The sequence below is a fragment of the Rattus norvegicus genome, chromosome 5 (assembly GCF_021556685.1).
Source record: "Rattus norvegicus strain SHRSP/BbbUtx chromosome 5, alternate assembly SHRSP_T2T, whole genome shotgun sequence".
Classification (NCBI taxonomy): domain Eukaryota; kingdom Metazoa; phylum Chordata; class Mammalia; order Rodentia; family Muridae; genus Rattus; species Rattus norvegicus.
Genome location: NC_141538.1, coordinates 172,087,976 through 172,211,378, shown reverse-complemented (window position 1 = coordinate 172,211,378; position 123,403 = coordinate 172,087,976). Strand labels below are relative to the sequence as shown.

The 123,403-nt window shown below is 45.2% G+C and overlaps 3 protein-coding genes and 1 long non-coding RNA gene across 32 annotated transcripts in view; 1 reads left to right on the top strand and 3 right to left on the bottom strand.

The window, feature by feature from the left end:
• Positions 1-3,059: 3,059 nt before the first annotated feature.
• Positions 3,060-70,578, bottom strand: Gnb1 (G protein subunit beta 1). 19 transcript variants are annotated; one of them, NM_001430069.1, is made up of 12 exons: positions 70,498-70,578; positions 47,533-47,581; positions 35,279-35,375; positions 28,153-28,191; positions 26,577-26,683; positions 21,534-21,597; positions 18,764-18,926; positions 10,817-10,883; positions 9,010-9,211; positions 6,989-7,205; positions 4,994-5,109; positions 3,060-4,810 (listed from the first exon to the last, which is right to left on the bottom strand). In NM_001430069.1, the coding sequence occupies exons 3-11, from the start codon at positions 35,333-35,335 to the stop codon at positions 5,003-5,005; spliced, it is 1,023 nt and encodes a 340-aa protein (NP_001416998.1). In that variant the 5' UTR covers positions 35,336-35,375; positions 47,533-47,581; positions 70,498-70,578; the 3' UTR covers positions 3,060-4,810; positions 4,994-5,002. The 19 variants fall into 19 exon arrangements, with proteins under 19 accessions (NP_001416998.1, NP_001416999.1, NP_001417000.1 ...); NM_001430070.1 differs by having other exon boundaries at positions 3,060-4,807; NM_001430071.1 differs by having other exon boundaries at positions 3,060-4,807; positions 5,002-5,109.
• Positions 29,115-34,568, top strand: LOC148006199 (uncharacterized). Its single transcript, XR_015621388.1, has 2 exons — positions 29,115-34,026; positions 34,514-34,568. It is a non-coding gene; the product is annotated as an uncharacterized LOC148006199 (long non-coding RNA).
• Positions 70,579-94,822: 24,244 nt separating the features above from the next.
• On the bottom strand, positions 94,823-96,563 carry Tmem52 (transmembrane protein 52). 2 transcript variants are annotated; one of them, XM_087659941.1, is made up of 5 exons: positions 96,467-96,543; positions 96,331-96,374; positions 96,173-96,214; positions 95,505-96,042; positions 94,823-95,381 (listed from the first exon to the last, which is right to left on the bottom strand). In XM_087659941.1, the coding sequence occupies exons 3-5, from the start codon at positions 96,182-96,184 to the stop codon at positions 95,131-95,133; spliced, it is 801 nt and encodes a 266-aa protein (XP_087516067.1). In that variant the 5' UTR covers positions 96,185-96,214; positions 96,331-96,374; positions 96,467-96,543; the 3' UTR covers positions 94,823-95,130. The 2 variants fall into 2 exon arrangements, with proteins under 2 accessions (XP_087516067.1, NP_001386099.1); NM_001399170.1 differs by having other exon boundaries at positions 94,825-95,381; positions 95,505-95,683; positions 96,467-96,563.
• A 2,616-nt stretch (positions 96,564-99,179) lies between these two features.
• Cfap74 (cilia and flagella associated protein 74) overlaps positions 99,180-123,403 on the bottom strand; it is a 65,966-nt gene continuing 41,742 nt past the window's right edge. The window contains exons 21-39 of one of the 10 annotated variants that reach the window (XM_087659944.1): positions 117,508-117,629; positions 116,996-117,124; positions 112,126-112,213; positions 111,263-111,436; positions 110,614-110,747; positions 106,151-106,427; positions 105,220-105,318; positions 104,128-104,258; positions 103,432-103,566; positions 103,181-103,290; positions 102,965-103,020; positions 102,741-102,860; positions 102,272-102,427; positions 101,322-101,451; positions 100,972-101,126; positions 100,619-100,751; positions 100,180-100,310; positions 99,803-99,937; positions 99,180-99,675 (exon numbers count right to left, since the gene is read on the bottom strand). In XM_087659944.1, coding sequence (XP_087516070.1) covers positions 99,628-99,675; positions 99,803-99,937; positions 100,180-100,310; positions 100,619-100,751; positions 100,972-101,126; positions 101,322-101,451; positions 102,272-102,427; positions 102,741-102,860; positions 102,965-103,020; positions 103,181-103,290; positions 103,432-103,566; positions 104,128-104,258; positions 105,220-105,318; positions 106,151-106,427; positions 110,614-110,747; positions 111,263-111,436; positions 112,126-112,213; positions 116,996-117,124; positions 117,508-117,629 — 2,463 coding nt within the window. In that variant the 3' untranslated portion in view covers positions 99,180-99,627. 10 annotated transcript variants of the gene reach the window in all.

Here is a 123,403-nt window from a genome sequence, read left to right as displayed (position 1 = left end):
TCAAAGGCTTGGAATGGCAAGAGAGTAAGTACTTAGACTCCTAGAGTGTTTAATCAGGGCTGGCTTTAAAGGGCAGCAGATCAAATGTCACATGGGGGTGAGGCACCAGGAAGAGATCAAGGCAATTATACATATTATTGCTTTGGGCCTCCAATACCTGGACTTCCTCCTCCTCAAAGGCTAAATGATAAGGGAAAGGAAGAATGAGATGAGAAGTAGAGGGATCGGCCTCTGCCTAAAGTCAATTTTGGGTGGGGAGTTGGGGGGATGTCAGTCAGGTAAGCTCTCAGGCACAGATATGGGGGGGGGGGGGGGGAGGGACTATGTACCTCTTTGGGTCCTGCCTTAGTACTGAGTGGGAAGTTGGTTTCATGTGACCAGGGTGGGGCAAACAGCTGAGTAAAGGCTGTCCAGTACTAAATAAGGCTGACAGTTAACCAGAAGAGTGTATTACAGAGCAGAGTTGATTGCCATGGGATACTATGAAGTCATCTTGTCCATCCTCCAACAGTGTACTTGGCATAGGCAAAGATCAATACTGATGGCATCATCAGGAGCTAGAGTCTCCTTATTGGGGTAGGTGAGGGGCAATGTTATTATCCCTTCTTCAGCCAAATCAGTGGGACAGCTGCCAGGTATTCAACTTTTTGGGTGCAGCAGGGAGAGTAGGACCCAGCCTTGCCTAGGGTACTTAGGAACAGATGTCAGGCAAGGGAACAGTGGTTTCAGGAGCCTGGGTTACATAGTCACCAGCTGTAATCTTACACTAGGAACTTTTTTCTCACAGAATCCCTGCTGACTATTTACTAGTTCCCACATGGGGAACCCGAGGGCAAATACCTTGTCCAAGATCACCCTGTGTAAAGAGGCAGAGGCGAAAGGCTGCTGGTTGCTCTTGGACCTTGAGGGGTTGGAGGGGTCTAACAGAATGCTGGTGCTGCCAGGTTGAACTGAGAATCAAGGGGCACAATGACGGCAGGATGAGAGTAAGACCCAAAGGAAACAGTAGAGGAAACAAGCTGGACTCAGGCCAGCTTCTGGCCTTTTATCAGGATCCCAACCTAAAGTATTTGGCAAATAATGAGGTGGCTCCCTTTACAGGGCAACAGAATTGGAACCCTGGGGTCATGGAAGGGCAGCCCATGCACTGGAGACAAATGAAGGGACACAGCAAAAGTGGGTTTAAGATACAGCAGCCTTGGGGTTGGGGATTTAGCTCAGTGGTAGAGCGCTTGCCTAGGAAGTGCAAGGCCCTGGGTTCGATCCCCAGCTCAAAAAAAAAAAAAAAAAAAAAAAGATACAGCAGCCTTGGGCTAGAGAGATGGCTCAGTGGTTAAGAACACTGTCTGCTCCTCCAGAGGTCCTGAGTTCAATTCTCAGCAACCACATGGTGGCTCCCAACCATCTATAATGGGATCCAGTGCCCTCTTCTGGTATGTCTGAAGTCAGCAACAGTCTACTTACATGAATAAAACAAACACATCTTTAAAAAAAAAAAAAAAAAGGTACAGCAGCTTCTCAGCTGCCTGTGTGCACCTGAACAGGTAGGCGTATTCCCAGCATGGGCAGCAGACTGGGCGACTACACACAGGGTACCCTAGCATCTCAGCATTCAGAGCATGAGTGATGTTAAATGCTGGATGTAGGTGTGTAAGCCTGAGCATTTGTGGGGCCTGTTGCTCAGGCCTTTGCTGTTTGGTCATTGAGGCTGCCCACATATTCAAAATGGACATGTTTTTCAGTTACTGCTTGCTAAACAAGTGGGTAGTAGTCTTGATGTTGTTTGAGAAGCAGGACAGGCCTTCTGAGACAGAGACAGACCTACCCCAGTCCATTCAGGCCTGCTTGTACTCAGGCAGGGTAAAGACAAATTAAGACATGGATTCCCAAAGAGAGAAGGTGGAGTGTGGGGGCATGGTTAGCCTTACCCTCCAGATCAAAGACCTCAAGTGCTCTGTATTCTCAGTGGGAACTGAGGTAGGTAAAGACTTGCAAAGGTTTTTGTGTGTGTGGCATCAGGGAGTCACTTCTGAAGGGGGTACCACTGACCCTGGATGGATTCATTTGCTTACCACTGTCCAAAAGAGGTGGCTTGGTCCGGTTAGTATTTAGGGGATGTAAGCCTGAAAATTAGTTATCTTTTATCTTATTTTTTAAAGGAATTATTTATTTTATGTATGTGAATACACTGTAGCAGAAGAGGGCATCGGATCCCATTATAGATGGTTGTGAGCCACCATGTGGCTGCTGGGAATTGAACTCAGTGCTCTTAACTATGGAGCCATCTCTCCAGCCCCCTAATTATATTTTATCTTAAAATTTAGGATTAGAATTGTATCATTAAGCTTAGAACTAGGTACTGGGCACCAGAAGTGGGAATGGCAGTCCATCAACTTGGGTGGTGGTGGTGATGATGGAGGTGGTGGTGGTGGTGGTGGTAGTGGTGGTGGTGATGGACGTGCTGGTGGTGGTAGCTGATGCTTGCTCTTCCTGATGTAGTAACCTTTATTGACTGAGAAGGAAAAGCTGCTTAGTTAAAAGGAAAGTGTCTTTGGAAGGGCAGGTCCTCAAATATTTTAGTGGAGAAAGAGGAAGAGAAAAGGAAGAGGAAGCCATAGCAGCTGTGTGGTAGAGGCCAAAACAGGAGATAGCAGACAGGGTCCAGATGCTGAGGGTGAAAGGCCCCTTGTTGTGAAAAACATGTGGCTCTGCAGGCCTGAGATATGTATCAGAAACCTCCCAGGAGCTGATCACCCCTGAGATGTGTCTCAGGAAAATCCCAGGAACAGATTCCCCGCCCCCGCCTTGAGACAGTGTCTATATTGCTTGGCAGTCCTAAAATTTACAAAGTAGATCAGGCTGGTCGTAACCTCAGAGATTCATTGGCCCTGCCTCCTGAGTGTTGTGATTAAAAGTGTGCACTACCGCACTCAGCCTGAGCTGACAGTTTTATAATATAAGGATCTCTCATGACATTATATAACTGTTGAGTCAGCAGTTGGGGCATGTGGCTACCTTCACACACTGAAGCTGACCCTCAAATAACCATCACACCAGAGTCCCTCATGTCAAACTGCTTTATTACATCTTAAATAACAGTACAGTTTAATATAGTATCTATCTTGCATCCAGCCTCCTTGCAGTACACTGACTTTAAAATTAAATACAAAAGGTGGAAAGGGTACAGGGTGCAGAGAGCTCTACAGAGTCGTTTGGTAGGAAGAGAAGGGGCTTCGCTGTATTCTCTTTGCCATGTCCAGGCCTACCGCACAGTCACAGCACAGTTTTGTACAGGACGCTGCAGAAAACAGAATGGCGAAGCCACTACTGCTATGAGGGGTGCAGGATATAGGGGGATGGGAGGGCCCACAGAACACTGCTGTCCAAACGCTGCTGCTGAACATGGCTTTGAGATGATAACCACGAAGATCTGCACGGTGTAAAAATGGTTGCCTCAGATGCAAAGGCTGTTCCATGGAGGCTGCTTCCAGGAAGTGGCAAAGAGGCAGCGGAGCAGCTTCCCTCCCTTCCTGAAGCCAGCAGCAGTCATTCCCAACAGGACTATCATCTTGTAAAGTAAAGAAAACAGTGACTTATCCCACTACTCGAGTGTGTAAAGCGCTTGCTGCTTCCGATATGTGTGCAGAATAGCAACAGTAATGGACAAAGCCGCCACGGTTACAACTTGAAGAGGTTATTTCTTAAAATAAAAAGAACATCTAAGGACTGAGTCCTATATGCACTTTAGAGCATTTCTACAGCATGCGATTCTAAGAGTAAACCCACCCAATATGGCAAACAATCAAATTGTTTAAAATTTAACTTAGAAAGTCTGAGATCATTATTTTCAAAACATTGATTTGTACATTGTTTCATACACAAACTGACTATCCAAGCACAGGACAGGCACCTCTCTGGAGAAAAAAAATCTGACAGCAGGGGCAGGACGGCTAGTGTCACATGACTACAAACTTCCCTCCAACTTCACAGGAAACCCAAGGAAAGAACAGAAACTGGACAGTGAGGAGGGAAGGGTGCTGGGAATAAGTTCACTGCTGAGCAAAGGGAAGGATTCTGACCAAGCATTCGTGGCCATCATAACATGTGCTTGGCTACTTTGCTTCTGAATTTTTTCTTCCACTATGCTGTGTTTGTGCGAAACAGTCATCTGTGACATGAGACAAAAAAAAAAAAAAAAAAAAAAAAAAAAGCAAGCCAGGGACAAAAATGCATCAGTGACAGTCAGACACCCCCATGGGCTCTGGTTCTCTTAACTACTGAACATAAAGGAATATGTTTAAGGAAGAAACGTGAATGCTTCCAAAGTCTTGCTACAAATGACTTATATTTAGAAACAATTCCAGATAAACAAAGTCTTCAACTTGTTTTTCATGAATGCCACAGATCAGGATCACTGATTTAAATGCAAATGAACTAGTAAGAAGGTGTGTCTCTCTCACAATCATACTCAGGGTTACCTTCTGGTTAACATTTTTATTGTAGTATTTCCTTTAAAAATTTGACCAAGACAAAACAAAACAAAAACAAAAAACAAAACAAAATAAACCAAAGACAATGGCCCCAGAAAAATGCACAATTTGTTTTAGTTTACAGCACAGAGATCCTTCTCTTAATGGGAGTTGTGCTCTTGGTTTCAGCAATAAGTGAAGGAAAAAAGATCTTGCCCTTTTGAAGTTCTGAGGGGAGGTGTGGGTGTCCACGTTAGTATGGTTGGATAGGATATGCTATCGCAGTAACGCTTCAAGGTTGGAATGGTCTTCCAGTCGCCATGGCATCCATCCACCTGCTGCTGTGAACAGAGCCTGGAGTCAGTGCATGAGAAAAGAACCTGAGCTCTTCCACTGTGCTTTGCACCACAGAGAAGGGCCATCACTTCAGATCTGCTGCAATGCCAGATCAACAAGGTATCTTTGTAAATCTACAACCCACATAGGAAAACTTCACGCCCTGAGAATGGGTGTGCTACAATTACCTACTGGCCTTAGTTCCAGATCTTGAGGAAGCTGTCCCAGGATCCTGTTGCCACAGCCATGCCATCATCAGTCACCCCCAAGCAGCTGACTCGGTTGTCATGTCCAGCTAGGACACCTACGAACAAGAAGAGCATAACCACAAACACGTGATGCTGTGACAAGAGCAAATGGCTCATCTGGATGGACAATACTCTAAGACTTTGGTACAGCCAGCACCTATGAGGGAAGAGCACTATGAAGAGAGGAAATTTTTGTCAAAGTGTAAATTATCCTTAAATGTACAGTCAACTCTGTTAAAGCAGCAACCAATCATGACATGTTCCTCTGTAACAAGAACATGGACATAAGCTCAAAAGGATGACAAAGTGACATGCACAAGTATACACATGTACATGAATCCAGACCAGACCCGTGTGATAGTTTTTGTATACTAACAAAAGCAGCTTAAAAATCACAGAACACTGGGTAGTGGTGGCACACGCCTTTAATCCCAGCACTTAGAAGTAGAGGCAGACAGATCTGTGTGATCCAGGACAACCAAGGCTACAGAGAAACATTGTCTTGAAAACACAAATGAGGGGTTGGGGATTTAGCTCAGTGGTAGAGCACTTGCCCAAGGCCCTGGGTTCGGTCCCCAGCTCCGGGAAAAAAAAAAAGAAAGAAAGAAAACACAAATGAACAAAAGAATAAATAACGAATAAACATACCCCATCTGCGAGGCAGGGTTTCTCTGTGTAGCTCTGGCTGTCCTGGAACTCACTCTGTAACTCAAGCTGGCCTCAAACTCAGAGATCCACCTCCTTCTGTCTCCCATGTGCTGGGATTAAAGTATACCCCCACCACTGCCCATAGAATAAACCAACCTTTAAAAAACAAAAAAACAAAAAAACTGAACAGCTAACCTTAGAGCAATAAACCACATGGGTATGCAGAGCCACCATCACATGGCACACGCCACCTGCCAAGACACCCTTTCTCTCACAGAAGGGTTTGAAACTTCAGAAATAACTTCTAGTTCCTGTAGCTACTCATGTACCAACTGAGAACAAGGGCTGGAAGGTTCTCTGTCAACTTCCTGGGCTACAGGGTCAAAGGCAGAAATGTTTATTTTTGTTTTTGAGACAAGGTCTATGTAGTCCTGATTATTCTAGAACTCACAGAGATTGTATGCTTCTGCTTCTGAGATCTGGGATTAAAAGTGTGGGCCACCAAAAATGTCCTCAATTCAGCAGTCTGGCAGGGTGTAAACATCCACAGTGGGACACATAAGACTTGTGGTCTCAATCCCTCTTCCATCCTCCAAAGCAGATTTGTTGAATGTGATAACACTCTTCAACGTGAAGCTTAAGGCCAGCTTGAGCTCAAAGGTAGACACTAGAGACAAAAATGTTCTAACCTTTCATCCAGCTTGTATTTAACCCATTTGATTCTGATATATTAAATTCGGGCTTTAAATTGAATCATCACCAGCACACTATTCAACAACCTTGTACAGACAGAGGAAGGGGCACGGCATTGTATCAGAGGTCAAAACTGTACAGATAGGCCCAGAAATCTGAAATGCAGCTGGCCATGGTGGAATGAATATGTCAGGAGGCAAATGACTGCAGAGGATGAGTCAGGAAGACTGAAAATTGATGGTACTCACCAATAATTCTAGTATTTAGAAGGCTGAATCAGAAGACTTTTAAATTCAAGGACATCTGGTCTAATGGAGTGCTCCAGGCTAACCATGGATACCCACAGGAAAAAGGTGGAACTTTGAACACTGAGCTCAGTAGTGTCTGGCATACTATCATCTCCCACATCCCCTCACAGGAGTTTGGTACTTCCTGGAGGGCCAGACCTCAAATTAGGTGGCCTTTAACTGTCCCCTCTACTGGCTATGACATACCTAAGTTGATGACACAAATGTACACATTATAGCTCATCTAAGCCTCATTTTTACCACAAGCTGATGTCCAAGAACATAGAAAGGCCATGTGGCCACTGACCTGCTCTGTCAGCTTTGAGTGCATCCCAGACATTACAGTTGAAGTCGTCATAGCCAGCGAGGAGGAGGCGGCCACTCTTGGAGAAGGAAACAGATGTGATACCACAGATAATGTTGTCATGGGAGTAGGTCATGAGCTCCTGGTCTGCACGAAGGTCAAACAGCCTGCATGTAGCATCGTCTGAGCCAGTGGCAAAGGCATTGCCATTGGGAAAGAACTAAACAGAGAAGACAAATCAAGACATATGTAAGCAATGAGGCCTGGGACACAGGCCAGCTGATTCAACACTTACTTAGCATGTGTAAGGCCCATAGTTCAGGCACAGGAGAGGGTAAAAAGTATAGTGGTTCTGCCTGTACTCTGGCATGGAATGGAGTATATAGTTATCAGGAACACAGTGGATTCAAGGTCTAGCTGAACTATATATGAAGTTCTAGGCCATATACTGACGAAAAGTAAACATTCAATAAGACACGATGTTAATGTAGTGTTAAAACATAATGAAGATCCAGCAAGAATAAGGGCTGGCATCCTAGAGTGAATGGGGCATGTACTAGGGGGTACTGACATAGTACTCATGGACTGCCACTGTCAGCACGGCAGACTTCAGTACAGAAAAGCAATGAGACTGAGGCACTGCTGAAGGGCTTCTGGTCCCTGAACACTAGGGAGGGATTTGTGGAGGACAGAGCAAATCCCTGCTCCCGCACCAGACTCATCACTTCAGGAGGTGTTAACAAGAAAGCAGTTCTAAATTTGCCATTCCCTTGGCTGGCAGGATATTCAACCTCTAAATTACTGGTCACTTTACAGAAAGGAACAGAGTCGAGCCGGCACCTAGTAGCCTCATTAGTGTCTGAAATACATGCACAGCACAGGGCTCAGCTGCTTCTTAAAGACTCTGTGACTCTGGTTTATTTGCAAAGGGAAGGACAACTAGATTTGGTAGCAAAGGCCTGACCTTTTCTCAGAATAAACACAAGGGAAAAATTTTTTTAAAATACCTATTTCTTTTTTTTTTTTTATTTTTGTTCAAAGATTTATTTATTTATATGAGTGCACTGTCTGTAGCTGCCTTCAGACACACCAGAAGAGGGCATCAGATCCCATTACAGATGGTTGTGAGCCACCATGTGGTTGCCGGGATTTGAAATCAGGACCTCTGGAAGAGCAGTCGGTGCTCTTAATCACTGAGCCATCTCTCCAGCCCGGAAATAAAATTTTTAAAAATAAAAACAATACTTTGAATGCCCCCCCCCCCCACCAAAGATACTAGAGTTAAACACCAGGAGTTAAGAGCATTTACTACTACCTAAGTTTGGTTCACCCACTCTTTATCAGGTGTCTCCTAATGGCCTACTTAACTCTAGCTCCACAGCATGAAATACCCTTGTCTGGACTCTGTGAGCACCTGAACTACACATGTACATACCCATAGACAGACAGACAGACAGACGGACAGACAGACAGACACATGAATGAAAATGGTCCCCACATGCTCGTACGTTTGAAGACTTGATTCTTAAAGTTCACGGAACTGTTTGAGAAGTATTAAAAGGTAAGGCCTTGTTGGATGTGTAAGTTACAAAAGGCCACGCCATTCCATGTTTGCGCTGCTCACTCTCCGACCTGTGGTCATGTATGTCTCAGGAGGAAGTGCTCAGCTGCTTCTCCTGACCATTCTTGCCTGCTTGCAGCCAGGCTCCTCACAATGACGGTCATGGACTCACCCTTTGAACCTGTAAGCCTCAATTAAATGTTTTTCCCTGGGGCTGGGGATTTAGCTCAGTGGTAGAGCGCTTGCCTAGGAAGCACAAGGCCCTGGGTTCGGTCCCCAGCTCCGAAAAAAAGACCAAAAAAAAAAAAAAATGTTTTTCCCTTTAAGTTGCCTTCATCGTGGTGTTTTTGTCATGGCAACAGAAAAGTAAATAATATGCTATCTCTCCAGCCCCAGAAAAACAAATCTTCAACAACAACAACAACAACAGGTTATGATCTGAAGTAGACACAATTTAACTCACACATATGGCATTGATGTCAGACTCGTGTCCTGTAAAGGTCTGCCGGCACATCCCTTCTCGGACATCCCAGAGCTTGGCCGAAGCATCGCAAGCACCAGAGACAAACAGTCTGGTGTCAGGAGCAAGAGACAGGCTCATGACATCTCCAGTGTGTCCAGTAAACGTGGTTGTCTGCTGGCCGGTCTCGATGTCCCACAGGGCACTGGAGCAGGAATAAGTGGCAAATAGATATCAGCCACACACATGGGACCAATCACCTAAAACAACATCCTCCATACTACCCAGGACCACAGATGGCCTCTGTGCCACTGTGAAGTCATTTACTTCTGTAATGAGATTTTGTTTAAGAAAAGCAAATGTTAAGGCCTGAAAGAAAGGATCCTGTTTCATCTGTGTTACTCCCTCTGTGCCTTCATCTCCCACCTTCCTAGACACCAGGGAGGAACATATGGTCAGTAAGCGGCTCAGAGCAACTCTGATGCTCTAACTCCTCTTCCATGAGGACCATAAACCAAAAACAGTCTTCACGGATGGACAGGGCCTTCCAAGGGCCTCTGCTTGACAGTTACCGACAGCACTACATAAAGCAGGAACTAGCTATTAAAAGGAGAATCATAGGTTACTTCCTGCTGCAACCTGAAGAAGCAACAGCATGGTAAACTGCCATTCTTGTTAGCCTCACCAGCCTGTCTCACCCACAACACCATCCAATCAAGCAAGTTCACCACAGTGAATGCTGGCTATCTTTGCTAGGCATGAGGGACACAGGAAGGAAGAAGCACAGGGCACAAACGTTTCATACATTTCATCCAAGAAAATAATCAACACATGAAATTCGTAATGACTAATCTTCACTGCCCACCTGACTACATTTGATTACTAAAGCCCAAGCAGCTAGGCACATTTGTGAAGGGTTGTCTTGATTGGATCATTTCACGTGGGAAGACCCACCCTCAATTTGGACCATACCTTCTGGTGGCAGCTCACATAAAAGGGTGCTTTTGCTTTTTGCCTGCTTGCCTTCATTCTCATTGGCAAGTTCTTCTACCTTGCTTCCTTTACTTTCCTTTACTGCTTTAAAACCCACTTCAGGTTTCCATTGTAGACAAAAGACCAGCTAAGATACCAGTTTTATGAACTAAACAACTATTAAATTTTTTTACCATTTTCATCAGAAGTCCATTGTTGGATTCTCTGGCATGTAAGTCATGCTACTAAACCAACTTGAAAATACTGCTACTGACCTCCCAGGAATGCCTCCAATGACCAGAAAAACACACAGGGGCAGCTTAAGTCTAAAATTATTCTCTTAAAGTAACGACCTGGTCATTTCATCATTAAACAAAGGGAAAAGTTACTTGAATATATCTCCATCTACTAGTAAACAAACATTCTAAAATAAATAAATCTGATAGAGCTGCTGTTTAAAAGCTAGACTCATTCTCACAATATGCTGAATTGAGTTCACAGCGAAAGAAAACCCCACAGGGCTAAAAACACCACATACATGAGTAAAAATAAATGGAGAAAAAAAATAAAGAAAAACAGATATTTGATATACAACTAACTATAGTCTACATTTTAGTTCTTTAATCAAAATCAAACTTTGCATATCTACAGATGGTGCAATGAGTTATTTATTGATACTTTCTGTTTTGTAGTTACCAGGCTATGATCAAACTCTAAATTGTCTTAACTACTGACAAGAAGTGTTTACCTTGCAATGGGAAGTAGGTAGCCCTACTAACCAGTGTTAACAACAGTGGATAGATCTCAAGTCTCACTCTCTGCCTTGTCATGTACTCACCATGTGGTGTCTCCAGAACTGGTAACTATCTGATTGTCATCCAGGAACCGGCAACAGGATAGATAACCTGGTAAAGAGAAGACCCAAATGAATAACCAAGTCTAGTCAGTCTCAATCCTAGGATTCTCTCACTGTAAAAACTATGGTAATAAAAATACCCAGAACTTCTGTCACAGGCTGGGTGAAACTATAGCTAGGTAGCCTCGATGGGATAACACTTCAGACAGGCCTATACCTGCACAGCACACAACACTGACCTATGCCAAGGGAACACCTCACTTTTCTGCCTGACCCTCTGTCTTAACATAGGGTGCCCTTTCCTTTTAGCCTCATTTGTTTGTCCACCTACTTACCGAGTAGGGCAGCTGGACACAAAGGAGCTCAATACCCAATGAGGAGAGACAGCAATGGAAATAAGGAGCAAGGGCTACAGGACAACTAGAGGAACAGGAAAAGATGACAGAATAGCAAAGCACACTGAAAATGTCCAGTAAGTAGGCTCCAAAAAATATGGGTGAATGGGCTTGCTCTCTCAAGAGCTGCAATATGAAGTGTGCATGGAAAAGCTATGCTCCTGCTGCTGATACCCACAGAAGCTGGGATGGAAAAGAGGACATGAGACTGTCTCAAAACATAATAAAGTTTTTGAGAGAGCTGAATACGAGTCATTGAAAAGTCAAACAGGCTGATACCTGAAAGTTTCACTTGAGAGGAGTAAAATCTGCCAAGCAAAGGGACAAATTATAAATGGTTACATAAAATTACACAACACAAGGCAGGACACTGAGAACATCCCGGATGTGTATGGATTCTGTGCACAGGCACTTGTTGCAATCGCCTGAGTGGTTATCCCTGAAAATACCACTTCCTTTCTGCTGGAGTGACACGGATGCTGAAAGGCAAACCCCAGGGCTTTGCTTTAGCCTATGATTTTAACAAGCTGATGAGAGTGGGACACGAAGATGATGGAAACAGAAATAAGTACTTAATTGACCAGTTTTGCATTTCAGAACAGATTTTGCAGGCAGACAGAATCTTTTAGGTCACCAGTATCCTTCAGAGTGAGGGGAGAAAAAAAAAAACAAAAACCACCCAACCAACAAATAACCACCCTCCCAAAAAATGTCCACTGTGTTCATAAACATGTAAAACACCCAATTATTCATTAGATGAAAAAATTATACACAGAAAATGTTCCAGCTACTCACTCTACCAAGTCACAATACTTTCTGGCAATGACATGCTACATCAGAAGGACAAACCATGGCCCTCTGGACCAGAACACTCAAGGTCTCAGAACGGCAGCTGAGTCCCGCCTTCCACTCTTTTCTCATCAGTCCCTAGGGATTAGTACTGAGACCAATCTGTGTCTCCTTGAAAACAGTATCTAGGCAATAGACATGTTTTCATATATATTTATTTGCATGTATGTATATGCATGCCTTATTTGTTTGTTTATGACAGTCTTTCTCTTTGTAACCCTCGCTGAACTGGAACTCAGTCTGTACAAGAGGCTGAGATTCTCGTGCTTCTGCCTCCTGAGTGCTGAACTAAAGAAGTATGCCATCACACCTGACTAAGTATTCTCAATTAAAAAAAGAGTATGTGCTCTTTGCTCTTCCCTACTCCCTCTGTCCCTGTCCCTTCTCTCCCCACCCCACCCCTTTCCCTCCATGTGCCCATGGTCGGCCTCCTTTACTCCTCCCCCCTTCTATTCATTAAACCTCTCCACATGGGGAAAAAAACAAAGAATGTGTATTCTACCTATAACTTATAATTAATATAAATAGTAATAATGAACACTCTTTGAGTTATTGTGAACCCACTGGATCCATTTCTAGGGTTTCCTTATCCTATAAGATAGCCTATACGTTCGATTAGGTTTTGAGCCTGGAGGGCATACTCCTACATAGGAAGCTCCTACCTAGGAGCAATAGGACACAGAATCAACTACCAAAAGCCTGTTCCTCAGCTGACTTCAATGGTCCTGTCTTTACACAGTTGGATGATCACCAAAGACTCAGCCAGTCTGTTGGAACATTCCTGAGAAGTGCTAAAGCAGCCTCCAAGAAGTCCTAACGTACATATCCAGGTATTTAACAGTTAACAGCAAAAACAAACAGGCAGTGAGCAAACCCACAGACAGCTCAAGTGGCAGGAGGACAAGGTAAGAATTTTGCTGCTGTGTATGTGTTTCTTAACCTGATGAAACTGAACAGACATTTGAAAGGAACATAACGAACCCACAGTTGCTATGACAATTATTGCCAAGGCTGCAATTCAAACTCGGTGCACTGAGAAATGGCAAACTGTGATCCACACTCAATAGGAAAGGAGCACAAGGACACACCTCAAGACCAGGCGCTACAATTAGCAGACATTTTACACTTTGCTCTTGTAATTATATTCAGAAACATAAGAAATAACCTTGTTATAAATAAGACAGAAAAACTTCAGTGCTTGTGGAGGGGATCTTTAAAAATAAAAACAGAAATTCTGAATCTGAAGAGACCATTTGACACAAAAGCTTATCTGACTACACTCCCATGCCTCACCAGCACTCACCAGCACAATGCGTATTCTTGCACCCATTCTTAGGTGAATGCTAGGTTAATAGAAGGACAGCTGTGGTTCACTGATTACAAAGTCAACTGAATTTACTTGAATAGAAACAAAATATGTGAGGAGTGGAAACTGAAGCAGCTTACCCTCACAGCCATAGAAACCAGGACATTAGAAGACAACTCAAATATTACCGATTTAGCAAAAGACAAATTTTAGTAGGTTCCAAATCCCAAGCACAAGAATACAAAGAAAGTCACATGTCTAGAAAATTATCGCCAAATCAAAGATATACCTTTAATATGTTTTGTTTTTAAATGTTGAAGGCTGAGAAGATGACTCAGTGGTTAAGAACAGTGGCTACTTTTCTAGGACTCAGGTTCAATTCTTTTTTTTTTTTAAAAGGATGTATTTATTATATATAAACACACCAGAAAAGGGCATCAGATCTCATTACAGATGGTTGTGAGCCACCATGTGGTTGCTAGGATTTGAACTCAGGACCTCGGGAAGAGCAGTCAGTGCTCTTAACCACTGAGCCATCTCTCCAGCCCCTCAGGTTCAATTCTTAAACCAACAAAAAACCAGTTCCAGGAGAAACCCAGCACACTTGCTCTGACTTCGTCGGCACTGGCCATGCATGTGCTGTGCCAACATTTGTGCAGGGAAAACACCCATACACATTAAGATGACATCAACTCAAAGTTCTGTATGTCCAGCAAAAATATCCTTCAGGAGTAAAGGTCAAGGGCCAGCAAGATGGATTAAGTGTTAGGTGCCTGCTGCCACCTGGGTCACTGGGAGCTCAATCTGCAGGACCTACATGGGGGAAGAGAAAAGCCAACTTCCCACAAGTTGTCCTCTTAATTACACACACACACACACACACACACACACACACACACACACACACACAAGTCAAAGACTGGCAAGATGGATCAGTGGGTAAAGGACTTGCTGCCAGGTGGGGTTGATCTTCAGAGTCCATGCAGGGATGGAAGGAGAAAACTAATTCCACAGAATCATCCTTGATCTCCGTATGTATGACCCCATCACCACCTCGCAAATAATACAATAAAAATAATCTAACTCAAAGGTGGTGACAAAGACAGACAGATCTCTATGAGTTTGATCTACAGAGACAGTTCTAGGACAGCCAGGGCTACATAGAGAAACCATGTCAACAACAACAACAACAACAACAACAACAACAACAACTACTACTACTACTACTACTATAGAATAAATAACAAACAGACCTTTTCAAAAAATTAACAGACTTCTCACCAGCAGCCTACTCTAACCACTGAAACCTCTGGTTTCAGTTAACCCATGAAAACCTAGCAAATCCCAGAAATGAAAAATTTCTTGGGGCTGGAGTGGTGGCTCAGTGGTTAGGAGCACTGATTGCTCTTCCAGAGTCCTGAGTTCAATTCCCAGCACCCACATGGTGGCTCACAATCATCTGTAATGGGATCTGATGCCCTCTTCTGGTGTGTCTGAAGACAGCTACAGTGTACTCATATACTTAAAAAAAAATAACAAATTTCACTCAGTGCCAAGAGTCCAAAAAAAAAAAAAAAAAAAAAAAAAACCTTAATTCTCAAATAGCATTCATTATAGTGTATTGCCATACTGTGTTACCTTCTTGCTGCTTACTGCCAATTTCTTGTATTTAATCTGTAAATTAAATTTCGCTGAACGAACATTCAGATATAAAAGAAAAACAGCAATAAAGGGACTGCGTAATGCACAACTGCAGGTGTTAGGAGGGAGTAGCATTTTGGCTACAGGAAACCAGAAAGAGAGACGTCCTCAAGAGGAGTACACGGCACTGGAGATGCTGCTGCTGTCTGAGTGCACATGAGACCATACGACCCTTCAAACACAGGCATGGTGGTGCACACTTGTAATGACAACACTGAAGAGGCAGAGGGTACAGAATGCAGAGACTGGAACAAGCTTGAGCTACAAACAGAGTAACAAAGAAGGCAGGGAAAAAAAACAAAACAGGAGAAAAAGGAAGCAGAGGGAAAGAGAACCATCCTAAGTACAGAACCAACTCCAACCACATCCAGAGCAACACTCAGGATTTTCTATTATACATCAATAAAAAAGCAGCATTTAGTGCAAATAAACTTCAAATTTTAAATGCGATTATTTCAAATTATCAATAAGTGGTATGATCTTCCCAAGGTGCTGGCTAGCAGCAATGAACTCAAGTTCTCTGTCAGGACTGTAAGACTGCAACACAGCAGCCTGACCTGTCCTAGACAACAAAGGTGCACCCACCCATCACACTTTTAGTCCTAGCACCCAGGAGGCAGAAGAAGGCAGATTCCTCCAAGTTCTAGGTCAGCCTGGTTGCCCTTAAGATGAGGAAGAGGATGGATGGCAGGCTAGACATAGTCAACATAAATAGCCTCTCATATAGTTTAGGCAGTTTCAAACTCACTGCATAGTGAAGGATGATCTTCAACTTCCAGCTTCCATCTAAATGCTTGAAATATAGGACTATACCACCAGACCTGGTTTTATGCTGGGCTGAAGATCTAACCTAGAGCTTCATTCATGGTAGTAAGCACTCTATATTTCTAGCCCTACAGAAGCTACATTCCCAGCTCCTAAAGGCAGAGACTGTAAACAGAATTAAAGCAAGACTTAATTCTACGCTGTGTATAAGAGACAACTTATCAGAAAAACAATCAACAAGAAAAAATGTGCAGACCGTGAGTGTGAGGCTGAGCTGTCTGGAAACCGCAGGTGAAGTGACTCACACTAGGGCGTACGTGAGGGGCACGAGGTCATGACAGAAACTACCAATCATTCAGCAAGATACAGCAACAATAAACGCACGTGCAGCACTTCAAACATAGAAACGTAGATTCTGGTCTGCCAAAGTACTTTTTTTTCTGATGGAAATACAGACAAACATGATGCCTAACAACTAGAACAGTTTGTTTCCACATTCTTATAGCACGACATTTGGCAGACCACCGGCTCAAATTAGAATGAGCTCACAACTAGTAAGTTAAATATCTCTCTAAAAATTTTTAATGTATATCTGCCTGTGTTGTGGGGTGAATGAAAATGGCCCCCACAGGCCCACAGGGAATGGTACTATAGGAACACCTCCCTGTGGAAGCAGATAAGACTTTGTTGGAGGAAGTGTGTCACTGTGGGAGGATTTTGATGTTTCAGATGTTTAAGCCAGGCCCAGTGTAACTGCTGTCTGTGAATTCAGATACAGAACTCAGCTACCTCTCCAGTATCGTGTCTGTCTGCATGCTGCCAAGCATCTTCCAATGATGATAATGGACTAAACCTCTGAGCTATAACCAGCTCCAATGAAGTGTTTTCCTTTCTAAGAGTTGCTGTGGGGGCTGGGGATTTAGCTCAGTGGTAGAGCGCTTACCTAGGAAGCGCAAGGCCCTGGGTTCGGTCCCCAGCTCCGAAAAAAAAGAACCAAAAAAAAAAAAAAAAAAAAAAAAAAAAAGCTGTGGTCATGGCATCAATCACAACAATAAAACCTTGACCCGGACAGCCTGTATGGATACCATATGCATGTCTGGTGCTCACAGAAGAAAGCATGAGATTCCCTAGGACTAGAATTACATAGAAGTGGTTATAAAGGACATGCAGGTACTGGGAATTGAATCCAGACCCTCTGGAAGAAGAGCCAGTGTTTTTAACCATCTTTCCAACTCTCTAAATAATAAATTTTAGATATTTGTCTTACTTTTTTTTTAAAGCAATCTTTTTTTTCTTTTTCCCGGAGCTGGGGACCGAACACAAGCGCTCTGTGTATGTGGTGCATGCTTATCCAGAGGCTAATAGAGGACACCAGACATTGAATGTCCTGTCTATCACTGTCTGCTGTCTCAATTCCCTTGAGATTGGGCCTCTCACTGATTGAGGCTGGGCATCAGTCCACAATGATGAATTATAAACAGGCATATGCCCCGTGCCCAGTCTTTTATATGTGAGCTCTGGGATTTGAACTTAGGTCATCAGGCTTAAGCAGTAAGTGTTCTTGGTCACTGAGTCTTCTTCCCAAACTTTTCCCTTTTTCTATTCTATATTTGAAAATTATATACTAATCTTCTTTTTTGAGAGGTTTTCATATAGCCCAGAGAGCTATGAACTCTTGATTTTCCTACCTCTACTTCATGAGTGATGGAATTACAAGAATGTACCATTATGTCCAGTTTTATGGTGATGGGATAGACCTAGGACTTTGTGCATGACAGACAAATACTCTACCAACAAATCGACATCCTCAGCCCCTAGGACAGTAACTTAAATAAATATCACTGATCAAAATGTACAGTAACTTAAATACTACTGATCAAAATGTACAGTAACTTAAATATCACTGATCAAAATGTACAGTAACTTAAATACTACTGATCAAAATGTACAGTAACTTAAATACTACTGATCAAAATGTACAGTAACTTAAATACTACTGATCAAAATGTACAGTAACTTAAATACTACTGATCAAAATGTACAGGGAGCCATGTCTGTATGGATTTTTGCCCCTTTTAAGTTCTTCTGTTTGAGAATGAAGAGATCTAAAACTGGTGGCCTATGCTCCCAGCGAAAGCCAGAACATTAAGAAGAAAGCATTCCCAAAGTAAGCAGTAATGAGCATTGGCGATGTAACTTAAGACACTCGAAGGATGCACTTCTACCTGACCTAAGGGTTAGAACACAAAACTGCCATGTTCTTCACAATAGTTAATCATGCACAATCCTTGGCTTGCATGCGAAGAAAGCCCCGAGTGTTTTATTAGTAACTCACTGAAGGACAGGAATTTTGAGAACAAAAGATAATGGCCATAGGTAGAAAATACTATGATGGGACTTTCTTCTCTGGAAATGCAATGTGGCCTAAATGATGTATGAATATGCACCCAACATTTTAATGCTGGCTACACTCAAAAGATCTGAATGGACCGTAGACTATCTTCTGTCTCCTCTAAAAGAACACTGGTCAGGGAGCACAAACAGATATGGTTGCAAATATAAACACACGCTTAAGTAAGAATTCCTGTATTAAGGTCTGAGGAAGGCAGTTTAAAAACAGGACTGAAATACCAATGTGTTGATAAACAAGAATGGTGGCTGCTAACTGTTCAAAGAGAATAAAGTACCTGGGAATTAAAAAACTAGGCTTTAAAAAAAAAAAAAAAAGCCAAAAAACAGTTTACAGGTCTCTTAAAGGCGAAGGCATAATGGGCATGGTTTGGCTTCACTTTCAGAAAATTTCTGGCCATTACCTAACATTGACTTGAACAAATAAGCAACAAATCAAAAGAGCAGTCAGTATACACCCCAACAAGCAGCTTTCACTATTGCAACACGAAATGAGATGTGTACCTGTATGTCCTGCCAGCTCACGACTCACACGCACATTTCCTTCACGAGTTTTCAGATTGTAAATGGAGCAGATGTTATCCAGGCCACCACAGGCCACATAATTCCCAGAAGGAGCGTATGCACAGGTCATGACCCAAGAGGAGCGCAGAGGGATGGCATGAACCTAAATAACAAGAACACAGCCAGGCAACACTATTAAGTTCAAGAAAACATAACTACAGCCAGGTGTGTGGTACCTGTTATAGTCCCAGCACTCAGAAGGTAAGGGGATCTCTGATTTGAGCCCAGGCAGGGTTACATAGTAAGGCCGTCTCTAAAGAACAAAAAAATAAATTAACTAGTAGATGGGTGTGATGGCATATGCCCGTGAGTCTAGCAGTGGGAAGGCTAAAAGAGAAAGAACAAGAAGATTTTTTGTTTTCCCTATCTTTTTCAGTTCTGAGAATTGAACTCAGAGTCTCTAGGCTGTTTATCGCCAGCCCTGATGACAAGTTTGAGGACATTTTGAGCTAATCATAATGAGAAACTATCTCAAAACACAAATTATATTTGTATTTTTAATGATTTAAGGAGTGATGCTAGTATGATTTAAGATTTATTTTCCTTTTATTATGGCTTTGAGCTTAAAAAAAGAAGAAAACAAAAACAAAAACCCACCAGGTATGGTGATTCATGCTAATCCCAGCACAAAAGAAGCTGAGGCAGAAAGATAACTGTAATATAAAGTCAGCCAAGGAGACAGCAACTGATTCATATTCATTTTCTCTGACACATACATGCAGTAACCTAACAGTACATTGGTTAACAGTTAATCTTGGTGTTCAGATAGAGCAGTCAAAATTTTTACAATCTTCTACATATCTACTATTTTAAGGGAAAATACAATTATCTTAATTTTTTTTAACCTTACCTGATGACAGCATTAAAATTTGTTTTGAGGTTTTATTTAATTTTATGTTATCTGTAGGAACATTTGACTAAATGTTTACCACATGAGTATAGTGCCTGGGAAGGCCAGGAGGGCACTGGATTCCCCGTGAAATGGACATACAGATGGTGGCAAACCACCATGTGGGTGCTGAGAATAAAACTAAGACATTCTGGAAAATCAGACAGTGACTGAGCAATGTTTGTTTTTTTAGAAAAGGTTTCTTGGTGTCACAGCTCTGGCTGTTCTGGAACTCACTTTACAGAACAGGTTGGCCCCTAACTCACAAGAGAGCTAGCTACCTGCCTCTGCCTCCCGACTTCTGAGATTAATCACCATTCCCGCTCCCCATGTTTGATTTTTTTTTTGTTTTTTTTTAAGTGTCTGTGTGTGTTTGTGTGCACACACATGCCAGAGAAAGTGCACATGGAGGCCTGAGGTTGACACTGGGAACCTTCCTTGACCACTCTTCACCTGATTCTTTGAGACAGTGTCTCTCAATTCTATGTAGAGCTCTTCTATGACTAGTCTAGCTAGCCAGGTTGCTTTAGGGATTCCTTGTCTCTGTCTTCCAAATGCTAGAATTATAGACTTATAGACTGGCCACCACACCCACTCAGAATTTAAATGGATTCCTTTTTGTTGTTGTTGTTGTTGATACTGGTAGTTTTTATTTTTGTTGTTGTTTTTTTTTTAGGTAAGGTCTCATGTAGTTCAGGCTGGTTTCAACTTTATTATATGCACATACATAATCTTTAATGTTTGAGGTTCCTGCTTCCATTTCTCAAATGCTAGATTATGAGCATGTATCACCATACCCAGTGTAATTTATTTCAATGTAAGAGAAGTGAGGCTGGAGAGATGGCTCAGCGGTTAAGAGCACTGACTGCTCTTCCAGAGGTCCTGAGTTCAATTCCCAGCAACCACATGGTGGCTCACAACCATCTGTAATGAGATCTGATGCCCTCTTCTGGTATGGTCTGAAAACAGCAACAGTGTATGTATGTGTATGTGTATGTGTATATATATATATATATATATATATATATATATATATATATATAAAATAAACCTTCAAAAATAAACAGTTCATTTAAAAAAAGAGAAGTGAAGGGGTTGGGGATTTAGCTCAGTGGTAGAGCGCTTGCCTAGCAAGCGCAAGGCCCTGGATTCGGTCCCCAGCTCTGAAAAAGAGAAAAAAGTAAAAAAAAAAAAAAAAAGAAAAAAAAAAAAAAAAAAAAAAAAAAAAAGAGAGAGAAGTGAAAATGTAATTCAGAGATTTATACCTGTCAGGCAAACATTCTACCTAGTATCTGTCTTCTCTTTTTCCTCCCTTACCATATCTTGTTATGGTAGCTTTGACCTTCTGGGCTTATTCAATCATCCTGCCTTAGCCTCCTGAATGACTCTCACCAATCTGCTGGATTACTCTGTTTTTCATCTTTTGTGGTTGTGGGAATCAAATCCAGGGAATTCTGCCCAGTAGAAAAGTTCTCTACCACTGAGCTACATTTCCAACCCTCAACTAAATCTTTAAGTATAGTGCATTTAAGATTATCTCTCACTAAAACAAACTAGTAACTAAATAGAATCTACTTTTCAGTATTCTAGAAATAAATTAGGAAAGTTCCCAGTAAAAACTAAGAGTGGATGGAGTATACCTCTTGTATAAGAACAAGGAAGCGCTCAGCTCCTATCTTCATGCCAAGACAGGAACCAGAGCATAACTGTGTGCCAAGCTCAAGGAGCCAGCAACACGAGCTCTTCCATCACCCTTAAGAGGCCATAAGCACTCCATGAACAGACTATTACTGCTCCAGGGAAGAATCTTGTATTGCCCACCTTGTTTGTGGTATAGCTGTCCCAGATGATGAGTTTCCCATCCTGAGAGGCGCTGACAAGGAGCCTGGAGAAAAGATAAAGAAAAAACAAAAACAAAAAATCTTGATAATATCTAGCTAGAGCTTTAAAGCTAAATCTGCTTAAAATGAAATACATTTAATAATAAGAAAAAGAGGATCTCAATGCTAGAGCAATGGAACACCGTGACTGGTGTCAGTGACAGTTCAGCCCTGGGGACACCTGGACGACCAGTTCTTCCCTTTTCACCTGAGAGACGGTACTGACCTGACCTGCTTCTGACAGGCTTCATTTTACTGCAAGTTAAATTAGATACACAGAGCCATGAGAAGTATCAAATATTTAGGACACAGTTTTGTTCAATCTGACACCAAGAAAGCTTGAATATTATGGGAAAAGCTTGAAGCACACCCCACTCAGGAACCATTTTAATCCATTTTAAACACCTGCCCTGTTTTTATTTATATTGGGGTAGTCTGGGTGGGGCACAGAAGCTAGAGTCTAAGGGAGAAGGAATCTCAGCTGAGAAAAATAACTCCATCATATTGGCATATAGGATGCCTACGGGGTATTTCCTTGATTAATAATTGATCTGAACAAGGCCACCTTACAGTGACATCTTTGGGCAGGTAGTCCTGGGTGGCGTCAGAAAACAGGCTAAGTAGGCCCTAAAGAGAAAGCTAGTAAGAAGAGTATTCCTCTGTGGTCTCTGCTGATTTCCTTTCACGACAGACTAAGCTGAAATAAAATTGTCTTCAAGTTGCTCTTGCTCAGTGTTTAATTACACCAGTAGAAATCAAACTGGTACACATGAGCTTGAATGTTAGCATACTTTATAACCCATGAATGGGGGAAGTGGAGACACCATAACTTAGAGAGAGAGAGAGAGAGAGAGAGAGAGATAGATCAAGGCCAGATGTGACGATGTAACAAGTTTGAGGCCCAGATTCTATTCTTCAAAATCAAGAGAAAACAACAAACACTATCCAACTTCCCAGATGGAGATAAATTAGAATACCTGTCTCGCAGAAACTAAGGAGTCTCCTTAGTGTGGTAGTGAGATGACAAATGACAGCAGAAATGCACATGGTTGGGCAAAGAGGCCACCAACTACAGTGAATTATGAATGTCTCATGACTGTCCTAGTTCAGGGCAGCTGTTCTAAGTTTGGAATATGCAGTTCTCTGTATTTGTAGAACTAAGGCAGGGTATACTGTAAAAGGCAAGCCTGACTAACAGGCAAAGGAATCTAAGTTATCTGGGAAGTAACTGAATGAGAGCGACTCTGGAAAGCACAGCTCCTCAGACACAGGGTCCTGTACAATGTACTCTTGCTTAAGGAAGGGTGAAAGCTCTCCCAGGTTCACCACGTGACACTGACATACAGGTTTTAACATCAAATTGTAATCAAAATATATACATTCTATACATTTCAGCCACAAGTATATTGGGGCATATTTGGATTTCTGAAGCTGATCAAAGACTTGAGGTAAAACTCAACCTCATCATTCTGAGCCCTCTGACACTTTTAATCAACCATCCTTGTTTGATTGATTGATTTGCCTTTTTGAGACAGGATCCCTCTATTACGTAGCTCTGACTGCCCTAGAATTTATTTACTATGTAGACTAGGATGACCTCAAACCCAGAGGTCTAAAGCTGTGCTACATCATCCTATGCCAAACCATTTTCTGATGTATAAATTTCCTTTATAAAGAACAACACAAATGTGATAAGAAATAAAATCCCTTTCCATCCTTTGTCACAAAATTTATCACAGAACTGGGCATAGGTGCCCAGTTGCTTTTCAGCTATAATTTTTTTTTTTTTTTTTTGGTTCTTTTTTTCGGAGCTGGGGACCGAACCCAGGGCCTTGCGCTTCCTAGGTAAGCGCTCTACCACTGAGCTAAATCCCCAGCCCCTATAATTTTTATTTCTTTTTCAGTTCTAGAGATTGAATTTAGAGTCTCCTGCACAGTAAATTGTACTTTACCAATGAATTACACCTCAGTCCTCTGGTACAGTTTTTTTCTTTATGAGGTTCTAGGGACTAAACTCTGGATCCTTGAGAATACAGGAGAACTCAACTAATAAGTCGTAGTCGTCTCTACCGTCTCAGACGATTATTTTACTTTTTTTGAAGATGGGGTACTGTGTAGCCAAGGTTAAAGTCCACTCTTCTGTCTATGTTCAGTCATCATACCTAAGGTACTTTCAACCATCTCCAAAGGATAGTATAAGGCCTCTCTGCTGCTCTATTTCTGCCTGGTCATTTGAGACTCTGAGCAATGGTATTAAGAGACATCTTTAGTAGTAGCTCATCCTCTGATTTAAGGAGTCACCTTCAGAGAGCTCAATAATTGCTAACTCAGTGAGGAATTAAGACAATGCTAAGCTGAGCTGATCCTCCAGAAGGTGAAAGAAGACACGCCTTCTAATCTCAGGTCACGTAACTTGGAGGAACCAACACAGTTCATTGTGCTGTCTGAAGCTTTTCCTGTTCTGTTCGGAACAGATATAGAAACTGAGAACTAGCCAAATAACTGCCTAGAACAAAAAGAGGCGATCACAGCCCAAACCCACATACCCTTCATTTTACTCAGAAGAGGACCCAGCCAGAGAGACTATTTCATCAGGCTCTGGAAAGGGGGATTAAAAACCCCTCAGAACTGGAAAAGTGTTATTGAGCTAGAGAGACAGTTCGGGTAAAAATGACTAGCAAGCACGCAGCCCTTCCATTAAATCCTTAAGCCAGGTGTGGCAGCTCATGCAACCATTTAATTCAAGCTCTCAGCAGGCAGAGGCAGGAGGATCACTGAGTTTGAGGCCAGTCCTATTTATACAGTTCCTGAACGGTCATGGCTGCACAGGGAAACCCTGTCCTGAAAGAAACCACCCCCCCCACACACCAAAATAAAACCAAGAAAAATACATATAATTGGTTCCAGGAATCCACATAGAAGAAGAAAAGAACTGATTCCTTGGTTATATCCTCTGACCTCTACAGGCCCATGCTCCTGTCCCTTCCCCTATCCTTCCTGCCTGCCTGCCTGCCTGCCTGTCTGTCTGTCTTTCTCTTTTGTGCACATACGCCCCCAAATCAAAAGTTGAATTTTAGTATAATACTCTCTGCCTTAACTCGTTCCTTTGAAGCAGTCTCACACTGAACCTGGAGTTCATCCTCTTTCTGCTACAGCAGGTTCACTGATCCCAGTAATTCTCCTCTCTACCCTACTGAAGCACCAGAGTTACAAGTATCTGGCCATGATCAGTTTTTTTTAGTATATGTGCTGCCGAAGCGAGCACCCATGATCAGTTTATACATGTGTCTAAACTTAGGTCTTCAAGCTTGTGCTACATGGTTGGTCTAAAACTCACTATATAGACCAGGTTGCTCTTGACCTCACAAAGATCTACCTGCCTCTACCTCCCAAGTACTGAGATTAAAGACATTTGCAACCACACCAAGCTTAATAACAACCCTTTACTATTAGCGCAAAAAATATGAAAGTGATATAAGGGGTAGGGGTATACATATCCGGAACAACTCCTTAAATAGCTACTTTGGATTTTTAAGATACAACCACTGACTAGCCAGAAAGTATGCTCATCTAAAACAATCCCTAAATATTGCTTTGGATGGTTTTATTTGCTTTTTAAGACAGGGTTTCATGTAGCCCAGGCTGTCCCAGAACTTGCTATTTTGCTTTAATCCCAAGTGCTATGGTTAAAGAAATGGACCACTGCGTGTCCATTTTCTAACTTAGTTTTTTGAATGATCTTTATTTTTAATTGACAGTAACTATGGGCTGTAAGTTGCTTAATCCATTACAGAAAGGTTAAGTGAATTAACCTAGTCATTACCTCACATTTTTTAGCATCTTTTGTGGTTGGAACATATAGTATCTATTCTTAGACTAGAGGTGTACCTTAGTGGTACACCAATTGCTTGCAATTATGAGATCCTAGGTTCAATATTCAGCACTGAAAAAAAAAAATCAATCAATAAATCTACAAATCTACCCTTAACAATTCTGACAGCAACAACAGAATACATTCATGATCTATCTAGCTGAAACTGCAGCAAGAACACAATGCCCCACCCCCCTTTTCTTTTTTGATGGGACTGTTTCCATTATTAAACATCCTCAGAAAGTGCTCATTTGCACAAGCAATTGTATGGACCCTGCAGAGAACTAAAGATAGAATCTTTTGTTCTCTAGCTATTTACACCCCGCAGCAGACAATTTCACAAAGAGAAAGCCAAGCAGAAATTCCACTCTGATAACAGAAATGAAAAAACTGACTCAAAAGGAAAGGATGTTGAGACTTGGTGGGTCTGGAAGGGGAACACAAACCATGCTGCACTTTGTTGGGAGAAGTTGGGAGAAGACTCAGATGTTCAATAAAGGGTAGTTGTTATCAAAGTATAAAAGAACCTCAAAATGGTAGTATCTCTTTGAATAATGAACAAGTAGATGGTAGGGCCGTGTGGAAGCTATTCGTTTACTTTCCACAATGCTTCCCAGTAAGGATGAAGAGATCACTGAAGCCCACATTTAGTTTTTGGGACCAGTCTGTTGTAAACTTAGCACCTTTTACCTTCCACTGACCAACTCTTACATTACAACACAGTTCTCAGAGTAGCCAACAGAGTCCCAAAAGCTAAAAGGTAAAGGGTGAAGAAAAGCAGATGCTGCTATGAAAAGGACAATCGTGCAGTCAGTCAGTTAAACGGAAATATGAGTAAAGCCTGAGAGCATTAGACCTGGATACCAGGCAACTGATACCACAAACTTTCTACCCTACTCTATCCTAGTTCTGGCTGGGATGGGTCTCATTGTGCTAGCCTGGAACTCACAATGTAAATCAGACTGGCCTTTTTAAACTCACAAAGATTTGTCTGCTTCTGCCTCTTAACTGCAGAGATTAAAAGTGTACTGCCAGATCCACACCATTATCATTTAGAAACCCTAGCAGCCAGCCAACATTTCAAGTACTGCTTTTGGAAGACCCCATTCATACCTTGAGTCTGTGCCCCAGTGCATGGCATAAATCTTTGCCAGATGCCCCCTCAGTGTTCTCCTGGTTCGCATTTGGATTCTTCCCACTGGATCAATGTTGTTTGTGATCTTAAAAAATAAAATTAGTGCAGATTAATTTTAGTAAATAATTTTTGGGTTCTGTAATATAATGTCAACTAAGAACCAAAAATATATTAAATGGAAAATCCTGTGTTTACATGAGAGAATATTTTAGCATGCAGAAGCCCTGGGAGGTCAGAAGATTTATAGACAGTTGTGACCCACTACAGAGTTCTGGAAACAGAAGTGCAACAAGTGCTCTAAACTGCAGCCACTTCTCCAGCAGCCAATCCATAAACTTTAAACTGCACACTGCTCTCTTAAGTAGCATGATTAAACCGTTCACTCTGTAGTACCTGGGGCCTGACTTCCTTGTCCAGTGAGTCCATGCTTTAAGTATACAGGATGCTCATCAGCAATACACCACAGCCACCATACTTTTCACATGCCTTAGTACCTCACTTCTTCTGAAGAATATAGGCACTGTCATCCCCCAATATACCACTCAGTACATGCAGTAAGGTATTTTGAGATCATCTGATATCTTATGTAACTACTATAGAATAGCTACCATTTTATTACTGCTTTATGAAATTATTAGTTATCTTCACCTTTACTTAACATAACACTTTACCACCGCCATGGATACACAGGGAAAATAAATCTATGTATGTCTATGAAGTCTGAGGATCAGGCCACTGATTACCCAAGACGGGAGGGAGGGAAGGAAGGAGGGAGGGAGGTATGTGTGTGTGTTGCTAGTTTTTATTGTCAAGTTGGCACACAGAGTCACCTGAGAAGAGGGAATGTCAATTAAAAGAACTGCCTAGATCAGATTCCTCTGTGGGTATAGATATGGAACACTGTCTGGACTGCTAATAGATGTAGGAGCCCATTGTGAACAAGACAACTTCCAAGCAGATTAAGTTATCTTTGACTGTTTGAGAAAGCACGCCAGTGAGCAATTTTCCTCTATGGTGCCTGCCCTGACTTCCCTCAATGATATATTATTACCTAGAAGTGTAAACCTAAATAAATGCTTTCTGCTCCAGAGTGTGTAGTTAAGTGTTTTATCATAGCAGTAGACTACACTATGGCAGAGCTGGTGTCCACAGCTTTAACTGTGCTTTGTTTGCTTGGGTAGGAGAGTGGTCACATGTACACAGAGAACCTGTGAATCTATCTCCTTCTACCATGTGAGCTCTGGGAAACGGAATTCAGGCTGTCAAGCTTGGTTGCAGGCACCTTTGCCTGCTGAGTCATCTAGTCAGCCTTGTACATGTTTTAAATGTTAAAAGATTAAATTGTTGGGTCAAACAGTAGAAATATCCTTTCCATCTTAAGAACCAGTGGATCCTGCCCTCTCTGCCTATCATTGGAACAACTTCAAACGAAAAGCTGTAAGAGTGGTTTTACAACCTCACCCCACAAGACAAAAGTGCTCATTCCATCCACATGATAAAAGCCCACACCCGACTGTGCATTGTGGACAACTGCTAAGTGAAACTGTTTCTTACCTGAGAAAGAGTCGCATCTGCACATGCTTTACGGGCATCCTATGAAGTAACAAACGGGAATTAGTTGTGCTCCACACTTTCAATCTCAGGACGCCTCACAAACTGCCTTCTTCCTTACCTCTTCTCTAATACTCTCAAGTCCACTGCCACTTTTTAGTTGTTCAGGCCAAAATAGATACAACTCACAATCCCCAAACCTAACTGAGACATGCAAGACTCCACAGAACTCTGGGGACTCTAGGCAGGCCCAGGAGAAACCACACTGGAAGTTGGTAGAGCAGTGAGCAGCCTGAAAGCGAAGGCTAACTTCCCACAGCCAGCACACACCTGCTCTGTCTTTTCCCCAGTTTACATCAGAGCACAAGGGGTTGCAAGAAACAGGCTGAAAAACAACTAGCTTTTGAGGCCAAAACCTTCTCTTTGAGAATGCATTATGCAAGGACTTTATTTTTAAGCCAAACAATGAGTAAATCTAAGTTCTATGAATAGAACAGGGATTTAAAATTGTTAATAAAATTTCAATGAGACTGGTAACAAAATAGCAGTCTTTTATATCTATGAAACATACCAATATAGCTAAGACCTACAAAAGGATATACCATGGTAATTTTTCTTTAGTTTTTACCATATTAATTAAAGTGCTTTCACTTATAAATAAAATAAACATTGACATCTCAAAATTGCACATATTGTTAAATATAAAGATATCCATTAGGAAGGAAAATGAGACAACTCCAACTCCACTTTTTTTTTTTTTTTTTGGTTCTTTTTTTTTTTTTTTCGGAGCTGGGGACCGAACCCTGGGCCTTGCGCTTCCTAGGTAAGCGCTCTACCACTGAGCTAAATCCCCAGCCCCGACAACTCTTTTAAAAGGTAAAATTTTCAATACAGGCATAATTTAAAGGAACTCCTGACAATCTTGAGCAAGAAACTGATCGCCTGCTTTCTTTTTTTTTTTTAAAGACTTATTATATTTATTATATAGAAGTACACTGTAGCTGTCTTCAGACACACCAGAAGAAGGCATCAGATCTCATTACAGATGGTTGTGAGCCACCATGTGGTTGCTGAGATTTGAACTCAGGACCTCTGGAAGAGCAGTCAGTGTTCTTCACCACTGAGCCATCTCTCCAGCCTGATCGCCTGCTTCCAAAGCGGCAGCTGGCACTAGGCCAGAGTCTTCAAATGAAGTAGAACATTCCCAGATCAATGATCTACAACCAACTCCCTCACAGAGCAGGATTCTTACTTTATTGAGTCTGTGTGAATATCACAAGCTGATGGCAAGGAAAATATACTGAGATGACCACTACTATAAGAACAGAAGAAACTTCTAGGTTCCAAATTCATCATTAATGAATTTGCTTATAATCAAAACAAGTAATTATGTACCCAACTATGTCTACATAAAATCTGAGTACAGTGCACAGCGATGATTTAGAAGAGCAAATCGTTGTCAAGGACCTCTTCTCATGGCAGTAAGTCTAGTGCTTCTAACAATGTGCTTGTTGATATGCATTAACCTATAAAGCTATACAGTATACCTTTGGGTTTGAAAGAGCAAAATTTTATTAATAAAAAATGGTATTTAAGCAGCTTCCTCTTGGTTGGTACCTAAAGACCAAAATGGTTGAATATTTCTGACACTGCGACTACTAACAGAAGAAAAACAATCACATCCAGCCATCTTTGCCTTGGTCACTAGTGGTTGAAAACAGCAGCTCTGACATTGCTTAAGTGAACACACGTAATTTACAGAGAGGACAACTTGTGCTAGCCAATTTTCTCCTTCTACCACGTGAATCTTAAAACTGAACTCAAGCCATAGCAAGTTGATGAGCTGCCTTGCTGGCCTCCCCAAGTGACAGGATTAAAGAAGTGTGCCACCATGCCCAGTCATAATAATTTCCTTCCTTCCCTTTTTTCAGACAGGGTTTCTCCATGTAGCCCAGGCTGGCCCCAAACTCTGCCTCTGCCTCTGATTTGTCTGCCTCTGCCTCCACAGTGCTGGGATTAAAAGCCCTCACCTGGCTTTACAGTGATTTCTTAACGGATTCATGTAGACTAATCCATTCAATCAATCAGTCACTTTTCTGTCCTGTTTGGATTTGAGTACAAAAACATCACCACAGAAGAGGCTAACCCATCTCTTATGCCATCTCACACTAAATTGAGAAGTCTGGGCCCAGCTCAGCTCTGGGTCACTACATTTTGTACCATGTGTACAATGCAACTGGTCACAGTAAGGTAAGTTCCTCTGTATTTAAGGCATGTGTATTTTAATTAAACATCTGTTTGACAGCCTGTTTCCTTAAGTTCAACAAAACAATGATAGCTTCTTTTTTTTGTTGGTTTGTTTTTCCTTTGTTTTTTCCAGAGGCAGTTTACATAAAAAACAAATCAAAGACCAGACAATACTTCTTTTTACAATTAACTGCCATTTCTTGTGTGATTCACTATGTAGTCAAACTGATCTTAAATTTACTATGTATCTAAGGATGACCTTGAACTCCTGATCCTCCTGCTTCCACCCCCTATAATACACACACACACACCCACATACACACCCCTACCTGGAAGCTTTTTGATTTTTAATAATTTAAAAAATATTAAGAGTATAGGTGGTGACGACACACACCTTTTATTCCAGTACACAAGAGGCAGAGGAAAGTGGATCTCTGAGTTTGAAATCTCAGTCTGGTCTATAGAGCAAGTTCCAAGACAGTTAGGGATACAGAGAAAAACCCTGTGTTGGTGGCAGTCGGGGGACAAGGGAGAAGCAAACACACACACAAATGCTTTATTGGTAAAAATCCAAACAAACAAACAAACAATCCCAAGAGTGTGATTGATGCATATCAGTATATATGCTACAGAGTATGGAGACCATGGGACAATGTAGAGACAGTATTCTCCTTCCACCTCAACAAGGACTCCAGGGATGCATCTCAGGTTTTCAGGTTCACACTGTTGGGTGGCAACACATTTATTTGATGAATTATCCTATCTGCTCTGTTTCTAATTCTGTGTTTGTTTTGAGATAAGGTCTCTATATTACCCTGTCAGTCTTGGAACTTGTTTTGTAGATCAGGCTGACCTAGAACTCAAGACATCCACTTAACTTAACCTCCTGACTGCTAAGATTAAAAGTATGTGCTACCACAGCCAACCTCTTCCTTTGATTTTAAGGGAGGCTCTTGTTTTGTAGTGCAGGTTGGCCTGCAAAGTGAAGACAATCCTACTGTCCCCAGTACTTCCATGCACGCCAAGCTTCACCACACTAGCATGCTGGGTACATCCTGCTAGGAAGGCATCAGACGACTGAATTATGCTTCCATCCCTTGTACTAAATTCTTTAGCACGTAGTCAGTAGACAAGTGATAAAAAACATTATACTTTTTTTTCCCTCCCTTATATCATGCCCTTAAAAGAAAGGTTTTTTGCTTTTTATTTTTAAATTTATGTGTATGCAGGTACTCATGAAAACCAAAAGACAGTGCTGGATTCTCTGGAGATAGGCAATGCTGGGATTAAACTTAACCACTTAAGTATCTCTCTAACCCCAGATTTTTACTTTTTTAAAGATTATTCCTTGCCAGGTAAGGTAGCACACAGCTTTACTCTCCAAAGTAAACTTGGGAGGCAGAGGCAGGGAGTTTGAGGCCAGTAGTCTACATATCAAGTTGCAGGGCGGCCAAAGCTACACAATGAGACCATGTCTCAAAAACAAACAAAAGTCTTCCCTTCCCATTTAGAGACTCAATGGCTTTCACTTCTCCTCACCAACCCACTCTAAAATTAGTGCAGTGCTGAGAGGCAAGGCAGTCTGAGAGGCAAGGAGAATGATGCTCATCATGAGGGTTGAAACAGTGGCTCTACAAGGAATGGTCAAAATGGTGCTGTCCACACAAGGATTGGTCAAAATGGTGCTGTCAGTAGTTGGGCCATCAACTACTCTGCGCATGTCAGACACAGTTGAGAGTGAACTGAAGAATGTCCTTATAGGGAGGCATGAGCTGAACTTTAAACCAAAACAAAACTGAAATGTAAGTACTGCAAACTATCTCACTAAGAATCTATTAACTAAAATAGTACTTAGATGGGACTAGATGAAATTTCCTAAGATTTCACATTACTAACATACATTAACACCTCATGTTGCCCGCTTGGCCCCAAACTTGATATGTCACTGAGGCATAAGAACTGATATGAACTGATACTCCTGTTTCCACCTCTTGAATGCCTATTATTACAGGGGCACTATGTGGATGCAGAAAGGCGGGTGGGTACTAGGGACTATACATGTGACAAGAGAGAAAACACAGGGAGTATGTAAACCTGATTATAAAAACCTTGCATGACATTTATCTTTGACATATAATCCCTCTTCATCTACTGTTAAATTGTTTGAGCCTTGGCAGCTACACAGCTATAAAATTGTAGCTTTGTAAATTCGCTAGCTTTTCTGATTATTTCTTTTTTTTCCTTTCTATCTGTTCTAAGTATGCTTCCTCCGACACTTGGGCTTTCTTGTCCTTTCCCAAAATCTTCCCTCCCTGCCATGTAGTTGGCCTCCATGTTGGCTTAACTTAAAACAGCATAGCTATCTCCTTTTAAAAGTTGAAATGACACCAGGTAGTAGTGGTGCACACTTTTAATTCTAGCATTTGGGAGACAGAGGAAGGCTATTATTATCTCTGTGGGTTTAAGGCAAGCCTGGTCTACAAAGTGAGTTCCGGGCCAGTCAGAGTCACACAGAGAAACTTAAGTCTTGAAAAACCAAAAAGTTCAAATCACAAGCCAGGCATAGTGATGCTCACCTTTAGTCTCCAGCACTTGGGAGGCAGAGGCAGATGAATCTGTGACTTTGAGTCCAGGCTGGTCTATATAGTGAGTTCTAGGGGTGCCATAGCTACACAGTGAGACCTTGTCTAAAAATGACAAACAAGCAAGCAAACAAACAAAAATTTAAATTACACTATAGTTTATTTTTAAAATAAACTTGAAAATTTTCAGGTAGTTATTCAATACAACTCCTCTGTCCCTCAGAATTTTAATTTCTATATTCTTAATTTTGAGAACTTTGGGACGAAAAGAGATAAAAATCTCAAAAGCACATGGCCCATGTACAGGCTTCAAATCTTCAATACTCCTTCAGTCTCCAGGCATGCATTACAGACATGGCCCGTTGCATCTGACTTTGAACTTTTATTTTGTGAGTGTTTATGTGTGCGTATGTATAAGTATCTGCAGAGGCCAGAAAAAAGTGTCAAATTCTCTGGAGTTAAGAGTTACACAAGATTGTGAGCCACTTGACCTGGGCACTGGAAACTCAGCTGGGATCCTTTGAAAGTGTAGGAAGGGCTGTTAATTGTTGAGCCATCTCTCCAGTCTGCTGTTACCTTTTGAGAGACCATCTCATGGTACCAAGGAGAACCCTGAACTCACTATGTACTGAGGATGACTTTGACCTCTTTATCACTCTGCTTCTTCTTCCCAAGTGCTGTGGTTAAAAGAATGTGCCACCTTAAGTCATGCAAAAGTTTAGGTAAAGCCAGGCATCAGGGGGATCACTTGAACCCACAATTCTGACATAAACCTTAGTTACCATAGTAAAAGCCCAAGCCCACGCAGCACTCCCAAAAGTCCTCGCCCTAAAAAGATTACAGGCAGGGCTGGGTGTAGCTGGGTGCTATGTACTTGCCTGCCATGTGAAATAAATAAATTTAGGAAAACATCTTCTGATATTTTACTTAAAATTTTTTTCAAGAAGTAAATTTTTATACCACATCAAGTATTTTAGAAAGTGTTTTATTAACTCATGGAAGCAGACACATTAAAGAACAGTGTAGGGGTTGGGGATTTAGCTCAGTGGTAGAGCGCTTGCCTAGCAAGTGCAAGGCCCTGGGTTTGGTCCCCAGCTCCGGGGAAAAAAAAAAAAAAGAACAGTGTAGACACCAATGTCCAGTGAGGTGCTTACAGCAGAGGGTATTTTCTATTTTATCTCTGCTCTAAATCTTTCTAAATCTTAGGCAATTCTGGTATATTTTCTTAAATTCAAGTAAAAGTTGGCTAAAATGATGCTGTCAATTCTCCACCTAATCCCACTGGCAGATTGACACAACTGACAAGATAAAGACATGTGAACTGTTGTAACAGCCTAGTGAGACTCTAAAGGACAGACAGCTACATCCTTACAGACAAGAACATGAAAACCAGAGGAAGCTATTTCAAATATGCAAAGCCTTATGCAAACTGAAAACTGAAAACTGGGATTTTCTTGGTAAGTCTTAAGTCTTTTTTCCATGTTCTTAGATCAAGCCTAAGAAAAACAAAAACAGGGGTTGGGGATTTAGCTCAGTGGTAGATGGCCCTGGGTTTGGTCCGGCCTCAGCTTGGGGGGGATGGGGGGGGGGGGGACAAAACAAAACAAAAAAACCAACACATACTTAAATTGTCTGTGTATGATGTGTATGATTCAAGGCCAGCTTGGTCTATACTGTGAGTTCCAGGACCCTGTCTCAAGTAACCAAAATAAAATACAAACCCCCAAACCAAAAACCCACATTTGCATGAGATGTGTGAGGACTCTCAGTTCCAGTTCCCAGTACAAAAGGAAAGAAATTTATCTTCCATATAGTTTTGTACCCACATAGACACATCTGCCCTCTCTGGTGGCCCAAGAGCTGTTGTTACGTAAATTCCAATGGTCATCCTGGAGCACAAACCACTGTGAAATTACGAAAAATAGGACAAAAACATCTAAAATGCCACTTTACTCATCCTTTCGTTTAAACTCTCTTTTTCTGTTCTCAGCCTAATGTCCCTGCTCTTCAGAGTGGATGCTCCCATCTGACAACGACCTACAGGAGCCACAAAGAGGGTCCCAAACCTAGTTCCCTGGGGGAAGAAGTCCAAAAGCTTTGATAGAGTTTACAGAAACACACCATGCACATTCGAGCAACAAATTACAGTTAGTAAGAAAACAAAATTTCTGAAACAACATAATACACTTTATCTGGACACATAACTAGCACATACTACACCAATCTCATCTCATTCTGTTATCCATACAACAGGTATGTTTCTGATGTGAAACGTATCAAACACACGCGTGGCTACATACTCTAATTTGGTTCTTCAGTTGCTCGGCCTCCTGCCGCAGCTGGTCAAGTTCACTCATCTTCACGTCTCAGTGCTTTCCACACTTCAGAATCCAAGCTCTGCAACAGAAACATGCCGTGAAATGCGTAAGCTATGGTATGACTGGTTAACTGAAAACCTCACAGCAATAACCTCATAAAGCAGAGAACTTTCCTGCAGCATTCATAATAACTATTGAAACCCTATCTAGAACTGGATTAAAAACACAATTCTCATTTTTTAAAGATTTATTTATTTTATGTATATAAGTACACTGTAAGCCACACCAGAAGAGGACATCGGATCCTGTTACAGATCATTGTGAGCCACCATGTGGTTGCTGGGATTTGAACTCAGGACCTCTGGAAGAGCAGCCAGTGCTCTTAACCACTGAGCCATCTCTCCAGCCCCCACAATCCTCATTTTTATTAACTGTACTAATACACTGCTGAAAATAATGTGGTGGACTGAGAAAATTAATGTCAGTCGCAGTGGTGCATCCCAGGACTTAGGTAGCTGAAGAAGGAAGATCTAATTTCAATGCCAATCTGTACCAGAGATCCATTCTCCAATTGATCAATCGATCAATCAATCAATCAATCAATATTAAAACAGCACAAATCTTTCTCATGAAAAGATTCTGAGTCTCTCAGAAATCAACAACAACAACAACCGTAGATATCCAGAATAGCTACCACACAGAGAAACCAGGAGTAATTTCCTTTAGAAATGGGACTGAGGCAATCTGGAAAACTAGTACTTTGAAGCTATAGCCATTATCATGAGCTATAAAGGACAAAGGGACATTCAAAAGTCTTCTATTTCCCCCGCAAACCCTAGGCTGAGGAGTCCCAGAAAGCTCAGAAATACCCTGACCCTTCTAGAATTGGGCTGAATAAGGCTAGTCAAAGTGCTGAATACTCACACCTAGTCATAGTCAAAGACAATGGAGATCATCCTGTTATAAAAATGACTTTTCCAATGGAGTATGCAGAAGTTCAGCTTACCTAACATGCATGAAGCTCTGGATTTAAGTCCAGCCCCAAGACAAATGGGGTATGGTGGTGTGTATGTCTATAATCCCAGCACTTGAGAAATAACCAAGAGGATTAGAGTCTTTTAAGGTCATCCTTGGCTATATAACTTGAGGCCAGCCTGAGATATGACTGTTTCAAAACTAAATAAGCAAACCTGACTTCCTGGGTTGGAGATATAGTTCAATTAGTAGAGTGCTTACCTACAGTGTATGAATTCCCACATGTGGAGATGCTAACCTATAATTCCACTTAGGAGGTGGAAGCAAGAAGTTCACTGTCATCTTCAGCTACACAGTAGTTTGAGGCCAGTCTGTGCTTGGTGAGACACTGCCTCAAACAATAAAATACCTCAGAATATGGAATATGCCTTTAATATGACCTAGCAGTTAAGAGGCAGAAAAGAGAGGATCTGAATTCAAGGCCAATCTGACCTACATATCCAGTTCCAGTACAGCCAATGCTACATAGAGACCCTGTCTCAAAAAATCCAAATCAAAATAAAACAAAACAAAAAAAAAAGACTTCATTTCCCCAGAGGAAGTTATAAATAGACATACCGGGGGTTGGGGATTTAGCTCAGTGGTACAGCGCTTGCCTAGCAAGCGCAAGGCCCTGGGTTCGGTCCTCAGCTCCGAAAAAAAAAAAAAACATAGCTAAAATAAATAGACATACCTGTGTACCTTCCTGTGTTGGTCTTGAACTAATAAGCAAATCTCCTGTCTCAGACTCCCAAGTGGTAGAAGAATAGGTGTCATCTACCACTGTACCTGGGGCACACAGGCTACACTTCTGACAAAGATATTGGTTATTAAGCCAATCACAAATGCGATTAAAACACCATAAAATTGAAGATGAAATTGCTTAATACCAATGTAGTAGTTTATGCAAGAACCTTAATTCCCCATGCAAATTACACAAAATATGAGTGTTTTGACTACTGGTATGTGTGTGTATATGTATGCACACACACATACACATTCATATACACACATAACCATACATACACACATACACACACACATATATCCATACATACACACATATATACACACATACACACACACACACACACACACACACACACACACACACACACACACACACACAGTGAATGCCTAATTTCAGTCATATGGTTTGTGAGCTGCCATGTAGGCACTAGGAATGAAACTAGGGTCCTCTGGAAGAGCACCAAGTACATTTAGCTACTGAGTCATCTCTTCAGCCCTCCCCACAATCAACAAAACTGTGTAATACCTAAAGAGGTACAAGATGGTGGGGAGTGAGGCAGATACACATGGATGCTTGGGTTCAATGGCCAGTTAATTTAGTTGAAATGAAAACCTCTAGGTAATGCTGCTATCCTTTAATATAGTTCCTCACGTTGTGACTCCCAACTATAAAATTATTTGTGTTGCTACTTCATGACTATAATTTTGCCTCTGTATGAACCGTAATATAAATATCTGCTTTCCAATGGTCTTAGGCCACCTCTGTGAAATAGTCATTCGATCCCAAAAGGATCATGACTCACAGGTTGAGAACCACTGCTCTAGGTTCAGTAAGACCTTGTGTTGACAAGTGAGGTCAATTAATAAAATAAGATACCACGATCAGCATGCATACATACATACATACATACATACATACATACATACATACATACATACATGAGCATACCTGAATAAACACAGAAATTCACAGACTTTATAATTAAAAAACTTGGGTATGATAGCATATTCATAATCTCAGAATTTGGAAGATAGAGAGGCAGAAAGACTCCTTTTGGAAATATAGTGGGCTCCAGGCACCCAGGATTGTGTACTAAGATCCTGTCAACTCTTTGTCAAAAGTCAAAGTTAAAAATATCAAATGCTAAACTAACTAATATTATTTTCTTTTCCTTGCACCCTCCCCCAAAAGAAGGTTATTTTGTGTAGCCCTGGCTGTTCTGGAACTTGCTTTGAAGACTAGGCTGGCTTCAAACTGAGATCTGCCTTCCTCTGCCTCCCGAGTCCTGAGATCACTGTTATTTTCATTAAGAGTAAAACACATCTATAGTAAATCATCTGAATGACCCCAAAACTGTTATAGTTCCTTATATTTTTCTATTCTGCAATTCTACATATAGGCTCCTGGTAACAAAATCCCTTCCAACTAAGTGCCTCTGTTGCTGGCAAGACAAAGAAAAGGGTGAATTCATTAAGAACTTAACATGGGGGGGGGGGTCAGGAGGGGAACAATATGGGCAACCAAGAAAGGACTACAAGGTAAAGCTGTGCACTGAAGGAGAGGCTTCCACGTTCCTAGACCAGCACCTACCTGTTCTTGCTGCTTACTTGAAAAGCAGGGTATGCAGCAACATGGCTTTTAAAAGATTGCTGACCACAATGGTAGTCTCATTTTCTGTTGATGGTGCTCCTTACCTTGCTTGTCTTTTTTTAAAATAAAGATTTATGTACTTATGTATTTATATATTTATGTTTTATATGTTGAGTGTCTGTCTGTAGGTACAGCTACATGCCAGAAGAGGGCATCAGATCCCACCCGGTATAGATGGTTGTGAGCCACTATGCAGTTGCTGGGAATTGAACTCAGGGCCTCTGGAAGAGTGCTGAGCCATCTCTCCAGTCCTGTTCTTGTCTTTCTTAAGACAGCATCTTGCTAGTCTATTATGTACTAAAGCTTCCCTTGTCACCCACTCTGACCTTACTCTACTTCCCCAGTGCTAGTATTACAGGTGTGTCCCACCATGTCTGGTTTCTTGAGTGGATGCTTGATTCATTAGGTAAGCTTCAACAAGGGAGATACCTCAGGCCTCCCTGACATCTCTGGCATTAAAGAACATTATTTACTTTTGCAGAAGACTGAGTCATTCTGTCTTTAGCACACAAAACCTAAGGACTACAATTTAGGAGTATTTTATTCCTACATGGCAGAATAAAATCCCAAAAGAATAAAAACACAGATGGAAAGAAGTACTGCCATTTTGTCTTGCATGGGCTTGCTTGCTTTACCTTACAAAGGGTCCAAGTGGAAATCCTCACTGGCGTTACAGGATCATCACCCTTCAGCATGCTTTCCCTTACTGAAAGTAACTCTGGCTATAAAGGCCTTCTGCCCAATCCAGTATTAATGTAAAAAAAAGTAGCAACCAAAGTCATGAGGTACCCGAATTAGTCTAGTCAACAAGTAGCAGTTGACCAGGACATAAACACTAAAGCTTTTATATCATGAGACTGAAAACAACAGTGCTGAAACAGTGCTTTATAAACAGGGGATCTTTCTGAGCTGCTTCAAAAACTCCGCAGGCATGGCAGTCACCAAACCACAGACATCTCGATAGCCCATTGGCTCTATTCCTCTCTAGGTTTCTGGTAAATCCATTTTTCTACTTTTTAAGCAATATAGCTGGATAACTGTCACGTATTTTTCCTGTAGCATATAAAGAAAGAATCCAATTAAAAGAAAGATTTTTGGGCTCTGTGGTTCAAGTCCTTTGCTGTGCAAGCCTGAAGCCCGAGAACCTACGCACGTAAAGTTGGGAGGAGAAAACTGCTCCTAAGTAATTTTCTGCCTCTTACAGCATGATTTTTTTAAACGATTTTTTTGTTTGTTTTTGTTTTTTCGAGACAGGCTTTCTCTGTGTAGCCCTGGTTATTCTGAAACTTGCTCTATAGACCAGGCTAGCCTAGTGTGCTACCACCGCTGGGCAGTGGTAGTAATTTTTTTCTAACTTTTTATCTATTTAATTGTGTATGGGTATGTACCACAACACATATACCAAGGACAAAACAAGAGGACCTACAAGAGCTGGTTCTCTCCTGCCATGGTACTTTTACCACCATTGGTAGCTGCTCTCCCACTATTGCCTTCTCACAGTCTGAGGGAAGTGCAGCACACAACTGAAGAGTCTGTAGTAATGCTATCAACACAACTTCAGTAATGAAAAACAAATTATATTTATCAAGTCTTACTTACGTTTAGTCACCTTTGCCTTTCTCTTTAGTGTTGCTAGTCCTTTGGTCCTTCTGGAAACCCCACCATCAGGTCTGCCTGCCTGGCCAGCTCTTCTCCTCCAGAGCATGTCCCAGGTAAGCTCTGCCTGTGCTGAGACAGCACTTTCTAGTCTAATCCACTAAGACCATCAGGACCTGCTGAGGCCTCATGACTGCCCATGACCCACATCTGCTTTCAGCTTTAAATTAGAATTGCTATAGGAAATTTAAATAATTGAAGAGCATGAGGCTAAAGATGTGACAAACGGGTCGATGTGATCGATCTACAAGTAGCATGCTCTTCTAACTTTAAATAAAATGTTAGCATGATTAGAACAGTTCACATAAGTGGTATGAGGTATAAAGTCCCCAACTTTGTGACAAAGGCAGTAGCACCAGAGTGCTCCTCTGATCAAGACCCTGTGAAGGAGTCATGTCAAGACACAACAGTGACCTCAGGTCCCCATTATCACATAGTTGCTAACAATGATACCTGGGCTGCAAGCCTGACACTGATGAAAAGATATCTGCCATCAACCTGAGAGCCTGGTTTTGACTGTCCAAGAGAATTAACTCCTTCAAACTGTCCTCTGACTTCTATGTGTGCATGCACACTCAAAAACCCTGTAATTTAAAATTTAATGGTGCACACTTTGAAAAATAATTTCAATTTCTCCAACATACGAATAGAACCTCACTAAATCACTTTTAACTCTGGTTTGAGAACAACATCAGCTGTGAAGCTGGGCAGTGGTAGTACATGCCTTTAACCTGAAACCCTGCCTTGGAAAATAAAGAAACAAACAAACGCGGTTGGGGATTTAGCTCAGCCTAGCAAGCGCAAGGCCCTGGGTTCGGTCCCCAGCTCCGAAAAAAAGAAAAAAGAGGAAAAAAAAAAAAAAAAAAGAAAGAAAAGAAACAAACATCTATCTCACAGAGCAAAAACAAAAATTAAGTGAGATAATCAGTCTGGTATGCCCCCATCCCATAAGCCTCTCAATGATTATACTACTTTAGTGTCCTCTTCACCAGAACAAATCCAAGGTTAATGACCAACATTTGAGAAGTCACATTGACAACACTACTGTCTGTCCTTGTTTGAGATGGCATTTTCTTTTCTTCCTTTTTTTTTCCCCCTTGAGACAGGGTCTCACTGTGTAGCTCTAGATATCCTGGAACTTTCTTTCTGTAGACCAGGCTAGCCTATAGCCTAAAGAACTCAGATATCTGCCTGCCTCTGCCTCCCAAGTTCTTGGACTAAAGGTGTGTACCAGCCACTACCACCCAGTTTTCAGATGCTATTTCCAATGACAAGAATTTCTAGGGGGTTGGGGATTTAGCTTAGTGGTAGAGCGCTTGCCTAGCAAGCGTGAGGCCCTGGGTTCGGTCCCCAGCTCCGGGGGGGGGGGGGGGGGGGAATTTCTAAAAGATTTAAAGTTATGATTGTGGCTGGGAATAGTTGGTTAAATCAATGCCTTTGATCCCAGTACTCGGAGGCAAAAGTAGGTAGACCTCTGTGAATCTAAGGCCAGTCTGGTCTAGATATTGAGTTTCAGACTAAGCATGACTGCACAACGAGAAACTGTTTTAACATGAAAGGGAGGGAGGGAGGGAGAAGGAAAGTAGGAGATTAGACCGACTATAAAGCCAAACCCAAGCAAACAGCATAGCTGAGTTGCTGCATAAGAAACAACTGCCCGAGCAGTGTGAAGAAGCAGAGAGGACCAAACCCATGTGCTGCTGTATACCCATGTTTGGCGTCAATGTCCCCTGCCACCACCATACCCAAAAGAAAGGCTGGAAGGGACTAGCCACAGAGAAGATCTGTATGGTGGTCTGCTAAACCTGAGCCTCCAAGCCTAAAACGGCCCCTGAAGAGAAGGCAGAAAAGGGAGAGAAGGTGACAAAGGGGAAAGCTGAGGCAGTGAAGATGTGACTAATCCTCCAGCGAATGGAGATGCTCACACTGACCAGGCACAGAAAGCTGAAGGTGCTAGAGACACCAAGGGACGTGTGTGCAGTTTTGTTAACTGTGTACTCCTGGTGACTGTACAGCTGGAAAATACTATTTATCAAGTTTTATAAAAAAGCAGAATTTCATTGGGGGGGGGGGTGTGTGTGTGTCCTGTGTCACTAACGAAATATCACCCAAACTGGATGGAGGACAGAAAACTCTTTCCTTGATAATTTTGAAAGGCTCCTGTTGGCTTCCAGGAGAGACATCCTGATCTTGCATAGGTGGCCACCGACGTACAAAATGCCTTGTGGTCTAGGGAAAACTCTAAATCCATTTTTATATCCTGTTTCCCCTGTACCATCAACATAGACTTAATTCCCTTAAAACCAGAGACCTGCTGGAACCTGACTCCCAAAATTGGTTTTCTAGTCTACTGGGTGATGTGGACTCTGCAGTGACTTCTTCAGTGTCCTCAGAAGAGCACTGGTTCTGTTTATAAAAGATAGTGGATCTTCAGATTGATAATTCTGCCATGATCATTTCCTGAACGTCAGGGTCAGCGTGTGAAAAGTTGTCAAATACTATCCTCAGTGTGAAATGTCAACCCTCACTCTAAGCTACTTTCCCCCTTTCTAAGCACTGAATGAAGATTTGAGTTTTTACATGTATGTATGTATGTATGTATGTATGTATGTATGTATCCAACATTTTACGATTTTATGTTTAAAGGAACAAAGTATTTAAAAGAGTCTCTTCAAAACAAGCAAAAGCTAGAGAAATGGAGAAATGGATAGGGACATATATAAGAAGACCAGCTATGAGCTACTGTTGATTTTATTTGCTGATAGTTCTCCAAATAACTTTTTAAATTCGGTAAGGTGGGACACACTTCTAATCTCAGCACTCAAAAAGCTAAAGCGGGCTGGAGAAATGGCTTAGCAGTTAAGAGCACCCGACTGCTCTTCCAGAGGTCCTGAGTTCAATTCCCAGCAACCACATGATGGCTTACAACCATCTGTAAAGAGATCCGATGCCCTCTTCTGGTGTGTCTGAAGACAGCTACAGTGTACTCATATATAATAAATGAATAAATAAATCTTTAAAAAAAAAAAAAGCTAAAGCAAGAGGACTTGAGAACTGCATCAGCCTGGGCTATATATTAATGTCTTGTTTCAAACTTCTTTCCTACCACCCCACCCACCCCCAAATTATCTGTGGACTTTGAATCTTGATTCTTGACTGAAAATTCAATTGTAAGAAAGCAAAACAAACAAACAAACAGAAAATAAATTCAGCTGTATAGTCTTTTTCAGAAGGGAAAAAAATTAGACAGAAGAAAACTATTGTTTTCCCGCTAGATATCCTAACAGATTTGAACTCCTCACTTGTTACTTACAGCGGGGGGGGGGGGGGGGGGGGGTGGGTGGTAAAGCCAGATTTGGGGATTTGCTTTAAAACAACTTCAAGAAAGTAAAGGATCAGGAAAGAGAAAAAAGGTGATTAGCTATAACTCAGAATTCTGTAAATGTAAACTGGGAGATCATGTAATATGTTCTGTATGCTTAAATTATGTCTTTATTTTAATTATTATTTTTGATATTTTAAAGACAAAGTTTTTAAAATTTTTTTTTATTTATAGCTGTCTTCAGATACACCAGAAGAGGGCATCAGATCTCTTTACAGATGGTTGTGAGCCACCATGTGGTTGCTGGGAATTGAACTCATGACCTCTGGAAGAGCAGTCGGATGCTCTTAACCGCTGAGCCATCTCTCCAGCCCTTAAAGACAAAGTTTTATGTAGCCCAATTGGTTTCAAACTCATTAGGCAGCTAAGGATTACCTCAAACTACCCCAGCGCTCCTAATTTGTAAGTTTTTTTAAGTCAGTATTTTAGCATTGTTTGACGTGCATTAAATTTATAATGCAAATAGACCAATGTATCTTAAAAAAAAAATCTCCAATTTTATAATAAAGTTCTAAAGGACACGAAGCTTGCTGTGCCAACACCTTTTTGTTCCAATCGAACTGGAGCACACAGCCACGTCTGGTTAGTTTCATTCAGCCTGGTGCAATCTCAGTACTTCCCCAAATTTGTTTAAACATCTAAATGGCAGATCTTGGGGCCTATATATCCATGTTTCAGAAGTGACAAAAAAAACAAAACAAACAAACAAAAAAAAACCCTAATATTCAGGAATGTTCTTTTAATTCTCTCAAACTTCTGTTTCTTTTACTACCCCACCCTACTCCCCAAAACACAATTTGTTTAGCATCTTGGCTTGCTGCCCACTCCCTCTCTCTACTTTCTCACAGTACATGAAGGCCATGGCCATGGCCAGGTATCAGCATGACTTGAAAAGTGGGTAAAAGAAAGTTGTATGTATATAGCACATGATTTGACTAAAACAGTGAAAGCTTAACCCTAAACACTCTGTCCTAGGTATGATCCTCTGGAAATTCACCTGAAATCAAATGGAAGTGACAACATGCCGTCTCTGAAGGGAAGGGAGCAGTGCAACCTGTGCTTAGTAACAAAGATACCTTTTACGGACACAACTGGCTTTTCACCAAACAGCATGAAAAGCTTTTAAACTCTACCCCTCTGCAGTGGAGACAGGTATGGTTGGTTTTTTGTGTACTTGTGTGTTAATGGAGCTAAATGTCAAGGATGAGTCCTGAGAAAGGTAATGCTTCTTTTAAGAAATTCAGCAATGGGGCTGGAGAGATGGCTCAGCGGTTAAGGGCACCGACTGCTCTTCCAGAGGTCCTGAGTTCAATTCCCAGCAACCACATGGTGGCTCAAACCATCTGTAAAGAGATCCGATGCCCTCTTCTGGTGTATCTGAAGACAGCTACAGTGTACTTACATATAATAAATGAATAAATCTTAAAAAAAAAAAAAAAGAAATTCAGCAATGCCTTATTTGCTTAAATTTTCCTCTACAAACAACGTCCTTCACTCAGCCACATTGGCTCAAACACTGCTACGGGGCAGAGCACACTACAGTGAAGATACGTCTCCTGGTCGCCAGCATAGAGGAATGGAGAAGGTTCAAAGCTAAATACCATGTCCATTTAAGGAACTGAATCTGTGAAAGAAAACACACAGAATCTGTAATTTCAATGTTCAGATCCCAAGCATTAGCAATAAAGCGGCTCGGTTTGCCCCCCTGTGGCTCTACTGCCTCAGGAACACTCATCCTCAGTACTTTATAGGCCTCCTTTAACCCCAGCAGCAAGTCCTACCAGTCAGTCTCCAAATGGTAAAAAAGTAAAAATAAAAAAAAATTTCTTAAGTCTAGAAGCTATTTGGGACCTGAATGAAGCCTTGCTAAACAGGAATGGAAGGGCGTTGATACAAAACAAACAAATAAAAAGCAAACAAACAAACACACATACACACACTCCAAAACCCTCAGGTCTCATGTCATTCTTGCTGGTCTTCAAGCAATTCTGCCTCAAGCCTTATAAACAACCAGTACCTGGAACCTGAAATGTTTTAAGAACACATTCTAGCTGGGTAGTGGTTCCAACACCTTTATTCCCAGCTCTCTGTGAGCGTGCGTGTGTGTGTGTGTGTGTGTGTGTGTGTGTCCCCGTCCATCTGTCCGTCTGTCTGTCTAAAGATCTCTGTGAGTTCCAGGCCAGCCTGGTCTACAAAGACTGAGAGAGACCGTGACTCAAAAACAAACAAAAACAAACCAAAAAATCAAGCTTAGCTCCCAGAGATACAGACCAGAGCTCAGATCTTAGCACACAAATACACAGTAACACAAGCTAGGCATTACTGCAAATGTCCAACTCCATTTCTGAAGGTTAAGATGTGGTAACTGGGGTTTTTCACTCATCCCCAAGTTCCTCAAAATAACTACTGAGACTTGTTATATATGAATAAATGCTTACATCATAAGCTTTGGTTTGTTCCCCAACTAGCTCATAACTTAATTACCTGTTTATTCTATTCTGTCTCCTCAGAGGTCTTGAGCAAATCTCCTGCGCCTGACTGTTCCCGACTTATTCTCTCCATCTCTCCATCTCTCCATCTCCCTCTCCTTCTCTGCCATAGCTCCCACCTCCGATTTCTTGCCTCAGCTCATTGGTCATAGGATTTTTTACTGTCAGGTAAATGCTTTGACACAATATGAAAAGATTTTCTCTACATAAGACACTCTTTTGGCACACGTGTGTGCACACACACACCCATACACAAACATAGAACTTAGAGGACAAAGAGTTTGTAGACTCAGTTTGTAATACACAAGCACGAGCCCGAGTTCAGATCCAGAGCATCCATGTAGAAAACTGGGCATAATAGCGACCAACTACCTATATTTCTAGCGCTGGAGAACCAGAAACAAACAAATGCCTGAAGCTTACTTGCCAGTCAGCCAACCTAACTGAATTAATGAAAGATCCTGTTTCAAAAAACTAAGGTGGAGGGTCTGGGAGATTCACCAGACATTAGAATACATACCACGCTTACAGAAGACTTGAATTTAATTCAGCTTTAAGGCTATCTGAACCCTCTGGCCTCTCAGGGCACCTATACTCAAATGCACATATCCATTCAGAAATATACATACATACAATTAAAAACAAAACTTGAAAAGAAAAGCTGTAGATTATAAAGGAAGGCACTTGACATCAATCTCTGCACTTTATACACATGCATGGACTCACTCACAAACACAATTTTAAAATAGAGAAATGGCAGAACAGCGTTGGTGGTTTACACCTGTAGTCTCAGCATTCTCAGAGACTGAGGTAGGAAGACTGCTTTGACTTTAAGGCTGATCTGGACTATGAGGTGAAACACCAAGGAGGAATTGGGGGTAAGAGGCTGAAGAGATGGTTCAATGGCTGCCACGTGGGGCTAACCATTGTCTGTTAACTTTAGTTTCAGAGAATCCAGTGCCCTCCCTGGCTTCCAAAGGCACTACACACATGCAGTTCACGGACTCACTATGTGGGTGAAACATCTATAGACATAAAACAGAAATAGGTACATCTCTCTAGGGCTGGAGGTAACTGGTTAAAAGCTCTCCCAACAGGGACACAGAACACACCTTTAATCCCAGCACCTAGGAGGCTGAGACAGGCCAATCTCTGATTTCAGGGCCAAACTGGTCTACATAGTGAGTTCCAGGACATCCAGAGCTATATAACGTGACCCTTTAACCCCTGCCCCACCAAAAACCACAAAACAAACCAACCAAATTGATGAGTAGCAATTATACATGTAAGTTACCTTGACTCAGAAGTGTTTCTGGTCTGGTTCCCCACACATGTAAGTCTATCTGCAACAACAGAAAAGGTTGTTTTATCATATTGGGGCTGGGCTAACAGCTATATTAACTACATTTTAGGAAAGAGCACACAAATCATCCTCTTTACTACTTTCTCCCCCAATAAACTGCTTTACTCATTATAGCATTCAATTTGTTTAACATTGAAAAATAAAAAAATAGCCGGGCAACAGCAGTGCATACTTTTAATCCTAGCACTTGGGAAGCAGACATAGGTGGGTGGATCTGAGTTTCAGGCCAGAGTACACAGAGAAAACGTGTCTCAAAAAACCCAAAACTAACAAACCAAACAAACCCTAAGCCATGAAAGATAAAAACTGGAGAGCAGTCATGGCGGTACATACCTTTAGAAACACTGCACTCAAATACATTTGTAAAATTAAAAAAAAAAAAAAACTACATAATGCTTTAAAAATAAAAACAACCCACTGTATTCAGATCTGAGTTCAGCCTGTTCTACACAGTGCTGTCTCTGAATGAAGGGAGGGAGTAAGGAAGGAGAAAGAGGAAGGAAAGGAAAGGAAGGACGGGAGGAAATCACAAAAACACTAAACAATTAAACAGAGAGACAGGCACTGGCAAGATGGCTCAGTGAGTAAAGAAACTTGCTGCTAAGCCTAATGACCAGAGTTCAATCCTTGGAAGCCATATCAGGTAGAAGAACCAACTCCCAAAAGTTGGTTCTGACCGACCTACCTACCTACCTCCCTACCTACCTACCTACCTACACACACAGAGGCATGTACACAGCAGACTATTCCATTCCTGAGAAGTCACACTAGGCAAATCCATAGAGACAAAAAGCTCGAGTTGCCAGGGGTCATGTAGGAAAAGTGAAATTGTACTGAGTACCTCTAGGGCTTTCTTTTTGGGGTGACAAAAATATAAAATTAAGTAGGGAGGTAGTTGTGCAATATTGTGGATATACTAAGTGCTACTAAATCATTCTCTTTAAAATGCTTTAATTTTCTATTATGTGAATTCCGCCCCAAAAAAGAAAAGGTGGAGGTTGAAGTGGAAGTGGGGAACACAAGTTAATCAGTAAAAGCAAGTTACATCCACCTCCACAAATCCTCTCTGAAAAGGTCCCTTAAGTACATGCCTAAAGAACCAGTAAATCCTTAGTCTGAAGAAAGGTCTTAACCCTGGCACCCTGATGTTTAATTATTTTTTTTGTTCTTTGAGACTGAATTTCTCTGTGAAGGCCCAGCTGTCCTGGATGGAACTCTTATAGACCATGCTGGCCTTGGAACTCAAGAAATTCTCCTGCCTCTGCCTCCCAAGCATTTCTTTCTTTCTTGAGGGCTTTGTTTTTTTTTTTTTTCCGGAGCTGGGGACCGAACCCAGGGCCTTGCGCCCTGGTGTGTTAAATCCCCAGCCCCTTGTTTTGTTTTTGAAACAGTTTCATTATGTAGCTCTGTCTAGTCTGGAACTTGCTGTACAGACTAGCCTGCCTCTACCTCCTTCCAGAAAACAAGGACTAAAGGTGTGTGCCGCCATACCCACCATACCCAACTTACCTGGTTTACTTTAGGTGAAGTTACTCTTTGGGAAGGGTGAGTTGTTCAGCAGCTGGCAGGTGTACAGCAGACCCAGCTTTTACTGTCTGCTACAGCAGTACCACTAGCCTAGCCAGCCCAAGGTAAGAAAGAATTCCTCTATAGTCAAGTGGTGGTGGGCCACATTAGGTTGGCAAAGGCAGACAAATCTGAGTTCAAAGTCAGCCTGGTCTACAGAGTGAGCTCCAGGACAGTCAGGGCTGAACAGAGAAACCCTGTCTCTAACCCTCCCCAAAAAGAATCCCTCTATAAAGTAAGTGCATAATTATCCCAATCTCTACAGAAAGCTTTTCCTAGGCATTTTATAAAGGGACAAATCACAATTTGTTCTATCTGAAACACAGGAGTCCCTGGGGAATTCAAGCACTCCAGTCTTTCACAAGACACTAGGTAACCACAATTACACAAGGTGACTGTGTACATTTGCCAATCTTGCGGCCATGCTACTCCTCCCTGGAAAAAGATACTGCTTAACTGTCCCAATAGCTCTGCCTCAAGCCATCGCAGTTGACTTATTTGTGGTTAAATAAGATCCAACTGCAGTTTCTTCCATGGATTAACCAGTTTGTAGCAATCAGAACTTAGGGTATGACTCCTAGTGCCACAGAAAGGTAAGGAAAACCTGGAAAACCAAATTTAATAACATCAAAGCCACTACCCAATATGCTCCTATACAGCTACACTATCTAGTCTGTGGTACTGTGGGAAAGTGTTACATTACAGATGTCTATGTGCTGACAACATTGAGAGCCTTATCTGCTGCCCAGTCCATAGGAACCTTCACAGAACTAGGAGCCATAAAGCCAGGCAGGCCGGCGAAAACAACACTGCGGAGATACATGTGCCAAAGACAGGCAGCATAAAGACACAGTAAGAGACTAGTTTTTCTTTTTAGAAAGAAAGTAGCCCACTGTAGAAACTGGAAGTAAATGGTATAAATTACAAAGGTTACGTTAAAATGGCCGAGTTGTGGTTCAGGGTTAGTATACATAGGCCCTGGATTCCACTTCTAACACAGACACAGACACAGACACAGACACACACACACACACACACACACACACACACACACACACACACACACACACACTAATAAAACCATTTTAGTTAAAATTTAAATGGGTAACACTCGAATTACAGATTTGAGAGTAAATACAAACTTGTCACCAACTATATAAGGAAACTCAATAACAGAACTTTTAAAGTACTCTGAACAACATAACTATTTAGATAAACAGCAGTTTACTATGAATGTACACCCTGGCTTTTGTAGATGGACTAGTCTAAGAATTCTGTACAGTGCAAAGTTGACAGACTTCCCATGAGTATAAAGCACATGCCCAACCTGTATTATATGATTTACTTTGTGTGCCTAGCCTTTAAAAGGACTCTATGCTCTTCAGTGTTAGTTGCCTCTTGGAATCCTGGGGAAACAGAAGGGCTGTCTTTGGCTGTCTCTTATATGCTGGTGTTTGATATACACATGATACTTCAACTTTTGATTTAAAATAATTTATTGGGGTCTGGAGTGATGGCTCAGTGGTTAAGAGTACTAACTGCTCTTCAAGAGGTCCCGAGTTCAAATCCCAGCAACCACATGATGGCTTACAACCATCTGTAATGAGATCTGATGTCTTCTTCTGCTGTGTGTGTGTGTGTGTGTGTGTGTGTGTGTGTGTGTGTGTGTGAAGACAGTTACAGTGTACTTACATATAAAATAAATCTTTGAAAAATAATTTACTGTAAACATTCACCTATTCAAGAAATAAATTCTCCCAGAGGTCCTGAGTTCAATTCCCAGCAACCACATGGTGGCTCACAACCATCTGTAATGAGATCTGATGCCCTCTTCTGGTGTGTCTGATGAAAGCTACAGTGTACTCCTATAAATAAATAAATCTTTAAAAACAAACAAACAAACAAAAAAACCCAAAGAAATAAATTTGAGCAGGGGATGATGACACACACTTTTAATCCCAGCAGAGGCAGGCTGATAAAAGTTTGAGGCCATCCTGGTCTACAGAGCAGGTTCCAGGACAGCCAGGACTACACAGAGAAACCCTGACTCAGACCCAATAAAAGAAGTACTTTCGAATGTCTGTGATATGAACTATAGTGGTATAATATATATAATGATGTAACTATAATAGTGTACTATAAAAGTCAAGTACAGACTTAATCTTTGCAGTCTTAGTGGAGAAAGCTTGGAAAACCATTTCTGTAAGTTGACAGGAGAGAGGGATTCCAAAAAGGCAAATTAGATTAACAAAACCCAAGTGCATCAAGCCAGGCTGTGTTCACTGACTTTTTTTTTTAAGGCATCAGTGTTATACACACCATTTTTTTTTAAGGTTTATTTATTTATTATATATAAGTACACTGTAGCTGTTTTCAGACACACCAGAAGAGGGCATCAGATCTCTTTACAGATGGTTGTGAGCCACCATGTGGTTGCTGGGAATTGAACTCAGGACCTCTGGAAGAGCAGTCGGGTGCTCTTAACCACTGAGCCATCTCTCCAGCCCCTATACACACCATTTTGAAAACTGTTTTTAGACTTTAAAATTTAGACTATCTAACAAGTTGAGTCCTGGGAATCAAAAAAAAATCATGTCCTCAGGCTTAGCGGCAAGCACCTTTACCAGATGAGTCAACTGCAGGATGAGAATTTTACAAAGGAGAAAGCCAAGTCCAACATTTAACAGAAGGCACTATAGTGGAACTAAGCATCCAGTGGTCATGAATGACCATGCACTTAGTCAAGGGACCTAGCTATGAAGCAACCCCCATGGTTATATTAAGTTAAAAAAAAATCCAAAGACTAAGCTACTATGCTCAAGATCAGACACCATGTCAAGATTCTGAATAAAATCAACTGGTCCGTTTTGACTCTGTAGAGCTAATTTAATCTTATTAAATATGAATGTGATAAACTTCTTTGTACATATACACTGTAACACATCTTGAAGTTTTAAGTTCTAAACACTGTATTTGTATGGTACTCCCACTTAATTTTTCACAATCTTGAAATCGAATGCTTAAAAAGCTCTTTACAAGTTGCATTAAAATGTGAAATCAAGATTCTTTCATTGGACAATCTGAAGGCAAGACAGGGCACCAGCAGCTCCACTGTTCCCAGACTGGGTCACAGACACACACCACCATGGTAGACTTTTACATAGGTGCTGAGGATCCATAGTTAGGCTTCAAAGGGAAACTGAAAGAAGCAGGATTGAAAAAAGCTATGCCTCAGGCTACTTGGGATCAATAGGTTCTTTGTGTGAAAGAAACTCATTTTGGTCCTGATCTTGTGCCAAGCACCAGTGAGGGCTGGGAAAAAAGTACAAATATAGCCTTAAGAGTTTGAGCACGAGGCTGGAGGGATGGCTCAGGGTTGAGAGCACTGACTGCTCTTCCAGAGGTCCTGAGTTCAATTCCCTGCAACCACATGGTGGCTCACAGCCATCTGTAATGAGATCTGATGCCCTCTTCTGGTGTCTGAAGACAGCTACAATATACGTCTACACAAAAAATAAATGTATCTTTAAAAAAAAAAAAAAGAGGGGGTTGGGGATTTAGCTCAGAGGTAGAGCACTCGCCTAGCAAGCGCAAGGCCCTGGGTTCGGTCCCCAGCTCCAAAAAACAGAAAAGAAAAAAAAAAAAAAAAAAAAAAGGAAAAAAGAGTTTGAGCATACACAGGCACACTAGGTAACAGTGCAAAAACAGGATGGAAGCATTAAACTACCGACAAAACATTAATAGTAACGTGGTCTCCATAACCAAGGTTCACAGGTATCGTCTTTATTCAACAACTATTTACCAAATGCCAGGCTCAGGCCATGTCCCTTGCCTGCAAAGTCCTCTGCTTCCAGGCCTGGCACTTGGTAAATATCCTGATGAGGGGTTGCAGAGTAAATGATGCTTTTCCCAGTGAAGGGATAATAGAACTGGGTGGGATGGAAATGAAGATAGAGTGACAGTCACTCACAAAAGTCAGAGGAGCCGTCGGATGTGCTCCCACTGAAGCATCAAAGGCACCTGCTGCTTGTGACTGCAGTTCCATCTTCTGACCCACGGGATGAGTTGGGCGTGGCACTTCCTTTAACTAAATGTCAATGTGTGCTGCCATTTCTATCTATAGATTTCAGAAAGAAACTAATTTTATTTTCTTTATTTGTAGAATACTTTCCTTTTCTTAAATTCAACTTGTTTGTACAAAAAAAGATCAGTCATGAAAGGAGGGAAGGGAAGACTAAGGCCATGGTTAAGAGGTAGGGTAAAATTCCTGGGTTCATTTTCCTATCTCGCACAAACAGAAAAGGAATCCAAAATGAAGGCTTACTCAACACACAAATTTTAATTTTATGTATACATAGTTCCTTTCAGCACCAGACTTTCCTTGCCAGTTAAGTTTGAAACAAGTAGAAGATTCAACATCTTTTTGTTTGCTTGTTTTTGTTTTTCAAGACAGGGTTTCTCTGGATAGCCCTAGAACTCTGTAGACCAGGCTGGCCTTGAATTCCGAGATTCAACTGCTTCTGCCTCCCCAAGTGCTGAGATGAAAGCCCTGTGCCACCACTGCCCGGCTAACATCATTAATCCCAGCATTTGGAAGGCAAAGGAAAGACAGATCTCTGAAGATGATGCCAACCCAGACGACACAGCCAGTACCTAGACAGCCAGGGGTACACAAAGAAATCCAGTCTCAAAACAAGACAAAGCCAAATAAACAAAAAGAATACCTAACACATTCTCAACCAAAGAACCCATTAGTCCTAAGACCTTGTCTAGAAGGAGGTGAATAAGGAACATTCCAAGTTAACTTATCAATGAGGAACGAGGTAAACACACATCCTATTAACAAGAAGATCAAGGGGTTGGGGATTTAGCTCAGTGGTAGAGCACTTGCCTAGCAAGCACAAGGCCCTGGGTTCGGTCCCCAGCTCCGGGGGAAAAAAAAAAAAAAAAGAAGATCAAATCCTCACTGCATGTCTGGTACCGTGACAGCCTCACTGCATGTTTGGTACTGTGACAGCCTGATTATCATTTGTCTAGCAGGGGGCTTTTTACTTTCATAAATTTTTCTGTTTCCTCCCAGTCCTATGTAATGCAGCATGGTGACATACTGGAATGAGATGAAAAATCTGAAAACAGTAATTTTTCTTTTACTATCTAAAACAGCAAGTATTGGACTTTCCTAAGGTAGAGGAATATGGGAGGATAGGTATATGGGTAGGATGAAATGACTTGTAATTTCATATGTTCTCACTAGTTAGTTATACCATACTGCACCATTTTTATCTCAAAAACTGCTTAAAAGAAAAAAAGTTGAACATTAAATACATCTTTAAGGAAATGGTAAAATCTAAAAGCAAAAAAAAAAAAAAAAAAAACAACAAACCTGAACTACTTTCTTATGTCTTCTTCAACTTCCCTCCACCTTCAGTATTTACCTGGCCTTACAAGGGAGGCTCTTACAAGAAGGGAGATTCTGATAGGCAGCAGGACAGAAAGCACAGACAGGAAACAAATAAGAGCCTGGGGCCTCGGAGAGAAGGCTCAGCTAAGAGCACTCAGTGCTCTTGCAATGGACCTAGGCTCAGTTCCAGCACCCACATCAAGGGTTATAATCAACCTTCTATTCCCTGGGGCTCCAAGACTCTCTTCTGATGTCAGTAGGCACCAGAAATGTGCATGATGCACACATATACACACGGGTGCTCACACATATATACACACATATACACACAGGCGCTCACACACATATACATGAAAATGAATTTTAAAAAGATTGAATGAGGGGTTGGGGACTTAGCTCAGTGTTCAGTTGGAGGAGGGGTTGAAAGAAAGGAAATAAGGAGACTTCTGTACAGACCTCTATTATGTCTGAAAACCTTTTCTCAAGTTCCTTCCATTGTCCTATGTACTAACTGAACAACAGCATCTGTCCAACAAGGCCTATCATCCACCATACAATCACCTCCAACTACCAGTCTGTCTCTAGGAAAGGTCTGTGCTATTCCTAGGGCAGGCACTGGAATGGAAAGGATAACTGGGAAGGAGGCACAAGAAGGCCAAGCAACCGTGGGGTCCTGCAGCACAGGCTGCAGTTACATAAGCACCCATCTTTTCATTTCACACCATCCAACTAGAGAAATGAGTCATAAAGCTCTACAGATTCAAACACATCATCAGGTAAGAATGCAATTCTCCAAACAAGTAAGAGTGGCTGCTAAGCCATTAGCTGCACATACCTGCAGCTGAGCTCATAGATGAGAAGATCACAGAATAGCAAGTTCAAGGCCAGCTTAAACTACATGGTAAGACTCTTGTCTCAAAACAAATAAAGCCTCTAAAAATAAGTTCTATATAACTACCTTAATACATCTCTAACAGCATCCACACACATCCCCATTGTCTTATTAGTTTATTTTATCAAAAGCAGTAGGAGGTCAGCCTTAGGTAGGAAGACTAAATAGCTGACTAAATAGCTGAGACTAGCTACTAAATAGCTGAGACTAGCTTGGAGTACACAACGATCATTTTCAAAAAAAAAATAAGGAAGGGAAGGGAAGACAAGACCACAGTCAAGCCAAGAATATCTAACAGGTAGTCCCTTATTACTTGGACAAAATATTTTTAACTATTCATGTAAATGAGTGTTTTACCTACATGTATGTCTGTGCACCATGTATGTGCCTGTAGTTCACAAAACCCAGAAGAAAGCTACGAACCTACAAGGACATGAGTTATGAGATGGTTATGAGTCCTGGGAATCAAAACTGGGTCCTCTAGAACAGCAGCTCATGTTCTTAAATGTTGAGCCATCTCTTCAGCCCCCACAATTTTTCAGTTCATATGTCAATAAAACTGAAGACAAATGCAACTGTGTCACTGCCCTTGCAGTGCACACAATAAACTTACTTTTGGACTGGGAGAACAGCTTAATGACCAAGAGACTTGCTATCAAGCCTGACAGCCTGAGTTTGATCCCTGGAATCCACACAGTGCAAGGAGAGAACCATCTCCTGTAAACTGTCCTCTGACCTACACACAGTGCTGTACTATACATGCAGGCACACAAATCAATGTTCAAAACCAAAAAAAAAAAAAAAAAAAAAAAAACCCAGTCCCCAGCTCCGAAAAAAAGAAAAAAAAAACAACAACAACAAAAAAAAAAAAACCAGCATGGTAGCACATGCCTTTAATCTCAGCACTCGAGAGGCAGAGGATCTCTTGAGTTCAAGGCAAATTTGGACTACAGAACGAGTTCCAAACCAGCGAGGGATGCACAGTAAGACCCTACTTCAGCACACAAGCTCACACATAGGCACTCAATACTCTCAGCTCCCCAACTAAATGATGTTCAGAATGATGAACAAATTCACAGCACTAAGAAAAGTAATGTAGGAAGCTTGGAGGTGACTGACTGACAAGAGAGGAGCACTAAGTTCCACACTAGCTATATATCCTCCTGATGATGTCACATCCTAACAGCTGGGCCTGACATGGTTGCTTTAATTAAAAAAACAAAACAAAACAAAAACAAGCACTGCAAAAACTTCAGCACCACACAGGAAATGAGGTGAGAAAAATTTGATCTGATTCTCAAATTTGGGAAACTACCTAGTCCACTAATTAATAGCTAATAAAGAATGAATAAAATTAGTTTTCATGAGTATCACTTTCCAAATGGCCAATGAATTCATTAGACATAATTGCTTAAGTTGGATCTTACAACCAAGTATATGAGACTTAAAGTTATGTTAGGGCCAGAGTACCAGGAACACTTGAGACAGTACCTCCATGAATTTGGGAACCTTCCCATCAAAACCCAAACCTTGGCCTCAAAAGATAAAACAATCAAGGCTAAGAACAAAATAGGGGAGGAGACAGTGAAAAGAAAAATCAGGGCAATGAGGAAAAAGATAAAAGAGCCAAAACGGAAGAAGCAGGGTCCCCACAAACTTGGTCCATCTCCTTCTTTTCAGTTGAGGACAGTGAAGTTGAGTAATGCCAACATTCCTGAGAACAGGGACTCCCTAATCAACAAAACCCAGCAGGATCTCTACACCTGCTGGTTGAAAGGTATTTCCTAGGGTAAGCAGAAGTAGGGATGGGGGATGAAAGGCAAGAAAAGGTGAGGAGATAAATGGGGGAGGTGGGAATAGATGGGGGAGAGGGGTTTGAGGAGAGTGGGGATGGAAGCAGCAGCCAAGTGTAGCAGACTTTCCAAGCATTAAGAATGTCATTAGAGGGCTGGAGAGATGGCTCAGCGGTTAAGAGCACCGACTGCTCTTCCAGAGGTCCTGAGTTCAAATCCCAGCAATCACATGGTGGCTCACAACCATCTGTAATGGGATCTGATGTCCTCTTCTGGTGTGTCTGAAAACAACTACAGTGTACTCATGTAAAATAAATAAATAAATCTTTAAAAAAAAAAAAGACAATCACCAAAGAAGCCCACAAACACATTTATTTAGCATTCTGCTTTAAATATAAAACCCTGGATTATAGTGTAAAGAAGCCCAGTGACTGGGCCCTTCTATGTGACTCCTGGCCTATGTTCTTTAAAATGTTCTTAAGGGGCTGGGGATTTAGCTCAGTGGTAGAGCGCTTACCTAGGAAGCGCAAAGTCCTGGGTTCAGTCCCCAGCTCAAAATAAATAAATAAATAAATAAATAAAATAAAATAAAATGTTCTTAAAAATGTAAGGGAGAACAAACTTAACAAAACATGTTCCCGGTATGAAATTTACTGATTTTAACAGTAAATTAACTAACACACACACACACACACACACACACACACACACACACCCACCCCTTGGTAGCAAGGAGGAAAATTAATGTGAATTTTCATTGTTTCATGATATAATCACATTTTAGGGAGGGTTTGGTTTATCTTAGTCTGTTTTCTTTTTTTTTTTTTTTTTTCTTTTTTTCAGAGCTGAGGACCGAACCCAGGGCCTTGCGCTTGCTAGGCAAGTGCTCTACCGCTGAGCTAAGTCCCCAACCCCCTTAGTCTGTTTTCTAAGTAGTCTGGCTAATTAGTCGAGTCTGGCCTTGAATTCATAATCCTCCTGCCTTGGCCTTAAAGGTAGAAGACAAAGAATCCCTAGTGCCTGCTTCGTGCCTATCCCAGAGAACATCCCAGCCCACTGCTGCTTCTAGGAATAGAAGAAGAGTCCTTGGTTTGTTTGAGGGAAGTCCATCCTTCAGGGCCCCAATCAGGGGACTTTACCATGGCTTAAATGGGAATTCTTAGGTTCTCCCATTTATTGCCCACAAGTATAAAGTACTTCTTTTTTCTGGAGGTAGAACTATCAAATCTAGATAAAGTAACCAAGGGGGTGGGGGTGATGGTGGGGGTGGACCAGGAAGGGAATAAAAATCTGGAGTGGATAGATGATTGATAGACAGATAGATATAGACAGACGGACAGATGGACAGACAGACAAAGAGCTCAGTGGAGTATCCATCCAGGAACCACCCCTTCAGAGACTTCCACAAATACCACCAAGAGTCAATGTGGCAGAATTCTAACCACACTGAGCTGAATACACAGACCTGCCTAACACACAGGAGAAGGGAAGTCAAACCTCACACAGCAGCCTTCTCTCACACCTAGTTACAGAGAGTAGGAGCTAGCAGGAGGCAGAGTCTTACCCTGGCTCAGCCCGCACTGCACATTTTTGAACAGCATTCCCAGTCTCTCCCTTAATTAACAATATAGCTTGGGACAGGAGGAATGGGTCAGCAGGTAAGAGCAATGGCTACTCTTCAAAAGACCTAGGTTTGGGGTTGGGGATTTAGCTCAGTGGTAGAGCGCTTGCCTAGGAAGCACAAGGCCCTGGGTTCGGTCCCCAGCTCCAAAAAAAAAGAACCAAAAAAAAAAAAAAGACCTAGGTTTGAAATCCCAGCACGCATATGTGAGATGAGACTAAGAAAGATCTGTGGGCAAATCTTAGGCCTTACATGACATTTACTCTCTGGTTGCCCAGCATGCACACATTCCTCAACTCAGTCCACAGCACCACACAAACAAGGTGTGGTGGCCCATATCTGTAACATAAGCGCATTGGAGTAGAGGCAGAACCAATTCAGACATCCTTGGGTATATAGCAAAACCAGATTAGAATACCTAAGACTCCATTTTAAAAAAATTAGCTACACAGTTAATTTTCTCATAGAGCTACTTTGTTTTTGGAGACAAGTCTCATTATCTAACCCCAGATACCCTTGAACTCCAGAACCTCCTGGGCACCTCTGCTTCTCCAATGCTGACTAAAGAGTATGTTCCCACAACCAGCTTACTACAAGTGGTCTTTGAGAGTTTTGATCTTAAAAACACAAATAATTCACTGCTGTGCTACTCCCAAACTATTTTTCCTTTCCCCGCCCCTAGCAATCATGAGCTTGGCAAAATTAAGAGAAGAGGGAGAAAGGGGGGAGATGGTATCCTAGTACAAAGGTACCATACTTTGTATGTTATCTTGCTACATCCCCAGATCTGCACAAACAAACAGGACTGGACAGCAGGACTTCACAGGATACGGAGAGATCTAATTTTTATGAATATACAGCTATGGTGAGCATGGCAAACACACTCACAGCTGTTCAGGATGCCTAGAGGAGCATCCGTTAAGACCAAGGGCTTAGGACCAGCCTAGGCAACATAGGAAGATCCTTTCACAAAACAAAGCCATCACAGGACCAGTAGAAAGTCCTAACCATGACAATGGCATTAAACTAATTCCCTCTCTTAAGAACCTCCCCCCAAAATCCGTAATCTATTTAAAAAAAAAAAGAAAGAAAGAAAGAAAGAAAGAAAGAAAGAAAGAAAGAAAGAAAGAAAGAAGGAAAGCAAGCTTGTTACAAATCAGCACATGATAAAACTCAAGGCTGGGCCAGTCTACCGCTCCGTATTTCATCTAGGCACTCAATAGCTTAAGTTACTGATGTCTCCAATAAAAACCAAAGCAGAGTTTTACCATAAAGCATTGTAAAGTATATTCCAGCTAACACTCAGACCAAAAGGCATAATTACAGCAGAACTCCCAGACCCCAACAGGAAAGGGAGGTGCAGGAGCTCAGGTGCATGGCTTGGCTGAGTTTTTCATCGAGCCTCTGTCTCTCTGCCCTCCCCCACAGAACCCCAGAACCCCAGCCACAAAAATAACAACTAGGAAAGGAGGAGTAGAGAAACCTACTTGTCTAATCACAGTTATTCATCATGTAGCCAGTTCCTTTTTTTTTTTTGTTACTTCTTAGAGATGACCCAATTAGCCTCCAACTGCCCACTACAAAAGCATCTGATTCCCCCCCCCCCCGACACCCACAAACTCCGTTTGGGGGTTGGGGGAAAGTAGGCCTGGCCGTCCTGGAACTCCGAGATTCACCTGCCTCCGCATGCACCACCACTGCCCAAACATCTGATTTTTATGATTGGCGGACACACACAAAACTTCAAACCCACTTCATTTTATCCATTGTTTTGTTGTTTTGTTTTGTTTTTTGAGACAGGGTCTCATTGTGTACAGTCTTAGCTGGCCTGGAATTCGCTATGCAGACCAAGCCTGCCCCTGCTTCTGGGGTGCTGACATTAAAAGCATGAGCTACCACACCCAGCTAAAAGCCTCTATTATTGAACAAGACATCCGACAGAAACAGGGAAAGAGGTCTGAAGGTACAGTTTGGCAGCTGAGCACTGTCTAACACAGGACAGACCCTGAGTTCCATCCCCACTACTACTGACTCTGAAAGATAACAAATACATGGGAGATCATAAGTTAGAAACCCAAGGAAATGTGACACACAGGACAAAGCACTAGGTACCTAGAGTTGAGCATCATCTGCCAAAATTCAGGTCTACTTGGAACTGTGACCTTATTTGGAAAGAGGTCTCTTTCAGGTGTAATCAGGCGAACTAAAACAAGGTCACGCTGAAATAGGGTGGGCCTTAACTATGTCCTTCTAAGGAAAGCAGCTGCACAGAGAGAAAGCTCTATGAAAAAGAGGCAGAAAACTGAAGTGACACGGCTGTAAGTTACAAGAGTGAAGAGGAGAGCGTATCAATGGCAAAGCCTGCTAAGACATTTCATGAGCTCCAACCATGTTTTTGAGGCAGGGCATCTTTTATTTGAGCCACATTATGAACTCAAGTGGTCAGTTTCTTAAACAGTTTAACTCAGAATCTGAAACTGACAATTTTTCAAATAGTTACATCAAATTATTTTACTCCAGTTATGTTCTGAATGAATATTGTATCCACCTGTGAGGTCATAGCATCATGTAGAGGTTATTTGGGAAGTGAAAGTTCACTGATATAAGGAGATATTTGAAATGTAGACAATGCTTCATTTTATTAACAAAACCATTTCACCTGTACTACCCTCTAACCTCATAAGCAAAGTACATTATCCTCAGGATTAAAGATATATGCGTGAGTGGTACAACATTTATTTGCCTTGCATACAAGGGGCCTGGGGTTTCATCCTTGCAAAATGAACACACTCACACACCATCCATTTAAATACTGGATACTGTCAATGGTAGCAGAGACAGACACAGTCAAAGACACACACACACACCCCAATTTTTATTTGAAAACTTCTATTTAAAAAAATTGGGGGGCTTAGTGGTTAAGAACACTGACTGCTCTTCTAGAGGTCCTGAGTTCAATTCCCAGCAACCACATGGTGGCTCACAACCATCTGTAATGGGATCCGATACTCTCTTCTGGTGTGTGTGTGAAGACAGTTACAGTGTACTTGTATGTGATAAATAAATAAATCTTTTAAAAAAATATTTTATGGTTGGGTGGTGGTGGCACACACCCTTAAGGCAGAGGCAGATCTCTGAGTTCAAGGCTAACTTAGTCTACAGAGTGAGTTTCAGGACAGCCAGGGCTACACAGAGAAACTCTGTGTTGAAAAACAAAAACAAAATTTCATTATATTTTATGTATGTGGGTGTTTTGCTTACATGTACGTCTGTGTACCATAAGCATGCCTTCAGAGACCAGAAAATGTCCAGAACCAGAGTTACAGATGGTTGTGAACCACCATGCGGATGCTAAGGTCTTGAGGTAGAGAGAGAGTCAGTGTCCTTAAGCACTTAGCAATCTCTGAGATTTTTCTACTTTATTATTTCTATTATTGTACGAAATATTCCTATTATCATAAAATAAAACGCTGAGAGTTTCTACAGTATGCTATCAATACTCATGTACCTGGTTCACTCTGTTCATGTTGGAACATGGGACACATAGCAAGACTTTTGTTTCAAACCAGTAAAAATAATAAATGTGAAGGCTTAACGATTTTTTTAAGCCCTTGTTGGTCTGAATCTCACTATGCAGACCAGGCTTACCTCAAACTCAGAGAACTCCCTGACTCCTAAGTCTGGGATTGAAGACCTGTGCCACCATGCCCAGTCATTAACCTGAGTGATGTGACAATAACTGGTTTGCACCACAGTTTTGATCTGTGAAGTAGTTAGCTGTTTTACTCACCATCAGTGCAAACCCAGCACAGCAGTAAGTCAAACAAAGTGTTTCATGATTACAAGTAGTTTTAACCTAAGGAACCCTTAAAAGGGTCGCAGGAACTGCTAAGAGGTTTATACAGATTACACTTTCACAGGTCTGAGTAAACAATTACAAGGCTCCAGTCACCATCAAATGCTAATAATCACCCCCAAAGGCCTCCATCCCTTCTACAGCTTTAGAACATAACAGAAGTTACAGATACAAAAGTATTTGTTGTATACCTTTTCAGGAGCTACATACAGGGTGATGTACCAGTAAAGGTAAGTAAGTGCCTGTCTACCTGAAGCTTAGGTGAGAAGCTCAACATCAGACTATAAATATAAAGCCTGAGGTCCAGAAATGCCCTGCAAAGAGAGGCTCCTAAATGGGGAGAATGAACTCAAAACACTTTACAGCAAAGAAATGTTCAAATGTCTGTGAAGCACAGTATGAAGATGGAGTAGCCACCATCCCAGCATGCACAAGTCAAAATCATAATCTGCCCCAACAAGCACCCAGGAAAGAACCTAAATTTAGTGCCCCATCCCATGCAACCCAGGACTCGTTCTTCATCACCAGCTGAAACCCCTCCCTGATGTCAGAATGCTCCAGGCTTCAGCATGGTCCCCATCTAGTCCATCTATTCAGACTTCAAAAGCCTGTTAGAGCTCTCTAGATGAGAGTTCACAATTTTTTTTCAAGGCTCTAATCTTTCTGTATCTACTTCTCCCAAGGGAAATTTCTGGCCTCAGATAATAACTATTGAGTGTTTATTATGTGCCAGACACAGCTCTGGTGCTGAAGACAAGGGGGATAACAGAGTCCGGTTGCTGTTTGTTGTATGAGAAACACCCCATCTCCTCTCCTGTCCCAGACTTCAAATTTATTTCAGAGACTTTACTGAGCTCTAGAATTGGCTTGGTGTCCCTGAGAACTACTGACTTCCACTAGTCCTGCTGGTCAGGCTCCCACAACTTTAACCTCTGGACCCCCAAAAAAGATGCTAGGTAAGTACTTAAAATATTTAATATAAAGGAAAGGGAATATAAACTAACAGACAAACAGACAAGCATTTATACCCTGTACTGAGTATATTTTATGATCACCACATGGTTGTTGAGTTACAAGACAATCACACAACTACAAATTAATAAGCATGTTTCACTCATCCTTACTGTTCTCAACCTAACAGTCTCACAAACTAATAAATATATAATCTCTCTCCTCTTGATAAAATACATTATAAAATTTGGGACTACTGATTTTCATCGTATCATAACCTTTTTATCAACAGCAGAATGGATTCAACTAAATAATTCTTACAACTATTTTTTAATGTGGTCTTAGCCTCTTTTTTTTAAAGGTTTATTTTATATGAGTACACTATCTCTTTTCAGACACACCAGAAGAGGGCATCAGATCCCATTAAGGATGGTTGTGAGCCACCATGTTGCTGGGAATTGAACTCATAACCTCTAGAAGAACAGGCAGTGCTCTTAACCACTGAGCCATCTCTCCAGCCCCTATCTTAGTCTTTTAGATTGGAGAGATTTTACAAATGCTTTCTCAAAATTCTGATTTAATAAGACAAATCACTGAAGGCATGGACGTAACGCATGTCTTTACTAGCACTTGGGAGGCAGAGGCAAGTGGATGTTTGAGTTCGAAGTCAGCCTGATCTACAGAGCTAATTCCAGGACAGCCAAGGCTACACAAAGAAAGCCTGTCTCAAAAAACAAAAAACAAAATCAAAAAATAGCAACATGGGCTGGAGAGATGGCTCAGTGGTTAAGAGCACTGACTGCTTTTCCAGAGGTCTTGAATTCAAATCCCAGCAACCATATGGTGGCTCACAACCATCTGTAATGAGATGATGTCCTCTTCTGGAGTGTCTGAAGACAGCTACGGTGTAATTATATTAAATAAATAAATAAATAAATAAATAAATCTATCTAAAAAAAAAAAAAAAAAAAACAAGCAACATAATTAAACATCTTGAGTTCAAGGCCAGTCTGGTCTACAAGTCCCAAGACAGACAAACCCTGTCTTAAAAGAACCACCCCAGGGGTTGGGGATTTAGTTCAGTGGTAGAGCAAGGCCCTGGGTTCGGTCCCCAGCTGGGGGGGGGGGGGGAACCACCCCAAAGACAAAGAAAAGGTAAACTGGAGGGGGAAGGGGGTACACAGGTGGTGGTACATGTCTTTAAACCCAACACTTGGAAGGCAGAGGCAGATGGACCTCTAAGTTTGAGGCCAGCTTCACCCATCTACAGAGAGTTCCAGGACTGCCAGGGATACACAGAGAAACCCTTTGGGAGGTAGAAAGGCAACTGTATTCTATAAAAGAATGCCATGGAAGCCAAAAGCAGCATCAGGGGATCAACATGGCTCCCTAAAGCCAGTACTGTACAAGGAGGTAAAAGAGCAGTCAGCAGTCCTCTTACCCAGTGACCAACTCCAATGTCTAAGAAGTCTGCATTTCTTAAATGAGTTATGCAACAAGATTCAAACTTTAAAAAAGCATGGTCCCTGGGGGTTGGGGATTTAGCTCAGTGGTAGAGCGCTTGGCCCTGGGTTCGATCCCCAGATCTGAAAAAAAGGAAAAAAAAAAAAAAAAAAGCGTGGTCCCCATTCCTATTTCAGAACAGTTAATATGATACATCCTTTCATCACATATAAATCCATACAATATCATAGGACCATTTTCCCATCACTACTTAGCATATGTTTTGTGAATGCTTTAATTTAAATGTTTTCTCCTTCTACTTCATAACCTCTACAAATATTCTTAATAACAAACAGCTCTGGGAAGAATATAATGGGAAAATTGAGGGATGAGAGCCTCGAGTATTTCAAGAGTAGCCTAAGCAACATAGTGAGCTCTGTCTCTTAAACAAAGCAAACACCGGAATGCAAACCTGGAATTACTCAAATAGGATCTCGTGTAGCTCAGTCTGGCCTCAGTGACTATGTAGCTAATGACCTTGAACACCTCCTAATCCTGCCCCCACTTCCCAAGTGCTGAGATCACAAATACACACCACCAGCTCCTAAAATCAGACTTAAAACAAAACTAAGAATTAAGAAGATGCCAGCTATGGTCCCAGCACTCAAGACCCCTCCAGAAAAAAGAATTAGGAAAAATTAAAGATTTAAAAATTAAAAATTGGGGTTGGGGATTTAGCTCAGTGGTAGAGCACTCGCCTAGCAAACGCAAGGCCCTGGGTTCGGTCCCCAGCTCTGAAAAAAAGAAAAAAGAAGAAAATAAGTAAATAAATAAATAAATAAAATAAAAATTAAAAATTAAGAAAATGAGCTGGAATGCCGACTCAGCTATCAGAGTACTTGCTCCTCTTGCAGAGGACTTGGGTTTTATTCTCAGTTCTCAGCCTTCTGGCGTCTACAGGAACCAAGCACACATAGGTACACATATACATTCAAGCAAAATACTCATACCCATAAAATACTGGAAAAAAATTTTTAATTAAAAAAAAAACCAAAAATCTAAAAAGTTTTGTTCCATGCTAAAAGTTTTTAAATAATATGGCATAAAACTGGCCATGATGTCTCAGGCCTGAATCCTAGCACTTTGGAAGCTGAGGAAGGAGGATCACCAGAGGTTAGAGGCCAGCCTGGTCTGCATGGTGAATACCAGGACAGCCTGGGTATGATGGCCTTTTAAAAACTAAAGGGGACGGCACACCATATGGTCAAGTCCAGATAATAAAATCGAGAATATCTATTACCAATCCACTAATGCTAAAACCAAAGCCCACATAAAGAATTTAATCCAATTTGGTGACTGACATGAGCCAAATCTGTTGGGCAGAGAAAAACAATCCAATGAACAAACTAATAACTGCAGATACTACACTTCTAAAACAAAACTGTTGCGGCTCACACGGTAAGCCCTGGCCACACAGCCAGATGACAGTAGGTGATTGCAGACTGCTCATGCCTTTCTCAAAGCCACATTTAGAGCCGAGCCGTTAACTTTCCAGTAATACCAATGGATAATAGATTTTCTTAAATTATACTTGCATAGTGCAAGTCTGTGCATGGGTGGCAGAGGCCTTGAAGAAGTGCGTTTTCCCTTTTCCCAGAGGGGCTTCAGGGATCTAACAGGCTTGGTTGGCATCGAGTACCTGAACGTCCAGCCCAGCATCTTTAACTAAGTGAAATTAATAAATCTTCAGTACCTCCGTGCACCACTTCTTTTGAAAGAGTATCTTCTCTAAGTAAGCCTGTTTCTCCAGTGATCAATATAAATGCACCTGAATAATCCCAGAAATCATCCTCACTAATAGATGTGAAGTTTTGACTCTTAAAAACGAGACAAAACCACCATTATGCAGCCTTTGGGGAAAGGGAGGGTTTGAACAAAGTGTCATCTACAGGTAGACCAGGCTGTCCAGAGTGCTGGGATTAGAGAATATCCTACCACATCTGGTTTATTCTGCAACCTTATAAATCTAAGGCAATTTACCTGATCTCCCTTTCTCCCAAATCAGATATAACTAAGGCTATCAAACAAAGAAAAGCCTTTTTACAAAGCGTGCTTAAGGGGTACTCTGCACTACTCCAATTAAACAAATAAAGCTTTGATGTCAGCTCAGATGCTATATAAGAACTGTTTGTATCCAGTGGATGAGCTCATTCATGGAAGACACTGTCAAAGTTGCAAGTTAAATCTCCTGTGTAAAAAACGATCCTTTCGAAGAACCAGCAGATCAAATACAATCCTGACACTGGGACTATGACATTAAACCCAGGAGCAGGCAGCAGGTATGAGCACACAGTCCCAGAAAACCTACTTTTGACTTTCCAGACTCTCACCTTCTAAGAAAGATAGCACACTGTAGCAGTGAAATAAGTGCAGGCAGAACCCTACACCGACGTCTAGCCTCTCTAGATACACGGAGATCAGTGCCTTCCCAGTTGCACAGCATTCCTGCACAGGTCTGTGCAGGATCAATCTCCCTAAATCATATCAAGAAGCCAGAACCTAGTTCTGCTGTCTAGGGACTCAAAGCCCGTCTTTACATTTCCATCCCTGGCCAAACACCCAGTGTAAGACATTTTCTTTTTGCAATATGAAATACCTTCGAGAAGAATCCAGAAGACATCTTAATATGAAAACTAAAAGCCTCATCTTTAAATAAAGGCTGTTTCTCCCACCACCACTATAGCTTCACATGTAAAAACAAAACAAACTATTCAAAAACTGATTAATGCCTTCTCTGAGGACCACATTTAGTCTACACAGTGAAATGGAACTTTTCACAGCATTAACACTGCCATTTGCTCATCATGATGGACTGACTACATATTTTCTTAGTTAACAGTAAATCTCACAGGCTATACACAAAAAGGCTTGATTGCTATCAGATCGAAACATAACAATACAAAGTACTACTACTACCAAACCAACACTACAAATTATCTGAAATTTCAATATTCACGAACAAGTGTCTTTAATATACTTAGTTATAAATTCTACTAATTCTGGGCTGGAGAGATGGTTCAGGGGTTTGGCTGATCTTCCAAAGGGCCCGAGGTTCAGTTCCCAGCACCCACACGTCAGCTAATGACTCTTAACTCCAGTTCCAGGGAATCTGACACCTTCATATACACACAAAGACAGACATTCAGGCAAAATAGCATTGCACTAAACAATTAATTAAAATGAAGTCCCACTAATTCTCCTCTCAAAAATTCTGGCATAACCTCTTTAAAGACGAGCTGAGCACATATAGGGATGCTATTTTGGGATGCTAACCCTGTGGTTTAAAAAAACCTGGAAAAAAATGTTCAGTTCGAATGTATCAAAAGGTCAAAAGCTAAGCTGCAGTTCCCCAGGGGAACCCGAGGCAGTGGAGACACGCAAAGGCTAGGCCACCCTCTGAGTGCTCTGGGCAGGACGTCCCCTCCCTGCACGGTGGCATCAAGAGAACCCAGGAGCCCGGCCCGTTTTCCTCTACACTGGTCGCCAGAGCCGGCCTTTGTTTTCAGCCCCGGCGCGGACGGCGCGGTCCTGGCTGACAAAGGCGGGCATCGCCATCTTGTCGCGGCGGCCGGACGCGGCGCCCATTCATTTGCGGGCGCTTGAGGCCAGTAACACCCGCAGCCAAGGGAGCTGGGAAGCTCAGTAGCGGTAGGCCCGCACCCGGCAGGGGTGATGGCCGAATCCGAGAGACCCGCCCCGTGTCCGCTCCCCTCGCGCCCAGCCGGGTCCCACGCCCCGCAGGAAGGCGCGGTCCGGAGGGCAGAGCTGGGCTTTTGTTCCCGCGGGGACCGGGCCCCGAGAAGCGCCTGCGGCGCGCCGAGCATCCCCGCCTTGGCAACCCATTCAGGCTCGAACATACGACCCGGGCCCCAGCCCTGCATCCCGTTCCCTTCCTGAAACTCAGGACCACCTCCTGGGCCCGGCATCAGGGCCTAGACCACCCCCAACAGCCTCGATCCTTTAGAATCATGGGTCTGGGAACCGATTCCCGACACTGGGCTTTGAACCCAAGACCATGCACCGGCCAGGTCCCGCATCCGGAATCCAGCTTTGAACCCAGAACCCCAGCCCGGAATCCCAGATCCGGCTTTGAATCCAGGACCTCCACCCGGGTTGCCGCATCTCCGATCCGGCTGATGTCCCGCACCCCGGATGAGGCCTTGAGGCTAAGACCCCGACCCCGGCCCGCGCCCGAGCCCGAGCCCGCACCCCGGCCTAGGCGGCTCCACCCCACCCCTCACCCCGGGACCCCGGGACCCCGGGACCCCGGGACCCCAGCTCCGCCGCCCACCCAGCACACCCGGGGATCGCCCGCCCCACCCTGAAGAGCAGGATGAAGCCGGCGGCCGATGACTCCTGGGCGGGAAGAAGAACCGCAGGGCCCGGCCCAGCCCCAGGCAGGCGCCGCTCACGGACCCCAGCCGCGCTCACCTCGACCTCGCCTGGTCTGGCGCCCACGCCGCCGCCTGGTCGTCGCGCTCGCGGCCTGCGGGCAGGAGCCGGCGAGGCTGGTCGGGTCCGCGCGGCGGCTGTTCCAGTCCCAGCCCCGCTGCCCTCGCCGCCCGCGCCCGCCACCGCCGCCGCCGCCGCCGCCGTCGCCGTCCGCCCCTCAGACGCCTCCAGCCATCAGGATGGGCGCGGCGGCCCCTGTCTGCAGCCTCGGGAAACCCCACGTCGCGTCACCGCGCACGGGCGGCGTGCGCGTGCCGCTCTTTCCGCCCCGCCTCTCCTTCCCTCTGCGCGTGCGCGAGCGCCTTAAAGGAGCCGTGATTTTCCCCACCTCACCCCACCCCACATACACCTAGCAAGGGTCTTCCAGGGGCGCTGCCAGCCTATCGGCCTCGGTGGCCTCTGACTCTATCCTGCTGGAGTCGGCTCCTGTGCCATGTGCCCCAAACCAGAGGACGGTGTGTCCTGCCTAAGTGTCCAGCCGGGGAGAGCGGAAAAGCGTGCGTGAGCGGCCTAGCCGGGCCTGGACGGCTGGGGAAGGGGGACAGGAATAGCCAGGTGGGACAGGAAGGTCGTCAAGATTAACCACCAGAGTCTTTTAAGACATGCGATTCGGTCTGGTCCATCTTGCCTATCTGTCCACCCACCTTCGACTAATAGGACTCCTGCCACACTGACTTTTTCACTCCCATTCTGCCCTTTCCAAAACCAGCTTAGTACCGCTCTTGTTTCCTCTTGGCCTGCGCTAGTCTCTCTTAAGCAAGAGCCACAACTCTTTGGGGGGCCTAGCCACCACGTTGGCTTCTGGGAGCTGGCACCTCTCCATGCTTGCTACTGAGGAGGCTTTCCTTTCACACTCAATACCTTCCATTCTTGTTAGCTTCTGTGCACCTTGCAGCCTTTCCTCGAAGCCGGTTCCTCCTTGAAGCAGCCTTTGGGTGGTCTGTACACTTTCCCCTCCCTGCCTTGGACGCTTCCTGCCAGTCCATAAAAATGTCCCTGTCATTTTTCAGGCTTGACAGTTGCCTCATATGCTGTCCCTTTGCCAGCCCTGATCTGATGCCTTATTTCAAGTGGGCAGTAGACGTGAGGATCCAGGTGTTGGGTATTCATTGCTACTAAAGTATCATTGCTGAGCATACAGCCTGAGGGAAAACATATAATGTATATGAACACACAAACAGTCATATGGACATTTGTATCTGTTTTTCTTGAGCACACTTATTGTATCCTCTCTCCAAAATTCTGCAGGGTTCGTTCATATTCTCTTCCTTGCATGTTGAGTAACCTGCTTTGAGAGTAAGAAACCTGTTTCCAGGGGCTGGGGATTTAGCTCAGTGGTAGAGCGCTTACCTAGGAAGCGCAAGGCCCTGGGTTCGGTCCCCAGCTCCGAAAAAAAAGAACCAAAAAAATAAATAAATAAATAAATAAATAAATAAATAAATAAATAAATAAATAAAAGAAACCTGTTTCCAGTTATCTCAAATATTATAACCACCATTGCTATCATCCCATCCTAGGGCCTCTGACCCCTGGGACTCTAGGTTCTAAACTCCATCTGTTCAAGACTTGACTCTCTTTTACCTGTAGCCCTTGACAGTTCCATCATCCCACTCTCTCACAATAAAAGTCCAGAGTCCTTCCCTTCTCACCATCCTCTCCACTGTCCCTGTGACTCCAACTTCCCAGAAGGGTCTATTCCATAACCTTGTGAAGGCCAGACCTTTGATGCTGTCACTTCTGCACAGATGTTCCCAGGCCTTTGGTGGCCCAGTCCCGAGAGAATGTCCCTTCATTCCTCAAGGGTAGCCTATTCCCAGTGGCCTTGCCCTGCTCATTTCCTACTTCACTGTGACTCCGGTGAAGACTTCCTCACCCACCATACACACCTTACCCCAGAGGATCCCAGAGAATGTTTATGGTCTGAGAAAAAGATATCTAAGTGGTGTTCTGAGTTCCAAGTGAGAGGGCCACGACCCAGCAACCAGAGCAAAGCCTGGGAGAAGAGTGGGAGGGATAAGATGTCTGCCAGTCCCTGCTGGTTCAAAAGAGGGTGGAGCTAGAGGAATGTGAACAGCTGGGTAACCAGGAGACATCTGGGCCCCACAAAGAAGGGTTGGGGCACGGAGTACACACCAGTACCTTTTGAAATTTAGAGGGTCAGGACTTCTGAGTATTGTCAGGTGATCTCAGGGTTGTTTTTTTTTTTTTTTTTTTTTTGGAGCTGGGGACCGAACCCAGGGCCTTGCGCTTCCTAGGTAAGCGCTCTACCACTGAGCTAAATCCCCAGCCCCTGATCTCAGGTTTTAAGGTTCAAACTCCAGCAGGCCTATGCCCACCCTTCAGAACCTCCCTGGTGAAGGACTTAAAGTAGAAATGAGAGCGAGGAAGAGGTAGTACAAATAGGAAACAGACAGAGGCAGTTAGCCTGAAGTATACAAGGCAAGTTATCTCTCTAGAGCCCTCAGACACTCTTAGGTCTCATAAGTGAAGATGAAGGCAGGGAGGGTGCAGACTGGGCCAGAGGTTAGGCTCTGGAGCTCCCCTGTTCCATAAGCTGCCTCCCTGCTCCCAGTTATGGCCAGCCCATGAGCAAGGTCCCTTATGAGGACATTGAGCCTAACATGGCTGATATGGTTGGACTGTTGGTTTAGAGACAGGGTCTTGTTATGCAGCCCAGGCTAACCTAGAGTTTGGGATCCTCCTGCTTCAGCCTCCTCAGACTTTGAGATTTAGCCTCTGTACCTCCATATAACTGTGATCTGTGACCTTTCAGGGTGGGGCAGAGCCTTCCCTGGAACGTGCCCCATGGTGCTTGCTGAGGTAATCGTTTTTTGTGTTTATGGACAGGGTGTCAGGGGCAAAGTTGAGGGGAAGGAAGGAAGAAGAGGAGGGGCTGACCCCTGATTCTCAGATCCCTAGCTAAAGTTTCAGGTTGCCACATGGCCTCACCCCAATCTGATATGTGCACACCCCAGGCAGCAGAGAGAGACCTCTGGCCCTGGACCTTGGTCAGTCTCCAGCCTGCTCCAACTAGAAGCCTGCTCAGAAGATGATAAGAAGATAGCTTTTCCAATTGTATCCCAAAGTCTCTGAAGCTCCTTCATCCACCCCCACTCAGCTTAGGCCTCTTGTGATTTTTGGCTCCTGCGCTGCCTCCCAGTCCCCTAGTTGGACACAAACTTCTTCAGGGATCCCTGCCTCTAGACCAGGGCTCAGGCCTCTCCTGATTTTTCAGGCACACTCCCTTCTCAGGAAATATCTCAGAAATCAGCTGGCAAGTCCAAAGCCACACCCAGTCAGATGCAACCAGCCCTGGGGCCCATCAGCCGTGGCTGCAGGGCTGAGCAGGGCTCCAGGGTGGAGGCACTGCCCAGGGGCTGGCTCAGTGCCCAGCCTTCACTAAAAACCCAGGGAGCATGGATGTATAATTCAAGTGCCCCTCCCCCATCTGCTCTTTAGCAGGAAATGGCCTAACAGGAAAGTAGGTCTTCTTAAATCTGAATTATTCAAACAATCTAGGCATGTGACGGGGACCCAGAGCAAGGCAGTGGGTCCAGCCAGGCTTTGAAGAGGTTTGAAACACCAAGGAACATTTCTAGATTTCCAGATCTGGTTAAAAAAAGGGGGGGGGGGCAGAATAGTGACCAGTAAAGTCCCTTTGTCCTGGCCTGGATTCAGGCCCTGTAGGCATCCATTCCTGTCCTGCTGAGCACTGCCTAGTTTCTCCACCACACAGCTACCCCATCATCACTTCCAGTAAGTGAGACTGCAGCCTGCCCCAGCCTCCACAGCCCAGAACCCCAAGAAGAGGAAGGAAAGAGAGGAGGGACATGTGACAGTGTCCAGGGACTCAGAATGTAGGTGACAGGGATGAAAGTGCTAATTAGTTCCTGTGGGCTTCCAAAGGCGTGGCTTGGTGTAAGAATGGGGCCATGGCTCTTGAGGAGACCCTCATCCTCCCTTCACCCCCTTAGCACACTTATCCTCACCATCTCGGCTAAGGTAACCTGGGCAGACCCATGCAACCCACAGTCCTAACCTCCTGTGGCACATTTATCCCCAAGGAAGGGACATGGCGGGAGCAGGGAGGTGGTCTTTGTAGACTGGCCAGGATCCTTAAAGAACCCTCAGTCCCTTCCCAGTCTCACCAGATTGGATTGGATCCCTGCCTATTTCATTTTACCAGGCTGCAAACTCTCGTCCTTCTGGTCACTAACTAACCTTTGATCACTATCCAGTCTCCATTATCCAGGTACCAAAATGAGATGGACGTGGAAAGGTTATCTAGCAGTGCCTGGTGAACCAGTCACGATGGGAATCCCATGGCTTTCACTGGGAAGGCTAAGTCTAGACGAAGCCAGCTTGGCCTTCATGGAAAGCCACTGTCCCAAAAATAAAACAGGTGCTGACCAACAGTTCAGTGGCTAAAAGTGCTTGCCACACAAGCCGGACACATACAAATGGGAGGAGAAAACTATAAAGGTGTCCTCTGACTTCCACAAGTGCTTAGGCAGGTCTGGGGTGAAGGCTGAAGTCCCTTATCAATGAGTATGGGCATAGTGTTGCCTCCACTTAAGTCAGAAACCTGGGAAGAAGCCAGATGACTTCCTGGAAGAAGCAACAAGTATGTTTTTTTTTTCTGGGATTTGTGGAAGGGTGCATCACCCTGAGTTATATTGTGTGTATGAACCTCTTGGCCTATGTAGTATCCTGGTTGCCCTTAGGGAAACCTCCACAAGGGACTCCCCGATACCATCTTCCTTTAAACTCTCTAATGAAGGAGGCAGCTATGAGCAGAAAGAGCAGGGGCCCAAACATCTATGTTGAAACAGTGATAATCAAGCCAACAAGAACACAATCTTGAACCATCTCGTATACAAAGCAATTGACTTGGAAAATAGTTCATTAACAGACATCTGGACAATGCGGGTAAGCTGGGTCCAGGTGTTCCATGAGGCTGTTGGGGTTCCACTCTGCCTACCCATGTTCCTCTGTGTGATATCTCCCTCTGCCAGATAAGGAAATCACTCACTACTGTGAACTCTGCCTTCTGGTCACCCCAGCTTGGCACTGCAGTATTCAGAGGCATCTGAGATGTCTGTGAAAGCAAGACACTTCAGGCTTCCTTCAGATTTCAAGGGACCCTCATGGCAGAAAGCTGGAGGCTACCATCAGCTCTGTTTAGATAACACAAAGTTTCCAGCCCAAAGGATGGAACTGTTTCCTGTCACCAGGCAGGAGGAAAACGCTGCTCAAAAGAGGAGAAAAAAAAAACCAAAAAAACAAACAAACCCACAACCAATCTTCCTGAAACTAGAATTTGGAATTATGCATGGTGGTATATGCCTATAATCCCAGGACTCAAAAGGCCAGGCAGGGGAGTGACTATGAATTCAAATCCAGCCTGGTCTACATAGCCAATTCCAGGCCTTCATAAATGTCCAAATGAGACCTTGTCTTAAAAAAAAAAAAATCAAAACCAAGGGTCTAGAGAGATGGCTCAGCTGTTAAGAACCTATTAGCTGTTCTTCCAGAGGACCCAGGTTCAATTCCCAGCATCCACATGGCAGCTCACAACTGTCTGTAACTCAAATTCCAGTGAATCTGACATCGATACACAGACATACTTTTAGGCCAAACACCAATGCACATTGAAATCCAAAACCAAAAGAAAACATAGTACTTCAGAATTTGGAGAGCTGTTAAACTACGTCTAGGAGTCTTTTTTTGTTTGTGGGACTATATGGGTGAAGGTCAATTTGCCTGGAGTTTCCTGCTTTAGTTGCTGCCCAATGCAGGAGTTATTAGGGCAGCTCTGGACACTGGCTTGTCAGAACGTCCAGTTAGTTCTGGGAGGGACAATTGATATAAACATAATTTCAAGATCCCTGTACTGTTCAGTTCTGCCTAATAACTTGAGCAAGCTAGGGCTCCCTTTCCCCAGCTTTGGGCCCCAGCTCAACATCTAGACATCCTTTAAGGCATATCTGGGAATTCTGGGGCCACCACGGCTCCCACCTTCCCAATGGTCGGTCCCCAGTCCTATTTCTTGCCCAGCCTGGAAAAGCAATTTAAACAAAGACCACAGTTGTTTTCTTGGACTTCCTCTGTTTCCTGCAGGCCACGGGTTCTGGCCTGATGGGACAGTTGGCGACCATACCCTGGGTACATACTCTGTGAGAAAGAATGGGTGGCGCTGTGACAGAGGTCAGAGGTCAGAGTATACCCAGACGCTGACATACACACAGATGAGGGGACTTGAGAGAACAGGATGGATGTAGGGTGCAGGCCTCAGTGTCCAGAGATGAGGCCTGATGGGTGGTGAAGCAGACTGGTCCAGGGGCAGTTCTTAGCCCTGAGACAATTTGTGGCTCCCTGACAAAACGTTTCCTCCCTCCACAAGTGTTACTTACAGACCTAGGCATGCACAGGAATGGAGAAACAGACATACTGTTGGCCATACTTGCTGAACCAAGGAGCCTAATATGGACCCTGAGGTCATGATAGCTTGTCTAGAGCAAAGGAGCTTCCTAGGTTCTGAGTTGCTAGGTGCAGGCCCCTGCCTCCAGCTATTTTCTCTGCCTAGAGCCTTGCCTGGGGGAAGGGAGTTCCTGACATCCTGGGGACTCTTTTCCCAGCAGATGGCACCCTGGGACTCACTATCTTGAGACTAGGCTCTTCCAAGGCCTGCTAGGTAAACATCTCACACCTGTGGCTGTGGCAGGGCAGGCAAGCCACCTAACTATCAATGTTTCCATGGAGTCGGGCTCCTTAGGGTTCTGGCTAAGGGGCCACAGGGATTGTTGCTGGCACTGAGGTTTTCCCAGACTCCTGTTCACAGCCCTGCTAGGCCCACCGGGTATGTATGGACTGTGTACCTGAACATGCCCTTCTACAGCAGGAAACTAGCTGAGGTCACTGGACAAGACATTGCACAGTGCTATCAGAGCCATTTCCATTGGCGGGGGGGGGGGGGGCGCGGGGGCGGTGTGCAGTAGTGTATGAGGTACAATGGGCCCAGGGCCCATAGCAGGTATGGTTCTGGCCACAGTGTTTTCCGTTCATAGAGTCCTGAATTCCCCTTAGGCTGAATATCTGCACACCACATTCTTTCTAACAGAAAGTCACCCCAGTTTACCAGATTGACCCTCCCCGAGGTAGATTCTGGGTTGCAGCCTTCTAGCCTCAGTGAACCCAGACTTGATATCCTGCTCTCCCCACCACGCCCATGCCCCTCCTTCCCTCCCCCTCCCCTGCCTCAGCTCCAGGCATGGAGGTTCCCACAAAGAACCTCCACAGGACTCACATGGACTCCTGGACTTAACCAGAAGGGAGAGAGAGGCCTCAAATATTTCTATTGACTCAATTTCCCAACTTTACCTTTTTTTTTTTTTTTTTTTTTTTTTTTTTTATGTGGAAAGGGCTGGAGAAATGGCTCGGCAGTTATAAGCACTGGCTATTATTCATCCTGAGGACCTGGGTTTGGTTTTCAGCACTCACATGGTGGTTTATAACCTTCTGTAACTCCAAATCCAGGGAATCCAACACCTTCTTCTGGCCTCTATGGGCGCCAGATACCCATGGTGTACACACATATTTTTGTTTTATTTTTGTCTTTTGAGAGATTCCTTTGTGTAGTAGTCCTAACTGTCTTGGAACTCAGAGTTCCACCTGCCTCTGCCTCCTGAGCGCTGGGATGAAAGGCTCATGCCGGGGCTGGGGATTTAGCTCAGTGGTAGAGCGCTTACCTAGGAAGCGCAAGGCCCTGGGTTCGGTCCCCAGCTCCGAAAAAAAGAACCAAAAAAAAAAAAAAAGAAAGAAAGAAAGGCTCATGCCAGCGCTGCCTAGCAAAATGTGCTGTGTTTTATTTATTTATATGTTTATTTAAGAAAGTATGCCTCGTGTATCCAAGGCTGGCCTGTCAGTATGAGGTCAGCGATGACCTTGAGCTCCCAATCCTCCTGCCTCTGCCCTCCAAAGCTGGGATTAAAGGATATATCACCACATCCATTTTTTTTTTAATTAAAAAAAAATTGAGACAGGATTTTTGTTTTGGTTTGGCTTGGTTTGAAGTTTTACCTCCCAAGTACTGGAATTCAAGGTGTGTCACACCACCAATAGCTTTGAGACAGCTTAGCTTTGAGCTCATGAGGCCTCTCCACTGCATCCACGTCACTATTCTTTCTGTCTTTCTGTCCAGCTAGTCTTCGCTGTCTCTTGATTCCCACCCAGCAGCCCCAGGCCCCATGCTAGGTGTGAAGTCAGTCTTCTGGAGTTTGTCACCTTCCTCCTGAGAGTGACCAGCCAAGATAGCTGCTCTAGGCCCTTCTGCTTCTTCCTCAGGCCAGCTGACCTTCTGCCTCATCCTGAGCCAGTGACCAGAGCAAGAACCCATATGTAGTGCACCAGCACCTTCTGAAGTACTGGTATCCATCCTGAGCGCAACAGGACTTGGAATGGAGTCACTGAATAGCCCCCTCACCCCACTTCCTTACCCAGAGCCACTCAACTGTGATCTAAGCCATGTTCAGCCATGCTTGACACTAAGGCTGGTCCCTGGACCCTATTGTGCAGGCCCCAAGGCAAGAAGCAGTTAGCAGTTTAGCCTTCTGTAGAGCCATCCTTGATGATAAGCCCCAAGCCCCAGGGCAGCACCCCAGGAGCTCAGCCCACACATACTTGGCAGGACCTGGATCCTGCAGGGGCAGCTTCCTCCTGAGTGGCCTCTGGGGTCCAAGAACTGTTTGTCTAGAATCTTGTCCCTGTGGTTCAGTCACCTGTCACCTGGGAGATGATGCAAGGTTTGCCGGAAAGAGGCAATGAGGAGAGGCAGGCATGGAGTGGGGGGGTGAGCCATGGCCCCAGGCAGTTACACAGTGCTGTGTGTGTTGGTAGGACGGATAGTGTGGGAATTGGTGTTTGGCCTCCAGCTACGGCCAGGTAAGCCACATGCTGTAAGGTATGCAAGCTGGAGCCATTATCATCTATAGCCTTCAGGTAGGCTGGGGAGGCTAGGCCAAAGGTGCTAGGTGTTTTGAAAAACAGCAGAGGAGGCCATGAAGGGAGCCAGGGCCCTGGAGCTTCTCTCTGTGACGTCCCTGTGAGATGGGTTGGGCCCTGCTGCAATACCTCTGGGGCTCATGCCTAGGCCTGCCCTGAGTCCTCTGTGGTCGGCCCTGTGACTAGCTCAGACTTCTAATGGTCTCCTATTCTGCCTCCTTTGCCCTTCAATCACTCTTTGAGGTTTATTTTTTTTTAAAGGTTTTATTTATTTTATGTGTACACTGTAGCTGTCTTCATGCACTCCAGAAGAGGGCGTCAGATCCCACTACAGATGGCCGTGAGCCACCATGTGGTTGCTGGGAACTGAACTCAGGACCTTTGGAAGAGCAGTCGGTGCTCTTAATCGCTGAGCCATTTCTCCAGCCCTGAAGTTTATTTTTTTATATACTTATTTATTTTTGAGATAGGACCTCACCATGTAAACTTAGTTGGCTTGGAACTCACAAAGATCTGTCAGCCTTTGCCTCTGAAGTACTGGGATTGAAAATGTATGCCACCATATCCAGTCTACACTTTGGGGTCTTTATTTTTCCTCTCTTCCCCCCCTCCCCCCCAGTACTCTCTCTCTGTAGTTCTGGCTGCCCTACAACTCACTATGTAGACCAAGCTGACCTCGAACACACAAAGATACATCTGCCTCTGCCTCCAGGATTCTGGGATCAAAGGTGTATGCCACTACTTCCCTTCCTTGACTTCTAGAAAAGACTATCTATACGGAGAAACACTCCAGTCCTGCAGTGAGGACAAGAGTAGATGCCTTTGATTCAACACCGACTGGGTGTTCTTGGGGTTCAGTTGGAACGAGGTTCATGGTCACTTGCTGCCTTACCTGCATGCCACAGCTTGTGGATGCTGCCACTCAAGCCAGGGCTCTATAAAGAAAGAATACCTGCACTGATTTTACTCCCCAGTCTCGGTTTTCCTTCCATATTGTAGAGATGTAGACAGGACGGAACTCCCTGGGAAATGCAAAGGCCACTTCTACTCTGGTGACTGGCCACAAGCAGTCTGAGTTCTCAAAGCTTTTGGACAAAATGGCTCTGCTGCTCATTTAAGACAGAAAAGAGCAAGGGCGAGCCCTTCCCTGTCCCATCATAGAATCCAGAGCCTTGGGCTGCTCAACTGAGCCTGAGCCAAGATGGGGCTGGACAGAGCAGGAAGTACAGCGTGGTACTAGGTCCAGGCCTGTTGGCTCGCCTGGTGGGAACGCGGCGCCACCAGGCCCAGGCTGTTTGCAGGGATTGTTAGTCGAAAACTTGGCTCTTGCACGGATTGGAGTTAGAGTTCTGCGTGTGTTTCCCCCCTCCCCCTAACCCCCACCCGGAGTTAGCGTCTGCACCTGCGGGACTGTCGTCAGTTTTCCAGGTGGCTGAGATGGAACTTATGTCTATTCTCGTTCTTTGCAATTGTGGAAACCTGAAAGTGATACTTATAAGACAGCTTTTTGAAAACAGAGAGCCCCACCCCTGGTCTCCAACCCAACCGGATTCTGAAGAGCCCTGGCCGCCACACCCGGTTGCGAACGGTGCTCGAGCGCCTCTTGGTGGGAACAAGCAGAACTTCCGAACTCCAAGCGGCTCGGCTTCCGGACTGGTTGAATGACGGAAAGAAGGTGGGACTAAAAGTGGGGCAGAGCTTGGCCTGATTGACGTGAACAATGTCAGAGGCCTGGGAGGAACGTCCAATCGGTACCACCCCACCCCACCTTTTTTTTTTTTTTTTTTTTTTTTAAGTTTTTCAAGGCAGGGTTTCATTGTGTTGCCCCGACTGTCCTGGAACTCGCTCCGAGACAGGGCTGGCCTAGAACTCAGAGTTTCGCCTAGCTCAGTCTCCTGAGTGCAGGGATCAAAGGCAAGCACCCTACCTGCCCTGCTGGCTGCCAGTCTTAAGATGCTGACCTCTCTTCACAGTGTGAGGCATCTTGTACCAGTAAGGCAAAGGCTTTCAATTCTAGCTGTCCACCATACCCATCAGAAACATTGAGGAGGGAAAATCTTAGGAGGCATGCTGGCAAAGCCTGAATTCTCAACACTCAGGAAATGGAAAGAAGGGAGATCACGTGTTTGACGACAGCCTGGGGTACAAGGTGAAATTCGAGCTCAAGAAAGTAAAGATGAATTGCAGGAGGATAAGTGGTTCAGCGATTCTAAGAGTCTTGTTCTGGCTACAGGTCCCCGGTTCGCTTTCCAGCATTCACGATATGCTTCACAACTGTTTACACACAGCTCTGGTTCCAGGGCATCTGAGACCCTCTCTGCCTTCCTGGGTACCAGGCATTCACGTGATACACATATGAGCATTCCAGCAAATACACAGAAAGTAAAGGTAAACATTCCTTTTTAAAAGAATAAGAGACAGGGGTTGGGGATTTAGCTCAGTGGTAGAGCCCTTGCCTAGGAAGCACAAGGCCCTGGGTTCGGTCCCCAGCTCCGAAAAAAAGAACCAAAAAAAAAAAAAGAATAAGAGACTTTAGATCACCGGGTGCTTCTCCAGAGAACCCAGGTCCAATTGCTTGCACACACACCGCAGCTTACGAGAATCTGTAGCTCCATTTCCAGTGGCTCTGGCCCCTTCACAGACATACGTGGAAACGAAACACAGATGCACATAAAGTAAAAAAATCTTTGGGGGAAACAAAAAGAATAAAAAGGACTAGGCAGTGGTGGTGCACTCTGGAGGCCGAGGCAGGCAGATCTCTGGGTTCGAGGCCAGCCTGGTTTACAGAGCAAGTTCCAGGACAGCCAGGGGTACATGGAGGAACTGCGTCTCAACAAATAAACAAACAAACAAATAAGAATAAAAAGCACACAAGCTCTGGCTGGCAACACATTTCCTGCATTTCTGCACCGTCTGTCACTTCTACTTCACTAAAATGTAGCTGTGGCACAGCCTAGCCTGGCAAAGGTGAGGACAGAGGCCACATCTGGTGGCTGGTGCCTCCATCCAGTTCTCTTTGAATGCAGGAAGACCCACTCCTGTGGTAGGTGGGAAGGGTGGAGACTTGAGAAGGGGAAGTTGGTGAATATTTGTTTATATGCAAATTGTTTGGCTGTGCTGGATATAGATCCTGGAGTATTATGCATGCTAGGTGAGTTTTACCGAGCGTAAGAGCCTACTTGTCCACTTTACCAAAGTAATGATAGTTTTAGTAGATAACTCTGATGTCCTCACAGAACCATCTAAACTCTTCCCTGATTCTGTTTTCTAATATGTATATGTGTGTATGCGTGTTTGTGTATGTGTGTACATGTGTGTATGTGTCTGTGTGTATGTGTATGCATATGTGTGTGTTTGTATGTGCATATGTGTTTGTATGTGTGTACATGTGTGTATCTAATGTTTGTGTGTATGTATGTGTATATGTTTTTATATGTGTATATGTGTTTGTATATATGTGTATGTATGTGTATATGTGTTTGTGTGTATGTGTGTGTTTCTGTGTGTGTGCATGTGTGTATGTGTTTGTATATGTGTGTGTGTGTGCATGTGTATATGTGTTTGTGTATGCATGTGTTTGTGTATGCATGTATGTATGTGTTTGTGTATATGTGTATGTGTGTGTGTCTGTGTGCGTGTGTGTGTATATGTGTGTGTGCATGTGTATATGTGTTTGTGTATGCATGTGTGTTTGTGTTTGTGTATATGTGTATGTGTGTGTGTGTGCGCGTGGGTGCGTGTGTGTGTGTGTGTGTGTGTGTGTGTGTGTGTCTTTCCAGGCAAACATCATTCCCTCTCTCTGCTGGGAATGAAATCCAGGGCTTTGTGTGCTTGCTCAACATGGGTCCCCACAGAGTTCTACCCTACCTGTCTACCTGCTGTGGTCTGATTTGCCTTTCCTCCACAGTTAGTGGTGCTGAACAACTTTTCCTGCGTTTGTTGTCTGTCATCTCTGCTCTGTCTTCTCCAGAGGGATGTCCTTTGCCTATTTTAAAATTGAGTCGCTTATTTCTGTGCAAGTTGTAGGAGCCGTTATAGAATGTGAAGGTCAGGGGACAGCTTGCAGGAGTTGGTTTTCCCCTTCCAACATGAGGGTTCTGTCAGAGGAACTGAGGTTGTAAGTCTTGGCAGCAAGAGCCTTAACCCCATGAGCCATCTTGTAAGCCCAGAGCTCGCTCTCTCTCTCTCTCTCTCTCTCTCTCTCTCTCTCTCTTAAAAAGTGTAACACTATGGGACTGACCTAGGCCCTCTGCATATATGTTACAGTTGTGTAGTTTGGTCTTCTTGGGGGATTCTTAACAGTGGCAGTGGGAGCTGTCTCTGACTCTTTTGCCTGCTTTTCTGACCCTTTTCCTCCTCCTGGGTTGCCTTGTCCAGCCTTAACACAAGAGGAGGTACCTAGTCTTACTGCAAGTTGATGTGCCATGTTTGGTTGGTATCCACGGGAGGCCTGGCCTTCTCTGAAGAGAAAGGAGAAAGGGTAAATGGGATGAGGGACCTAGAGGGGAGGAACTGGAAGGGAAGGAAGGGGGTTGGGGATTTAGCTCAGTGGTAGAGCGCTTGCCTAGCAAGCACAAGGCCCTGGGTCCAGTCCCCAGCTCTGAAAAAAAAAAAAAAAGGGAAGGAAGGAGGGGAGATTGTGGTCTGGTATAATATATGAGAGAAGAATACATTTAAAAATAAAAAAAAAGTAACACTATATCCCAGGTGACCTGGAGTTCATGATGTAACTAATCCAGGTTACCATGGAATTTATGACAATCCTCTTGCCTCAGCCTCCATGAACACCAGGCCAAGCTATAAGAGACCTTTGTATATTCTGGCTATTAACTCTGCATCAGCTATGTGATTTGCAGATGTTTTCTTCCATTGTAGGCTTTGAATAGCTGATTTTTGCTTATTTCTGGCTTTCATCCAATGCTGATCCATTTTCTCGTTCACATTGTTCCGGCTTTGGCCATTAGAAGCTTTTTCTGGTGATTGGACTTACTATATATTTAATTTATTTTTTAATTTGTGTGTGTGTGTGTGTGTGTGTGTGTGCGCGCGCGCGCACTTGGGCATATAGGGAGAGCAGGTGCCCATAGAGGACCCCGTGCTGGCATTGTTCTTAACTGCAGACGTATCTCTCCAGCTCCTGGGTTTTCATCTCTTCAGCCAACTTATACAGCTTGCTCCTCCTCCTGTGCCCTTCTCCCTCCATTCCTGTGTTTTACTCAGTTATCACATTCTCTCTCTCTCTCTCTCTCTCTCTCTCTCTCTCTCTCTCTCTCTCACTGTGATCTCACTATAGGCCAGTTTTGTTTTGTTTTTTTTATTTTTTATTTTATTTTTTTTTTAAGATTTATTTATTGTATATGAGTACACTCTAGCTGTCTTCAGACACACAGAAGAGGGCGTCGGATTCCTTTACAGATGGTTGTGAGCCACCATGTGGTTGCTGGGAATTGAACTCAGGACCTCAGGAAGAGCAGTCGGTGCTCTTAACTGCTGAGCCATCTCTCCAGCCCCTGTTTTTTTTTTTTTTAAAGATTTATCTATTTATTATATATAAGTGCACTGTAACTGTCTTCAGACACACCAGAAGAGGGCATCAGAACTCATTACAGATGGTTGTGAGCCACCATGTGATTGCTGGGATTTGAACTCAGGACCTCTGGAAGAGCAGTCAGTGCTCTTAACCACTGAGCCATCTCTCCAGCCCCTATCATGACCTTCATATATATGACCTTAGTGATGGTTTGAATATGCTTGGCCCAGAGTGATACTCTTAGGAGATGTGGCCTGCACTGAGAAAGTCTGTCACTGGTCGGGGGAGGGGCATTGAGGTCCTATGCTCAAGCTCAGCCCATTGTGGAAGAGACCCTCCTCCTGGCTGTCTGCAGAAAAGAGTCGCCTCTTGGCTGCCTTCTAATCAAGATGTAGAACTCTCAGCTCCTCCTCCAGCACCTGCCTGCCTGCTGCCATGCTTCCTGCCATGATGATAATGGACTGAACCTCTGAAACTGTAACCCAGCCCCAATTAAATGTTTGTCTTCATAAGAGTGGTCTTGGGAGCTGGAGAGATGGCTCAGTGGTTAAGAGCACTGACTGCTCTTCCAGAGGTCCTGAGTTCAATTCCCAGCAACCATGTGATGGCTCACAACCATCTGTAATGGGATCTGATGCCCTCTGGTGTGATTTAAACAAAATTTTCCTGTTTAGTTACTTGCTTTAGGCTTAGCCTTGAAAACACATACAAGAGATTAAATAAAGCCTTTCAGTGTACACGAATTATGTTTGTATTAGCTTGATTATGATCGTAGTTCATTAAAGAATTTGACCATTTATTAGGTGACTGAATGTTAACTTGCACATGTCAATTATTTTTAATAGTTTATAACAAGTTAGTAGCTTTTATAGCATTAGGATTTTACTGTTCATCTCTGTTAAATCTGTCTTAAAATTTTGAAATCAAATATTTACTTAAAGACCCTTTACTCATATAAATAAAATAAATAAATTAATCTTAAAAGGGGTGGGGCTGGGGCTGGGGATTTAGCTCAGTGGTACAGCGCTTGCCTAGCAAGCGCAAGGCCCTGGGTTCGGTCCCCAGCTCTAAAAAAAAGAAAAAAAATGGGGTGGGACTGGAGAGATGGCTCAGCGGTTAAGAGCATTGACTGCTCTTCCAGGGGTCCTGAGTTCAATTCCCAGCAAACACATGGTGGCTCACGACCATCTGTAATGAGATCTAATGCCCTCTTCTGGTGTGTCTGAAGACAGCTACAGTGTACTCATATACATAAAATAAATAAATTAATCTTTAAAAAATCCTTTAGCGTCAAAATAAAACTTTAAGCCATAAAGGCAGTCCATCGAGAGACTGGGAGCCATCCTCTCTTGACCCTTTTCTAGTGCAGGATTGCAGAACATCACAGTTTCTTGTACGGCTCAGTTTATCCAAATATCTAAAGTTTATTAAAGTTAGGAGAGACAGAGAGACCAGACATCTGTTGGGTGAAATATTAAAAAACAATCCACGCTGGGGTTGGGGATTTGGCTCAGTGGTAGAGCGCTTGCCTAGCGAGCGCAAGGCCCTGGGTTCGGTCCCCAGCTCCGAAAAAAAGAAACAAACAAACAAACAAACAATCCGCGCTATCCCTGGCTAGGCATCGGCCAGCAGTCTGGGTCTGTTCCCAGCCTGGCACACAGCCCGCGACCACATATTTCCAAAAGTGCCAAAGCCTGTCCCACCAAAGCTGGCTCTACCTCTCCAGAGTTCCAAAATGACTCTTTCCTCTCTGTGGTTGGCCGCTGTCAAACCCGCTCAGCACTCCCGAATTTCCACAGCTACTTGGGGGCGCACTCTCGCCAACCCAACGCCCTGCTGTGGTTACCTTCTCCCCCCCCCCTCCCCGGAGCTCAGTTGAGTTGCCACGAAATGGAAAACCCAGACAATCTTAGTTTAGAATCGACAGATAACACAATCGCTGGGCGCGGAATCTAGCATCCTAAATTCACCAACTATTCTGTTAGAAATCTTCCGGTGGCTGATCCTTGTGGATTCCATCACCCGAACTAACAGCCCCAGCCAACATCGTGGTTGCCTTGCTCTCACAGTCCAAAAAGAAGTCCCCTCCTCCTGCCTTTCCTCTTCCTCTCTCCCAGAGGAAGGTCCCACCAGAAGGTCCACCTCCTTCTTGTCGTCTTTATTATTTAATCAATTAGGGGAAAATTCCGCTACAGTTACTGTTAACCCAAGTAGACCTTAGGACTCATAAATATTATTTATCACAAATATGTTGTTCTTTATTTAAGTTTTCTAGAAGCCTGGTGTTAAACAGTTAGCAAAGACATAAAGTAGTTAGAGGTAAATCTCTAAGTCAGTTTGTGTCAATTTGAGTAGACCTTTATAGCCTTAGGGATTTGTCATACAAAAATCCACACTAATACAAAATATTTTGGAGGCCTGCCATTGTCACCTTAGTCTAAAAATGAAATACAATCAGAGGGCTCAGGAGGATGAAAGAGTTTTATGGTTGTTGCATTTTGGTTTATAGCACATGGTCATTTTAATCAAGATGGTGCTTAAGTCACATTGCATGTACTCTTTTAATGTTAATAAAGATGCAGGTTGTTCTTGAGGGACTTGGGGCCCCAGAGAGTAGGATGGTCTGGTGGATTGGAGTGGGAGGGGAGCATCCTCTTGGAGATGGGTGTGTGTGCGGGGGATGTGGAACAGTTGGAGGGTGGGCTGGGAGGGATTTAAAGTCTAGTCTGTGAAAAAAGATTAAAGAATAAAAAAAAGGGGGGGGGCCTGCAGAGATGGTTTAGTGGTTAAGAGCACTGACTGCTCTTCCAGAGATCCTGAGTTCAATTCCCAGCAACCACATGGTGGCTCAAAACCGTCTGTAATGGGATCTGATGTCCTCTTCTGATGTGTCTGAAGACAGTGACGGTGTATCTGCATACATGAAATAAGCAAATAAATCCTTTAAAAAACCCATACTTAATAATAATGATGATAATGATGATGGTGATGATGATGATGATGATAATAATAATAATAATATAATAAAAAGAGCACTGACTGCTCTTCCAGAGGTCCTGAGTTCAATTCCCAGCAACCACATGGTGGCTTACAGCCCTCTGTAATGCAGTCTGACACCCTCTTCTGGTGTGTCTGAAGATAGCTATAGTGTACTCATATAAGTAAAATAAATAAATCTTTTTTTTAAAGATTTATTTATGTTTGTGAGTACACTGTAGCTGTCTTCAGACACACCAGAAGAGGGCATCAGATCCTGTTACAGATGGTTGTGAACCACCATGTGGTTGCTGGGAATTGAACTCAGGACCTCTGGAAGAGCAGCCGGTGCTCTTAACCCCTGAGTCATCCCTCCAGTCCCATAAATAAATCTTTTTAAAAAACTTTATAAAATATAAAAGTGGTCTTGGTCACGAAGAGTGTCTCTTCATAGCAATGAAACCCTAAGACAATCTTTATCATTAACAGGGCCTTGAGGGGAGGGGTGGAGAAGGAAGAGTAGAGGAGAAGAAGAGGAAGAGGAGGAGGAAGAGGAGGAAGAGGGGGAAGAGGAGGAGCAGGAGGAAGAGGAGGGGGAGGGGGAGGAAGGGGAGGAGGAAGAGGAGGCCAAAAGAGCCAAGAGTGAGTCACCCAGGAGCCAAGAGCAGAAGACAAAGAGGACACATGGCCAAGATGGCAGGTTTGTAATTGAGATCTGATGCCCTCTTCTGGTGTGTCTGAAGACAGCTACAGCATACTTATAGTAGATAAATTAATTAATAAACCTTTTTAAAAAAAGAAAAGAGAGTGATGCAAGTTGTTACCATATGAGAGAACACGGAAACTGAGTGTACCAATTTTTGGTCATTTATTGAGCCAAGCCATTTGCAGTGAGACCTTGAAGAGTTCAAGGAGGAAATCTAGTCTGAGTCTGAATAGAAAAAGAGAAGGGGTTGCAATAGAACTCTTGTCAGGGGAGCATTCCTATAAACTCCTAGAGAACAGGGTCACTGTGAGGGTCAGGAACTCCATCCCACGGATTCTCTTTATCTTCAAGGCTTGAGAGGGTATAGAGAAGGGACAGGGCAGGCAACTATGAGGGAGAGGTGTAGCATCTCTTATAAGCATCGCCTGTCAACAACAACAACAAAAGCTGATGGCCAATGAGCTGAGGCAGGAAATAGGAGGTGGGGCACTGGTGGGGGAAAGAGAGGATTCTGGGAAATAGTGAGAGAATAAGGAGATGCAGCAAGAGGAAGGGAGAGATTTGAGCAAGAGACAGAGAGGGATACTGAGGAGAGGTGAAGGAAGAAGGGGGCCAGGACTGGGGAGAGATAACTGACCAAGAGGTAGACAGAGAACATGGATGGATTAAATAAGTTATGAGCAAGTCAGGGAATGAGTTGAAGCTTGTGGCCAAGGCACTTACTAATAAATAATTAGTCTCGGAGATGTCATTCCAGAAGCAGAGACTGGGGAGGAAAAACTGACATTTATTTTTACAGAGAGGCGAGGAAAGGGTTGCAGCATAGACCCTGGAGGGTGGGCATAGAGAAGCTGAGGAATTAGCAGGCAGCTCCTAGGGGAGAGAGGAGGAGAACAGCCTTTGGAGGTATAGGCCCAGCAGGACATAAGAAGAGATAGAGCAGGAAGCTCCGAGGGGGAGAAGGCCAGGAAAGAGTCATCTAGGACTTCTGATTAAGGTAGGATTCTGATACTACAGGGGCTCAGTAGAGTATAGAGAAACCGTGGGACTCCAGCTCCTAAGGAGGTAAGGAGGCTCCAGGAAGGAGCTGAGAACAATGGAAGCAGAGGGGACTTGTGTCATGGTGACAAGGATCTCAATCTGGGGCATCTCCAAGTGGACCGAGAGAACTGTCAGAGAGAAATGTCTCCAATCATGAAGGACAGGTGTCCCTTGAACTCAGTGGGGCCAGAAGAGCTTCCTGGCACACCTAGGTTGCTTTTGTAGTAACAGTAGACAAAGCAGGCGGCTCTGGGGTGACATTTACCCAGTACAGGAGGAGAGGGTGGTTAGAGCAGGGTTAGAGAAAAACAACTGAAGAGGACCCTGACAGGCTTTTGGGAAAAGGGAGGATTTCAACAGAGGCAGAGGAGGCATAAGTGTCTTAGTAGAGACACGACCATGCGGTTAGGGACCCTGGAAGGTGTAGTCAGCTCCGGGATCCAGAGAAAGGACACTTACTGAGTAGGCAAGGAGAGATGGGTAGTTAGAGCAGGTAGAGGGAGAGAGAAAGCTGCTGGAGATTCAGACTCTAGAATTTGGAGTTGAATGTGCTGGGTGGCAGAGGCCAACAGAAACGAAGGATCCATGCATATCTTAGAAGAGTCAAACCAGCAGCTCGGATTCAATTAGGAGAGGCTCATATGGGCCTCTGGGGTTCTGAGTACCAGATGAATGGAAATGAGGGCCTGATCACTCCTATTGTATACACTCGAAAGGGAGGGTAGAGCCGGAGGCATCTGGAAGGGTCCAGGGAAAGAGTGAGGGAAAGAAAAGAGAGAGAGGGCAAGCATGGCCAAAATGCAGGTTTCTGTAGGAGAGACAGAGGAGGGAACAGAAGCCCAGCCCCTAGTCTGGAGAGGATTAAGGTAGGGAGTGTGTGTGTGTGTGTGTGTGTGTGTGTGTGTGTGTGTGTGTGTGTGCTAGGAGAAGCCACAGCTACTGAGTCGCTTTGTCTTCTTCAGGGCTTGACACACATTAGCTGACCCTCTAGCCATCTCCTAAATAATACCAGGCTCTTTAACTCATTGTACGTGTTTTTGGGGTTCAATGTTTGGCTTTCATTTTTTTTTCTTTTTTTTTCAGAACTTGGGACCGAACCCAGGGCCTTGCGGTTGCTAGGCAAGCGCTCTACCACTGAGCTAAATCCTCAACCCCTTGGCTTTCATTTTTAACACCCCTTTCTACACGCCCATGGTCTGTGTTCCAGGAAGGTGTTGAGGTAAGGACTCAGTTTGTCTGGGGGAATCTGTGGAAGATGGGCTGAATGGGTGGTTGCGACAGTTCTAGTAATTAGTGGGAACCCCCACAGTCACCTGTAGAGGGTCCCAGTGAGCGACTGACTGCATTTTGTTGGCCTGTAGCATGCCTGTGGAAGTCCTCTTTATTAACTGATGTGGGAGGACCCAGCACACTGTGAGTGGCGCCATCCAGTGGTTAGGGGGCCGAAAGTGTGTAAGAGTGGAGAAACTGAGTTAAGTGCAAAGGAGCAAGTGAGAATGTATATGTTTCTCCTTCTGCTCTTTTTTTTAAAATTCATTTTATTTATATGAGTACACTGTAACTGTTTTCAGACACGCCAAGAGGGCATCAGATCCCATTACAGATGGTTGTGAGCCACCATGTGGTTGCTGGGAATTGAACTCAGGACCTCTGGAAGAGCAGTCAGTGCTCTTAACCGCTGAGCCATCTCTCCAGCCCTCTCCTTCTGCTCTTGACTGCAGGTGTGATAATAACTATCTGGAGCTTGTGCTGCCAACTTCCCCACAGTGATAGACTGCAGCCTGGAACTCTGTGCTGAATAAACCTCTTTCTTAAACTGCTTTTTGTCAGGATCTTAACAACAGAAATGAAGCTAGGACACTACTGGGTCTCTGTCTTTGGAAGCCCAAGGGCCAGGGAGTACTTGGGTCTCCCAAACCTGACCCATATTGCTGTATTCAGAAAAACCACAATATGCTCTACACTAGAGAATGTCTCAAGGTTCCTGGAATACACTGTTCCTGTGCCTTCCTGGCTCTTGGGAGTTCGGTCTCTTCTCCTGTGTGACCTTCCGGATTAGAGAGACATTTTACACACACAGACACACAGACACACACACACACACACACACACATACACACACACACCCCTGTCTATGTTGGTAAGGAGAGTACACACACACACCTGCCTCTCTCGTACATAAATGTTTGGTAGGGACAGGGATCGAATTGAAAGAAGTGGGTCACATGATTCTGGAGGCTAGAGGGCCAGGGAAGATCTGATGTTGCATTCTTGGTCTTCATCTGCAGGCAGCTAGAATTGCACCCTGCCTACCCCGCTCAGGTCTTTTCTCTCTAGGCCTTCAGCTGAATCAACCAGGCTCCTCTATATGTTGTCTGTTACCTGCTTTTCTCAAATCCTACCCGTTCAAATGTTAATCTTATCTAAAAAGTACCTTTGTATGTTTCTTACAGAATCATTCACAAAAGCCAAGAGGTAGATACATTCTGAAGGTCTGCTGCTATATGAAGAACAAAATTCGGTCTCTGCATATAGTGGATGCTGTTAACCTATAGAAAGAAGTTCTGTTTTAGGGACAATGTGCCTCTCAAGGGCAGCAAGGTGGTCCAACGGGTAATTCTTACAACCTGAATTTGATCCCTGGAACCCACAGAGTAGAAGGAGAGAACTGGCCTCTGCAAGTTGTCTCTGCATGTGCACTGTGACATACATGTGAACACACACGTGTGCACACACACACATATATACACATACACACACATACACACTTATACACACACACTCACACACACACACACACACACACACACACGATAATTTTTTTCTTTAATTTTAAGTTCAGTGCTTGGGGGCTGGAGAGATGGCTCAGAGGTTAGGAGCACTGACTGCTCTTCCAGAGGTCCTGAGTTCAATTCCCAGCAACCACATAGTGGCTCACAGCCATCTGTAATGAGATCTGATGCCCTCTTCTGGTGTGTCTGAAGACAGCAACAGTGTACTCACATACATAAAATAAATAAATAAATATTTAAAAAAAAATTTAAGTTCAGGGCTGAGAGACAGCTCAGTGGATTAAGAGTGCCTAGGTTCTGCTGCAGGGAACCCCAGGGAAGGCACAAACCTTTAGCCTCTGCAGTTGGCCTGCTGTGAATAGGGAGTATTCTGCAACTCTGGGCATTCAGACAGGCAAGAGGGCTGGGCTATTGGAGGACACTGAGTGCCACACATGCTTAGAGTCATCAGACAGGCATGGGACAGGTGGGCCAAGGTCATGAGTAATCTTGGCAACCAGCCAGCTAGGGATGAGAGGAGCCTCTGGGGCACAGTGTCTGAGATCTGCAAGTGTGAGCCTCTGAGTGCTGCGCTGTCTCCCCACCAGGTCTTCTGCTTCTGCCTGGATGGGAGCAGGAAGGACCCCCAACTATGGTGTTGGGGGTCAGCACTACTGCCTGGTGGTTTGCTGCCCTCAGATAAGAGGGGCTGGTGCACATCTGAAAAAACACAAATGTGTAAGTGGGCACAGAGTATTTGAGTGTTTCTGTGATACCTTGCTACTTCCTAGGGAGTTGGCTTTGCTGTTATGAGTGGATGGGAGGTCAGGTTTCCCAAGAAACCCCAGAATAGCTTCCAACTGCCTGGAGGCAACCTGCCAGCCTCATGGTGCTGGCTTGCCCCAGGTCCACCTGCCTAGCTGCAGGCTGTGCCCATGTTTCTTCTCCAAGTTCAGTCCCATCTGTGCATGGTAGCCGGGATCCCTGAGGCACTTGCTCAGTCCTTTCACCTTTATAGAGTGTTTGCCATGTTTTGGCAGTGGGATTGGCACTGAGTCTATGAGGGTGTGGGTCCTGTCAGACTAAGGCAAATGGAAAACTAACCGGCTGGGCTGGGTCTTTTGGAAGAAGTTTCCCAAATAAGTGATCACAGCCTTTAATGAGGGTCCCTGCAGCAGAACTTAGGTGCTCTTAATCTACTGAGCGGTTTCCCTAGCCCTGAACTTAAAAAATTATCACATTTATATTTATTTATTATTTGTGTGTGCCTATCCTGAAATAGGGCTGGCAGGATTTTCTACCCCTGAAAGGATTTTGGAATCTGTATCCTGGAAACCTGAGGCAGTTGAACCTAGTAAAGACCTGGCAAACACCGTGGTCCAGCATGCTCTGCCCAAAGCAGCCTGGAGTCACTTCATTTTCTTTTTGGTCAGCTAAGGCACATGGTAAGACAGCTTCAGGATCCAAGGGAATCTTTGGTGGACTGGCTGGGTGGGTTGGAGAGGGAATGTGGGCAGGGCCTGCAGGCAGAGAATGCACCCAAGGTTTGAGGGCCTTTTGGGAGCCTAAGGAGGAGCTTTGAAAGCCTAGGGAAGACGACTTTCACCTACAACACTTCCCTCTTCCAGGTCAGGGGTAAAGCATTCCTTGCTGAAGGCTTTCATAGGGACCTGCTCCTGCAAAGGTGTGAAAAGATGGTTGAATGCTGAGCTGTCCCTTGGAATGCTCCTCCACAGGATGTCCTAAGACCTGCTGGCAGGGAAGCTTTTACCTAGGAATCTTTATCATGGCCTCGCTGGACATTGTGCTCCACTCCCACCCCTGCTAGTTTCCTGTGTCCTTCACCTGCTCTCATCTGGTGTCTACTTCTTTGTCCCTAGGGTTTGTTATGTAGATTTTATTTAGTCCCTGATGCTACTTCACAAGGCAGGCCTGTGCCCTGGCTCTTGTGTGCCTGCCTGACAGCCTTCATCTGGCCCTCACTGTGCCACCGCGTCCACTTGAGGTATTCTTGCTTCTGTCAGAATTATACTCTCCTTGAAGCTCGCCACACACCTGCTTGTTCTTAAACACCTTCTCTCCACTAGGCCCTTCTTTTTAACTGTATGCCCTGGAGGATAGCCAAGTAGATGATAGGTTACTTCCTACCCTTTCCTGGACAGGAGGGCAGTGGGGGGCTCCTGGAGACTGAATGCTTGGTAGCTGAGTAGATTAAGGGATACGGGGGTGTCTTTGAGATGTGGGAGGCAGCTAATGAGCCTGCTGGGCACTGACTCCACCAAGATCGGGCTGGCCTATGTGGGCAAGGATGTGGACAGAGACAGTAAGTCAGGGCTGGTGGGGTGTAGGTGCAGTCTTGGGCTGTGGTCACCTGTGCATAGAGTGGGGAGAGATGCAGCTGGAGGAGAAAGGGTGGGTGGACTTGGGAGCTAGCCCTAACTTGATTTCTGGACCAGTAAAACTCTTTGCAGACGAAGGGTTCTTTAAGTGCAATGGCTTCCTGGTGCCAGTGGGGTTGGTGGTGTCTGAGAAAATGGGGAGTTCATTAAAGTACCAGCAGATGGTGGCTGAGTGCGGAGCCTGGCGCTCGAGAATGTGTGTGAGACCCTCGGTCAAGGGGAGGCTGACCCAAGGGGACTGACAGGGATGGGGATCAAACCATTGACTATGAAGGTAAATGGTGAATGAGCCTTGGGAACAAAATTCTCTGGGCCAGGGAAGGCTGTTCGCCTGCCCTTCTACCTCCAGGATTTGTAGCCGGATGCTGGGAAAGTCCTTCAAATATGCCTAGTGGCAGAGCTGCTGTGGCTGTGGAAGGCCTGCCCAGGGAATCTGCTGTCCACTGACACCTTCCCTTCCCTGCCACCAGGTCTGTATCAAGTAAACAGACTCTGCTGTTTTTCACAGTCCCAACCTGGAGGGAAGAGGTGGGCCTGGAGAAGGGTGTGTGGGCACACTCTGAAATTGAGATCACTTTTTTCTGACCCCTGGCCCTTCCCACTGTCCAGATATGGGCTCTAAACACCAACAGGAAGAACAGGTGGACCCCCTCCTCCCACTAACCCTGTCTGTTTACACTGGGGTGGCTACCTAAGGCCTGCTGGACACCTGGGGGCAGGGGCAGGGGCAGGGGTGGGCACTAGAGTCTTTTCCACAAAGGGGGAGACCACGTTTACATAAACTTTATTTTCCCCTCAGAGGGCTGACAGGCCAGTGGGGCTTGAGTTCCCAAGATCCAGGCTCCTCCGTGGTGAGGGTCTGCTGGGCCCCGATGGGTGGGAGGGCAGGCTGGCTGGCCAGGCATTGCATAGCAATGAGGCCGAGAGTCTGCAGCAATGTGCTGGATGGCTGGCCTTCCCGGGGGAAGGATGACACGGGTGGGTTTCCTTGGTCTCGGGAATCCAGGATGGGGTTTAATGGCTCCAGGAGAAAGAACACCCACTCTTTGCAAACGGGTGTAGCTAGGGCCGCTAGGGAGTGGGGCCTGACTCCTGGGGCCCTCCAGTGGTCTCTAGCTCAGAGGCCTCTGGCAGAGGGTTGGTTCTCTCAGAGGGAGCTGCTGCCTCCTCCCTGGCTTTTATCATCTTCACAACTTCATCATAGGAGGGTGGCAGCTCTGTAGGGTATAGGCTGTAGGTGGGGGGTACCATGGAGTCAGGGTCTGGCTCACCAAAGTACAGGGGCAACCGCATGCCCAGTGGGTACTGCACGGAGCTGTAGGCTGCAGGAACAAGAGTGGGTTTATAAACATGGCTTGGCATTCACCCCACGGTGGGTGTCCTCTGCCCCTCCCTCCCATATCCCCACCCCCCGCCATGCTGACTAGTGGGTTCCAGACACTCACAGGTCACAGTGCTGTGTGCAGGGCTGTCGCTGTCCATAGGGATGACTGTCCCGTCACAGGGCTGCCATGCTGCTGGCGTGTGTGTCTGGGTGTGAGGCTGTTTCCTGAGGCAGCAGAGTCGTACACAACTGGCTGTGACCCCACACAGAAGCATCAGGAATATGGCAAGCAGGGTAAGCCTGACAAGGGAGAGCAAGGATCTACCACTGGACTGGCCTTCTGTCACTGGGCACCTGCACCCGGGGGGTCTGTCCTGCCTAACCACCCAAAACAGGATAACCGACAGGTGAAAACAAAGCAAGAGATGTCTTTCCGCGCCAAACACTTCCTCAGCTGACTTCAGGCCTGAGGAGCCGCCTGCGCTGGTCTCTTCCAGCTGGGGCCAGTCCTGGCTTGGCTCTCCAGTGCTGGCCAGGGGTGGCTTTGGGTTCACTCCCAGGACATGCTGTCCCCAGACAACTGCACGGTCCTTGTGCCTTCTGCAGAGGATGGTCGGGTCTGGTTTCCAAGGCTGCCTAGGGCTCAAGTGCTCTTCAGACTGTGTCGAGGGAGTTGGGAGCAGTAGATGGAGCGGTTGAGGCAGAAGGGGTTCTGGCAGTCCTAGCCTAGGTCTACCTTCAGAGGAACTGTCAGAACCTCAGAGGCTTAGCAGGTTGGTTTCCACTTACCCCACATGCCATAGGTTGCTCCAGCGGGCCTGGGGCGGGCACCTGCGGGGACAGTGGCACCTGGAGCGGGTCGGGTATCTGCTAGCTCACTCCACCGGCTCCAGCATGTCCCAGCACCGTCCAAGCTCGGCCTCTACCCGTAGCCCCCAGCTACTTACTGATCCGAGGGATCACAGTTGCCATCCGCGGTACCCAGCGTCACCTGTGGGGACAAGGGTGAGCCAGAGCAGGGCGGGACCGAACTGGGGGCCGCCCCACTTGCCATAGATTCTCAGCTAGTGAGGCCCAACCCACCTGAGACAGAGGTAGGAGAGGCAGCAGCAGCAGGATCCCCTGTGTGGCTGATGGCCCCGGGGCCATGTTCCGCAGACGGAGCGGAACTCAGTCCAACACCAGCTCAGCTCTGTGAGGCCCCGCCCCTGGGCCTTGTCAGCTGAAGGTCCAGGGTCACGCCCACCTTGGTTTGCTTCCCTCCTTGTTCCCTGCTTTCCGTGTTGTTGTTTTGTTTGTTGTTTTTTGTTTTAGTGTTTGTTTTTTCCCCCATAGAAGTGTGAGAGAGCGGGGCTGGAAGGATGGCTCAGCGGTTAAGAGCACTGATTTCTCTTCTTGAGTTCAAATCCCAGCAACCACATGGTGGCTTACCACCATCTGTAATGAGATCTGACGCCCTCTTCTGGTGTGCCTGAAGACAGTGACAGTGTACTTAAATATAATAAATAAATCTTTTTTTTTCCTTTTTTTTTTTTTTTCGGAGCTGGGGACCGAACCCAGGGCCTTGGCGCTTGCTAGGCAAGCGTTCTACCACTGAGCTAAATCCCCAACCCCATAATAAATAAATCTTAAAAAAAAAAGAGAGAGAGAGCATGAGCACACACACTTGCTCGAAGCACGCGCACACGCGCGCACACACACACACACACACACACACACACACACACACACGGCCCTCCCTCCATGTCATCTGATCTTTCAGTGAGAACCTCGAGGAGGGGATAGAGCAGTACTCCCTCTGCGCATGGGACATGGGTCTGTCTGTCTTGTACCCGACTTACACCTCACCCTAGCCACCCCCATACCCCCCACCCACCCAAACCAGGTCTCCTGACACTTGTAGTCTGGGCTGCACTGTGTTGTGGCCTCTCAGGATAAGTAGAATCCACCCTCACTCCTCATAATCGGCTAGGTAAAAAGGGGTGGGGATTTACACCGTCAATATGCTGGGCCTTCCAAACCACCACTCAAGGATATTTGCTATGGATCCTGTCACTCTGGGGTTTGGCCCATTTGGTCTGGAGCCAGCACATGGCTCTGGGCTCCTGAACCATTGCAAACAGACCACTTCCCAAAGATATTTGATTTTAAAGGTCGCATTCGTTGGGAACCACCACTCCTCCCTCAACCTGGAATGCCTGCTTTGCTGCTGCTACTACTGACGTGGCTGCTTCTTCCTGGAGGATCTTCTTCATCGGCTTCCTCCCTCCAGGCCAAGGCAGCTCCTCTGCCCTATGCTACTAGGGGACTACTAGTGATCAAATTGCAGGACATGGCCGGCACAGCCAGGCTGGTTGAGGGGGGATGGGAGGAGTATCCGCTCTCTCTGCTGCCTTCTCTGTGCACACACTTGCTCATGTCTCGGGTTTCTCCCTCAGTGGGTAGGCGTTCTACAGATGTCCTACGCAAGTTGGGACATGTGCCTTGCCTCTCAATAGCCCTTTCTACCAGGCCAATGAGCTTTGTTTCTAAGTTGCTTCTGTCCTTTGCTCCTCTGTCTTGGCTGTGCTTGGTACCCGTAGGGCCAGCACTAGAATAGGGAGAGTAGATGTCAAAAGTACAGTGTGGGGGTTGGGGATTTAGCTCAGTGGTAGAGCGCTTGCCTAGGAAGCGCAAGGCCCTTGGTTCGGTCCCCAGCTCCAGAAAAAAAAGAACCAAAAAAAAAAAAAAAAAAAAAAAAAAAAGAGTAGAGTGTGAGGCTGGGACCAGAGCCTGAAAGTCTCTTGCAGAGGACCCGGGTCAGTATAACCAGGTCTGGGTTCAGAAGGAAGTGGCCTGCCTAGGGTAGTGCTTTCTCTAGAGCATGTGCTCGTGAAGCCCAGACTGGTCTATTGGTCCTGCCTTGTCCACCCATCTGGCCTGGAATCAAACCTTGAGGTCATAACTGGTCAGCTACTGTCAGAGAAGCCAAAGGCCTGGGCCTGCTACCTCCAAGGTCGCTGAGCAGGATTCCTGCAAAATGCTGTTTTTAAGATCAGTGCAGCTGGCTCAGTTAGGGGCCGTGTCAGGCTTGAAGGCATCAGGGGCACTAAGGGCTTTTGTGGGAACATCGTTCATCAGAGAGATGTCATTCTCCCCATCGCCCTGCCGGGCCTAGGAAGGCTGACAAGGCTCTCTTGGTAGCTTGTCCCCATTGGGTGGCAAAGTGGGCACGCTGCATGGGTAGGGGGCCAGGCTGGATGTGCTCCAAGGGGAAAGCTTTCGACAGGCCGTACTTCAGAGGGAAGAGCTGGTGCGGTGTTGGAGTGGGGGTGTCAAAAGCAGAATCCATCCTTTTCAGAGAGGTATGAGCTCAAGCTCAGAGGCTGGACCCCCGATTCACACCCGGCTGGCCCCTCCATCATCTGGGTTCCTGGGGCTTGGGAAGAGTTGAGAGGCTTAAGGGACCTTCTCTGCACTTTGGAACCTCTTGTCCCCCTCTTATCTTCCCTGTGCCTTTCCATATCTGAACCAGGCTCAACCCTGACTCCGCACCCCCGCCCCTGCAGCATCCTGCGCCGGCTGCTGTTACCCTCAGTGATATGGATCTGGTGGGGTGGAGGGGGTGTCCTCCACGTGTGGGGCAGGGTGAACTCCCTCTAGTTATCTGGCAAGATGCCACCCTCTGGGAGGTGCTTACTAGCCAGAACACTTTTATGGGTTGGGTTATGTGAGTGGGGGGGGGTATGGGTCAGATTTCCTTCAGGTTCTCCATCCACCTCACTCCATACTTAGGCTCCACACTGCAGACCCATGCGTTGGTTCTCAGAGTTTATTGAAAGGCCTATGTTGAGATCTCCTGGGATCTCTGAAGCCTGGGGAGGTGCTGGTGGGTTTGAGATCTGGGGGTTGGGATGTTGCATCTAAGAGCAGGCTGTGTGTGTGCGTGCGTGCGTGCATGCGTTGAGTTGGATGGATTAGTATTTCTTGGTGTATGTGGGGGGGGTGGTCTTAGATTGCTCACAGGGCAGAAGGAATTAGCTATGTCTGTAGGCTGGCTCTGACTATGTCTGTTAGCTCTGGCTCTGGGGCTGTTCACTTGAACCTGCCCAGCAGGTCCCAGGCCTAGGGGAATGGATTGGCTTGGCTCACAGCCTGGGAAGGGGTTCAAGAGTGGATAGCAGAGTCCAGGAGGCTCTGAGGTTTCCTGTGACCTCACTGCTCAGTGACCACGTGGGCTACGAAGATGACTTTGTAGGTTTCCTTTATGTCCCCCCGGAGCTGCAGCAGGCTTGACACGATGAGTGGGTGGTCTGGCTGGAAGAAGAAGAATCCTTAGTAGGCTTTCCAGACAAATCTGATCCTTCCCAATGTGTGCCTTCAGCTCACAGGTCTGTTATAGCTGCCCCTCCCTGCCCAGCTTGGGGTCCCAACACTTACATCAAAGTCAGCAGGTGGTACCCAGGAGATGTTGATAGTCTTAGTCTGGCCACGCTCCACAAAACCCCTGGAGGGTTCGATGGAGAAGCCCTTGTGCTGAAGCCATGATACACTGTCGAGGTTGAACTCCACAGTCTGTGAGGCATTAATACTACTGCAGGTTACAGGGTCAGGGACTCCCAGGAGGTAGGACTAGAAGGGTGAGGGGGCCCAGCTTTACCTACCCCTCAACTCTGACTGGGGGTGGGAGGAGTCAACACCCTACATCTGCTGCAAAAATCCTATGCAAGGCCAGTGAGGTACAAGGCCAGGAGAGGTCAGGAAGTCCCTGGCCAGGGAGGCTTCTGGGATTTAGCTCGAGCTAGGGTTGTGATCACCTTCCTCGGTGATGGCTGTGTGGTCCGGATACAGCCCACTTGCAGCTCTCGGGTGGCAGGCGGGGTTGTCGTGTCTGTGTCAAACTGGACATAGTTCAAGGTCACCAGGATGGGTTTTATCTCCTCAGCTTCTAGAGAGGGAGAAATCTAGCCGAATGGTGTCTAGAGGAAGGGTGTGGCCTGAGGGTGAGGGTGAGGGAGGGTAATTGTCCAGTGTGGCACAGTGGAGGTGAAGGGTGAACCTGGAGAGCTGGCACCCTCCAGAGCAAGCCTCCTGGCTCTGGGATCAATGGTCTGGAATTCTATCTGTCCTTCTCCACTGGGTCTCATTATGCCCACTAGCTGGCTTGGGGTAGCGGAGGGCCTTGTCATTGAGCCCTAAGGTAAGTACCCCTGCCTTCCCTTTCTCCGAGCCAGAAGTCACAGGGTGGGGGCTCACCTTCTTTATGCTCTGGGTCAAAGGCAGTGATTACTGCCAGGGACTCCACAGGCACATCCAGGGGGTCTGATCCCTCCACAAACATCATGTGCTCACGGGCAGCACCCTTTAGAAAGATCTGGTGGGAGACTTTCTGGGGACAAGAAGCAGAGCAGCCTGCCCTGAAGCTTGACAATTGAGAACTGAGGCTCATTCAGGGGTGGGGCCTGGAGAACCGGGGTTGCTGACCTCTCACTGACAGCCTCCAACATAAAGCACCAGATAATCAAAGCTGCCAAGGGGGCAGACAGGGGACCTGTACGGATCCCTCCCAGGATGGGTGGAATCTCTGGGGGCCCAGATATGAGTTCTACCTTTTCAAAGAGCACCACTTGGAGCAGGTCAGAGAAGTAGAGGCTCTCGTGGTCTGGACTGAAGGTTACGGTAAACTCTTGAGCTTTCCCAGGGAACATGAGGCCCTCAACTGGGGAGATACTGAATACGCTCTGGCCATTATAGTTCTGAGTGCCTGTGGGCAGGACAGGGGTTACGGTCAACACTGCCATCCTCCTCCACTGAGCTCAGACCCCTCTACCTCCCTTCTCGCCCAGCCTCTCCACGATCTGCCAGGCCCTACTGCACCCCAAACACCACCCTCTTTTCCCAGCACATATCTCATGGAGCTGTACCTCTGTGGCTCCTGGCAGTGCATTAGTTAGCTCACCAACTATTTCTGTCCTCTGCTCACGGGAGGTAAGGAACTTTGGCAGCTGCTGGTAGGTCTCAGCCTTCTTTTTGGAGAGGCTCTCCAGGCGCACCCAGAACTTAATGGGAAGCAAGGATTCATTCTGTAGCTGCAAGAGCAAGATGTCAGCTGACTAGCACACCCGTGCCTAGGTTACCTGATGCTGGATCACTGGTCAGGACCTAGGTGGCACTACACTCCAGTAGTCCTTTTTGGTGGCATTATGTGCCAACAGTAACTACAATAACAGTGTTTGCGACTTTTGCTATTTGGTCACTCCCTTCTCCCTGACCTTTTCTAAGGCTGGTTGGTAGCCTTCTTCCCTGCCCAGCTGTGTGGCCAGCTCTGTGCCTGTCAGCTGTTGTCCAGAGCTGCTCTTGGCTGAACCACATCCTCATGTAGTCTCCTCCCCTCCCTCGATCCCCTTTGGAAAGCACTGTGTCTTGTGCTCTGCTTCAGGACCCTACCAGAGCAGATGGGGAAGTAGGTTGCTTGACCCCAAGCCTAGGGTAGACACCAGGATGAGGCAGGCCCATGCACATGGGGAGATGAGGGAGCCCAGGTGATGGCATGGGTCTCCTTAGAGGTCTACCCACTGCGGGCCATCTGCACAGAGCTTCAGAGAAGTAGACTGGTAGCAAAGCAGAAGCTCCATGAAGGCCTGATGCAGAAGGACATGAAACATCCTGCAGGCCGGGGCTTTGGCTAAGGGTCAAGGGAGGGGTGCTCTCTGCTTCCCCGTAAGGGTGGGCTCTGGGGTCCCTGCTAGGAATGCATCAGAAATGACAGCCTCTTGGGAACAGAGCATTGGGGGGGGAGACTGTGCCTCCAGTGACTCCTCAACCAGCTGGGTGCCTCCAAGTGCAGAGTTCACTGCCTCCAAGAAATCCTTTCCCAGGAAGCTGGGCCAAGACAAAGGCTTAATTCACCTTAAAAGTTGTTGAGACAGATTCTCTGGCAAGCACATAGCCCATGTTGAGGGTGTTGCCTTCAATGGAGCATGTAATCATGGATGCCACACCGGTGCCCAAGAGGGTGAGGCTGAGAGTGCCTCTCTTGGTGATGATGTCCAGGGTTTCTTGAGCCTAAGGGGGTCATGTCCTTTAGCAAAGAGCAAATGTGGGAGTTTTTCCTCAAGAGCCGCTGGCTGATAGCATTGGGCTGCCACCGAGACAGCTTGGAGATCTTTGCCTCCACAGACTTGTTGGCAAGAGTTGGGGTCAGGAGGATAGGCTGTTCTCAGGCCGCAGTTGATCATTTGGCTCTGAGAGCATGGGGTATTTGTCCCGTCCCCCCGGCCTCCACCCCCTCAACACCCCTTCCCACCCACCTGGCCACACTATGGTCCTGAAGTGTGAGGATCCCAGGGCAGCAGCATTGCCTGGGGGCTGCACTCACCAGTATGCTCTCACGGGGTGAGAAGGACAGCACTAGGGTTTGTGTCTCACCAGAGCACAGCTTGCTGAAAGGGTTCAGCCGAACGAAAGGGCCGTTGGGGTTCAACACTGAGTACCCCAACTGAGCATTATCAAGGATGAAGGTAACCTTTTGCAGGCTCTGCCACACACCTCACCCCCATCTCCAGCTCTGGAAGCTGGCTCACTGGGTATGGATAAGGATACAGTAAGGTCCTCATTGCAAATGTTCTGGAGGGTGATCTTCTTTATGCTTCGATGCCCTGAAATGTGGCAAAGAGTCAGGTAACAGCTCCTAGGCCCCGAGGAGCACCTCTCTCAACAGCACGGTCAGGAAGCAGATGCTAGCTGGAGTAGCCCTGGCACCCAGGGTAGAAGCTGTGCTCTAGGGCGTGAGAGCTGTCAGTATACGTCAGGACTCACCCACAGCAATATCGCCGAAGTTAAAGACAGTCTTGCCGTTGTGGGATGTCACCACAATAAATGGAGCCACTGCTGGACACCACAGCTCCAGATATAGAGTATTATGGGGGCTAGAACCGGGACAAGGACAAACGAGGGCATATTAGGGTGACCCAGTGAGTGCCCCTCGGGCCTCAGATCTGACCAGCAGTAGAGGAGGGGCAGTGGGTTTATGGCCAACCACACCCTAGCCTGTCTCAAGAACCCCACACCTGAAGCTCAGAGGTTCCGTTGTCTTCCTGTCTTTGATGTCACCACTGGCAACAACACAGGGGATCACAAACCTCTCAAACTTCCCCTGGAAGGCCTTGGACAGGGTGGCTTGTGCAGCTTGGAACTCAATGGAACTGGAAGGAAGCAACAGAACACATCCATGCACGTTCCTCTGGCCTCTCAGGCTCTGCCCCTGGGATACGGGCGGTATGGGACCAGGCCTTCCTCATCTGTAATGTGTATGGCTACTCTTTAGGGCTTGGGCTCAGGTGGACTCTCTGGGGAGAGCTTCTTCCCCACTGTGGATCCTGGTTACCCAGAGTGAGCAAATGGTCTTGTCACTACAGAGCCATATTCCTGGGTCCACAGGGACAATTTCTGGGCTGGCAAGGGGGCCCAACCTATCAGAGCTTGCCTGGGCTTATTCGTTTTCTGGGAAGGCTACAGTCAGACCATGGAGTAGTCTGTTCAGGGGGACACAAGGTCCACAGGGATAGCCAAAGAGCAGATGCTCAGCAAGGAGAGCCCTGTTTCCAGCTACTTCTGAAGCCGGTGAGTCCTGCAGACACACAGGCCAGTGATGCTCTGCTCCATGCAATGTGTGGGAAAACCTCTATTGAACAAGGTGAGTTTCGTCCGAGCAGGGGTGGGAGATGGTGGGTGGGATATAGATGGGGAAGACCCCTTCATCCTACCTGACATTGACCTCCGGCCTCTGCAGTTCTGTACTTTGGGTCGTGGAGGTCCGGGTCAGTCGCTCCCGGTTGTGGACCCGGACCATGGACAAGGATTGTTTCCACAGTTCTTTCTTTTGCCCTGTTTCCTTCTGGAAATGTAAGCAGGAGCAGATGCTGTAGGGTGGCCCCAGGGGCTTATCCCTGGGCACAGCAGGCTTAGTAATGTCTCCCCCACCACAGGCTCGTCTGAGGCCTGGCCTAACTGGCTTGGTCTGACCGCTTGCTGAGTGGCAGAGGCCACCAGTTCAAGTTTGGAGAAAATGGTGTCCTCAGACCAACAGGTACCCAAGGGAGTCTGACAACAGGTGCAACAGGGGATTAACACAGTAAGCAACGGGTTCAAGGAAGCATCTAGGGGAACCCGGGAAAGCCCAGCACAGAGACAAGTTCATGGGCTGAAATGTCTGAACTTAAGAGAGACCAAGCCACAGACAAGTCTACACAGCTAGGGTCCTAGGTGTCCTCCCGCCCATGACTCTCTTGTACCTCACTGCCTCAGCAGCGGTGGCAATGTCAGGGCTCTTTGCTTGTGTGTATACCATAAAGACATGAGGCCATGGTGTGGCCAAAGAGCAAGCCCACAGCTACTGGCTTTCCTAGGCTGGGTGCAGTGTGCAAAGCCAGTGCATAACACTGGGTGAGGCTTGCCCTCTGTTTCAGGGCTGCCTTTCGAGGGCGGTTTCCATGTTACCCTTGGTGAGAGGCTATGCTGTGCTTTTATCCCAGTTCTGCTTTGGTTAAAACCTCACCTGCCGCCTTAGGGCCAGCTTTGTCTCCCACTGCCTGGTGGTGCTTCCAGAAGAGGGAGAGGTCTTGCAAGACAACCTTTCACACCCTCTCTCCTCCCCTTGCCCTTCCTGGGGAACAGCTTAAAGCACAGTGCCAGGAAAGCCTGCCTTGTACTTCTGTCATATGGGCTAGCCTGGGATAGGTTGCAATCCCAAGTGCCACACGCATCTGCACCCCCTTCCCTCTTCTGGTCTGCCTTTCTTCTTTCCTCATGCCCTCCCCTCTGGCCACTATGCACCTCCTCTAAACTACTTCACGTACCGTCTTGGTCTCTGTTTCCTTGCCCAGGAGCTGAATGGCTTCCTCGAAGATTTTGTCCTGTGGCAGTACGGGCTGGAAGGCCACCTGGACCAGACACCTCTGCAAAGAGACACTCGGATTGCCAACTCTCCCCCTGAAGCCCAGAGGGCAGGGGTGACCCTGCTGGTACACCTCTCTCCTCCCATAGTGTGTTCTCTCTCTCCCTCTGTCTCTGTCACTTTCTCCCTCTCTCTGTCCTCTCTCTATCCTTCTCTCCATCTCTTTTTCCCAAGACATGAGTCTCTCTCTGTACTCTCGTGAAACTCTGTCCGTAGACCAGGTTACCCTCAGAGTCAGAGATCTGCCTGTTTCTGTCCCTCAGAAGGCATGTGCCACTGAGCCTGGCTGCATTTCTCTTAAGATCATTTGGTTTCGAGACTTTTAACGTTGTATGCCCTTCCAGGAAGGTTCTCCTTGATGACTGTGGACTGGAGCGGACTTTAGGCTCTGTATGTTGGGGTCTGTTAACCGCAGGTACTGAAAGCAGAGTCCAGAATGGACCAGAACCTCACCAGACAAGAGTAAGGATGAGACAGGGAACAGGGAGCCCTTCCCCATCTGCGGCAAGTCTCCATGGGACAGATCTCTGGAAAGATTCCACGTTGAATCCCATGTGGGTCATGTCTCCTTGATGCTCAGGACAGGGAGGGTGTAGGGGATAAAGTGATGGGTGAGAGGCAAAAGAGAAGACAGAGGAGGACAAGAGTGAAAGGGGGAGGGAGAGGAGGGAAAGGAAAACCATGTCTACTTTCCACTATTCCTATTTGGTCTCTGGATCATGTTTCTTAGCCCTGCTGTGGTTAAATACCCATAGTTAGGGTAGGCCAAGCCAACCCTGGGAGAAAGGCAGGGGAGCTTCACCTTCTGGCTTGTCACTGGGGCCCATACTCACCTTTCCAGGTAACACGGTCCCCACAGACGGGGAGATGGTGATGGGTGACTTAGGAGGCAGCAAGAACTCAAAGGATGTTGGTCCCACTGGGGAGGCTTCCTCTGAGCCGATCCGAGGCAAGGAGTGGATCAGCTTGTTCATGCTCACATGGGAGTTGATCACATACAGTGTGGACACAGAGGTGTCATACAGGGATGTGGCTGAGAACTTGATCTGGTAGTGGGACAGCTCCAGGGGTGGGTGGACACCTATGGCTTGGCAAGACAGCTTGAAGCACCTGAAAGCAACCAGTGCACGTGGTGTTCATCTGTGCCAGGGCATCTGCGGCCCCTCTGCAACCCTGGGTGAGGAGACACTTAGCTCCCCACATGCCAGCTGTGATGGGCAGGTCTGCTGTGCTGGTGACATCTCAGGCACCCAGGACTTACTCCTGCAATTAATTACCACAGTTATTTACTACCTGACTAGCCGATTTGGAAAAAAAAATGTGTTGGCTGATATATATATGGCTAAAAAAAGTGTAAGCAAAATTATATAAACAAAATAAAAAAATAAGTGGGTTCATGGATGGAGGGATGGCTAGACTGGTGGCTCTCAGCTTTCCCGAAGCTGTGACCCTGTAATACAGCTCTGCATGTTGTGGTGATCCCAGCTATAAAGCTATTTCATTGCTACTCTTTATAACTGTAATTTTGCTGCTGGTATGAATTGTAATGTGAACATCTGATGTCCAGGATATCTGATATGCAGCCTCCAAAGGGGTTGGAATCCACAGGCTGAGAAATGCTGGCTTATGAGTTAGGACCTGGGTTCAGTTCCCAGCACCTACACAGTGGCTCACAAGCACCTGTAACTCCAGTTCAAGGGGAGCAAAGTCCCCTTCTGACTTCTGAAGGCACCTGTGTGCACGTGCTGTGGTGCATATTCAGATAAGCAAGCAACCACGTACGTGTAAATAAAAAATAAATATTTGAAGAAAAAAAAAGTAACACAAAGGGTTGATTTCTGGCTTATGATATTAAATATTTATTGACAATTAAAAGTCCTCCTTTCTTTACCTCCAGAATGCTGGGATAACAGGAGTGTTTCACCATGTCTCTTCTGGGGGGCGATGGGCATGGAATTCAGCGTTTTGAGCGTGCCGGGCAAGCGTGCTGGGCAAGTGCTCTACCACCTGAGCTGCATCCCCAGCCCCGGAGGGTCGGCCACTTTAACCACTGGACAGTTTTACATCCTGTGTTTTCCCTGTGCTCTCCTCACCAACTTTTTGTTTTGATTTTGTTTTTCAAAAGAGGGTTTCTCTGTGTAGCTCTGGCTGTGCTGGAACTCACTCTGGAGACCAGGCTGGCCCGGAACTCAAGGATTTCTGCCTGCCTCTACCTCTGCCTCCTGAGTGCTGGGATTAAAAGCCTGTGCCACCATAGCCTAGCTCCTCATCAACTATCTTTTTTTTTTTTTTTAAAGCCTCCTGTGATTGGCACAGGCACATCTCTCTCTCTCTTTTTTTTTTGTTTATTTTATGTGAGTACACTGTCCCTCTCCTCAGACACACCAGAAGAGGCATTGAATCCCATTACAGATGGTTGTGAGCCACCATGTGGTTGCTGGGATTTGAACTCAGGACCCCTGGATGAGCAGCCAGTGCTCTTAACCGCTGAGCCATCTCTGCAGCTCATCAACTCCCATCTTAATTGCACTTGTTTTCTGTGCTGAGGATTGAACCCTAGTCCTTGTGCCAGCCTTAGACGGAGCTTGACTGTTCAGTTGCCCACAGCACTTGTTACTCGTTTGTTTTAAATTTATGTGAGTGGCCATTTTGCCACATGTCTGTGCACTACAAGCTTGCAGGGGTCAAAGAGGGCATAGGGTCCCCTGGGATTTGGGTTATAGACCATCGTGTGCCACTGTGTGGGTGGTGGAAATTGAGCCTTGGTCCCTCCCAAAAAAGTGACCAGGACTTTAAACTGCTGAGCCATCTCTCTAGTCCCATTACCTGTGTTTTTAATGCTTTAAACCAGGACATGGAATACCCAAGAAGCTCTCGAGTATAATCAAAGTGTGTCCGGGGCTGGGGAGATGACTCCGTTGGTAGATCACTTGTAGGGTAAGTAAACAGACCCTTAGAGCTCTTATCCCTTAGAACCCACATAACAATCTGAGCACAGCGGCACATACTTATAATCCCAGCAATGGTGAGATGGGAGGGAGAGTCACAGCTCTTTGGAAATGCGCTAGTTGGCTAGCCTGGCCTACTTTGTAAAGTTCCAGGCCAGGGAGAAACTTTGTCACAAAGAAATATTGAAAGGTGCCACACCCTAGGCTCTATACACGTACACATGAGTGTATATGATATATGTGTATGTATGTGTGTGTGCTTGCACATGCTATAGTGCCAAGGGCACAGAGATCAGAGGACAGCTTTGACAGTTGCTTCTTGCCTTTTGCCTTAGTTTGAGGTAGGGTCTCTTTTTGTTTACTGTTTGTTTGTTTGAGGCAGGGTTTCTCTGTGTAGTTCTGGCTGTCCTGGAATTCACTTTGTAGACCAGGCTGGCTTTGAACTCACACAGATCTGCCTTCCTCTGCCTCCCAAGTGCTGAGATTAATGGCATATGTTGCCATGCCTCTCCAGGGTCTGTCTGTCTGTCTGTATTTCATTTAAAAATTTTCTTTATATATACTTAGTGTATGTGTGTGTGTGTGTGTGTGTGTGTGTGTGTGTGTGTTACATCTGTCATGGCATATGTGTGGAGGCCAGTTCTCTCCTTCTACCAGATTGCCAGGCAAGTGCCTTCTCCCACTGACCCATATCACTAGCCCAAGGCTCCATCTTTTTGTTGAGGTTCACTGCTGTCTATGCCAGGCTAGCTGGTCCTTAGGTCTTACGAGGATTAACACCCTCACAGCCCTTAAGCCTTTTATGCTTTGTTTATTTTTTGTTTTTTTTTAAGATTTATTTATTTATTATATATAAGTACACTGTAGCTGTCTTCAGATACACCTGAAGAGGGCATCAGACCGCATTACAGATGGTTGTGAGCCACCATGCGGTTGCTGGGAATTGAACTCAGGACCTCTGGAAGAGCAGTCAGTGCTCTTTTTTTTTTTTTTTTTTCGGAGCTGGGGACCGAACCCAGGGCCTTGCGCTTCCTAGGTAAGCGCTCTACCACTGAGCTAAATCCCCAGCCCCGAGCAGTCAGTGCTCTTAACCACTGAGCCATCTCTCCAGCCCTTATGCTTTGTTTTTGAAACAGGATCTCACCATGTAGCCTTGGCTGGCCAGGAATTCACTATATAGACCAGGATGGTCTCCGATTCACAGAGATCTGCTTGCTGAGGGCTGGAATTAAAGGCGTGCTTCATTACACCTGGCTCAAATCTTTTTTTTTTTTTGGTTCTTTTTTTCGGAGCTGGGGACCGAACCCAGGGCCTTGCGCTTCCTAGGTAAGCGCTCTACCACTGAGCTAAATCCCCAGCCCCTCAAATCTTTAAATTAAAATTTAAAGTGTGGCAGGGCAGTGGTGGCACATGCCTTTAATCCCAGCAGAGGCAGGTGGATCTCCGAGTTCAAAGCCAGCCTGGTCTACAGAGCGAGTTCCTGGACAGCCCAGGGCTACACAGAGAAACCCTGCCTCAAAAACCAACCAACCAACCAACCAACCAACCAAACAAACAAACAAACATGTGTGTATGTGTGTGTACATGTTCAACTGTGTGAGTTTATGTGTGTCATGTGCGTACAGGAGTCTGATGAAGCCAGAGAAGGCATGATTTCCTAGAACTGGAGTTACAGATGATTGTGAGCCACCATATGGGTGCTGGGAACTGAACTGGGGTTCTCTCCAAAAGGCAGTGAGTGCTTTTAACTGCTGACCCATCTCTTTGACTCCTCTTAAATCGTAAAACAATTTTTTTGTTTGTTTTGAGACAGTTTTGTTTTGTTTTGTAACCCAAACTGGCCCCAATCACATTACATGGCCAAAGATGACCTTCACTTTTACTGTCCCGCCTCTGCCTCCCACGTGCTGGTATTATAGTCACTTATTAACAGAACGGCTTCATGTGGGCTTCAAGCATGTGAAGCGAAAACTCCACCAAGCTATGCCAAAGATACCAACTTACAAAGGCCAACATACTGACAGTGAATAATGGGCGAATACTTATACCAAGATACTTTTCAGAATGTACATGCGCACGTGCACACACACACACACACACACACACACACACACACACACACGCTCATGTTTACAACACTCAGGTTTAGCTTATCATCATTTCCTTATCTCCTCACATGCAAGGACAAAGCTGGTACAAAGTAAACGGTCATGGAAACCCAAAACCTATCTCTTCCTGGGTCCTGGGCTCCTATTTGCCACCAGAGCTGTCGATTCCGGCCCGAAGGTCAGCCTAGCAAAATCTGAGGAGAGGAGGGTCACATGCCCCCTCTTGTCTAGCAGGCTTACCGGTTTATCTCAGATTTGCAGATCAACTCAAATTTGTATTCCCTGGCCTTGATGGGCTGGAAGATCAAATCGAGTCGCAAAGTTTCCAGTGGCAAGATCGTCCCAAACCCATCATTGGGCTGGATGTCTATATACTGCAAAATGGGAATGCATTAGAACAAGAATGAAAGCCGTGCATGGTAGAGTAGCTGGTTGGAAACGATGTGCCCTGTGCAGGGGAAGGGAGATGTGAACATGCTAGTTTTGGAGCACACATGGAGGGTATGAGAGGTGTGTATGCGCGTGTGTATGCGTGAGTGCTCAGCCTAACTGAGTGTAAGGGCAAAGTGAGCTGAGTGTGTGGGAATGGGTAGAGGGACAGCCTAGCTCCTTAGGCTGATGGCAGCCAGGCCTGGGCATCCTTTTAGACTGTCCTGTGGGCCTTGGTCAGGTTAAGTCTTAGAAGGCAGGAAGGGAGAGAGAGAGAGGCTGCAGCTTTTTGGGTGTACCTTACAGACAAAGAATTCGAGGTCAGGGAGGGGCCTTTCCGTCCTGAACAAGCAGAGGGTCAGCTGGGAGGTATGGAGGACAGCAGGGTTTCGGATACCTGAGCCTGGAGAGCAGCTGTTACGTCTCACCCCTTATCGCCAGGGCTGACCAGAGCAGGTACCTTGGGAAGTCCAACGAACCCAAACTCCTGGGGCAGCAGGGAGAGGTTGCTGAGGCGGATCTCTGTCCGGATAGCCTCGTAGATGGTACAGTAGCCAAAGTTTATCTCTGAGGGGTTGATTTCCAAGTCTGAGGTGGTGACGATGGCCTGGACAGTGAACCTCACTGGTTTGATCTGAGGTTCAGAAGGCAAAGAACATTCCCAGCCACGGGAAGATTTATGCAAAAGCCCCCAGGTAATAAAGGCTGCCCAACGCCATACTATTTCTGGAACGGGACTTCCTCAAGCAGCCCACTCCCCAGTGTTATCTGGTGAATGAGCATCTGAGCCAGAGATCCATGACGGAGATTAAAGGAGGGGCTGGCAGCAGTGTAAAGGACCAGCTGTGGCAGTGCGTGCATGGGGCTATGTGTGCATGGATTGCCTGTAAGCACACGTATGTGGAGCCCTGGTGATAAGGGTAACATGTGTATCTCTCTCTCTCTCTCTCTCTCTCTCTCTCTCTCTCTCTCTCTCTCTCTGTGTGTGTGTGTGTGTGTGTGTGTGTGGTGCATTCATGTGTGTATCCATGTTCAATTATGCCGGCATGTTTTTTGTGTGTATATGTGAGCGAAGCATTTGAATCAGCTTGCTTGGACCAGAATAAGAGGGGCCCCTTGCTGGCCCACGCATGCCTCCTCTGTTTCATACTATGTAGGGATTGTGTGGATAGACGGCAAAGTTGCCTGCGAGGCCACTGGCCATCATCCGCTGGAAAATGAGAATGGGTTCTGAAGGTGGGGTTCTGTGTGCGTAGATATTGTCATTGAGGGTGTGGGGTTTCGCTGCCCTGGAGACAGTCCCAGAGAGTGTCCTGTACAGACCTGGTCAGCTACCCGAATTGTCATTGGAGCCTCCAGAACTCGACTGGCAGGGTCGAAATACTTCCTTGCATCTTCTGGGAGGGATTGTCTGCAAGAGGTAGAACCCACTTGAATGTACTTTTCCTCTTTATACTTTCTACAATAAAAACTGTTCTAAAATCGAAGGGCAAGGGCGAATAAGAAAATGCACACACACACACCACACCCCCCCACACATCACACACACCACACACACACCACACCCCCCCACACCACACACACCACACCCCCCCACACACACCACACACACACACCACACACACCACACACACCAAACACACACATCACACACACACACACCACACACACACCACACACACATCACACACACACCTACACACACATCATCCACACACACCTACACACACATCACACACACATCACACACACACACACACACACACACACACACACCACACACATACACAATACATATGTATAATGACGGATGTGTGAATCAACATTAGGACACTCATTCCTTCATATACTAACTTTGAAAACGAAATGTCTTGCCCACCAAGTTGGCCAAGCAGGACTCTCATGGGCCAAGCAGAATGAAAGGGCAAGCACAAGGCCTGCAGGGGTCTGCATCAGGCCCTCTGTTGTGTTATGGCTTAGTTTGGTGCTCCTGTGGGACTCCTAACGGTGGAGTGGGTACATCTCTATCTCTGACTCCTTTGCCTCTTCTTGAGACTCCTTCCCTGCTGTTGGGTTGCCTCTTCCAGCCTGAATATGAGGGCCTTTTGCCTTGTCTTATTGTGTCTTGTGTTGGCCTGTTTGGCTGCCATCTTTTGGAGACTTATCTTTTCTGAAAGGAAATGGAGGGAGATCTGGGGGAGAGGGAGGTGGAGGGGATCTGGGAGGAATGGAGGGAGGGCAAACTGTGGTTGGGATATATTGTATGAGAGGAGAATCTATTTTCAATTAAAAAAATTAAAAAATAATTAGCTTGGCTTAGCCAGATGTAGTGGCACATGCCTTGATTCCGGCACTTTAGTGGAAGATGCAGGTTACTCTCTTTGTGTCTGAGACCAACCTGGTCTCCATAGTGAGATCCCGTCTCAGACAAGTACCAAAAAAGAGAAAGAGCTTAGTTTAATTATGCCATATTTCCCATTCCTCTCTATTCCCTGAGTGTATTAAGACATCATATTTTATCTCATAAATATGTACAGTTCTAATTCTACAATGAAATTAGAATTCTATGGTTTTATTTTGAGGGGGAACTTGTGTATCACTGTGTGTCAAGGTCAGGGGTTAACTGGCAAGAGTTTGATCTCTCCTCTATTGTGGATTCTGGTACGTGAACTCAGGTCACCAGGCAAGCCATCTCTTTAGTCCAAAATAAAAGTTTTAATGACAAAAATCGATAAACTGGTAGGGCATCTATTATTTGAAGGAATCCTAAAATTCCCTTTCAGAATTATTTAAGAGCAGGTTGCTCATGGGACTGGTATATGCCTCAGTGGGAGGTAGAGCACACGGCCCTGGGTTCGAACCCCAGTACGGAAACATGAAGTGTTTGGTTGTATACACCTGTAATAGGCCAGAAGACCATAATGTAAGCCAGGCAGCCTGAGGTACTCCGTTATGACTCTGTCTTGAAAAGTTTAATTTTTTGACTATAAAAAGAATTAGTGTCATTATAGAAATATAAAAAAAAAATACAGAGGAAAAAATGTCCCCTTTTACCATGATGGGCAGTCTGCAAGAATGTCCAAGAAGCAGCTCAGACTTTAAAAAGCTTCAGTTCCTCTTCAGTACCCTGTGAGTGCCGCCTGGCAGCAGATCGCCCTTGGTCGCCCAGCTCCACAGCCTGCTACACTTACTTCTCTGGTCCAAACTCTGTTGATAGCCTAGGATCTATATCTTAGTCCCGGGAAACAGGCTCAGTGGCAGGAACCAGGGGTCACTTAGGGCAACAGAGCAACCAATGTGAAAAACAGGACTCTGGGTTGCCAAAGCACCAGAAAAGTTGAAGTCCATCTGAGGAAAGGCAGAAGCCAAAGGAAAGGACATACCACATAGCAAAATGGCATGGACACCGGCTGTGCAGGTATCCCAAGGGTAAGAACCAAGAAGTGGGATGCAGGGAGAACCGGGAGACAGAAACGCCTTATGGAGAGTTGTGACAGAGGTAAGGAAACAAGCTTCAAGTGTTCGCTTCAGCTAGATGCAGGGCCTCATGGAGCCGCAGGAAGAGAGAAAGATCTCCAAAGAGCAGGGTGTATTCCAGCAGAAACCAGGGTAGGACCGTGCGTGGAGGGTCAGGGTATTCTTTTTTTTTTTTTTTTCAGTTACTACTGTACTTTATTGTGTTCAACCAAATCACCATGTTACAAAAATAGCAAGCTGCCATAGTAAAAAATAAGGCTCCTCTATCCAGCACCAGATAGCATCATTTTACTTTCAAGCCTAGAAATTGCACACTTGTATATAAACCAACCGAAGATGAGGATTGAGAGTTCATCTTGGTGGATTTTTCCTTTGATGAATATGAAGTGTCCTTCCTTATCTTTTTTGATGACTTTTAATTGAAAATTGATTTTATTTGATATTAGAATGGCTACTCCAGCTTGCTTCTTCTGACCATTTTCTTGGAAAGTTGTTTTCCAGCCTTTCACTCTGAGGTAGTGTCTGTCTTTGTCTCTGAGGTGTGTTTCCTGTAGGCAGCAGAATGCAGGGTCCTCATTGCGTATCCAGTTTGTTAATCTATGTCTTTTTATTGGGGAGTTGAGGCCATTGATGTTGAGAGATATTAAGGAATAGTGATTATTGCTTCCTGTTATATTCATATTTGGATGTGAGGTTATGTTTGTGTGCTTTTCTTCTCTTTGTTTCGTTGCCAAGATGATTAGTTTCTTGCTTCTTCTAGGGTATAGCTTGCCTCCTTATGTTGGGCTTTACCCTTTATTATCCTTTGTAGTGCTGGATTTGTAGAAAGATATTGTATAAATTTGGTTTTGTCATGGAATATCTTGGTTTCTCTATCTATGTTAATTGAGAGTTTTGCAGGATACAGTAACCTGGGCTGGCATTTGTGTTCTCTTAGGGTCTGTATGACATCTGTCCAGGATCTTCTGGCCTTCATAGTTTCTGGCGAAAAGTCTGGTGTGATTCTGATAGGTCTGCCTTTATATGTTACTTGACCTTTTTCCCTTACTGCTTTTAATATTCTTTCTTTATTTTGTGCGTTTGGTGTTTTGACTATTATGTGACGGGAGGTGTTTCTTTTCTGGTCCAATCTATTTGGAGTTCTGTAGGCTTCTTGTATGCCTATGGGTATCTCTTTTTTTAGGTTAGGGAAGTTTTCTTCTATGATTTTGTTGAAGATATTTACTGGTCCTTTGAGCTGGGAGTCTTCACTCTCTTCTATACCTATTATCCTTAGGTTTGGTCTTCTCATTGAGTCCTGGATTTCCTGTATGTTTTGGACCAGTAGCTTTTTCTGCTTTACATTATCTTTGACAGTTGAGTCAATGATTTCTATGGAATCTTCTGCTCCCGAGATTCTCTCTTCCATCTCTTATATTCTGTTGGTGAAGCTTGTATCTACAGCTCCTTGTCTTTTCTTTTGATTTTCTATGCCCAGGGTTGTTTCCATGTGTTCTTTCTTGATTGCTTCTATTTCCATTTTTAATTCCTTCAACTGTTTGATTGTGTTTTCCTGGAATTCTTTCAGGGATTTTTGTGTCTCCTCTCTATGGGTTTCTACTTGTTTATTTATGTTTTCCTGGAATTCTTTCAGGCATTTTTGCAATTCCTCTCTGTAGGCTTCTACTTGTTCTCTAAGGGAGTTCTCTACGTCTTTCTTGAAGTCCTCCAGCATCATGATCAAATACGATTTTGAAACTAGATCTTGCTTTTCTGGTGTGTTTGGATATTCCATGTTTATTTTGGTGGGAGAATTGGGCTCCGATGATGCCATGTAGTCTTGGTTTCTGTTGCTTGGGTTCCTGCGCTTGCCTCTCGCCATCAGATTATCTCTAGTGTTACTTTGTTCTGCTATTTCTGACCGTGGCTAGACTGTCCTATAAGCCTGTGTGTCAGGAGTGCTGTAGACCTGTTTTCCTGTTTTCTTTCAGCCAGTTATGGGGACAGAGTGTTCTGCTTTCGGGCGTGTAGTTTTTCCTCTCTACAGGTCTTCAGCTGTTCCTGTGGGCCTGTGTCTTGAGTTCACCAGGCAGGTTTCTTGCAGGGGAAAAGTTGGTCCTACCTGTGGTTCCAAGGCTCAAGTTTGCTCGTGGGGTACTGCCTAAGTCCTCTCCGCGGCGGCAGCAACCGGGAAGATCTACGCCGCTCTTTCCGGGAGCCTCCGTGCACCAGGGTTCCAGATGACGTTTGGTGTTTTCCTCTGGCGTCTGGATGTGCGCAGAGTGCAGTCTCTTCTGGTTTCCCAGGCGTGTCTGCCTCTCTGAAGGTTTAGCTCTCCCTCCCACGGGATTTGGGTGCAGAGAACTGTTTATCCGGTCTGTTTCCTTCAGGTTCCGGCGGTGTCTCAGGCACAGGGGTCCTGCCGCTCCTGGGCCCTCCCCTACGGGAACCCAGAGGCCTTATACAGTTGCCTCTTGGGCCAGGGATGTGGGCAGGGGTGGGCAGTGTTGGTGGTCTCCTCCGCTCTGCAGCCTCAGGAGTGCCCACCTGATCAGGCGGTGAGGTCTCTCTCCCATGGGGTTTGGGAGCAGAGACGGGTCAGGGTATTCTTATCTTGGCAGAGTCAGGTCCCGGGTGCCGTGACCAGCACAAAGCACCCACTGGCCCCGCCCCCTCCTCCCATCATGCTCTGGTCCTGCTCCCTCCCATCATGCTCCAGGGCTTTCCTAGTTCTCACCGAGGCAGGAACTTGAGCTGTACTGAGTAGGTGGACTGGGCCTGGATGTAGCCAGTTTCTGGCAATAGCTCTATGTGGCCTCTCAGCTCCTTACAGACTTCAAACTTCAGGCGCAGAGCTGCTTTTGATCTGCAAGAGGTCACGGGTGACTCTGTGTGTTTAATCCCTCGACTCATTAAGGTATTTGTAATGATAGAACCAGTGTGAGCATCTCAGAGGACAGAGGCCAAAGGGGGACTAGCCAGACTAAAGGTCAAGATGAGGTAGGACTGGTTCCTTGTGGAGATTGCAGGGGACCCCCCTAACCCTCTTTAGATTCTGGCATTCCATAGCTTGTGGTCCCTTCCTCTGTCTTCAGATCTGTTCCTCTACAATGACTGGACAACACTGGGATCTCCTGGAGAGTTAGGATTACTTTCTTTAAGGTTCACAGCCTAGTCAGCTGCCTAGTCCTCTGCCATCTGTGTTTAGCCAGCTCTAGGCACGGCACTCCTGGCCACCGTGGGGCTCACCTCGTGTGGACAGTGATGGAGTCCTGGTAGAGTCGGTCATACATGCAGATCTTCAGGTCCACTGTGGCCCTTGGCACCCAGACTGGCACATCTATGGCAGTTCCAGTGGCTCTGAAATATAACTGAGGTAGAACATATGTTTAAATTGCCGTGTAGGAGTCTGCAATGAGCGTTAACACCGTACTCAGCAAAAAGTTTCATGGCTTGAATTTTTGCAACTTACTGAATTACAAGCATGAGGTTGATAATTGAGCGTGGCGTGTGCTAAAGGGTTTTGTGATTTTTTTTCCATGTGATTATCCTTTTCTACGGGATCCAGAGAATTGCCGCATAATTTTTGCAGAGCCATTGTGTATGGCACGAATTCCAGAGTGATGGCTTCTTGGCTTTGAAGTAGCCTTCTGTAAATACTCAGTGTCTGTATCTGAGGTTTTATGGGGGTTCCTTTTGAAGGATCCACAGCTTCTCTGAATAACGTAGTCCCAGAGGAGATGTACTTGGCAGATCAGGAAGTCTCTCTTCTGTGGCTAAGAGTTTTTTAGGTAATGATTCCTTCAGACAACTCCTGGATCAGATAAGAGGATTTGGTGTGTGGAAATTGACTTGCTGGGAGCATCTTTGTGTACTGCAGTGGGGTTGGGGTTCGGTCCTGCAGAGGCTGATCCCCGGGCTGCTGAGGAGGCTGAATCATCCTGCGTTTCTTTCTTTGTTCAGTCATCCTAGTAACCCCAAATACTGACAGAAGATAATCTATAACAGTGAATGAGATCTGTTAAGTGTATAGCAAGCCAGATCGGTCCATAGTTAGATGGTGGTAAAACATCAAATTTGGTGCTCAAAATCTTCAGCGGATTTGGGGTGCGATGCTGCACATCTTTAATCCCTTACTTGGGAGGCAGAGGCAGGCAGATATTTGTAAATCTGAGGCCTTTGTGGTCTGAATTGTGAGTTCCAAGTCAGCCAAGACTACAGAGAGAAGCCCTGTCACCCCTACCACCATGACCACGAAAATCCATCAGAAATCAACTGGGGCACCGTGTTGAGGCAGAGAGTCTTGGAGAGAGAGCAGGGTGTCTCTCTGGATGAATCTTCCAAGCAAAAGAACAAATGACTGCACACGGAAACATCATGTCCAGGGAAGGCAGACTGGGAGCTGACGTCAATGATCCCACCACAGCTGAGCAGTCAGCCCCTTACTGATGGCATTTCAAACAGCTCCATGGTTCTTCATTAACTGCCCACTGCAGTCAGAAGCTTTTCTGACCGAGGTTGGGATCAGCACAGATGTATACATTATGTAAATATAGATACTTAGAAGATACTTAGACCACATGACCATGGCAGTGGGTAACTGCCAGATGAGGCATTCGCCTTTCTTTGATTCAGTGTTAGAAGAATTAATTATTAATGACTGTAAAAAGAGGACATACAGGAAATTTTGAAAGAGGCGAAAGAGGATCTTTAGGTAACGTGGAGGAGAGAACTGAGGCTGGGTGTGATAAAGACATGTTGTACACGTGTGTGAAAATGTCAAAGTACAACAGACCGGGAAGATAGCTCTGGATGCGGTTGGCCTCTGCTCACTTCAGATCCAGACAAGCTTATCTTACAGTATCCTCTAAGACCCCTTGTTCAGGGATGGGCTGCCCCTCACCCCTACCCTGCAAGAAGGAGAATGGTAGACAGGAGAAACAGTCCAATGTTGAAAATAGCATGTCCTTGACAACAAGAGAGTAAATCGTTTGAGTGTGGACAGCTGACAGATAAATAATTCCCATCAATCTTCCCACAGTGAAATGCTCAGCTATCCTGTGGTATAGAAATGTCTGTGGTGATGCTGGGCGGTGGTGGCGCACACCTTTTGATCCTAGCACTCGGGAGGCAGAGGCAGGTGGATCTCTGAGTTGGAGGCCAGCCTGGTCTCTAGGGCGAGTTTCCTGGACAGCCGGGGCTACACAGAGAAACCCTGACATCCAAAGCAAAAACAAAACAACAAGAATGTCCATGGCGGGACTAACTGAAAGTCTCACCCAGGAGGAGATGTCCTGTCTGGGACAGTCTTTGTTCACCAGTGACTCTAGTGTCTCCCTGTAAGTTTCTGCTTGACAGTAAGACTGATGTAATGCTTTCTGCTTCTGGTTGTTACTTCTGCCTGCCATGTCCCTAACAAACTCACTCACTCAAATCTGAAATTACAGCTACCTCCTATAGGACATTATCATCCTAAAATGTCTATTGTTTGCTTATTGTTTTTCAAGACGGGGTTTCTCTGTGTAGCTCTGGTTGTCCTGGAATTTACAGGGATCTACCTGCCTCTGCCACCTTCCTGAGTGCTTGGATTAAAGGCGTGTGCCACCAATGCCCATCTTAGAGTGTCTTCCGTTATCAGCAATTATAAACATAAAACATGTAACTCAATACTGAATGGCCACGGACTTCTCATCCAATTTAAAATCTAACAAGATTCTAAATGGCTTGAAACCTTGGGTTGGGGATGCAGCTTGCCTAGTTTGTTCAAAGCCGCCTGTTTGACCGCCAGCACTACAAACAAAACAACGCAAATCCTCGATTGGAAAATAACACACCATACAGAGAGGGGTGTGCGTTGTGTGTAAGACTGGCAGAGATAACACAGACTGCAAGCTACAAAATCCAGCCATCGTGCAGGGATCTGGGAAAGTAGTGGTGACTTTGCTGAGTTTTTGCCTGCTGGTTCTCCCCACTGGGGCTCACTGGGTCTGACTGGTTGAGTAAAGTGAGTGGGTGGTAGCCTGAAGGGATGGCAGAACTTGGAACTAAAGGGAGCTTGGCATCAGAGTGAAGTCCACTGGGTAGGTACTATTGTGTCCTGATACTATTTGGTTAATAGAGACCTCTGAAAATCTACATGACTAAAGGACTCAGCCTGGGATAGAGGACTGTGCCTTTTAGACCATCGATAGGGTAAGTTGGTGTGGGAGTTAGTGGGTAAGAGGTTTCCTTTTGCATAGGCTAAAGGGCTTGTGCCGTTTAAAATGTTCCAATTATCAAGTCTGAGGCCACGGGGTGGCCAAAAAAATGCTATCTATTTCTGGATCAGAGACAAAGTCAAAAAACATTCCAGGGACACGGTTCTGCAGGGGGGCAGGAGCCTGCACAGGCTGGCTGAGATGCTAAGGGGTCAGTGTAAGCCTATTACAGCAGAGACTAGGTCCTATGGGGCATGTGGGTAGCTTAGATCTGGAGGACAGACAAGAATGACAAAAAAGGAAGTTCTAGTAGTCTCAAAAAGCAAGGGAAGTCACAGTTCGTAGGTGGTCCAGCTAGGATGGATCCTTCTCTTGTCTTTGTCCTCCTCCGTCCTCATCCTCCTTGTGAGCTATCTAATTTATTTCTACTATTTTGATATTTTACATTTTTGGATCTTCAAGACAGTCTTTTTTATTGTTCTTAGTGGAATTGTTGAGGCACATCCAGTAAATACTGCATTTTTATTTGGAGCATCCAGAGTTCTCAGATAAGACTGTTACCTACTTTGTCACTGAGAGGGATTGGTCCTCAATCCCTGGGGGCAGGGAATACTGGAGTGGTTCAGGGTACAAACTTGGGACAGGGTGGGTAGGGTGTGAAGCTGGCAGTGTGGACTCTGTCAATGGAGAGTTAAAAGAATGAAGGAAGCCAGGGACAGGGGCTAATACCTGGGTCCTTTTCCCTTTATATGAGTTACCCACCCCCAAACAAACAAACAAAAAGCGAGAGAGAGAGAGAGAGAGAGAGAGAGAGAGAGAGAACGAACTAAAGAAAATGACCACAAAATGGAGTGACAAATGGTGTTTGTTTGGGGTGAAATCGTAACTCTAACTGAAGCGTGTACTCCCTCATGTCCCAACCAGTAAAGCTGTTCTATGATCTTGACAGCAAGACATGTAAAAACATAAACAGGAAGGAAGACAGATTCATGGGAGGGACAGGAGGGAAGTGACCCTGTTACTAAGTTTGTTTTCAGCTTCAAAGCAGACACACCTTTCTTGCAGCTACTCGTCATTTCTGGATAAGCCTTGCCTCTGCTAACAGAGAAAACTTTAAACACTTTTAATACTAAAAAAAAAGGCAGGTCACCGTTTTTGGGACCTGACACCCTGACAAAACTCATTCTTTTGGGCAGGAGACCCTGGCCAGCAGTAGAGGTCTCTCCCCACAGGAGAACATATGTAAACTATACATCAGACTGGTGGGATGATGGGCTTTGATACTGTTAGCATGTCTTCCTGGCTGGGGCAGGCTCACTAAGTCCAGCTAATGTGCAGGTGCCTTAGTCACCATTCCCCACCGCCTGCTGTGTACAGGTGAAAGGCAGGTGCAACTCAGAGGCGAGGCAGTAGGACCTGGTAGAGACTTTGCCTCTGCCTCTCTGTAGGCAACCATCTACACTCGGCAAGAGGGATTGTCCAAACCATTCTTTGAGTTGTCCTGTTGCTCCATTTCAGAGAATGGTTCGTCTGTTTCTTTTCTAAAATTTATTCTTCTCTCACATATCACTTCCTGACTGCAGTTTCCCCTCCCTCCTCTCCTCCCAGTCTCTCCCCAAGATCGACTCCTCTTTGGTTTCTCTTCAGAAACCAGCAGACCTCCCCAGGGATATCAACCAAACATGGCATAACAAGCTACAATAAGATGAGGCACACGTCCTCACATCAAGGCTGGACGAGGCAAGTCGGTGGGAAGAAAAGCAGGCAAAGGAGTCAGAGGCACATCTTTGTGGTGTCCTTGACCCTTCTGCCTGCTACAATTGCCCGTGTTCAGTTCTATTCTAGGTCTCTGGGCTAGCCAGCCTCTTGTTCCTGGCCCTCCAGGCAGTGCCAGGCGTGGGCTCCCTTTTGTGGTGTGAGTCTCAAGTTGGACAAGGCATTGTTGGCCACTCCCATGAATTTTACCCCAGCACATCTTGTAGGCGAGACAAATTGTAGGTTGAAGGTTTTGTGGCTGGGTCGGTGTCTCAATCCCTTTCCTGGAAGCCTTGTTTGGTTACAGGAGACAGGATTCAGGCTCTGTATCCCCCATCACCCTCATAGATTCCAAGAGTTTCCATTGCACTAGGTTAACTACCTGGGCTGAAATGTTCCCCAGCTCCGGTCATCCCTCTTCCTCCACCGCGTGACCTGATTCCTCCTGTTCCCATCCCCACCCATCCCTAGTCCACCCCTGGAATCCATTATTCTATTTTTCCCTTCCCAGGGAGATCTATGCATCTCTCCGAATGCTCTTTGTTACCTGTCCTCTCTAGGTCTGTGAATTGTATCATGATTATAGCATGATTATCCTTGATGGCTAATATCTACTTATGAGTGAATACTATGTTTGTCTTTTGTAGGGAGCAGTATTGGATTTGGGCCTGGCCGCTTTGTGACTGTATGGCCACAGTTAAGATGACTGCCATAAAGTCTTGAGATTGTTGGACAAAAGCCTCTCTTATGAATTTACGGCACAAGAAGATTACAATCAAGGAATGCTTTCAGCCCGAACAAGACCCTTCTGGGTCTCCAGCAGGGTTTGACCCCTGCTGAGCCCTGCTGATGCATGTGGAAGCCTTTTGTTCCTAACAAAGGAGCAGTCTGGCCTGGTACCACACACCTGAGTGGTGGTCAATTCTTTTCCTGCCTTTCGTCTTCTCGGTCTTTGTCTTTAAGATTTAGGCTGGTCTTCCTGGATATTTCCCTAGTTTATTCAGGTCACATAGTCGGTCTGGAGCCAGGGTTTCCCACTGTGCTTCCCAAATATTTTCTACCTGGTGTACTTGGGGTATATAGTTTGGTGAATAAAGTTACAGGAGGCCCTTCCTCTTCTGGCTTGACACGAATAACCTGTGTGTGTATGTTTCTATAATCCCACAGGCTTTCGCCTGATTCTCGTTACCCTG

Coding starts and splice junctions, on each gene's coding strand:
- Gnb1 (NM_001430069.1), bottom strand. CDS start 35,335: ATGAGTGAACTTGACCAGCTGCGGCAGGAGGCCGAGCAACTGAAGAAC. Junction 21,598..26,576: donor CACTGGGGCACAGACTCAAG/GTATGAATGGGG, acceptor TCTTTTCTCCAG/GCTCCTTGTCAGCGCCTCTC. Junction 5,110..6,988: donor ACTCAAAGCTGACAGAGCAG/GTCAGTGGCCAC, acceptor TCTTGTTCGTAG/GTGTCCTAGCTGGACATGAC.
- Tmem52 (XM_087659941.1), bottom strand. Junction 95,382..95,504: donor TGCACACAGCACTGTGACCT/GTGAGTGTCTGG, acceptor TTGTTCCTGCAG/CCTACAGCTCCGTGCAGTAC.